This window comes from Cyanistes caeruleus, chromosome 5, assembly GCF_971803275.1.
Source record: "Cyanistes caeruleus chromosome 5, bCyaCae1.hap1.1, whole genome shotgun sequence".
In the NCBI taxonomy this organism is placed as follows: domain Eukaryota; kingdom Metazoa; phylum Chordata; class Aves; order Passeriformes; family Paridae; genus Cyanistes; species Cyanistes caeruleus.
The window spans coordinates 40,336,159-40,458,054 of NC_141705.1; the positions used below are offsets into that span (position 1 = coordinate 40,336,159).

At 36.2% G+C, this 121,896-nt stretch overlaps 1 protein-coding gene and 1 long non-coding RNA gene across 2 annotated transcripts in view; both read right to left on the reverse strand.

Moving 5' to 3' along the window:
* Positions 1-1,027, reverse strand: part of LOC147653060 (uncharacterized) — a 2,860-nt gene extending 1,833 nt beyond the window's left edge. Inside the window, exons 1-2 of the long non-coding RNA XR_015286842.1 lie at positions 973-1,027; positions 329-541 (exon numbers count right to left, since the gene is read on the reverse strand). This is a non-coding gene — a long non-coding RNA (uncharacterized LOC147653060). The remainder of the gene's footprint in view (positions 1-328; positions 542-972) is intronic.
* A 24,731-nt stretch (positions 1,028-25,758) lies between these two features.
* LOC111928358 (uncharacterized) lies at positions 25,759-119,035 on the reverse strand. The gene is made up of 17 exons (XM_086890437.1): positions 118,991-119,035; positions 114,760-115,165; positions 98,067-98,154; positions 97,067-97,141; positions 96,163-96,336; positions 74,586-74,713; positions 73,873-73,956; positions 65,379-65,470; positions 63,764-63,851; positions 56,217-56,619; positions 53,058-53,157; positions 51,715-51,834; positions 50,251-50,527; positions 49,280-50,064; positions 45,845-45,916; positions 30,372-30,489; positions 25,759-27,035 (listed from the first exon to the last, which is right to left on the reverse strand). The coding sequence occupies exons 1-4, from the start codon at positions 119,033-119,035 to the stop codon at positions 97,135-97,137; spliced, it is 546 nt and encodes a 181-aa protein (XP_086746563.1). The 3' UTR covers positions 25,759-27,035; positions 30,372-30,489; positions 45,845-45,916; positions 49,280-50,064; positions 50,251-50,527; positions 51,715-51,834; positions 53,058-53,157; positions 56,217-56,619; positions 63,764-63,851; positions 65,379-65,470; positions 73,873-73,956; positions 74,586-74,713; positions 96,163-96,336; positions 97,067-97,134.
* Positions 119,036-121,896: the final 2,861 nt, after the last annotated feature.

Here is a 121,896-nt window from a genome sequence, read left to right on the forward strand (position 1 = left end):
TTATTTAAGGTTCAAAAATTTCTCTGCAGTCATGTATATGCAAATGTCTATCCAACTTGGGTAAAAACTGAGTGCAAAACTCCAGGAAAATGTTTTTTCAAGACCAAAATGTTGTAAATACGTGAACTCCCTTTTTTCCTAAAAATTCATTTAATTGCTCTGAATATGTTCCTTCATGCCAATTTCTGTTGCTTTCATTGTATATGGATTTCAATAAATACAAGGAGAAAACTAAAATTCATTTTTGATGATCCAACATTGTAACAGCATCTGGACCCTATTTCACGTACATTTTCTGTCAGTGGAAGTATATTATTGAACCACTTACCGGTTTAAAATAGCTGCCTTTTCTCAGTCCACTTGAAATCAAGAATTCTAGGTTGGCAAATTCAGATTTTATGGGGACTTTTCTTCACCATAGTTTAAAAAATGGATCTTAGGAGCTCATGTGAGCCTTTTCTATTCAGGACAGCTCTGATGTTGGAGAGAAAAATTTACACAAAGGTAGAAAAGCATATTGCACTGTGTCCTCTGAGGTGGTCTGTAACTGAAGAATATGTTACTTGAGTTTTGTGAACCACTGAAAAAAAAATTCTACACTTTCCTACATGTCCAAGAAATTAAAGTCTCATGTAGGACTCCTATGTTAAAGATGTCTTTCATAACACAAAATAAAAATACCACAAACAAACAAAGAAATAAAGTTCTGGTCCTGATCAGTTGTTCAAAATGCAACACTGCCACATGAGAATTTTAAAGAAACACAGCAATCCAGCTGGACTACAGCTGTTTTTAAACAAAATTTGATTCTGACAAGAGATAAATTTTCTAAGCCAGTTTTTAAATTTTACATAGCTATTCTTACCATGTCAAACTTTTCCACATCTAAAGACAATGAATAATAATAGTGCATCATAGCATTTTCTATTTGAAGAAAATATTTCAAATTAAATCCTGTTATAAAGAGCTTACCATGACAGGCTCCTTCCCACTAATCCATAAGACCAGTTGTGTGATGATTACATATGGTAGTATGTAGGTGAAGGTGCTCCCTTAGGCAGGAAATCTGAAAATATTTCAGTGGAGGGTATAGGTCTCTAAAAAAACATATTTTAAATGCTCTCTTGCCAGAAAGATTCAAAATACATTCATTTATACAAGCAGCTCACAGATTTCTAGCAGCTCACAGTCACACAGCTTAAGGGTGTATATTGTGATTACTGCAGCTTAGGTACACCTACCAAAATTTGTTCTTGGCAGATAACCAAGTACAGCCCGCAGTACAACATGCCTGTCTGAGTATGTTCAGACTTCACTGTGGATGGAGTCACAGACTATGGATGCTGAATGCGAGAAAGCAGGCAGGGAGCAGTGTCTGTGTGAAACCAAGTCACATAGCTTTCTCAGGCTGGCCTGAGAAGTGTGGCTTGGGAAATCATAAAGAGGAAACCAAACAGTCCTTAGAGAAGGAAAACAATCTTTGCAGGTGTTGTTTGCAGCCTTGTTGTTTTCTTGCAAGAAAAGGTCAAGGGGTGGTGTCCAACGATGGTGATGTGTTGGTTTAATGACTGATGAGAGATTTACCTCTTGGACCTTGTCAGAACTGCCTATAAAAGAAGGTCTGGAAGAATAAAACTTGCTTTCTTTTGCAACCAGGCTAAGGGAGTCTGTGTCATACTTCCACTGTTCCTAATATAGTGCAACAACAGACTTGGGTACATCCTCCTGAGATATGCTACTTTGAACACTTTAACAGAAAGTGATTGAGCTGTATGCACTTTAACGAGATGAGTGATACTGACTGCTGGTTGTGTTCCTCCCCTTCCACCTGGAAAGCACTGGTTACCCAGTTAGGGCTGACTATATCATTGAAAATGAAAGATTCATTTGAGAATGAATGGAGAAAATGTGGTGGTGTGGAGAGGGTATAAAAATCCAACTTGGCATGTTTGAAACAGCAGGGAATTCCTTAAAACAAAACCCTGTGAATGTAGGATTCTCCTTTGAGAGATGGTAAAAGTTCAAAAGCAAAGGACTGTTACACATGTAGAAGGAGTACCAAAGAAACAAGCACATGGTGTTCAGTCCCAGATTCCTACACAAATCTAAACATAAAATAAGTGGACTACAATAATTTAAAAACTTCTTGGATCTTCAGACTTGCAAAGAAATAAATGTGACATTTTTTATTCTTTTCTTTTTCAACCACAAAACATTTGGGAAAAAAAAATTGTGCTATTCAGGTGGTCAAACTTCAAACTACAGTCCAAATTCATTCAGCATAAAACTACGTTTTCCTGCCTTCTCTGCATCCTCTTCTGCATCTTAACAAACCAAGACTGAAAAACAATGCAACCTTGCTCCTCAGCCTTTCACTGTCTAACCCCAAAGCCTCTTGTGTTTTCTCTAATTCCTGGATACAGAGCACAGCTCTCTCCAGGACTGTATTTTCACAGATGTTCTGTATATTTTAGAGAAACTTACATGTGCCTAAATCCCACTGTCCATATCAGGAGCCTCCTCTAACAGCCAGAACTCTTCCTCACATCCCTGCAGCACCAGAGTCTCCCTCTAGCTTTGGAATCTCTTACACTACACGCTGTTTCTCCACATAGTATATCCACAGCTTTCCCCAAGTCAAAACCTTGGAAGGAAAAAAAATGGGAGAGAAATATTTTTCAGCATGGCTCAGGATAACACTGTCTCCACAAAGGCTTTACCAAAAGTGGTTGTTATGGTTCAAGAGTAGTTGGTAAAAGTAGAATACACTTTTAAAGTGGAACAAAAAATTTACTGTTAGCTTAGATAACATCTAAATTATTCAAAATACAATACTTCTCATTAATTTAGATACAATAAGATCAATATTCTATTAATAATAAAAAAAAAATCTTAAAACTGTAATGAAAGGAAAAATACTATCCACTGAATTTCTTTCATGTTGTAGTCTTCTTCCTAGTGTCCTTCCAAGTCAGAAGATTGGAGATTCCTCGTCTTCATCAGGCAGAGATGTCCTGTGATGTGTCACTGTGAGTTACCAAAACTCATAATTATCTACCAGGACAACACAGGGCTGCTGAAGAGGGTCTTTTCTCCGCACTCTTGGATTCCCTTGAATCTGGTTTTAAATATTTTCTCATCAGAGACTACTTTCTCTCCCTTATACCCCCTGCACTGGTTTTCAGATGAATTTTGAAAGCTGCAGAATAAGCTGCCACTGTCTCAGTCAATACAAAGGGCTGTTGTGTGGACTACCACACTACCTGGTATGCTAGACCTGTTAATCTACTCCTTTAATTGTGTCAGATATCAAGGATGAGGTTAAGTTAAAGCAGATAAGCAAGAGTCAACTCTAAAAATGGTTAAAATAAGCTAAAAGAAGTTAAGACCTAAGTAATGTCAGATCAACACAAAGTCTATCTACTTAAATTAACCATGACAAAATCCATACTTACTAGGCTGTGAAAGATTGTTTGTTGCCTGGATTCTGGTTTCCACCCTCCCTCCATAAGTTCCATTGACCAGAGGACAGGAAAAGATGGGTAGAAAAATAAATGGACATCAACTCCAGCTTCAAAACAGCTCCACTAAAGACGGTGTAGACTGTCACCACAATTATTTATACTAGAATTGTATAGTAATTTCTAAAAGAAAAAAATAATTAAATCTTCTCTTTCAGATCTCGCTCTTACAATATTTCAGACACTTCTACTTATTTTATTTTCCTTCCTCTTGGAATTTCCTAATGAAATGTCTATAGTCTCTTAGTTTTCGTTTTGTACTTCAATGTTATCTACTACAAAGGACTACTTTTCTGATTGCACCTTTCAAATTATGTATAATTACAGTGACTGTTTAGATACCATCGTTATTTTTTTAGCATGACTGTAGAAGCTACTAAGTAAATGAAGTGAAATTCAGAAAATTAACAGATAAGATAATTACTGTATTCCACAGTCTCAAAACAAATCTTCATATTTGAATTTAGTTGTGTCTGACTAAAGAATCATACTGAATAATTAGATGTCTTAAGGAATTTGGAGAAGAGTTCTGAGGCATTACAGACTCCTACTTATTAGAAAATTATCATTTCCAAATACAGTGATGGATGAGTGGTTCTCTGCCTCATTATTTATCACTTGTAATATTATTTTTCCAGCTCACTAGCTAGAAACTCCCATGCAGAAAAGTAACTCATAATTGCAGGAATTGTCACCATCCCTTCATTTGAAATCACTGTGGCTTCAGCACTGTTTATGTCTTGGTTAAACTAAAGCATTCTAACAACACACAGATAAGTGAAATGAAAGACACCCTATAATTCAGAGTCATTACAGAAGCACATTAACATTTATGTTTTAAAATGGGGGTTTTTTACTATTATTTAGCACTGTCACTGAAAACAATGACGAGTTTTGCACAACAAAATAGAACAATAAAAATATTTTTGAAGTTCAGGAGGTAGGTAAAAAGTTTTTTGAGAGAAGAGTTTGTTGAAAATCTCACGTTTTCAGGGTTTTTTGAATGTGATTGCAGAAGAGTGTTCCTGAGACACCCCAGAAAACTAACACAATGCAGATCAGTTATGTTTCTTTCTATCTCTGATATTCTTGCTCCTATTATCAAGAAGAAACAAGAAATTAATTTCATCAATTCTGAGTCTGAAATGGATGACCTCTAGATATCAAGTAATGATAGTAACATCAATTCTCATCCTTAGAAAAGCAAGAGCATTAACAAGAATACTAACAGGTCTCACGGAAGGAAATAAAATGGCAGCACTGAAACCTATGGTAAACATTACAGTGCATTCAAAATACAAACAAATGTGACTCCACAAATAAGAACAACATATGCACTAAATTCCACTTGCAGCTATGGGGAGCCTTCTCCTGACTTCTAAACTCAATTGCAGACCTTTTATCATTAATTGTCAATTGGTTTACTTCAGCTTTTTTCCCATGGACTACAAACAGATTTAATAATTTTCTCTGTGCTACTGTTAGTGTCTGAATATATCTTCAATTATTTTCACATGAACTGAATGATTTAAGAATTTGAAAAAGTCAAAACAGTCTCAAAAAATAATTGCACTTCTACAATTTCAATGAAAATGAAGGCAAAAGGTCTTTTGACTATTTGTCCTTGGAGAAGGACTTCAAGGATGACTTTTAACCTTCATACACTCCAAAGTCAAACTGATCTGAGAGAAACCTATAGCAAAACAGACTGGCTTGCATTCTAGATTTTAGAGAAATATTTGTTATGGAGAGAAATATTAAAATAATTCTAAATCTCTGCCACTTGTTATTGTCCTTCCTATTCTATTTCCAGAATAAAAAATATATTAATTGACATATCAATATACCTTCTATAACTATTACTTTAAACCCTGGCACATAAATCACATATTTTTCTATACTATGGAACTAGCAATGAACCTAGGCTTCTTTCCTAGCTTGACTGAAACAACCTTTTTCTCTTTTGATTTACATCCTTCATCTTAAAATTAAATCACAACAGTGAGCCATTCAAGGAAAAACAATGCCATCTATTTCTAATTTTCCTAGTTCTATGAATTTCTCTTAGTTCTATTAGTGTACAATGTAGAGATAAGCCTTACCTTGCTCTACTAGTTTCACAAGGCACCACTTTACTTACTGTTTTACCTTTTCACCTGCAGTATGATGTATTTAACAACAGTTGTTTAGCTATACTTAATGTGGCATGAATCAGAAACATGGTTTAAAATCAAAAAATAAGCCAAAAGTAGTAGAAGATAAAGACTATGACACGATCCTTTGGGTTTTATCATGAAAAAAAACAAAAGCATTTTGTCAACAACTATATCCAAGATAAAAACCCATTTTTTGTACACAACTATTTTACACCCATGGAAATGAACAAAATACTCAATAACAGCTTGCATACAGCACACGGCCCATCTATTGAGTACAACTTAGAAGTTATATTTATTCTGTAGTGTAAGATGCCTTTGGTATTCCACAGATAAATCATGTAGGTGATAGACAAAATGAGGCTTTATTCAATAATGACAAGCTCTAAATCAGGTGTGTCTTCCACAGAAGGATGCAGATTTATGTGGGTTTGGGTTTCAGAGATTTTACTAGAAAAAATAGAAAGCAGAGGTTTATGCACACATACACAGAAGTGATTTATGTTTGTCTCACCACAGTTTATTGTACTAGAACTCTCTATCTTTACATGCGCTGCATCAAATGTATCTGCAGGGGCATATGTTCTGCTGGAGAATTAACCAAAACACATGCTGAGAACAGCATTGGCATTGTATACAAATCTGTGTAGGGATATCTGCAAGAGAAGGGTCAAGATCAATTCCATTAACCAGAAAGCATCACTGAAATAGATTTTAACCCCTTGGATGTAATTACCATAATTGCCATTAACACCACTCCATCCTTTTGATGGATTGAATGACATTAGATACTGAAGTTTTACTAAGACTGTAAAGTTATCCAGCGTACCTAAGGGTGGATAATTCATATCAGATTCAACTGATACTCCACATTCAGCCAAAACCAGTCTTAAATATTAAATTTGCTTTTAAAAACGGCAAGGGGAGACATCTTCTTGCTTTATCATTTAGTATCATTTTTATTTGCTGCTATTCACATAAACTCATAATGAAGACCAAGCCAATTCAATTCCCCTTTCCACCCTTTGCCCAGAATCTTCTGGAGGAAGAAATGAAGGATGTTACAACCACCCTGGATTACGGAACCTCTCTGGGACTTTGTTTATTTATATATGCCCCACCTACTTTGAAAGGATGGGTTGCAGCTTTGTGTACTAACATCTGGACAAGCTACAGCTACCAATTCATCTCCACACAGTGACCTCTGGAAGGCAATTCCAAGACAATGAAACAACATAGATAAAACTACAAAAAGACACTCATACATATAGTTCTGTGTTCTGCTTAGAAAATGCCTAATGAAATCACAACCTTCTAATTACTAAATTCCTCAATGATCTTAGGTTTTTTGGGTCTGATATATCCAGAGAAGTATTTTGAGTAGAAAGATGTACCAAATAAAAATCTGATTAAATTTTCACTGAATTCTGCCAGGATCAAAAAAATATACAGTCAGCTGAGGATGTTGCTTGTAGGGCCCTTTAACCTCCCCTATAGAAATCACACCACTGAACAAAACTCAAAGTTTCTCCCCCATATCCACCTGCCTATATAATACTTGAAGATTCCTAAACTCTTGTCTCTCAGATTTTATATTTAATATCTTCTGAACTGCTAGGCCAGGGCAAATTTTTTTGTGCAAATGAAAAAGTATAGACATTGGCTTTTAGAATATAAAAATGCAGTGTCTAACTGTGTACAAAAGGAGGCATTTACAGATAATAAAAATAAAAATTTATTTAAATATACATGCTTTATTTAAGCATTTCTTAAGGATAGCTGAAGAAGTTGAAATTTTTATGTATACAGACTCCTATAACCCCGCACTAAATAACTTTATATTAACCTGAGAATGTAAAGATTCTGTGACAAAGACAAGATATTAAAAATCAAGTTTTTAAAACTGAAGATTGCTTCAGAGATCTCCCTTCATTTGTCACTTATTCAAGGACGTGGAACACACAGAACCTGTCTCACTGTAGTGTCTGAGGGTACCAATGATGTCAAAAGCTCTAAAATTATTCAGTGAGGGTGTATTGATCTAATTGAGAAGCATAGCTAGATCTGTGCAAATCTGCACCCTTTCTTCTTCAACAATGCTAGTCAGGCTGCTAGTAAAAGAGGGTGGGAGAAGGAATCAGGAGCAACTGTACAGAGGAAAAGTTGATTATGAATGTAAATTATAGTGGAGAATATTTCGGAGCTTCTGGACTGAGACCTTCATTCTCTTTAATACTAAAAATCAAGAGTTATGAATTTTGGGTTAAATGTTGTCTTCTATCCTGCTGTAAGACTTGTATCCTTCTATCCTGTATTGTCTTCAGTGGAATAGTATTATGTTACCAAGATCATTTTTTCTCCTTAAACAATCACAAAGTCATTTTATAAACTAGTATATCAGTGTTTAATTGCACAAGTGGAAGCAGCAAAATTTGCTTGGAAACTGTGGAAAATGTTATTGACCGTCTGTTTTTAATTACTGGAAAAACACCTAAAGCAATTTTGGTGGCCTATCAGTAGAAGCTGCTTTGCACAGCTGTGTAGAGGCTCCATTGAAATTCAGGTTAGCTGTGTATTAGTCTTCATAAAATTATAACACATTAAGGGAATCTGTGCCACTTTTTCCAAGAGGTCCAGAACAGAATTCTGCTCTGGAAATTCTGAAGTGGCTTTCAAACAGCCTTCAGTAAAATCATAGAATGACTGAAATTAACAGCATTACAGTTATTCCATTTTCAAGAATGAATCCATAAAGGAATCAGTCACAAACTTGCTTTCTCTAAGATGCAAGGAAGCAAAATACATCAAATTTTCCACTTACAATACTATAAGATAAATTTCATATTTAGTCCTCATTAATTTACTAGACTTTTTGAAGTATGCACTTAATATTTCATATAATGCTGTGAATAAGAGAAGAACTCTCTAAATAGGATGTCAGCTATTTGAAGAAAGGTTGTCTCCTTTGAATTTGGCAATAAGGAATTGTTTGGCATTTCTGAGGAACACAAGTAAAACTACCTAATGCAACTTAAATGTCAAAACCAGATATAACTTAAATATTTTGGTGCTGGATGTGTGTTAACCTAAGAAAGAGCCATCATTTTGTCAGTATGATTAACACTAATTCAATACATTTGAAAAGCAATTTAAATGTGATTGCACTCATAACACAGTTTTTAATGGGAGGGAGCACCTTTAGTGGTCCAAATTTGAACTCCTCATAGTTCTCTACCTTTACTAGACTCTACTGGCAGTAGAGAATACCCAATGCATCCAGAATGATGATATGTTATTGTTTGTACTCTGATACAAGTCTTGCCTAGTGTTTTACTGCTATTTGCTGCATTTCTCCAGTGGTCATAATTTTTATCCATTTTCATGTGACTGCTCTGAAAGACAGGAGAGAGTTCAAGACTTGTCAAGGAAATTTCACAGCTAAGTAAAGCTGAAAAGAAATTTGCATCTCAAAACAAGAGCTTTGACTATATGGGAAAATCAGCAATCCAAAGCTAATGTCAGCCCTTATTCAAATAAAGGGTGAAATGCCAAATGTGTTTAAATTTTAAAAGTTTGTGACAGTTGCTTTATAAAGTATATGAAATCTGAATCCATTCCTGAATTTATTTCTCAAATAGTAAAATGATAAAAATACAATATGTAATGTGTGCTGGGCTTCAGTTTTATTTTTTGTTCTTATTAATTTTTAATAAAATTCAGATGAAGTCCTGAAGTATGGGGATTTTTGTCTTAAAATTAAGTTTGTAAAAAGTAATCCTGGATACATTGCTGCACGAAACAAGCTCTTTCCAGTATTTTGGTAAATAAAAAAAAAATTAAAAAAACCCCCAAAAAACTTCTGACACTGTTTGCCTTGCAATATCACATTCATAGCAATTAATTCTGACATTATGAGCAGTGAGTTTATCAAGAACAGTTTTCACACCCTATTTTATATGTGCTTCTCTTTTCTGGCATAGTTAAACCTAATATTTAGTAAGTTTTTCCCCTATGAGAAAGAACCTCTAGCAAATTTGAAGAAAAACATGGTAAACAACAACAATTCTTCAAATGACATCTCTAACAGCATTTGGTTATGACATAAATATACAATAAAAAGTTTATTAATGACTAAGCATTTTGTTAGCTGTGTTGACTTTAAAATAACATTGGAAGAAAAGTACCAATAAAAAATTAAAGGAGAGGCACATATATAATGTAATACTTCTGAATTCCTCAATTTCAAAGACTGAATAATGCAGGAAGGTCAAAGATTTGTGTTTTATCAAAATAGAATTCTATTGTCAGGCACATTTTCTTCCTCATTTAATGACTATCAGAACAGAATTCATAGATCCTCTTTGATAATAAAAAACAAGAGTTTAGGATTTCACTTTCAGTGCTTACCTGTACTCTGAACCTTCAGTTGTTTAATTTCATTTTGTAATGTTGATAACAAACCAGAATTTTTTTCCTCTGATTATTAACCACTGTAATTTGTTTGAATTCTAATGCTTTAGCTAGATGTACACAAACATAATAGACTACAATTTAGCCCATGGCATTTTAAGATTAAGAAGCTTGAAGTTATACCCAAGACACAGTGGTAGAGCGTTATTTCAGCTGTGCATCTACATTAGTCTCACTATCACTGATTTCAAATTGTCACACATCTGAGATAACAACCTGCAGCCCAACAAGTGGCATATGACAGTCTTCTGATATCCTGCTCTTTTTCCACATAGGTCTCCTTCCTTCTTTATGTATTGAGACCTGAATTTTCCTTCACTATCTCTTCAATCTTTTCTCACAGAATTCTCTTTATATATTTTGGGTTGAGTTTTTTTTTGGGGGGGTTCTCAATTTTTAATTTAATATTTTCCATATAATTTTATTTCCATTCTGTCATCAATAACACATAATGCAAGAAAAAAAAAAAAAAAGATACTATGTCATATCCTGTAGGTTTTTTTCCTGAATTTTTTCTAGTCAGAAATCATGACTCAAATTGTTCTGCCTAATTATATCAGCCAAGTTAGGAAATTATTTATCTTATATAGGTTATGGTACAAGAGAAAAAGGCCTTTATTTCATGGTATCAACACAATCAGTGCATTGGTTTCCAGACATTAACTAATAGTGAATAAAGATTTAGATGGAGATGCTAAACCGTTGCAGGGAAAGCAAGTTTCCTGTATCTTAACCAATCTTAGACGGTATAATTTAAACTCAAATCTAAGTAGCTCAGAAATCATCCTTTTTGGTCAACCATAGTTCTTTTCCTGGGAACAAGCAATTGGCTTGAAGCACCTCAGATCTGGCACCCTCCACAGCACACCACAAAGGGAAGTGAAACTGCAGGCTGACTTACACACTAAAAGATGTGCCTCAGGAGAGCAGCAGGGATGCAGAGAAACACTCTTTGAACTCAGCTGTTATAAAAGTGTCAAGAACTCAAAACTATATAAGGTGAAGCTATTGAAAAAGAAGGGGGTAAGTCTAATAAAAAGACTGACATCTTATGAACAGATTATCAACTATGAAAAATGAAAGTTCCACCAAATATGCAACAATCCATGTGAATATACAAATATACACCAGAACAGAAGCCCATGCACTCCCATGTGGAGAACAGCCCCATGCACTGGCTGGCTCAGTTCTCTGGGCTGATCTTGAGACAGTTCCTTCTTTGATGATAAAAAGCATAATGCTATGCTAATTGCCATCAATATTGCCTTTCTGTTTCTTCATCAGATTCTGTGCAATTTTGTGTAAGAAACAGGGAGGAGACAACATTGCTAATGAAAAATCAGTATCAGAGCAAGTAAGCTACCCTCCTTCAAATTATATGCTGAAAAGGTTCATTGGGAGACTTTTTCTCTTGTTTTTACTTAGTTTAGAATCAGACTCTATTAATCAAGTGATTTGCACAATGTCCCTGAACAGTGCAGTCAGAACCATAAAAGGATCTCATCTTACTTATTCCATCATGAGTCCACAGCAACTACAACAATCCAAAGACTACAGTTCTACCAGGTAACATTCATGCTTGAATATCATTTAAGCAAAATTGATGAGGTCTGAATGTATTAAGAACAAACCTACTTATGTTAAAAGCCTATTCCAGAGGTCATCATAGGTTATTATCTAGTCATTAAAGAAAAATTCTTGATTTCAGAAATGAAGTATTCTATTCTATTTGGAATCCCCCCCAAAAACCTACCTTGTGCAAACTCAAAAAAGCAGGTTTTATATGTCATTTCACCTTCATTACAAAGCATGGGGCTAAGTATTAGGTTTTCATCAAGTGTAAGAGCTGAACGTTGATTAAATACACATATAAAACACTAAAAAATAAGATTATAATATTTCTCTGTGATAAATTGCTTCTTTAAAAGCAGTTATTACGGTTTCAGTATTGAACAGGCAATGCATAAGCTCCTTTGAAAAGAATAAAATTTGCTGATGCAGAGAATTTTTGATTACAATTTTGATTTGATTTTTCTTAACTATCATAGTCATTATTTTGCTATGTAAGACATTGTGACAGCAAATATCTGAGTGGCAAAGCTAGAGAAGGTTGCTCTTGGATATAAAAGATGAGTAGAATTTTCACTCACTGAAAACCTGCTGGGAATGGCATCTGTGCTACTGCAGGAATCCTGTGCTCATGGTTGCCTTACATTCTTTTCTCAGTGTTGATTACCAAAGAAATTGCTTTAGGTCAGAGCAAAATAAATATAACTTGTCTACAGCAAGCAAGATGAGCAAAGTATGAAAAATAAATAATCCTTTTTCATTTCATCATCATTTCTTTTTTCACATATACCCTTGGAGCACATCCAATGTGCTGGGCCTATTAGAAGACTGCCTCAGTCTCCTGTTAAGTCTTGGCTGCACAGGCAAAATTTTCATAGATGAGGCAAGTTATTAGACAATGTAAATTCAAATTTTAAATTGATCCTAGGATCAAATGATGATGTGGAGAATAGAGTTTAATTCAGATGGTGGCCAGTCACGAATGTTGTTCCCCAGGGCTCAGTACTGGAGACAGTCCTGTTTAATAACTCTGTCAATGATGGGGTTGAGGGGATTGAATGCACTCTCAGTCAGTTTGTAGGCGACATCAAGTTGGAAGCGTTGATCTCCTGGAGGGTAGGAAGGCTTTACAGAGGCATCTGTACAGGCTGGATTTATGAACTGAGGCCAATTGCAAGAGGTTTGAAAGGTGAAATGGCAGGTTCTGTGCTTGGGTCACAACAACCCCATGCAGTGCAACAGGCTGGGGGAAGAGTGGAAAGCTTCTAAACGGAAAAGGACCTGGGGTGCTGGTTAACAGCAGGTGAACATGAGCCAGCATGTGCCCAAGTGGCCAAGAGGGCCAGAGACATCCTGGTATCAGCAAAAGTGTGGCCAGTAGGACCAGGGCAATGATTGTCCCCATTTGCTTGACACTAATGAGGTCACACCTCAAAATCAGTGCTTAGTTCTGGGCCTCTCACTACAAGAAAGACAGTGAGGGGTTCATGTGTGTCCAGAGAAAGGGAACAGAGCTGACAAAGGGTCTGGAGCACAAGTCCTATGAGGAGCAGCTGAGAGAGCTGGGGTTACTTAGCCTGGAGAAAAGGAGGCTTGTGGAAGACTTTATCAGTCTCTCCAGCTACCTAAAAGGAGGTTAGGGTGAGGTGAGTGTTGGTCACTTCTCCAAGTAACGAGCGATAAGACAAGAGCAAATGGACTCAAGTTACACCAGGGAGGTTTAGGTTAGATATTAAGAAAAAAATCTTCACTGAAAGTGTTAACCAAATATTGAAACAGGCTGCCCAGGGAAGCGGTTGAGTCAGCATTCCTGAATGTGGAGATGTAGCACTTGGAGACATGGCTTAATAGTGGGTTTAACAATTTGAGGACTGTGGTTGGACTCAATGATCCTAGAGGTTTTTTCCAACACAAATTGTTCTGTGCTTCTATAAATGTACAGGCAAGTTTCAATATTTGGTTCATTTTTTTCATCAAAATATGCAGAACTGAACAAGAGGAAAGACTACCCACAATATTATCCAAATGAAAAATATTTTCTAAAAATTTAAGAAAATAATCAAGAAGTTGGACACTATTATGTTAGCATTTTTCAAATTAATCATTTCAACTTTGCATGGCTTTTCATAACATAAATGTGCTCCACTTTTGCTTTGTTGAAAACATTATGTTCACAGTTGAAGTGAAATACTGCGCTTTGGGCTGCACTAAGGATAAATCAAGTCAACATAAACTTCACCTATTTTCTTAGAAAAAAGCCAAAACTGAGTGATTCTAGGCAGTATGTATAATTTTTTGTTTAATATCTTGGAACTGCAGCCACTCACTTCAGACATTCATGTTTTTAGGCAAATATGGTGGTTTTTTTTATCTTTAATATTCAGGGTTCTGGCATATTTTAGCTCACCAGTCCTCTTTTAACATTGTAGCTCTACAACAGCTTGCATAAATACTGCTTTGTTAGTCTAACCCTGGCTGTGTCTGTACTGCAAAATCTCTCATCTCCAGTGGGCTCTTCCAGTGCATCCTGGTATGCCTGAGCATGAAAGTTAATTAGCGTTTAGTCCTTTAAACTATTCTGTGGAGGACTACTCCTGGCCCTTTGGTCACTCTCTGCACTGGGAATAATTTATATCTTTCAAGGTACACTTGACCAGACAGCCCAGTATGGCTACACGCACCAGTACCACTATCCATGCCTACTGCCAGAACAGCACAAAATTAGTGCAGCAACATTTTGCCTCTCACCTAAAAGCAGAAGATGACAGGGGCGGAGCCATACACCTGCACTCACCAAGCTCTTCTAAGTCTGCAGACAACATTCCCCTCTGCTTAGATCCCAAGTCCAGCTTTCTCAGCCACAAAATGAAATGTTCCCCCAGAAAACCTGGCCAGACTTTGGTGTGATGAGGTCCAGCCAACATCACTTGCCAGAGCTATGCTTATGTGCCTCCCCTCTGCAGCCATGTGTCTGTGGCTACTCTTCTCCCTAGCCACATGTTTCTATAACTGAGATATCAGCCAGAAGACTCTGACCACGTTGGTCCCTTTGTGCTCCCACAGGACTGTGTAGCCCCAGCTGTGAGAATGTGGAAAAACACACAGAAAGTCATTTTGGATTGTCCCAGGACACTCTACCTGTGTCTCTGGGATGCATACAGCAGAAGCCTGTAGCCTATGCCCATTACATCCCTTTGTATCATCCTCCACCTTCCAGCTTCACTTCTCAATCTCCCTATGCAAAGCCCCTTGCAGGATGGGCTGGGCATTCAGTGCAAAATTGCCTTGCAGTGAAGGATTCCTTAGAGTGAGAGGTATGAGCTGCAGGTGTTCTGTGCACTCTCTCCCCAGAGGAGAGAACTGCCTTCCCCTGGGAAGCTTGGCTCAGCTATCCAAGCCGTGACTGCCACAGGCAGGCTCACAATACTTGACAGCACACCATTTTTCAAGACTTCCTTAGAGATGCACCCTGCAGCCTGGCAACCCTAAAATAGAGTACCCCCCTGTCTTCCAGCTGTTATCCAGCTCCTCTAGAGAGAGAACTGCAAGAACTCATCTAACAATTTATCAACCTAAGCCTGTCATTTTGGAAAGAGCAGGAAGAAATCCTGAAACTTTATGTTACCAAAGATAAAAGCTTGCATTTGTTATGGAGCCATAGGTAAACAAGATTTTTAGAGAAGATTTGGTGAGCACCTATTTTTGTCTCAAACAATCCACCTTCTTCATACTCTTCTAAGAGGATGGCCAAACCATCTTTCAAGGCCAGTAACCATGAGGGTCATCCCAAAAGGTTTAGGGGATACCAAAAATTCATCAGCAGTCAGGCTCCCATCTTATTTAGGAAAAAGAAAAGGCTCTCTGTTCCTGATTAATCCGGTTCTTCCATAGAAGTTCTGCTAGGAAGCATGGAATTCAGTAGTGTACATGTATTTCTGGATTGATAAGCTTTGTGACCATGAGAGGTTTTTTCAGCAGCTTCCATATCACCATACCTGCTTTATCTGCACCTTTAACTGCAGATCCCTAAGTGCTCTGATATCACTTTTAACAAGAGAAGGTGTTCTACTTTGCAGTTTTATATCGGTAAAATTGCCAAAAGGTAACAACACAGAGCCCTTTTCTGTTGTTCTGTAATTTCACAGTGACAAGAAAAACAAGAGAAGGAGGAATTGAGCACTTTTCTGAATAGGCCAGATAGGAAATGGCTCATCTCATATCTCCTAAATTCCATTATATAATATAGTTAATATCTGATGAAGATGCCTTTGATTTGCACAGCCCAGATTTATATAAGTACATATTTCTATCAGGGAAGAGAGAACAGCAGCCTAAAACAAATGCAAGGTGGAGAGGGATGGTTAATAATTTTTTTCCTAAGTGCAAATGCCTCTGCATGCATTACTTCAGCAGCCACTTTCCTGAAGCTGTTTACAAGAACTGTTATTCTTAAAATACGTTATAAATCCCTTATTCTTGATGCATGAAAAAAACCAAAACAACCTTTATGAATTCTTTCATATCAGTCTTCTTGGTGTATAAAATAAATATTTTAGGATGTTTTTCAACTCTCCATCACCTTGTTTTTTACCTGCTATTATATTCTTCTGCAGCTCTTCAGGTATCTTTCAACAGAATGCTCTTCAGTAAAAAACTTGGTTGCCTCAGGATAAGAGTCCTGTTTCACAAGACTATTATGTCTATAAGACATTGTGGTATTAGAATGACCCCTCATTTTGCCTTCGTAGGGCAGGTCTGTTTGCCTGCTTTGTATGAGATGGGCAGGAACAGAACCTAAATACCTCTGGAGTACTACCCACCTTTGTGGGTAGTACTCCAGAGAATCTGTACCCCAAACTACACAATTTTTTCCTCAAATCCTGTTTTCTGGAAAAGCATGCATTTGCTGCTGAAAATGGTGCTTCTCTTCACTAGATCCTGTTTGCCAGGCACCTTTTGGCAATGCAGTAAGTGGCTTGCTTAGAGTCAGTTTCATTTAACAGTCTTCTGTAAACAAAAGAAATCAAATTATTTTTTGTTCTCAGAGACTTAGGCCAAAGACATTTTTCTGTTTGATTTTCCTTAGTGATGGTGATGCATAGGACACACATCTCCAGGGTTTTCTTATGATAAAAGGACTGTACCAACCAAGTTCCTTACAAACATCTGTAACTACAGAGGTGCTGGTCTGTTAAATATGGCCTGTTTGCTCACTTTTCTCTACAGGATTCTCCAAGTGTGTTATCTTCATTTCAACTTAATATTTTTCTTAGTATGCTTTAATTTATCAGGTCCACCTCTTCTGAAGCTGCACTGAGTCTGGAGTCATGCTTTTCTACCATTCTTTCATCATATTCAGACATCTGCACATTTCAGCATTTTCTTGGCTAAGCCTTAACATGACCAGTGGTAGCCTGAGAGACCAGTATCTCCTAAAATGTACCCTGAATGACTATATGGATGAGACCATGTACAAAATCTTTTATTCCTAAAGCAATCTGCTGCAAACCTGAGGGTATCACAATAATAATAAAACAACCACAACACCACCACTAGGAAAAAAAAAATCAAACCAAACCAATTCCCCCTCCCCAAAAAATACCACCCCACACCAAAGGACACAAACAAAACCCTCCTCATATCAATATCAGTCTTCTCTTGTTGGTACTTACGTAGTTCTTACATATTTTTTTTTTAAAAAAAATCTGTTTTTTCTAGAGCCACAAAGAATGTATTTTGTCTGACAGTTCTGCTATTGATTATTTTAAGAGCTACCCATGTTTTGGGGATAGGTTATTTTAGTTTGCTTGGGTTTTTTTTTCTTGTTGGTTTGTTCAGGGAATTTTTTCTCTGCATAAAGATTCAAAGAACTGTTTTGGGGACATGAGTCACACCTCAACTTTACTTTTTGCAGATTCTGTGCTACACACAATTTAGAAGTTCTTTGTCCACTGGGATATCCTCAAACAATTCCTCAACCATTTTGGTTTTCTTAACCTCCAGTGAGACCACTTATATTGATACATTCTTAAGGGTCTTATATTTTTTGCCCTGCTACTATTACGAAATGTAACACTTGAAAAAAACCTGTAGGACCTGCAAGTCCAAAAGTTGTTCCTGGCTGACACAGGCTATTGGGTATCATTTTTTTGCTTTCACTGCAGACTTCCAAACAGGCTCAGGCAGTTAATGGGAAGATGTAGCCTTTTACCCTTCTGAAGAAACAAGTTAGTGTTTTGAGCTCTCTGTGAGTAGTACCCAATTTATAATGATTACACACCCCAGAGAATACAACCTATTGATGTTTGCTTCACTTAGCCTGTAACTCAAGTCAGATAAGTGTTTCTCTCTAAAATCCACACCAACAGATAGGGTTCATCGAGTTATGGGTTCTGAAACTATAAAAATTAATTAAATCCATGGTTAATCCACTTACAATGCAAGCAAATCTCAAAATTCTTCCTGTCTTTCTCCAAATCCACATTCACATCTCTAGACAGTTATTTAAATGTTACGGTTAGGTAAGGTTTGAAAGTGTAAACAACTACACAGCTGAACCAACCTTGTTAAACCAGTTACTGTCATCTAAACTACTGCTATCAACACTTTTCATCAGCTTGTTCTGATAAGATAAAATGAATAATTTATTGCCCTCCCTGAAAGAAACTATTACAACTGTTGTCCCCTCAGACTGTAGTACTGGTGTTTGGAGGCAGCTCTCATTGATAGCCCACATTACTGATGGGCTAAAACACCTGCTCAGCTCCCTCAGTGGAGACAAGCTGCATGCCATGAGCATATTTTCATGTAATGTTACTCAAATGTCCATGCTAGACCTCTAGACACAGCATAAACTCGATGAGTAAGAGTAACAACCAACTTAATTATGTGAAATAATCTCCAAATGAATATCTGGGGGGATTACTCAATATACAGTGTTCATCTTGCTCAAGAATGTCATATAACCTCAAAAAGAAATCCATAGAATCTCACAGAACCACAAGCTTGTATACACAAATGGAAACAGATAATGTTTCAGCTCTACCCATAAAAATATGTGGTTTCTAAGAAGCAGCAGTAATCATGTATTTTCTGAAAATCAATGTTTCTAATGCAAAAGCAGGTCTGTCTAAAGACAGAATTTTCTCTCTAGCAACAAGGCTAAATAAAACAGCCAGGCACCTGCAAACACAAACGATAAGGAGGAATAGGTCTCTCATTTCCAAATCAGCAGCAGTTCTTGCATTCTACTTTAGTTAAACAACAGGACCAGCAGTCATAATCTCTCTCTGTGGAAGAAACTCTAAAACTCTAAGCTATTTTTTGAAAAAAAGAACTGCAAAAATTATCTAAAAAGAGTGTTTTAAGGTGGAGAAAAGGCTTGATTTTTTTTTTTTTTTCGCATACCTGCTTCATGAAGCTCAGGGAAAGACTGAAGAATATACTTGAAACTGGTCTGGCTTCCTGCATCTTAGGAGTTCAGGCAGTCCTGATCCTGTCCACGTTCAGATGTGAAACAATCTCACCCTGCAGTCATCCCTTTGCACACACAAATGATCTTCTTCCTCTCACTGTCAGTCAGTGACAAGAAAATAGGAAACAGGTAAGCACATGTAGCAATTCCAAGCATCTCTGCTTAGGAAATTGCAGCTGTTGTTTATTCTTTCTTCTCTATGGTGCATACTAATCTGTGGGATATGGCTGGAAAGCAAGCCTTCAAAGCCAATTATGAAGCAGGATAAGCAGAGTTGACCAACAAAGGGATGCCACTGCTGGAAGAGCTCTGTCAGTTTTTCAAGGTATCTTTGATACACCAGGAACTATTCTAAATACACTAAATACAAGAGAAATAGCCTTCAATATACACCTATGAAAATGTGCACACAAACACACACATATATATTTATACACACACCTGTGTGAATGTACCATCCATGCTCTTTCTACAATGCACACAGAACAGCCTGTATTTTTTCTCCATACAAACCATTCATGTTCTGCTGAGTCAGACATTTCTGTAGATCTTTGAAAATGCTAAAGAACCCTGCCAGTCAGATTTCCTCACCCACAATGAAACTAGAGAATCAGTCAAGGTTAAAAAAAGTTAATTTCAAATATAAATGCAAGCACACTAAATTTGTCATTAAATAAACAGAATGCATGTTTTTATCTAGCTATCTATGGCATACCAGCATGCACACACCATTTACACAGCAGTAAGAAATAGAAACCATATCAATTATATTGTCTTATTAATTATTATTGTCTTTCTGGAGATGGTAAAAGACAACCTGATCATTTTGCCTCCTCTGTTTCTGGCTCTCTGTGTTAATAACTATATGGAATTTCTGAGACGTGTCTGGACCCTAGAGGGAAAGGACGTTTACTGGAACATGGGAATTCATCTTGTATCTCTGAGATATCTCAGAATCCATGGTGGGTTCATCTACCAAAATGTGATTTTCATGAGGAGCCACTGTTTTACAACGTATGTGTATGTCAGCTGGACGTTATTTCAGTATGTTATTGTCACTAATCTGTGACAATAGGGTATTGTCACTAATCTGTGCTGCCTAAGTAAAATGGAATGATAGTATTTTTATCCTTTGGCTTGTTATTTCAAAGTGCAAATTCTCTGTGGGGAACAATAAACCAAAGATTAGATGGCTTTCAGTGCCTGAGCTTAAATGGTGAAAGACAAGTTAGATATGTATTGTGGATATATGAGTAAATTAGGTAGTATATGCCACAAAAAGGACTGGATGAGTAAAATTGTTAGAGTTAGCCCTAAAACTGTAAGTGTGCTCCAGATGCTCTTATCAAATATTCCAGACACACAAACAAAAAATAAAGTTTTTTCACTTTGTTTCCTTTATTTAGTTTTTTAAAAGACTGTCACAGAGTTTGAAAGTCATATTTCCAACAAGAAACAAGAATATATTCAGCAACAACCCCTATTACATGGTGAAGACCTTTCCTGAACATTTCAGGTTAAAATAGCCTTGGGATTTAAGTGTATTATTATATGCTGATGAAAGTCAACCTCTTTAGACATCAAATGGAAAGAACCATGGGACAATTATATTCTAGGATGGAGAACAAGCTAAACAAGGAGAAAAAAAAAAAAAAAAAGAAAAAAGCTCAAACTAACAAAAATATTTTGAAAGGAAAAAGAAGCATTACAATCACAACAGACAACCAAGATCAGTTTTCCATCTGCCATACATTGTTTCAAAATGAAATAAAACCTGCTGAGTTCATCAAAGTAGTAAGTGCTTTACAGCCTCCAGATCACTGTGAATTTAATCACTGGGAAACAAAAGACAGATGCAATGAATTAGCTGGGAAAGGGATAACTAATTTTCATTTCTTTTACTCCTTACAGCACCCTAATCTGAATAAAGTACCATAGAACACTGGCTGAGCCTAAGATCAGAAAGAAATGTAAGACATAGTTTAGAGAGTGAGGCTCAGCTGTTAATAGCCAAGATAATTGCATACCAAGGAGAAAGAGGATGAAGATTAAAAATGTAATAGTGCAAAGTCAAGATGATAAGATGGTTTGTTGCAACTTTAAAACTAGTTTTTATGCACACTGGATTTTTCTAGATCTTTGGATGGACTATAATGTTTGTTAATTTTTTGTTCTCACTAGAATTACAGAGATCCTTGTTTACAAGGGGTTTTGCTGGTTTCATCCTTTTCAAAGGTTGGGCACATAGCCCTCTTTCAGGAGGGGAAAAAAAGTATTAATAGCAAGCAAAAACCCTCTCAAATATTGTTGTTAATACAATTGCATGAGGTTGCACAGTCCCATCTAGTGGTCAAAAATTACTGCATAGAAGAAACAAACACAGCACCTAAACCATAGTCCCAACAGATCTGCAAATGTTATTATCTGTTTAAGCATTGTACCAATATTCTCATGCATTCCAGCCCAACTATATTTTATTGTATGATATCCTAAGGCAGAGCCATATACAGTGAATGCTCCCTGTCCGCAGCTAATTCCAGTGAAAACAGATGCAATTGCATCTCAAAACTGGACTCATCTAAAGAAATTGAGCTATCATTGATTTTATTTTGCAGCTTACTCTGCTTCCTGAGAATATTTTCTTATAGTAAATATCACTCTCCAATGGTATTCTGCAAAGTGGCAGCTGATGGTAGCATAATAAGCAGCACTTTACAGACATTGTAGATTATATTACTATTGACAGAGTCTTAAACTGAAGCAGAATTCAATTTTTACTGCAATCACAACATCTCTCTCACTGTCTCCAAATCAGTATTTCAAGGAAGGCTGAGTCCTGCTGCTAGAGATGTGAAAGTTTTCATGACCACCATATGCCATAATTATGACTATTTAAAAATCTCTGGCATTTGTTGAAAATTGACTGAAAATTATTTCAATGAAGTTAAAGAACACCCTTCTTATTAAGCTAGTAAGTAAAATAATCCCTAAAAACATTCACATTTACAGTGTTAACAGGCTGCTGATTTGGAGACAAAATCCCTGATACAGGTGGATTTCAATCAAGGGTTAATGCATAAGTTCTACAGTTCAATAGAGAATGTGAGCAGACAAAAAAATTATGAGGCACTGTTATTTCTGTCTTTAGGAAAAGTAGAGGAAAAAGCTTAGTAATTGTATAAGTGGTGAAACCCACAACATGGGTGGGATGAGATCAATGTCCTTTTCTTTGAGAGGTGACACTGCAATTGATGTCATCACTTCTGTTAAGGACCACATGTCAATCACAGAGGCAACAGTGCCCAAGGAGGCAAGAAGGCCAAAGAACTAGAAGGTGCTCTTACACGTGGAAGTGGACTACACACCAAAGCATCCTGCTATAAATTTGCAAAACAAAGGTTACATTTACTTACCACTTGAGTGACCCAGCCCACTGCACAGGCAGCAGACCCTGCACATTTTCTCAGTCTAAATCCCATTCATCCACTCTGGAAAATGACATCATGTTTTGTTTTGTAGTTCTGAAAATCCATGTATTACCTGAAAAATATTCTTGTTATCCATTCTGTGTTGTCTGCACACATTGTCCAAGTAAAAAATACTGCATTTTTTTAAAAGCTTATAAGAAATTTCACTGCAAGTACACCTGATTGCTTTACAATATTCCACACCTCTTCAACCCTAAATCACCATATTATTACATTGCCAGATGAGCCAATGAGCATGAGGTCAGTTCCCACACCTGAGCTGGGAAGCTACAATATATGGGAAGCACAAATGTCTTTCCAAGTTCCCCAATTTATCTAACTTTTCTCTGACATTTCAGGGCAAGCTTGACTGAAATTTTACTGTTTTATTCAAAATAAAAATATAGGCAACCTACCTGGGGAAAAAAAAATATATTCTGGTGCACCAAGAAATCCAGATATGTGTGAAAACTTACATGTCAGTTGCAGACAAACGATAGGAGAAATGCATATTGCAGGATGATAAAACTGCCACATGTGATAAAAAAAAGTCCTGACCTCCTCCTGTATAGTTGTGTACTGCATTAAGGTATTCTCCCTATGTTTATGAGAACAAGGTTGATTGCAAGTAGGCCTTAAAGGTACAATTACATTCAGGTGCCAAGGAGGTCTCAAGATTAGAAAAGAACTTGCTTCAATGCAAGTTGAAGGTAGTAGGCAATAGCTCATGATGGGACATCTATCAGGCTTAGAATATAGTCTGTCTTGTTCACTTTCACTGCTTGCATAGTTAAACCTTTTCTGGCAAATCTGCCTCACCCAAATCACTCACCCAGAGTGAAACCCAAAGCTGTATAAAATGTGTGGTAAAACAAAAAACTCTACAAGGCTTAGATCATACTTACATCTATTATAATTGAAACTTAATATAACTAAACAAGCATTACAATTAAAGGAATAAAATGCTACCTGCTTGTTGAAGTTGTTTGAAATTTTTCACAAATAAAGAAAATGGCAAATTCTCCCAGCTGTCATATAATCAGCAGAAAATGTCTGCTCAAGCCATTAGAGTGAAAAATACAAAATTTTTAAATTGGCACAAAACCCCCCATATAATACACATTTCAATGCTATTTCTAAGGGTAAGGATAAGTAAAAAATTGAATAAGGATCAGTTTACAAGCAAGTCCTTCATATATCACAAACTACAAGACCTTACCAGACAGTTTGCAGTCCTGATCTTGCCACAGGAAAAAAATAGAATGGCAAAGATAATTGGAAGTATCTCTGATTATGAAATACTGGATAAAGTGTTGAGAGGGAAGGATGCAGAGTGACTTAATATTTTAACATTTTCTTCGCTCTTCCTCCTGAGTATTTCCTGTGATAGCTATTTATACCTTGAATGGGGTTTTGAGAATAAAGGAAGGACTTTTTTGAGGAGCCAGGGGACGGGCAGTGCTGCATAAAGTGGACAGAAGGCAAAATAGCAGTTACTCTTCTTAGGTCACTAGCTTGGAGGCCACACAGGCTATTGAAGAGACTGACATCAGCAGCAGAGTTCTTTGGCATCAGGAACTCAAGAAGGTTATCTTCATCTAATTGCTCCCTAAGCATCACCAGAAGCAAGACAGCTTTTCTTTACATCCACTGTAGTTCTATGATAAAATTTGTGATTTTATTATTGCTTCCTCCAATCTGTCTTTAATATCCATCTTCTTCTTACCTGTTCTTTCTCTCACTTTGTTTTATATAACTACAAAAGATTTGGGCTAGGAGGGATTTCTGCAATCAATATGTATTTCAGAATATATTAAATGGGTGTGGGTCACCACAGAATTATTTGATCTTACATTATTTTGGTTTTCTTTTCTCCAGAACTCCTGTGAGACTTACCTGAAGGTTTCTGCTCTTTACACAGATATTTTATGTTATCCATTAATCATTTTGTTCATTTTACAAATAGAAAATAAGAGCATTTCCTGACTACTACAAATACTCAAGTACCTCCAAAGAGCTCAGGTATTGAAAGGGAAACACAAATACTTGCATATTGTATTTTTATTTTTTTTTTTTAAATGAGAATTTGTGAGGCTTTATGTAATCTTTAGTGTCTCATTGGCACTGTAGTGTCTATTTTGAATTGTCTTTCATATAGTTTCCCAAAGCAGTAAAAAAAGAAATCTTAATAAATGTCTCTTTATGGGGTTATTTTCATTGTAGATAGTACTGTAGTTTACAAAGACTCGGATGTATAAATGAACTTAGGTGAATAGGTAGTCTTGCTGATCCTTAGAAAGTTTGGGTAAATGCAATCTAAACAATTTTAAGTAACAACTGGTTATAGTTAATTTCTATCACATTTACTTTTGACAGTCACAAGGACTATATGAATGATAACTCTCTGCTGAAGCTGCTGTTGCTTTATCCATTTTCATTCCATCTCATTTCTTTCCTTAAATACCATTTGCCTTTTTAATTCTTCCCACCTTTCTGTTTTTCAGTGATGACCTCAGTAAGTCTTTTGAAGCACAAACTTATTCCAGCTGCCCTTTAAAATCAGAAAGTATATCTCTATCACACAAATAACATAATATGGTGGAATTTATTGTTGCAGATATCCTTGGCTTACAGAGGGTCAGTAGCAATATTAATATTAATAATGAACCTTTTAGGAAAAAAATTATAAACCTTATTAAACAATAACATTTGGAAGGAATATTAAAACTCATGCCTAAAGGCATAAACAAACCTCCAGCTGATGGGTTAAAGAAAGAAACTTTTTCCTCAGGGCAGGTTTTATAATTGCTTAGCATATGTCTTCTTCCAGCTTTCTTTAAAACACATGCCACCGAGAGTCACTGCTTAAAACAGAATAGTAAAGTAGATGGAGGGCTGGATTGTTTTTGCAATGACATTTCTTGTAGCCCACATCACTTTAATGCTGTTTTCATTTACTTATTCGGTCCCAGAATTTGCTCAACAGATTCTAAAATGACCCTTTCTTCAGCTATATTTTTTTCCATTTTATATTTGCTGTATAGTTTATGCAAAGCTAACTTCAGCAGACCCTCTGCAGCACTTACAGCCTCAGCTACATCTTTCACCTCATAGCCTCATTCACACATTCTGTTCTCAGGCTACTAGAGTTCTGTTTTGTTTTTTCTGTCAGTATTCTGTCCTTTCTGGCTTGGTTTCTGTATTTCTTGTGGCTTTTCAAGTCTTACTGAAGGCTTTTTTGCTTTCTGAACAAGAATAGTTGCCATACTATTCTGCTTTACTAAGAAAAAACAAAACACAAACAGAATAGAAACTACTAAAATTGGTACACAATCCTGGTTTTCCTTCTAGGATTTGATTTTCTTCGTAGCACTTTTTTTACAATAAGAGACTCTTTTAATCCATACCAAATTGGTAAAAAATTAATTTTTAGCTGATACAGATTAAGTCCATTAACACTGTAGTCACCAGTTAAACTATAAGGAAACAACTTCTGAAGAGTTCTATCCTAAGATCCATAGGGTGAAAAAATAAGGCAGTGTAGCTGAAATAAATTAAATATACTTACAGGCTGTACTCAATGGTCTGGTTCTGGTAAAAGAAGTCTTTTATTCTTACAAATTTATGTTTTAGTATATAAAATTGAATTTATCTCTAGAAAATACAGCAATGACCAATGTAAATTGACTCACATAAGTAAATTATTTTTTTTTCTTTGTGGATATCAATTTTACATGCATTTTTTCATCCAGGTGTGAATCAACTATTTACTTTTTGTATCATAAATTATGCAGCTTAAATAAGTATGACTTATATAATACTGTTGCAAATAAACTGAAAGACTCTAAACCTTGTATGAATTCTAAAAGTATGATGTACTGTACTTGATAATCAGTTACAGATTTTAGCTTTCATAAGTAAAAATTTGTTCCAGCATTTTCTGTAAGTTACCATTTATGAGTAAGACTTTCAGTACTCGTGTGATGATTCAGTTAGTGGGTGCCAAAACACAATGTGTTGTGATAAATATACTCCTTTTGTTTCCACTTCTGTTTAATCTGCCAGTGATTCTGCATATCAGCCAGATCTTCACAGGCCTCTTAGTGTTTTATTTGATATTATAAACTGGACATTGTTCTGCAAGTAATCTTGCTTACAAGGTCTCCTTTAAATATTACACAGAGTTTAGTACTGAAGTGTCCCCCCATATATTACTCTGTCTATGATTTGGGCCAACTAAGCGTGCACAGAACTGAACAATAGTGGTGATGTTTGCAGTCTTTCTGTGATTATACTTAGTTGAATGGATGCTGTGAATATTAAACCCCACCCCATACCTGCAAGAACAAGTAGTGTGAAGGAGCCAGCATGAGGATACCTGTAAGAAAGTAGTTTACAGATAAATTGAGGATGTGGGACTTGCATTTTGAAATGAATTCGCTATTCATGTCTATCATTCACTGGTGTACTCCTTTTATTCAAAATAATAGGCAATTATTATTAAATCTTAAAGTACTCAGATCAAAGAGAAAAAGTGTTCCTCTAGTTCAGAAACCTAGCCAGATGTTCTTTGCATTAGCTAAAATATGGTTGTATGAAAAATTGCTTTTTGGTGCAGTAGTTTAAAAAAAATCACCTCAAATCATATCAGGATTAATAATTTCTGAATCTTTCCCTGATTATTTTAGTTTCTAACTCACTTGTAGGCAAATCAATGGAATAGAGGGCCTAGATTCACATTACTGAAGGAGAGCAAGTGTCACAGGACCTCAAGAGTTAGTCCTTGCAGAGGGGAAGTATTTGAGTTCAGGCTTTCACAAATGCAGGGTATCAGAGGAAAGTGTTCTCAGTCTATTTTTATGACATTATATCAATAATTAAAATGGCCTAGAATCCTCATCTCTTAATGAATGTCTCAATCACGAAATCAGACACGAGCCTCTCTCATGTTTCTGTCCTGTGCATTCTTTCACCTTTATCAAGCTCACTCAGTTTCTCCAGACAGAAACTCCACTGAATATTGTCAGCATGGAGCTGAGACCCACCTGCCCAGCAGCACTGAGCTCGTGTCCCCTGGAAGCAACTGCAGGGCAAGCCCAGCTCTGCACTGGGCTTGTTCATGGGCTGTTCATTGGCTCAGAGCAGAACTCGAGCAAGAGACTGTGGATGTGACTTGTCTTGTGCTTGTTCTAGATGCAAGCCTTTATTGAAAATGGAACTGGATTGTGCTCAAAATCTGTTCCAAATACTGTTATTTGTTCTTCTCTATTCACAAACCCTTTATGAGTCAAGGCCTTTGAATATTCATATGACAACTATTTGAAACCCTTCTCCTGTGTAGGCAATAGTGTTTGTCTCAGTCCTCTCAGATGCCTTCCATTTAAATTTTTCCACTCATACAGTGGCAAAAAGTGATGCCTTTGTTCTGTCAAATTCTGATTCATCTTAGTCTCACCCCATCAACTGTACTGTGGAATATGAGGATAAAATTCAAGTTTTTATGATAAAACCCCAAGAAGCTGAAGGAACTAAACATTCCTTAAAAATTTTTATTGTTTTCCTTTGTTATTTAAAATTTAATTGCTCCTCAAATTAAATGTATTTCTTCTAATGACTCCTTTTACTGAATACATCAGCTTATCTGCTGCAACTCTGCTTTTTAAGTCAATAATCTCTATGCTTGAACAATTTACTATATGTTGCTTTCCTATAGCTCACAGCTAGGGAAATTAATTCTGTTCAGACTCAAAGTAAATGTTTGAGTAAATGGAATTAGTTTACTGATACATGAACAAATCTAGGATAGGATTTAATTACATTTACAGAAATTTAATCTAATGAATCAGGTTGATTTTTTTTCTAGTATTTAATGGACCTTGCCAGGATCAGTAAGTCACCTAAAATAATAAAGCAATTTCTTCTGTACTCCTCTTTGAACACGCAACCTGTAAAACTAATAAATAGCTATATACAGTTTGTACAATCATATGAAAGAAATATTGTTGCTTTTTTCCCCCCCTTCTTCTGTGTCCAAAATTATAATCAAGACTGCCTTCCTTCTGTGTAACAACATTAATGTGTTTGCAGAAAATAGCTGCATAATGGGTACATTAAGGGTAGATTAGCCACATTGACTTTCTAATTTGGTGTTCTGTCTTCAACAGTGGTCAGTACTGAGTGCAGCAAAGGAGGCACAAGATTTATTAATACTGGATAAGCACATGATAACTTCCTAAGAGAATATTTCTATAAAAATATTTGCCTTACTGTCTTGAACCAGAAGGAATTATTCCTAGTCTACCCAGAAAGTATAACTGTGCTCCACTTTCCCACGCAAATATGTTTACCTCTTCTGCCACAGCAAGATTGTAGTTTTATTAATATCTCATGGCAATGAATGCATTTTTCAAATATTTTGGTGAGAAATCAGATTCTTTCTGGAGCTACACAAATATGGAAGGCTTCTTTTGTTCCTGTGCAACTGGAACTGGAACAATATGTTGCCAAATTTGTATTGCCCACAGCATTCATTAATAATAAACCACGGCTATCCTATGCTCTTTCACTGGTCCCATGTCAATGTTGGGGTTTTTTTGAGCCCTTTTGATGTTTCTAGTTCTTTTCCTTCTGCCTTGGATGTGTGATTCTTTGTATTAGTTTCTCAGACTATAGTCTTTCAACTATAGTCTTTTTACTCAAGCAACTTTATGAACTCTAATATTAAGCAGTTTATAATATTAAAAATTATTTCTACTCTGAATTTGTAACCTCATTTAAATGGGAAAAAACCTTAGTCCTGTACAAATCCTCTCCAGACTTTTCCAAGTTTACATACAATATTTTCATAATAAACTTTCATTATGATAAATGAAAACTCAAGATTCACTTTTTGTTTCTTTAAGGAATTGCTATAAAAGTTACAAGCACAAATATAATATTTTGAGAATTTAGAAAAAAATTTTGTTTTTTAAAGGTTTTTTAAATGCAAATGCATTACAAAAATATTCCTAACAGAGAGGTTTTGGGGTTTTTTTAAATCAGGTTGTAAATTATAGCCAGGAGGCAATGATATCTAGAAGGTAATTTCTTCAATTAGGATATACTACAAGTCATTAATTTTTATAATACTAATTGCAAAAATCATACATTGATAAAGCAAACAAGCATTTCTAGACTTAAATCTTATTTACACAACATTAATGGAAAAATTACCAAGGCCGTATAAAACTTCTATTCAATTCTTCACTTTGAGGAGTAAGGTGAATGTTATATTTCCAGTACCCAGCAATTTGGCTTTCACTCAAATGCACATTGCCTATGATGTCCCATGAATAACATAATCTGCTTACCAAACTTGATCTTGTTAGTAATTTATTGTATTTTTAGAAGTTAAATAAATTCTAATGCCATTTCTGTTTCCTATATTAATTCATCTAGTAAAAAATGGTTGACTATAAGAAGAAATTATTCCCAGTGTAGTAAGCTAGTGCAAACTATTTATAATCAAATAATTGCTCAGAAGTTTTTACATTTTGTAGCTTTTTTTCCTCCTGGATTGTCATCTGGATTAGGTGTCATTTGTTCTCTCTGAGGCAATTTAAACTCAGAGTTCTGACTAAAGTAAACAGGATGTGAATGTAAGTTTAGTTGATGTAGCTCAAATTTATGCACAGAGACTACTAGAATTAACAACAGCAAAAAAATTGTTGCTTACCTGAGAAACATTTAGCAACCACTTCTACACATATGTAGAGCTATTCTAAAGTTATTCTGATTTCTTCTTCCTTTTGGATTATTTGAAGGCACTTTTACATTCTCAATGAAGCTTTGTTCTGCAAGCAGTTATTAAAAGAGCAAGAAGCAGATCTTTTGAAAGATTTGATAATCAAACAGGAAACGAGAGAAAATGGATAAAATAATCTGAAAGTGTCCTGGGTGAGTAAAGGGAAAAAAAGAAACCCAAATTGTAGGATATTTAGTATACTTGCACACATACAAATACCCATACAATTATCTATGTAAATACACAGTCACATGTAAAGTAATATTGTCCCACTTGTTTCAAGAGAATGACAGAAAAGTTATGCAGCTTGATTGGCTTTTCATCTTTCCTACTTTCTGATTTTTTATCACTGCCTCAATTGCAATAATTTTACTATATTTTGGCTTATACCACATAGGCATAACATGATGCTTAGTGCTTTAAAAAAAAATGTTCATCCAGAATTATATTGTATTTACACTGGTAAAAATAATGGAGATGAAGTTTTATAGACCTTTACTTTCAGTGCTGTTTCCTGAGAAAAAAGCTTCTTGGTTCAAAACTGTGATTGGTTTTACTTATAAGTAAAATCACAAAGATGATCACTGTAATAGTAACAACACATTCTTTACTGGTTGTTTTAGAGTACAAAAATCTAAGGAATATTGGCACAAGAGTAGTAAAGTCACTGAAGATCTGAGTATCTGCAAAAGACTACAAGAAAAGAAAGGTCTATATAACAAACACCCTATTATGATTAATGTAAATTCTGATACCTGTCTGGCTAATAATTATCATACACCAATGAAGCAGCTTTGTAGAATACATTGAAAGCACATGTTAATTGATTAAAAATAGCCTTAATCAGAAATATTCATCAATTGTGTCTATATGTGCAATTCTACACTGCTAACCACTAAGAATAGATTAACACCAATTCCAAAATTATGTGATATCCATGAAGCAGAACTAAATATGAAAAACTGTGCTGATTAAATGGTGGGAGACACAAAGGTTTGCAGAGAAGAGACAGGACTTGCCAAGGAGTCCACACTGGTCTGGCTAAGAAGCACAGAGGAAAGGGCAGCTGGAGCTGCCCTCTGTGAAACCAGCATGATCCATCCTACCACTGAGCATGGGTGGAGGAGGTAGAACATTCACCAAGTGAAAAAGCTGTAAAAAAAATCCTACATGCGGGCACAGAAAATGCTAAGTGGGAAAAAACATTTTCTTTAGGAAGCAGAGAGAGAAAAGTCATTCTTAGTCTTCACAGAAAGATCAGTTAGAATCTCCTACAACTAGTTTCAGCCTAAATGCTGCACAGACAGAAATTCTTCAAGACAAATTAATTTACAAGAATAATAATTATGATGACCAGGATCTCTGCCCTTTTACTTTCTAAGTTCAGGGACTCATCCTGAATTATTCTGTAAAAAAGTGTTCAAAAAACTGTACAAAAGAGCAATTAACTTTAGTGAAATTACTGTTCATTAACCCCTTTTGACATTAGAAAATAAAGCACTTTAGAGAACTGATACTGAAATTAAAGTTAATTGAAACTAGAAGACATGCCTCCTTGAAAAAAAATTTCCCTCTTATGTGAGCAGACATCTCTTATTCTAGTTGTCAGATTCTTCTTTATCTTGCTTTTTCTCTGCATAAATATGAAAAGCAGTAAATATAAAAACCAAGGAGTTGTTCAACATTTTCTTTATATGACCACAGCAACCTTAAATGATGACAGTATATTTCCCCAGAAAATAGAATTAAAGTGGTCCATGATACTGATTATAATAAGTAGCAGTCATTCAATTAAATAGTTTTATTCAAGGCAAAGAGATTACTTTTTTAAGAACCTAATTCTGGTAAATATACATCTTTATGTTTTATATGCTTAATACCAGAAACACCATGTTAAATTCAGACCCTCTTAAATGAGACAAGATTTTTTGGTCATGAAACAAAAAAAAGCAGCATGAAAGGTGATGAAAATTAAAAAAGAGCTAATGCATTGAATCTTAACCATTTCCTGCTAATTAGCTGGAATAAATTTGAGGGGAAACTGGTTCACTCTTGCTGAAATGTGAAATTGATGAACGAACTCCTTAGTTTACAGGAAAAGCAGTAAGATCAGTGCGATCATACATAAATTAATTAATTAATAGGCAATTTAATAAATATATAGAAATAAAACTGAAATACAGAACTAAGATTGGAAAGACATTTTTCAAAATCCCAAACTGCACTGTTAAGTCACAAATCTATTCACAGCTAAGGAGTGCAGACTTCAGACCAATATATTTAACTCCTGATGATTATTTATGTCTGACATCACTGTGATTTAAACACCCAAATCTGACAACCATTCTGAACATACCAGCCTGAATTACAAGCTTTTTGAGCAAGATAAGCCCCAAAGCAATATAATGAAACCACATTGACAACATCTAGAATTTTTCTGTATATAAGGCATGCTATATATTTGGGCTGAAAGAGAATCAGAGCAGCCACCTGTAAATAATACCCAGGCATGGGACAAGGTGCTTAAGATACTATTTTACAAATAAACCAATGAAAGCAACTTTCATTGTCATCATGTCTAACTCCTTGTTTTCTGAGGCAGTTTGTATCATACAGACCCTTTCAGTGCTCTCTTACCAAGTGGGTTAGAGGACATAGCCGTAACAGACTTAAAAGAAAGCTTGCTACAAAAATCTAATTCTTCTTATGGCTACCAGATCCCTACTCTTCTAATGTTTGCTGTATTTGTTTCCATTATCCTTGATCTTTTGATTTGTGTGCATTTGCTCTTTGACTGGAATAATTTCTCTGTGGCAGTTGGCTAGCATTGTTTTTTCTTTTCTAAAGATAATTTTCTAGCAAGCAATTATATGATCTACCATCTAGATGGGAAAAGACAGTTTTTCAGCACTCTGGTAAAATGAACTCCCTACTTTTCTGATTACTCCAGCAGCCACTGTCTGGGCTTCATCTAGATAACTAGAATTGAGCAAAGAATTCAGATCAAGGGTATAACAGGGACATTTTTTATATTTCAGTACTTGAGTGAAAACTTTCTACTTGCACAAATTCTTGAAATTTATTGGATTAAAAAACACAAAACTAAGAGTGGCAGCAGTATTTGTGATAGAAACATGGTCACAAAGCAGAAAAGAATTAAGATATGCGATTGGTAGTACACCTTTATCAAGATGACGTTAATTTTTATTGGAGTCTCACAGATGAACAGTAACTCACAAATCCCTGCAGTTCAGCCAGTGGTCTGGCAACCTGCCCAAAGAGTTTTCCACCACCTTGTCTGCCAAGTTCTGCTGCTTGTGTAAATGTTCAGTGGTAACAGCCATAGAGCTGCTTTGGTGTCTCAAGTTTTCACTAAAACAAAAAAAATAAACCAGATTTGAATCTCACCAGTCCAAAAGACTAGAATTCCAAAGTGGATCAAAGTTCAGAATATTTTATGTTTAGACACTGCAACACTTGTATGATGTCCAAACCTTACCTCTCCCATAGCCATAAAAAACACCAGAATCTTTGCACATGATAGAGCCACAGACTTTAAACCTCCAGGCTGAAGCAAAGTTTATTACTATACTGTCTGACATTATAAATTAGAGTCAGAAAATAATTGTGCCATAATTTTTGCCAAAGTTCATGGCTCACAGGCACGTATGGAGTTTTACTATTTTCGGAGTAGAGTAGACTCCTGATACCATGGAAAAAGGAGAAATATTGAGATGCCAATTTTTTTTCCTATATCTACTGCATCCTTCATGATTGCGTTAATTAGTTCTCAATACTGAACTGGACAATTTCTACCTATGCAGTTAATCAAATCAATATTGACTATTTGGAGCTGATAATCTCAGGTAGTTAAAAGTGACTTTATGCAACTAAATGCTCCAAGTAGCTATGGAGAAAAATTGTCATTCCCACTTTTTTTTTTTTTGATGCACGAATTTTTGGTGTATCAAAATTATGAGAATGATTGATGTCTTATTGAAGGACTTTCAAACCATTAAAAAAAAAAAATAAAAGAAAGAAGAAACTGAAATAAGCTTTCAGTTCCTCTTCACATCCAGGACATATAACACAATAAGCAAATTGCTGCCTGACTCAGTCTCTATTACTTATTGAATCGTACTCTCTTTCAAAATTAAATTGTTTTCTTCTTGGATGCTTTTTAACATAACCTGAAGGATTGTTTTTACTATTCTCAACTTGAACATAAGATTTTTCCTTTAGCTGTATTCTCAAGTGCTCATACATGTGCCCCTCTGTAAAACTCAAACACAGAATGGAAATGGATTTCTTCAGTACCATACAAAGCCCACCTAAGTACAGTAGGTTTGAAATGTTTGCCTCTCAGGTTTGTCTCCAATAAACCAATGAAAAGAAAAAGAATCATTCTTTCTTTGTGAGATATCTTCACGTATTAAAGGCAGAATAGTAATTTTATATATATATATATACACTCCCAAAATTTGGAGTTCTGTCTCATTCAGAGATCTTATTTAAGGTAAAATAGGCATCTTTAACACTGTGGAATAACATAAGAAAAGTTTGATGCATAAAATAATAAAAATGCCTTATTTTTTCACTATTCAAGTATGTATTACCACTAGTTTCTTTAATATTATCATTCCTCAAATAAGACTTTCAGTACATTGAGATATCTGAAAAGGAAAGAACCTACTCTGGATCAAAATTCTTCTTACTAAAAACATTCTTATTGCTATTTAACATGGCAGAAAAACACATAAAAATACAGCTCAGAAAAAGTATAAAGCATCATTGAAGAAGTTACCAAGCAACCACACTTTAAAGCTAAGTAAAAATAATATTTTCTCTCCATTTGGCAATCCTATATCAGAAAAAATATCTATGTTAAATTGTAATATACTGAAAAAATATGCCAATATGAAATGCAATTTTAATTGTAATGGTCAGCAGATGAAGATACAGAAATAACACCAAATGCGTAGCATAATTACTGGAGTCATTGAAAACAGAGACAACTTTATTGCACCATACTTTCCAGACATGAGCCACAGCAATCAATAAGAGATATTGCTGACCTTGCAGTGGGTATAACATTCAATAAATATAATGAGCAATCTAATAGCGTTTTATTAAAATTAATCTATAACAACACTGTCTAGTAAAGTGACCACATCTGATGTGGCCATCAATACTACTGTCCCCAAAGTTACAGAAAAAATCCTAAAAAAACTAGTAGAACAATTCCATGCCTGTAGCAGCAGTAAATTAACATAGAAATTGTGCCAGTGTAATTAGATTGTTTAAGGCCCTTAAAAAAGTAATAGCATTATCAGTATACTCATGTTGCTACTGTAAAACCAATGTAAAAATAGTTTACTGTTAAACGCTTCTGTAAACATATCAGGATGGAATACACACACACAGAGATGCAGGGGTTTTATATCTTTAACCACAGCAGATTTAAGCTAGTAGAATCAGTCAGCTTATAAACTATTTTTAGCACCCCTTTTTTTCTTTTCTTAAGTTAATACTTGTTTTTTCAGAACATCCATTGAAATAAAATCTCACAGGGAAAAAAAAAAAGAGGAAAAAAAAAGGAAAAGGAAGAAAAAGGAAAAAAAAAACAGACCAAAACACTGTCACACAAACCAACATACAAATGTGAGAGAGGGTTCTTCAACTATTATATTCAACTATTCAAAAAGAAATATATATCCTGGCACTTGTGTGGTTAAATACGAATGTCTGAAACATGACGAGCAATATTTATGCTGTTATTTGCAGGATTCTGCATTCTAGCTTTATAAAAACACATTCTGATAGGTTTATATAATGTACCTGACTTCAGATGAAAATTTTACAGTATTTCTTACAGTAGCAAGGAAATGTCTTAATGAGAAGGAAAAGGTTGTTTATAGGCTGCAGAAACATTCTGACTGCAAAGCATATATTAGTAATAATCATAATAATAATAACAATAATAGGCAATAGATCTGCATTCAGTGTAGTGAAAGGGAGATTTTTTTGTGGTTTACTGCCGTGCTTAAGATCAACTTTGACCTTTTTTCCTTTATGTTGCTACTTTTTAGTAATCCATAATTCTGAGAGCATTCCTTGCAAAGACAATAAGGACATAACTTAGCCATAACTCGACTAATTTTTGATCCTTCTACAGAGGTGATTTAATTCAATGTACAATTATTAACATTATATTACTAACAATAATATAATGTGTTTATTATCAAAATGTGATAATTTAAGTAAAATGCTAATGTCTGCAAATCTCTGAGAAGAAATACATCAGTTGTCTTATTACCAAAACTATTCACTACAACAACATAAATCTCAATGTAAGTTGAATTTCAGAAAAGGATTACAGAAGAATAGCTAACTGGATTCTCACTTCCATTTTCATAACTTGGATTTAAAGATCAACAAATACACTACATGTTCTATCATAGAACTGATAAAGCCCAAAATTTTTGGCAAAGCAGGGTCTATTTTCTTGAGCTACAAACACGTTTATGTTCTTTCAACCTAATATTATTTCTTGCTTGTACTTGCCTCACCTGCTTCGTTATATATTATTCCTTTAATCTGTTACAAATATCACACACAGAGAAACACACAGAGAAAACCAGAATAAACAAATTGAACATATTGAACAAATATGCTCTTAAAAACACCAATAATACTAACCTGTGTTCTGTTTATTCTTTACAGATTGTCACTAAAATTTAGCTTTTAAAATGTCACTATTCCCTTCCTCATTCTCTTAAAATCCATATTACATTTCCAGTCTATTGGTATATCTCCATCACCCTTACCTTTCTCTCTGCCTTTTTGTGATATGTCATGAAAAACTCTTAAAATATATGCTTCTGTAATTATATTGTTCTGCCACTTTTTTTGTTTAGGTTTTTTTGTTGTTCTTGTTTTGTTAGTTTGGTTTGGGGTTTTTGTTTGGTGTGGAGACACCTAGGTTTTAGGAAGAGGAGTTGTTTCAGTTAGTTGTGAGCAGATTTTTACTTGGAGTTAGCACCATTACTTAGTCAAGCAATATTTTTTTTAATTATTGAATTAAAGAGGATTGAATTATCCTTGCTTCTATAGCTGTGTGTGGAAGTGTCATCCTTCTAACATAAATTTAAGAATTCTTCATTGCAATTTCACTGCCTTCAGTAAGCTATTCCCATTCACAAAATCAAGATGGATGCTTTTCTAGTCACTAGATTTTTTAATTATATAGTTGGGCTGAGATCCATGACTTGGCATTGTTCACTGCTTCTATAGGGTCTGGCTCACTGAATAAAATATAAAGCAGATAACAACAATCTAGATTACTTACTATCATCATGTTAAATAAGCCTTTCAGAAATTTCTCTGTGGTGAATACAATGTTCAAGTGATGCCAGAAAGCCTTTTATACTTTGAGTACTTTTTACTTTTATTGGCCTTTTCTTTATGAGTGAAACAAAACATTAATAATGATTTCTCAGAACAAGATTTCCCATCAGTGGCATAAAAATTTACACCTCAAGGGCTTAGGTATAATTGTTCATGATTGCCCAAGGTAACTGGATGTACTGTGTTTGACAGCAATATGCTTAAAAAAGTAGTTTATTTAGTAATAAAAATGCAATAGAATGGTTGAAGTGGCTCAGAAGCCTGAGATTAATCAACTGCCTTTCCAGACCTGCACTTTCTCTTCTAGAGACTGCTAGACTTCTCTGCTATTTGCCCCCAAATGGTAAATTGCACTGTTTCCAGAAAGGCAATATTTTCTAACTTTTTGTTTTTATAAAATAATTATTTTCTGAAGTCCAAAAACCTAATTTAATCTCCTTACCTTCCACAGTTCATAATATTTCTTCACTCAAAAATTTCAGACTTCTCATTCAATTAGGGGAAAAAAAAGCAAAATGTCAAACCTTCTTGGGAGGAGGGCAACATTTTACAGGTAACTGAATAACCTTTTTATTTGCTCTCCCATTAGAAAAATCAATCCACATATGCATTTATTTGTCTGTTGCTCTGACATATTGTTTTGGTTGCAAAAGAACCTAATTGGAACAGAAGTCTTGCTCTAAAGACCAGCAAAGGATTTAGAGACACACCTTCAGCTTAACATTCAGACCTGGATATCACCTGCAAACATTAGAAAAGAAGGGGAAAAAAGGGTCTCCAGATTGATATCTAAGTGTGGGAAATTGCCCTCATCAAACACCATACTCAAAATTGCTGCTCACACACTCTGAGTAAAATACTGGAGTGTATGGAGGTGATTAACTTGAATGCCACCAGTTCTCCTTGGTTTAAGCAGAAGAATTTTAGCAGAAACCCTTTTTGTTTAGTCAGCTTTAGTTGATGTGCAAGGCTGACTCCACTCAGCAACAATCTCAGCAGCTGAGATTGTTCAAGTTGCCCTTTCTCCAGGAGCTGGGATGGCAATGGGCAATGAGGAAGGACAGGCCTTTTGGCATCCCAGATCCTGAGTAACAGGTAACAAGGCCACCTCTTTCTGCTGCCAGCTCACCACATTTACAGGAGACAACATCTACCTCTGCTGCAGAGTTTGGTAACAGCCAGAGGCCCAAATTTGCACAACATATAGAAATAAAGCAGCTGCTGCTTTAACTACCAAAACTGACCGGGTCCATTGGGATCATCAGGTTATATTCACAGTGAAAAGGGGTTTTTTGTCACAGTAAAAATACTGGAATGAGTAACAAGAAGAAAAAAAAAAATGAAGGGAAGTTCCATCAATCCTCTCATCAATCTTAATTTAAAGTCATATCCTATGTGTGATGTTGGCAGGACAACTGCACAGCACTTGCTCATTTGCCAGACCAGGAAAAAAGGTGAGTGTGAGCAATGAAACCAACACATCAGCTGAGCTTAGGTTGCTTCTGAACACTGCAGCAGGGCCATGGTGCACCACACAGCACAGCAACTGCCCAGCCAGAGGACTAGTGGGTACAAAGAGGCTGACACAGATACAAGAGACTGCAAACAGATTACTTGTCCCAGCATGCAGGGTCACCTGCACATGATTCTTTTTTTTCCTGCAACAGTGGGATCTCTTTCTCAGAGAAAAGTAAGTGTAAAAGTATGCTTTTGCTGATACACTGGACATCCAAATTCAGTCTTTTTTTTGATGGAGCATTTTTTTTAAAACCACTTTAGTACCTGAGTTGCTATTGTTCCTCATGGAATAATATACTGCTGTTTGTTGAGAGCTGAACGACAGTCATTCACAGTATTTCTATAAATGTAATTCATTTCTCCCATGATAGCCTGTGGAAGAAAGGCTTGTAGAGCCCACAGACTCCACAGGCACATCCTTCTCTTACCCCTGCTTGAATGTCTGTCACTCAGCTCACCTCAGAACAGTGATTTAATCTATTGACTCATTTCATTGTTCCCAGATTCAGCATCCAAATATATTCTTTATCAGCTTCATTTGCACTGAAAGGATGTTGTGATCTGTCACATATAATTAGAAATAGCAGGAGATGACAACATGTACTCACATTAATGAGGCACAAAATACACCTGCTAAGGAAACAATAAGAGTGTACTGCACGACCTACTTTCTTCTTCACTGTTATTCAGGTTACAGATTTTGGGGTAAATAAAAGCACTGGTTGAGTTTCAAAGGTACTTAATATGAGAAAGCATTTTTATTAACAATATTTTTTCTTGCACTTTAATACAAAGACTTTTAAAACCTCTAACTAGAAAAAGAAACCCTGGTGACAAAAGAAAAATGTCTAACCTTAGTGACATTAAAACAAAATGAAATACTAAGGCTAGTTAGTGCTTTAGGATAGGCTAAAGGATACATAAGGCTTTAGGATACACAACTGCTGCTCATACCACCATCACCAAAATTTCACTATGTATTTTTACTACGTAGAAGGACAAAACCACTGTTTTGACAAAACATATAAGTTCATATGACCTAGCAAAATTCTCTCTTCTCATCTACACTGAGGTATAAAGTATGGTCAAAAATTTAAGCAAGAAACATTGCCATCCAGTGATGAAGGAAGAAGAGAGAAACTGAGATAAAAATGGTGGTGGTGCTGTCACTGATATATCCATAATCTTTGATATCCATACTCTCAGCTGGGAGAATGTTATTCAGAGGTAGTCAGAGTAACATGCATTTAAGAGATTGTAAAAATCAGTGGGGTAAATAAAGAACAGGTGTGATTCTACAAGCTTTAAATGTTCTTACTAATGGATCATATGTTACTTACTTTCCTTCATCAATGATGAGCCAATTTAACTCACAAAGATTAACAACAAAAATATTGATTTCCCTGAATATCTTCATATATCTTTTTGGAAATCTTTCTTTCCAGGTGAATTTTTATTTTTTTTTAAAAAAAAAAACCTTCCAGGATGTTGCGTTCCTAAAACAAAATATGTAAATTCGATGTAGAAACAAGTCATGAGTTTTTGTACATCCCAGAACACAGACCCAATACTAGTGTGGGTAGAGCAGGAAAATACAAAGCAGACATTCCATGAAGCTCTGGAGCTTAGAAATTCTGCATCTTCCATATAATTCAAGTGCTGCCCCAGGGAAGATGCAATTAAGAAAGAGATGTGTACTTACTGTAGAGCCTGAAAGAAGGAAGGAGTAAACTCACAGCTGCCCACAGGCTGAACAAAAAGCTAACTATGTACCACCTATCAGTGTCCTTTTGACAAAATCAAAAACAAAAACTCAAAAGAAATACATTGATTTTGAGCCAGAAAGACTGTGATCCTTCAGTCTTTATCTTTTTGCCACAACTTTTAAACTTGGTATCAATTATTTTGAGGCAAATTTCTACATATAATACCTCAAAATAATTTCATTTTCTCTTCTTTTTACTTCTTTTTTTGTATGAAATCAGTCTTTCAGCCCTCAGGTTATGAACTAAAAAAATCATAAATTGTGTTGATCCTTCTTTTATCAGCTTTTACAGCAAATAGCCTCAATTCAATTTTATTGAAACCTGTCCCAAAAGGTACCGTCACGTATGCTTCATTCTCCTCTTATTTCTAATCTAAGATCACAGCAGGAGGCAGAGGTAAAAGTCTTCATGTATCACTGTACCAGGAATTATAAAGCCAATATATTGTCACATAAATAATCATGTAACAACAATAAACTAATACATACGTTTTTTATAGGAACTTATTAAGCAAATTCCATTGTCTTCTAAATAATTCAGGTAAATAAAATAACATTTGTCCTTTGAATATTATACATACATATCTCTGATAGTTTTATGCAAAGAAATATTTGAATCAAGAGCTATTTGGATTTATATTTTAATTGATATTTATTAAATATATATTCTTAACTATATCTATGTTGGGTATTGACATCTGCTAGGAGGCTAGATTTTCAGGAGAAGGAAAATAACAAATCTTGTACAAGCAAGTGATAGAAGAACACAGACATCCCTATTTCAGGCTGACCTTTAGATCAATTACCCCCTTCTTCTACCCTAAAGCATCTGTCAACAGACAGTGCCACAAAACACCATTGCTAACCTTCAGTTTCAATTCTCCTCTCTTACAATGCCCTACATTCAGGTTACACCTACTATCCCCTGGGCCATTAAAAAACTCCTGGATTTTGCTTGTAGCTCTTACTTTCCAGGATTTAAAAAGTCAGATGGCAAGGACAACACTCACTTTCTCTGATGCAGTTTTCTTGGATAAAAATAACTGTCAGTCTACATGGTTTTTAACAGTAAATAATGAATTTACTCAGTGCTACAAACAAACCAGACTGAGTTTTAGACAGAATCAACATTATCAAAACATGCCTATTTTTAAAACACTAGCAAATCTTCATATCAGCAATGAACTACAGACTGCCAACCTGCCATTTCAAATTAAAGCACCTCTTGAATAGTGTTAATGAAAGTTGGGGGTTTGCCTTCTCCACTTTGTTGTCCTTCCTCACTTATTTTTGGCTACTACTTTATTAGAACTTGAATTTAAAGTTCATTGTGGTATTCATAAAGGATAAGTAGATATACACAGTGACAACCTCAAGTACGTTGTCATAACTCAGTATGATAGGACCTTTGCCCAGCAATTTTATCTTGTTCTGACTAGCCACAAGGCAGCTACATGTAATTAGTGAATAGAAAAAATTTAGTTTACTTTTATATTAAATTGCTTTATAAGCTAAGGCATCATTTCCTGAGGAGTCTGCTTTGAGTTTTGCTCACAGAGGAACATCAAAGCCCAAATAATGAAATAAAGATGTAGAGTCAGAGAAAGACTCATCATAAAAAATATACATTTTTTTTTATCATGCATAGAATGAGACTGCAGACAGATATGATACAGGATTTCATATGAAAAAAATTAAAGCAGCTTGGACTTAGAGAGGACAAGGGATGTTTTAACAGCCCTATTCCATAAGCAGAGCAGGATTCTGAGATTTCAGGACAATAATTATGTTTAACAACTGAATGCTTTAACTTTGTTGTTTTGCTTTTATCCAGTGGTTTATGTTCTCCTTACCATTAGGCAACTTTCTGTCAAATCACTTACCCACTATATAAATTAATTGCTCTGCCATTCTGAGGTATATTTATATACATAAAGAAAACTGTTCTCCTCACCATTAGGCAACTTTCTGTCAAATCACTTACCCACCATATAAATTAATTGCTCTGCCATTCTGAGATATATTTATATACATTAAAAAAACTGTTGAATTTATTGGAAGTCTGAAAGCACAGGCACTTAAAGTGAAATAGATGTGCAGCTGGGAAACAAAAATATTTTAAAAAAACCAAAAAAACATAAATTAATCACATAAATTTTTCACAGTTGTCTGCACATTCCCCTGTATATCTCCCTAATATTACTTAACTAATAAAAAAAATAATAATATATAAAAAAAAAAAAAAGAACCCAGAAAGATAAGGAACTAGAAGGTTATTTGTCCTTATTTTGTTCTAATTTCAACAAACTAGACAGTTGGGATGCAGAGAAATGAAGAAAACTTGCAAAACTGTACAATCTATGGTAAGATTTGCAGGCTGGTCAACTAGGTAGTCATTACCTTTTCATTGTGGCAACCTGAACTTCATACTAAGACAAAAATGCAGCCAGATTTTGTGGTGGTGGTATAGGCTATGTGTGACAAGCTCGTTTACTTCTGCTAGTGTGTTATGGCGTGCTAACACCCTACCAGGGCTGTACTGTCATGTACTAAATCTAAGTGCTTAGAAAAGGCAATTTTAAGATGTGATTAGGAGCCAGCAACTCAAACTGGAGCCTGCTAACCCTCCATCTGAGCTGATGCAGCTGTTGAAAGCCCTGGGTATACATCTTCCCTTTGCAACCCTCATTACACATGCCTTTGCTGGATATCTCTGGCTGCTGAAGGGGATGGTTAACCCACGGTCTTTAGGACCAAAAGTTAATCACAGTAGTTCCTAGGGTCTACAGGTTCAGTTATAGTAGATAAAGACTGCAGGGCAACCACTGACAAAAGGGGCAATGATGACTAAGCTTATCCTCTTGTACTCTGGTTGCTTCTCGCTATCTGCTTAGAGCCCAAAGGTGAATTTTTAGCAGAGCTGTTTCTGCCTACACTATTTATTAGGAGAGATACTCTGAATGTTGTTATTGAAATAGTTCACTGATAAGGCTAATACAGACATAAGACTTCAGGGCTTTCAAAAAAGATTTTTAAGGTCTAGCCCACAGGAGCATAAAAGCACAGCTTCAGTACAGAGAACATCAGAATAACAGGTTGGGAGAGAATTTTTCAGCCAGTGCATGAGGACTGTTTCCCTCTTGACCTCTGAAATTAACTTGATTTCAAATATGAAATAGTTATTACAAATTCTTCCTAAATGAAGGTTTAAGGCAAAAAATAAGTGACCTTAGAGAGGAGGGACTCCACCCCTGCTTTCAGGGAAATTGAAAGCAAATATATTTAACAATGTCCTGGATTTGGCTTGGCTTCCATCTTGGTGTTTGTCTTGTTTTTAATGTAGAAAAGAGCTGAGGAAACATAACCTTGTGGAAAACAACTAAAGATATAAATAATAATACTAGGGTTAGTTTTAAGTATAGTTCATTCTCCTGTTATCATTTGTTCTAAACCTTTCAAGGTAGTTCATTCTGCACATGTCACTTTCAGATGGTGTTGTGGCTTAACCCCAGCTGGCAACCAGTCACTGCTCTCTCTCCACTGGTGGGATAGGGGACAAAACTGGAAGAGTCAAAGTGAGAAATCTCATGGGTTGAGATAAAGACAATTTAATAGGTAAATCAGTAGCCATGCATGGAAGCCAATCAAAACAAGGATTTCTTTCACCATTTCCCATCTGCAGTTAAATTGTTATTTAGAACAAATAAATTGTTATCTATTAAACAACCTAGATCTAAATCTTAAGAAATCTAGACTGACATTAAAAAATACATTTATAGCTGTGTTTGTCCTCTGTGTTGTGAATATGGTTTTGTAGGCACAGCTACGCTTTAAACAAAATTATAAGAAAGTTCAGAAAAATCTTACTCTGCTTTCTTTTAGACAGAGGTTAGAACTCCTATCCCAGCCATTTGCAGAATTTCCATTTTAGAGAAAGACAAATGACTTCCTGTTTTGATGATTTTTTTAATATTATAAACAGTCTTAGTCACAACACTTAAAATTACTTCTGAAATATCTTATAGAATCTCAATTATGAAGTTTTACATTCAGGCAGAATTTTTCATTTCATAGAATCTATATAGAAAAGCAAATGCTTCAATGGAGCATCCCTGTACCTTGCCATACAACAGTGAAATCGATAGTTTTGGTCTTGCATCACACTCCAAAAAAGAGAAAAATATCAATAATGATTACAGCCACATAAGCAGATTGATATCTTTTTAAACAAGTTAGTATAATTCATAAATTTGCATCATTACACAAAGACAATAGCTTCAAAAAATGCCTACACAGAAAAATAACAGGTTTTTTTCAAGCAGCAGTATGTTTTATAGTTTTAGAGCACAGTTTATAGGAATGAAAAATGCAACTAAGCCTCACACATAAAATACGTTTTAAAACAAACCATGTGGAACACCGTCTTAAACTTCACCTAGAGAAAAACAAACCAGGACAGCATTTAAATACTACTAGTGTCAAAATGTTAGGCCTTTGATAATGGGTATATGTGGGAAGGTTAGCCACATCTATTTTAATCTCTTTGAAAAACATTTCTAGCCTGCTGAATGAGCATCTTTCTCTCTTTCTCATTGTCAGGAGAGAGAGAGAGAGAGGTTATGAGCTGTTCAAGAGTCCCTTCAGAGGTTGCCCTTTCTATAATTGGTGCAAAAATCTATTTTAAAAAATGATGTATCTTAGCTGATTATCTTACCTCAGCGGATGTAGCTTTTTCTTTAGATAGCTTCATGCTGCTGGTAGCCAATTTCCTCTGGAATATCAATTTCTGCAAGCAGGAATGAAACACGCATCGAAATAAATAAAAAGGATGAAACTTAGAAACAATTAACCATTACATACCAATAACATGTTTAAATCTTTAGTCCCAATATTACTGCCAAGTTCATTTTTTTTACAATTACAACAGTATGTAACAAACTTTTTTTGGGTTTCAGTCAAAGAATTTTTAATAATTTCTAAATGATACAAGATTAGCCCTGATCAGGAAATTTTCAAAGCAAATGACAATTTTAAAAATAGTTCTTCAGAAGAAAAGACTGCAAAATCTTGTGCCAGAAATAAACACCCCATGACTCCAAGATATTCTTGACCACACCATAATGAGACACTCTAATATGCTACTGATGCTCAGTGTACTTTCAGACCATGAAACTCAAACTCTTGGTCTAAATGAGAGACAAGAACTATAGACTCCTATGAAACATGTCTGGATCAATAATCCCTGTCAAAGGGTTTACTTTTTGCATAGAAAAATGACAGGCTAATTCAGCCAGACAGGGGAATTAGACTAGTCTTCTCTTTCGTGCACACAGACTGAGAGAAACTGGGGCTTCTCCAAGAAATTCCTATGTAGTGTGCACTAGAAGAAAATCTAAATTACATAAATCTTGCTATGACCTACAGAAAACCAGATCTTTCACCATTTCTGCATAAGGGCTGTAACTAGACAGCATTAACATCAGGTTCCTTCACTTTTACTGGAGATAACTGTTAAATGTTATAAACACTTCACCAAATTGCTTGTAAGCTAGAACACTGTTTTGGTAAATGTATTCAAAAGAGTATTTGAAAAATTTGTAAACATAAAGCCTTCAAAATAAAAGTGGCTGTAAAAGATAACTAACAAAAAATAAAACAAAAGACTATATTTCTACTCAAGTCCTCAGGTAAACAGAGCATAAAATTTTAAAAACATGGCAACAAAAACATGCACATTTAGATGACGTATGTGCAATTCATGCATGTGAATTGTCTGATAAGCTCAAATATACTACTAAAAAGTCTGTTTTATGTAAAATGGAAAATTTTGAAATATTTTACTGAAATATTTCCCAGTTCCAGATACCAAACAGAAAAAAGGAGAAAGTAGCACCAGAAAATTAGCTGTCAATTGCAATAATGGAATTAATATTGCAACCAATTTAACAGGACCATTCCCATTATCTCATGTTTTCTGTCTCTGTTTTCTTCAACAGCAGAAAAGTTCAGCATTTCTGCTTCTCTCTTCATTTTATACTAGGCAAATATAATACAGCCTGATTGTTTTCTAACTTCACTAGTTCATATTTCAAATAAGGTTTACCCTGTAGGTAGACAAAGAAAGGGAGTAGCAGAAACAGAAACCTCACTGACCAGTAAAGAGTGGTTTGAATTAGTTTTGTAGATGAACTTCACAGAGAATTAAAAACCTCTCTGGAATGATAATACTGGGGATAGGTGGACAAAAGACTGTAGGAAGAGACCAGATTCAAGAGTTCTAGGCTAAGAATCAGAGGTGTTTATTGAAATCTTTGACTAGAATGGAGCAATGGTCAGAGATGCTAAATTATTTTCCCCCTAGAAGGATGAAAATTTTTCATGACACTAAGAGTAAAGAACCATAAAGCATTCAGAGAGAGACATAAAGCAGCCAGAAGTCTTAAGTGGATAACTTCCAAAAGTAGGATACACAACACTGCCTCCCTACAAACATGTAGGTGCAAAATGTACTTGGACAGCTCAGCTATCAATATGAGCATGTTTTTTCCCCAAACTCCAGCTATAGTAACTGATTACCACACAAGGTGATAGTTATATTAATCCAGACCTCATTATTTGTGTATAAACATGAATTTCACAATCCGTGTACCTGCCCAGAGTTCAAAGAAATGCTCAGACACACACAGGAAGTGGATATAACTTCCAAGAACGGCTCCTGGCTTTTCTTACAAATCATTCTTCTCTCATCATTTTAAGTTTTGAACAAATTAGTAATGGGGGGAGGGGAAAAAAAAGGGAGGGGAGGGAAAAAAAATGGGGAAAAACTACCCAAACAGTACCATTAACTAAAAAAATCATAAAAGGAAACAAAAATTTGACTTTATATCTTTAAATTCAACCAAGGCTGAGAAAAATCATTACTTCAAGTATACCTTAAGTATATTTATGCATGCATTTTTCTTTTTTGAAAGGTCAGTTAAATGCCAAAAGTATAACTAAAAATGAGAAATTATTTACCATTCAGCAGTTATAGCTTGCCTGTTGGTATACATTACACCTAATTAAGTACTTCACAATCATTTCAGAAAAAAAAAACCATAAAACATTTGTAAAATATGTTCAGCCTGTTAGTCATAACTAGATTTTTTAAAATACTTTCAGAAATATAATTAAGTGGGAATTTGCTCTACTTATTTAAATTGTTCTGATTGCATAAAGAGTCAGCAGACAAAATATCTCCAAAGACCCTGGAATACACATTGTATCTTGTAAGATGCAATTGTGAATGAATAAAACAAACTATCACATATTTATAAGATTCTTTTATCCTTGACTAGCTATATCTGCTATTAAAGGATTTTAAAAATTGTAAATGCATTCCCATGAAGTCTGCTTTATAACAAGAAAAATGCATATTTTGTAAAGTGTGATGCAACTTCTGGCAAGCTGGCAGGAAATGCCACAGTGGGAATCACAGACCACCAGGTGGTTTTTTTGCACAGTAGTCAATAATACTATTTGTATTCAAAAAAATTGTAACTAGTGTGTTTTTCTACTTGGAAATACCCCACAAATCATAGACCAAAAGATAATCTGTTATTTTATAAATTGTCATTTTCAAAGTTACACTGTGTACAAAACACATTACTAAAGCCCAAGTTCTCATATCCTCAGTCTCACCAGATATCTTCTTTTTGGTCAGCCATACAGCAAGTCATGCATGACATTAAAACAAAAGAAAGAACACTCAAAGCTCTCCATAAAAGAATTAAATCATCACAGCAGCAAGACAGCCCTCAAACAGGCCAGCAGGAACCAAATAAGAAAGTAGATACTTATCAGCCAACAAGATGAGTCACACCTGTATTTATTTACTAATTGTAATTTGATGTTCCTGGGTTTTTCAGAAGACTGTCATTTCTTTTCTAGCCCTTGTGAAAATAACTGTTCACCTTTTTAGTTTTGTGCTTCTGTAATTAATCTGGCATAACCCTAGAGAAAAACCTCTTATTTTATAGAAATCTACAGGCAGCAAAATACCTTTAGGTTCTCAAGAGGTGGACTCTTAGAACTTGAAAGGCACAGTGGCCCTCCACCAATCCCCCAATTCCGCAGAAGTGCAATTAGTAGTTATGTGAGTTCAGCTCACCTTTGCAGAAGGGTCATCCACAGGCCCCCTGGTCTTACTGCAGAAATTATTCCTAATTCACTGGAGCACAATATTAATTACAACAGAGTATTTGTGACTTCAGCCTTCACAAAAATATATGCATCAATGCGCAAAAAGACAAAGTTTGATTTATGCTTGTGTTTGTGTATGCTTTCACTCTTCTTCCTCATTTGTTTTCATCTTTGCAGGATAATTAATTGGTTTTATATCACCACTATGTGTAGGCTGACCTACTGCAGACCCAGGCTTTTTCCATAGAGTTATTAGAGACAGTAAAATTGTCTGTGGGCACTGCAATAGCAACAAAGGTTTTCCTGTTGATGTGACATCCTTTGACCCGATGCAAAATGTTTTGTCTTGGTATGGCAGCACTTGCCTTTCTAGACATTAGAGGAACAGAGCTGTACAAAGAAATCAAAGCCTGAGCCAAGAATCAATAATACCTGGGGAAGGATTCCTCAGTGCAGGAAGTGAAAATAGTGCCTTGATCATGAATCAGTCATTTTAATTATGCATTACTTGACATCTTCACTCTTCTGTATCTTCATTCTTCCATATCTTCACTCATGATCATCAGTAATCTAGTGACTTATTTTATTAGCTTGCACACCAATCAAATCCATTTCCATAAGTCACACACAGAGGTTTGGTAATACAGGGTGCCTGTGACTTTGAGTTTCCAAAATGTCATTGACATTTGAGTGAGTTGTCCCTGGCTGGACTCCAGACACTCACCAAAGCTGCTTTATTACTCCACTTCTCAGCTGGGCAGGGGAGAGAAAATATAACAAAGATTCAGCAGCTGAGATAAGGTCCGGGAGATATCACTCAGCAAATACTGTCACAGGCAAAACAGATTCAAATTGGAGATATTAACTGGATTTATTACTAACTAAATCAGAGCAGCATAATGAGAAGTAAAATAAATCTTAAAAACACTCTCCTCTTACCTCTTTCTCCTTCCCTCCTCTACCTCTTTCCCCCCAGATATTGCAGGGAAGCAGGGTATGGGGGGTTGCAGTCAGTTCATCACGCATTGTTTCTGCCGCTGCTCAGGAAAAGGAATCCTTCCCCTGCTGCACTGTGGGGTTCCTCCCAAAGTAGTCAGTTCTCCATGAACTTCTCCAGTGTCACTCCACCCTACAGGCAGCAGGTCTCTGCAAACTGCTGGAATGTGAATGGAATTCACTCTGCCACAGGATGAAGTCCTTTAGGTACATATTTTACCTGTATGAATAAGAAAAACAGCATGCCAAGAAAAAGTCATTAACAACGCAGATTGTTCAATATTTTGCTCTCATTTTTTACTAGTGTCTTAGAAATATATTAACTATGTGCCATTTATATGACATTCAAAAATTTTCACATACTTCAAGAGAATGTCAGTTAGCAAAATCCCCACTGTCTGCTATTTTCTACTACAGGTTTCATTAAACAGATTGATACGTATTAATACTGATTATTCCTGAGGAGTGGGCTTTACATGGTGACCACTTGCATGGGAAATGTTCACCTCCCTCGTACAATCTATTACTAATGTTCTTGCTGTTAATGTTTATTTCTTATTTCATTGCTGTTTCAAATAAATTGTTCTTATCTCAAACCCTCAATCTTAAACTTTTGTGCTTCATTCTCCTCTCCAGCCTGCCACAGGGGGAAGGGAAGGGGGAGGTGAAAGAGCGACGCATAGCTTGGAGTGTTTCAGAGGGAACGCTAGATTGGGGAGTACCATCTCTAAATAAAAACAAAAGTTATTTGTATGGCCCTAGTTTAGACTTCTCTTTGGACAAGATAGGAAACATCTGATGACTCTTAAAAAGCAGAACATTTCAACAAACTAAACAGTCAAAAATTAAGATGCTGACAAAGAGAGAAAATATCATTGGATATTTCATACCATTCATCAAGCAGTTTCTTTAGCATTATACAACATAAAAGATCTAGGTATAAATTAACTCTACAACCAGATAAAGAACACTTCTTTAACAGTTTGCATGCATAGATGAATAGACACTATAATTCCATGAAATTTACTGAAATAATAGTTCTTATTTTAGCATGAAGATATTTTTAAAAATTAATGTAATAAAATTTACTTTGTAAGTGCATTTGTTCTACAGTTCACCTCAGTATATCAATACACATTCATCAGTCAGCAAGTGCAAGCTCTGAAAGTCAGTATGGCTTTTAATTTTCTTCTGATACAAAACCACATTTTTATGTGTTCAAAAATGTGCACCAAGTCTATTTGTCCTTCCTCCTAAGACAATTTCAACATCCAAAGAGTCTGAGGTTCTTTCTTTTCCATATACTGATAAAATATAGAGTTTCTACAGATAAATTTAGAGTATTTTTTTGCCTTTAGGAAATTCACTGTTATCCTTTGAGATGGAAACAGTCAAAAGAAAGAATACCTTATTAAGGAAAAGTAATGAATTTCAGGTGATAGCAGTGAGTTTACTAGTTTATTTTTTCAGTTGTTGACCCCAAGATGCTCTGTGCTGGAAAGAGCTGGGAGCTTTTCTTTCCAAGATCTGTAAATAGTGTAAGATGGCAATAATTAGTTGCAGTAGCTTGGTATCTATAGTTAGTCCTCATAATCAAAGATAATCTTATCTAGTCACTATTTTTGGACAATCATAATTGAAAACACTATATGCAGAAGTTTACTTTTGCACAGTTTGGGTACACAATGCACTTTATCTAAGAGACTTCACAGTTAGGTGGCTTTAGTGGCTTGCAGAAAATAATCATAATACTATCCCACCACTTTGCAACAATGTTACACACTTTGTAAAGAGCTAGGTGTAAAATGTCTTCCAATAATGCATGACTAAACAAATTTGTCTTATGTATTTTTAAAGTATTGTTAAAAAATTCACACCATCACATGTATTTTTTATTTTTTAAAAAAAATGTTTCCAGTATGGCTTGAACTTATGCAGTTAGTCATTCTAAGCATTCACCCGACCCTACCTCAGGCTCCTGGCTAGCTGAGCAATTACACTGCATTGTCTCTGATCCCTGACCAAATGAACATCTTTATATTTGTAAGCTTAGAGCAACATCTGTCTAGTATGGCAATATTATTTACAGCCTTCTGTTAAAGATTTTAACTTTTCCAATCAAACCTTAGGTGACATGAAATTACAGTTATGTTTCCAGTCAAATAATTCAGAATAAGAAGAATATCTCATTTCTGTGACTATCTGACATTTACTATCATTATATCCATCTTCCTATTGCCACATTTTCTGATATTAAATTACTATTCCCATTACAAATTTGCTACTATTTTTTAGGTAGTGCTCTAATGTACCACAGGCATATAGATAGTTAACATGCTGGAAATGTGAGGGATAATGACCATCCATGCAAGCTTCTAAGCCACACAAAAGGCATAAGCTGTTTACAAGGAGCTAAGGGCGAGAGAGAAGATTATACCCCAACAAATTAAGCAAGCAATTTCTATTCTAGCCTTGATTCTCCTACGTGAGCACAGATAATCACAGCCTCTACGTATATTGGTTTTCTTGCTGTGTCATGTTCTTTTTCTATAGAAGACAGACAGGATTTCTTAATTATTTACAGGATAAGCAACAAAATTCATTCAGATAGAACGGCAGTGCCAAGCAAGAAATTAATGTGTGGCGTTTAAATGCTGGATTATGACTCCAAATGAGTCACGTATTTCCCCAGCCCCTGATCAGCCATGAACAGGACTATTTTGTGCTATAATAATCAGTGATACAGTTACCTGCCAACATCATCAACTCCCAGGGGCATCAGAAATTTGGATTCCAGAGTAAGATCCTGTATTTATTAAACAAGGCTCTGTTGTAGGTAGTATTCTAGCCCTGTGATATAAAGCAGCACAGACAATTTCAGGAAACAAAAGTACTGTTAAATGCTGGGGTTTTTTTCACTGCTGTTAGTCTGTTATTTGACTGGCTCTTGCTTCATTGTTTACAATTTCCAGTTGCTTATCAAATATATATGGCATGCAATTTTCAACCTGTGGATTGCTTATAGAGGATTGACTGCAACAACTTTGGTTTAAATAGGTTTTATTCTTATGAATATTCAATCATTTGTTTTTTTCTACATTATGTTGTTTTCTTTCCTGTCTGGGTGACATAATAATTTGAAGTGGTTCTGCTTTATTTCACGTCTAATGTTATTTTACACACAAAACTTGGATATGTACCCAAAAGTGAGTTTTCTCGAATAAATTTCCCTGCATAAATATGTATGTGGGGAGGAGGGGGTCTAATTAAAAAGCCCATATACACAGTCAAGCCTAGATTGTATTGGGAAGGCAATGAAATTGCTCCCTTGCTGCACAGGATGAAGTGATCTAAAAATAGACTGCTGTGCTATTCTGTTAATGGAACAGGTTACAGTATCATTCAAGACCTTCCTCTCTCATTCAGAAATTATCAGGCTTGAATGAGAAAATTATCTCTTTCTCCTAAAATTCACATATAGAAACTGGTTTTCTTCCCGTCCTTCATTACAAACAGGTATGGATCCTATTTAAATCTGCCAAAACCTAAAATCGGAAGATGCTGGGAGATGGCAGGTTCACAACCTACCATGTTAATGCAAAGGTTAGGCTGTTTTTCCCAGTGGATCAATTTGCATTTATCTGTATTAGATTTGGCCTAACATTTCATTCATACCTGGATCTTGTAAAGCCCTTTTATGTGCTGCTTGCCACTGACCCCCTCTGTACCTTGAATAACACAGTATCATCTGCACACTTTCTCATGGTCCCTGACCAAATCATTCCTCTGTTTATCTTTCCGCCAATAACTTATCCATGTTACAACCTTTCCTCTTGCCCCACCACATGGCTAAAAAGCTCTAGGAGAATGCTTGCCTTTTGGAAACTTCGGTACATTGTTTTAGCATAGCAAATCATCTCATTGATATACTTGGTGCTGCTCTGAAAGCACTTCAAGAAGCCATAAAAAGGCACAACGTCAACCAACAGAGGTGTGCTGAAGTCTGTCCTCCATCAAAGCTTCTGCTGATGTGCCCAGTACAGGATTCAGAATGGCCAGCCTGTGCTTCCCCGCTTTGCTCCCACCAACTATTTTTTATTTAGGATGTAAGAGTTGTCATTCTCCTGTCTCTGGATACCAGGCTTGCTCCAAAGGGAGCCTGAAAGTGCAAGGTGCTTCATACTTAAGCTGTGTTTGAACTAGTATGTGGATGTTAACCAAATTGATGATTCTGGGGGGTTTCTTCCATCAAATTTTACCACATATTCCTCTGCAGTCTGTGTGTTTTAAACATATTCTATGCTGACTCCTTTTTTTTCCTGTGTTAGGGCCTTAGAGGGTGCAAATATTTTTGTTTCTTCCACAATGCACATCAATGCATGAAACTCATGGAGCTTCCCTGAAATGGCCTCATCCTCCTTGAGTGCTCCTTCTATAATCTGGCTGTCCCAATACAGGCTGTCTGGTAGGCTTCTTTTCCAAATACAGTGGAAAAATTATTTTGGTCTAGTTTTGTTCCTTTAGCCAGCTTTTTCTCACTTCTCCTTGACTTGCAGAATATTTTAGATTTAAGCTACCAGTGTTTATGATATTGACTTTTTTCTATTTATTTATACTTGCATTTATTTTATTCTTATGATGGTTGTCAGGTACAACCATTTACAAAGTCTTTGCCAATGATTACAATGATAGCAAATGTACAAGTCTGTGATAAACCATGCTGTACGAAATCATCCTCCTGACCAGTTCTGTACAATGAGAATTGCATCTTTTTTGTAGTTATTTTCCTCTCAGATGATCACCAAAAGGCACATACCTAAGGTTTTTCTTTCCTTCTGCCTGCAGAAATATTTTTGTAACTCTGGCAGTAGACTCTCCAATTCCATTAAGCCTTGACCACTCAAATCCAGGTCAATTATGGACTGTGGAAGTCATACAAGCATTGATGGCTATATATAGATACCCAGTTCCCATCAACACAAGCGAACAGAAGCATGCCAATTGCTTTAACTAGATAGCCAAAGTTTAGCGAAATTCAGGATTCACCAGTTTTGGCAGTAGTGCAATTCTCAGCTAAGTCAAGCCATTTATACAGTGTATCAAGAGAGGTTACAAAGTCAAAATGTGTCTACTGAAATCATGAAAATTTTTCTTTTCATGCTTTAAAAATAAGTAATGAAAATCAGATATAGTTTCCCCAGCAGAAAGAAAATATTCTCTTGTAAGAGAAAGAGTAAAGGCACCAGTTTTATTCCAAATTACTGTATCTACAAAGATTCCAACAACATGTGTATCTGAGGCATATCTAGAAATGCACTAGCTATATATTTATGTATTCACTCCATAAAGGGTTCAGTATTCTGTCAGATTTTGCACTGCACAAAATAGCAACTGGCATGATGTTACCACCCAGTTGGTTAAAACAAAAGGAAAGGGCTGTTCTTATTCATTGGCAATTGTGTCCTTTAAAGATAATACATTCATTTCCCAGTTTTATATGGCATCTTATGATTTTTTGGTAACTATGGCAACTATTCATTTTTGTTTGAATAAAAATGTGTTGTATTGCCATGTGACTTGCTGGCATATAAACTGAGGCTGACTTCTGGAACTAAATGCTAGAATTCAGTTTTCCCACTTAGCTTTAAATTGACATGTTCACTATTGCTGAAGAAAGTGTCTATCTTTGCTAAGGAAAAAAAGTATTTGTCCTGAGTAGGTGGAAAAGGTCATTCAGTTCAGTGCACAAAGCACAGGGTCTGATGACTGCTGACCAAGGAGTAAGTCAGTCAGGCTGAGCAAAGAAAATACTGGAATTATCTTTTACTAAGCCATGACATAAATACCAGTCAAGAGGAAAGAAAGAGTAAAAAAAGAGGATGAAACATGAAAGCACAGCTGAGTCTTACCTGCGTCCTAGAGAAAGCAGCTGGACTCCCAGTCATGAGAACACATTTCAGCAGCTCTGGTTAGGCTGTGGTGTGCAGAATCACTGATGCGACACTCCAGAGCTGGCTTCCCTGCTGTCATTCTTCAGGACAGTGTAACCTTGACCCTTAGAAAACACCTGCTAGCACCTAATTCCTCCTAAAATGAAGTCCTTGAATTTTTATTACTACATTTCCAGGCTCACGTATTTCAATGGATTAAAGCATCACAACAATAGATTTTTCTCTTCCCAATTCACTCCCATCTGTTTCTCCTCTTTTGTTTTCTTAGAAAAGCAGGAGATTTTATTCAAGTCAGTTAATGCTAGAAGGTACAATTTTACTTCTTCTTGTATTGTGGCAGCTGTTTGCATTTCCAGTATGCCTGAAATTTCAAATACATCCTTGGTTACTTGGGCCCTGTTCTGGTCTCTCATCAGTACAACACAGAATGGTAGAATAATTCCAACCAATAAATGGTTGGAAGGGATTTCAGGATATCCTCAAGTGTAACCTGTTATTCAGAGTGGAGAGTCAAATTTACTTAAGACCAGGTTCCTCAAGCAAATTTCAGGAGCATTCCTCCTGAGCTATCTGGGTATAGATGAAAGAAGAAACTGCCTGCAGCAAAAGTAATAAATTGATAATTTGATGAAGGACATTGAAAACCAAGGTTAAAATAATACTCATATTTCTTTCTAATCCAAACAGTAGTTTATCTTGAAATATTATCTCCGGAATTACTTTCAGAATTCCCTCTCCAATATCAGTACTAAGTTTCATGGCATTACTTCTCCAGATAAAGTTCAGTATGTGTATAAATTTCATGTGAATTGAAACTTGAAAGATTCATGCCCTTTGATCTTTGCAAGACATCATTACAGCATTATCTTCCCAAGCATAATTAATAATAAATGCTTTATTCATCAAGAAGTTAAAGTAAGAACATTTTTTCACATCCTCCCAGTTCCAGGATCCAAATTCTATTAAAAAAGCTTAGCACTAGTGCATCTTCATTTCCAGATGCTTAAGTCTCTTAAGAGCAGAATTGAGGCAGCAGGATGTTTCAGTATTATTATTTTTCAGGTTAAGGTAAAACAAGTATCTCTGTTTGGTTTCCTTTTCCATGATACTTCTTTACATTAGTTTTGGATTTTGGAGGAAAAATCCCAGCATCAATGTTTCAGTAAATTATTTCAACACAGCTAGACAAAACATTAGATCTCACAAAAACGAGCAGTAGTTTCCAAGCTACATTCTCATGATGTTAGGCTGAGGCTCAAGACAACCAAAATCATTATTTCCTGAATTTTAGATTCTGGTATAATTGTTCAGTGGAGATGTACTTATAATAGGTCAAAGAAAGGCAAATCACACAAGTAAATTGTAGGAAAGCCAATGACGGTTTAAAACCAGTTTTGACAGATCTGCTAATCTATGTATCACGCTCTTGGGAAGAGCTTTGACTTTAACAAATTTCTGTCAGAGTCAGAGGTCACTGCTTCAGTGGCTCTACCTTAAATCTTACAAAGCTTAATGGAAATAATATCAAGTGCAGCATCTCCTGCTCCAATTCACAGGAAAATGCCAAAGCAAGGAGAATTTTGCCCACCAAGCATCTGAGTGAAATATGAGCTAAAAACTTTCCTGTACTTTCCTTCAGTGGGGCATGACAGCAGATAAAATGCAGTTTCCAGTCATAGGAATTCATCACAAAAGGAAAAGTAAAGGCAGGAGAAAGATCATGGAGAAATGTTGACAAAGCATAGGGATCCTATGAACAGGGAGGAATCTTGTCTCCTGTTCCCAAAGGTCAAAATGCCTGACCTTGATACCACTCCCAAAAAAACTTTCTCCCCATGAGAAAAGCTTCTCCATGCAATCCGTATATATATGTCTACAAATATAACTTTCATTCCTTATCATTTTGTTTCTGATAAGGGGCTAGTCAGTGAAAATCTCCAGTGGCAGATGGAGACTGGGATTAATAGTTAAATCATGTATTTCTGTCTTTTGCAGCAGACTGAGGAGAGTGCTCCAATCTATCAGATTCTTCTGTGGAGTGAAAGAAGCAAAATTTCACATCAACTGTATGAGCATCATACTGGAAATGGCAAATGTTACTCTTCATCACCTTTTTTTTTCAAATTCAAATTGTCTGGTGGAATTTGTGCAGATGCATAGTTCATGCACACTGAGATTGGGGATAGTTTGGGATGATATGTTAATGCTCAAAATAAATTTCCTACCACCTCACCATACCCTACAGACTGTGTTAAGTCATAGTATCAGTCATTTCTTTAGACAACAAAGTATGTAAAGATAATATAAGAGCTAAACATGATTAAGTTATGTATACCATTAATCAAGATTCAACATTACCAGTAGACGGGCTTTGAAATTTGGAAAAGATCTATAAGTCATTTTGGCTATGGTAGGGAAACCCATAATCTAAACCTCAAAACCAAGTAATGAGTGACAAGAGAAGACAATGAAGGAAAAGTCTGGTTAATTGTTGGTGCAGGATTAGAAGACAGGATTAGGTAGACTTTGAAAATCTTTCTAGGATTCAAAGCTGAAAACTGCAAGTACACATTGAATTGAATCAATTAGAAACACCATTAATTTAGTTTTCTAATTATATCCATTTAGGACGTAGGATTTACATACTTTACTCAACCCATTTCCTTCTGAATCTCACTTTTTTCACTGAACATGAGTCTAAAAGACAAAAAATAAAGCGAGCACCTTCAGGACCACAACCTCAGTTTACACAAGATTCCCATTGATGTAAGCAAAGATAAGGTGAAATACAACCTTCAGCATATTTCAGCATCTACCAGTAGGACGTACAATACACGGAAAGAGGAGCTGACACTAAAACATGATCTAACCAGGAAAGAAAAGCCAAAACCACAAAATCTATTATTGACTCATGTCTCAGTAAAAATGCTCCAAGATCTTCTGCATCAATATGTGATTGGATCAGTCATTTTATTATTCTGAACACAGCAAAGATCTATAGGTCAGGAATAAGAATGTTTGCTTTATATTTTCTTGAGAGGTAAAACTTCTTAACTGAATGCTACACTTAATCATTTCCAAATCCCAGGCTATATCTGCTGATCCCTATTTCGATTTAAAATAAAATTCATTTTCCGGTTTGCTGCATGACTTTTATTTTAGATTTGACTTAGAGATTTATGAACGTGATATAGCTTTTCTTGCTGAACACTTGAACAATCTTGGTCCCTGTGGTGACTTCCACATAGCTGCAAGTGGAAAGAAACACTCACTATTGTAAAATGATATGACATCCCTACTTCAAAAGCCAAAACAAATTTTTGAAGGCTGAAGTGTTCAGTTGCAGAAAGGATGAAAACCCAAGGGGCTCTAGACCTTGTGAAAAGTCGATGGTAGATTTCAATTCATAGCTTCTTAATTGAGAAACAGACAATCTGGGCACACAATGAATCATTCCCTGTATGGAAAGGGGGAGACAAGGAGGTTATTGATTAAGCCCACTATTTCTCCTGTCACCACTCACTTAAATTTGACTTTGACTCAGAGTAAAATAATTTCTCCTGAAGATAACTGCTCCACTCTGCACTGCACAATTTACCACAGAGGGTAAACATATTGCAATTGGACTGCAGGATTTGAAGACAGACCTGAGCACAGCACACACACAGCATGACCCCAAGCAGCGCAGCATCTCTACTGCCACACATCCTCAAGGGGTAATGGCTTAGGCAATGCTGACTATTTGCACACCCGAAATGTTTGGTACCTCAGCCTAGAATACCCTTCAATATGCAAGTGACAAATGCAGCAGAGATGATCTTCTCTATTCACTTTAGTACCTGAGTACAAGAGGCACAAAATGGTCTGGAGCAAAGGCAAAATGCAAACCATGATGCTGAGATCCCATGCTCTGGCTGCTTGAATAACCCTAGGGTTTTGGGTTCTTTAATGCCTAGAAACACACTGGTTTTTAGAGAGACAAACTTATTTAGTGTACAGCTGACATTGACTATGACTTTTAATAATGTGGGATAAATACACTCAGTGCACCCCATGGGCCTGTTTATCATGCCATACCAAGACTCCCACGGGAGCACCCCACAATTCCAACCCTGCTAGCCTTCCAGAGCAAAGCCTCCACAAAAATATGTTTGTACTATATATAGCATATATCTGTTTAATACACATCGAATTGTAGAAATTATGGAGGCGTTTGGAACACAACAAATGCAAATGACTTTAAGGACTAATTATGTTTTTAAAATGGCATTTTCTGCCTAATATCATGAGGACAGCATAGTAAGCAGCAGGTTCTTTGTTTGTTTTGTGTGTTCTGATATTCAGTGTCTGAAATCGTTAATGGAGTTGGTTAATTCAGGTCTCTCTAAAGCACACAAGTAGCATGTTCAAACATTAAGGTACTTCAATGCTATCAAAGATCATATCTCCGTGTGCTTCTACTTTTAGCTTGGACTTGGATGTCTTAAAAAGGGACAGAAGGTACAAATTAAATGAGAAATGAGAACTCTTTTAAAAAAAAAAAATTAAGGCAAATTGACAAATATAGAAGACACATAATATGAGATTCAGATCTAAGTTTAGCTGGAAAATACACAACTTTGAGAATATCAGGCAGCTCAAAACAGTAAAATCAATGTTTAAAGTTAAAAAATAGATTAAATCCCTAATGAATAAACAAACTACATCTTCACAGACAAAGCACTTGAAGGCTATGCATATTGGAGATAGGTGTTCTTTAGTTTTCAGATCCTGTACTTTACAAGAAAATAAAATGGGATATTAATCACTAATGCAGTGATTAATATAATCAGCTCACATATGAATAAGCCAGTTGAAAATGTTACCTCCTTTACAGTTCTGCTTTGCAAAGCGCTTCCCAAATAATTAATTTTAAACAACTTATTTCATTCTACCAGTATCTTCTTGACTATCTAGCATTGCTCATATACTCAATTTCCAGAGCATTTCACTTCAAAATGAGATGAACAGAAGTGTGACTCATGTACACCTAGGAGCACTGAACCATTTGGCACTTCCTTTATCACAAAGCAAAATCAATGTACTGAAAACCACTCCTGTATTACTTCACCTTATTCACAGTATTGCAAATTCCTCTTTTTTTTCAGGAAAAAAGAAAAAATACGTAAGAGAAAGAATCATTTATTCAGTTTTGCATCTTCAAAAACTCTACAACCATTAATATTCAGAAAATCTTTTAGTTAGAAAGTACTTCCAGCACTTGATGTAAAATTGAAGGAAATAGCCCCATCAATCCTAGATATCTGGATGTCTCCACAATTTTAAAAGTATTTGCTTCATTTTGTATGTGACAAAGGAATATCATATTAGCCTCTTTTTACTGCAAAGCACTGAGACTTGAGTTTTAGAATTCAAGATATTTCAGGTTAGAAACCAAGTCAGTCTGGGCTCCTGGTTTAAAACAAAGATAAACAGGCCAGTCCAGAAGACAGTTCGCATCTTCAGTTAACTGAGTTGTCATCTGAAAATGTTAAAATCCTCCACTAATTTTACCAATAACTTTTCATTAGGTTAAGTGTTTTAAGATCACAGTGGATGAATAAAAGCCATTATCACATTTGACAGAAGAGGAAAAGATGGTTCAGCATCTTTTAGACCTTGCCTAGCTCATCCCTACTGCCAAGATGGACCTTACAAAAGCATCATGGAAAGTGATCGTTTATACCTGATTTAGAAACACCTCTCAGCATGATTGAATTATTCAACTAAAGCACAGAGCAAAAGGCTGTGGCAACAAGGACTGGAGAGCTGAGCAGTCTTCCCCTCACAGCTTACCTAGGTCTCAGACACTAAAGAAATGTTGATCCAGGACTCTCAACATTAAGGACATCAACATCTCTTTCACATACCACCTTATTTTGGAAAGTCTGCTGACTCCTATTCACTATGTTTTTGAACACAGTAACAACAATAACAATTCAACCCATACATTTTTTTAGCAGTGATGAATATAGGTACTCAAATCTGAATGGGTCAGACGAAAATATCCTGATATTTTTCTCATTTCCTTTGACTGCCATTCGAAAATTTTAAGATAAACTAGAGCAATGAGCAGGGTTGGACTAGTAAAGATTGATACAAATATGTCAAACATAACTTGGATCAAAGAGAGACATGTATCTAAGAGAGACAGTTTATATATGAGACAACGGGGGCAAACTTTGTGATGCATGAGACAAGTAAAGGAAATCTTGGGGGACAGACTAGCCACAGAGAATCAGATGACCTTCTCAATTACATGGATATAAATCTGAGATAAGTGCCACTGACACTAGTTTCAAACACATGTGTTTTAACCCAGATCAAAATCTGTCAGTGTCTAAACTAGATCTGAGCTGATATGCTCTTTGCACTATATTCCCAAGCAATTTGAATGAATAAGTGTTTCAGGCAGGCATTTGTATCATCTGTCCATATGTGAAAAATCTTGACCTTTCTTTACTTGACAAGGATGTGTTACATGCAAGCTGCATTGAGTCCTATTAAAAAAGCTGTGTTAAGTCCTATTAAAATCTGAGGTGAAGTAAAAAAAAAAAAAAATTATATCAGGAAAATAAAGGGAATAAAAGTGCTTTAATAACACCAAGCAAAAACTGTAGCAACCCCAAAACTTTGTCTCACTGTATTTAAAAGCTCTCTTACATTAAGGGGCTGATAGCAGTAATTATCCCACACCTTAGGCTTTTGTCCCCAGCAATGTATGGATGAAGAAAATGGAACTAAAAACGATTTTTTAAAGATTACTACCAGAGGCACCTCATAAATACAAAGTGCAAACTCTGTAGAAGCTGTACTTCTGATACTAATGCTGTGGTTCCTGAGGTGGCCTCATTATTTTTCTCTTATTCCATTAAGCATCATTATCAAAGGTATTTCCACCAAAATTGTTTTTTAAGCTTTGCAGTTTTTTTAAATGAAGGGAACCAAAAGTTTGTCTGAAAGATTATGAGCAGCTCGCTCAAAAGATAATGAACAGCGACTCCTCAGACTATCATCAGATAACACAGGTAAATAAACACAAAGTTTAAAGGATTTTTAGGTCGCAAGAGCACAAATGCAAAGCTGAGCACACCTGAATCCTTCATCAAGGGACTGTTCCATTCTTACAAGTTTGTACTATGCCTAGCCCAAAGAGGACCCATGGTTGCTTTTGGATCATAACATAACACAACTATTCTGTAAAAACAAGGACCAGGAAACACACCAGCACCACACCAAGACAGGGCACTTGTTTAACAGAGATGAGTTTTGTGCTTAAAATACAAATTCCAGATTTTTGTAATGCATCAAGGCATTTTTTTTCTAGTTTTAAAGCATTTATGCTGAGTATCCCTGAATATAAATTAATCCTCTGAGAATAACAAAGTGACTTATTAAAATATAAAATTAGTTTGAAAATAGTTCCTTTGAAACTTAAAAAAGCCTCTTACAGAATTTGTACTTACCTCAAATGTTCCAAGGATTTCACCTCCCTGGCATGTATGAAAACCAGGTGGATTAGACTGGCATTTAAACAGGCAGGTTTCTAACAACCTAAGAAAAGAAAATTAGTTCAAAAACCAGCAAATAATTTAATAATTTAACTCATATGGTCATCCCAACAATCATAGTGCTTTACAAACCTCTTGTACTTTATATTAGTGTGCAAAAGGTAACTGCATGCTAAAATTTCAGAAAATTCTGGGCTTTTTAAAAAGTCCAACTTTGGGCAGCTCTCCAGTAAAGGAATATAGATAAAACTGTTGGAATTGGAACATATGGAAAATTTGTTTCTAATACTAATTAATACTCCTTCAATACAATAAAATTTGTTTCCCAGTTAAGACCCTTCTCATTAATACTCATTGAAGTAACTTGAAGAACTTACATTTTTAGTTTAGTATGGTTTTGGACGAGTGGGATTTTACCCCATCGGTCTCAGAGACTTTTAACCAAAGGTCCTTTACTGTTTCTATTTCCTCCTTAGTTTGGGGTGGGATGAGTACTGTCCCATTTCTTCCCACTGAGACTAAAATGAAGTAACCTCCATGCTGAAAAATGTCCACTTTGCAAGTCTCTTCCAAGGAGATAATTGTATTTTTATTTCTTTCTACTGAGACCAAATCTTTCAATTTTGAAGAAGTGCGAAAAATCTATTGCCAGTCATAAATATTTCTTTGCTTAAGAAATTTTTTTCAGCAGATCTAGTCCATAGGGATGGTAGGAAGCAAAAGGTAACAGGAGGTGCACAAGTCTACTGGGAAATGTATGAGAGAGCAGGTGAAGCAATGGAAATCCTTTATATATTCCAGCACCCTCACCTGTCTCTCATGAGGAACACAGTTTAACTGCATGGTTATTATGTTTGTTATGTACAGCTCTTGAGCAGCAGAAAACAGACAACAGAGTAAATTTCAGGCACATCTGTTCCACCTGCAGATTATTAGATACATCACATGTTAACATTTTCCTTATTTTGCACTGATTAGTGCAATAACCTTCACTTCAAAATCAAAATCAAGCAAAAACAAGGTAATTCCCAATAGGGATTTTTTTTTTCTTTTTTTTTTTTTAATTGAACTTCCTATAAGAGGTCCGTAGGAGACAGACGTAATTCAGGAAATTACTGGACAATATATAAAGCACTTTTTTTTTTTTTTGGTCTGGTGGATAAAACAAGAGAAAGACAAAAATGGATGTATTCACTATAATCATGCAAGAGAGATTAGAACAGTCCCTATGGCCTCCTTTCCCACTTTCTCTGTCACTGAAAATAAACCACTTTTATTTCTGTAACAATCTCTCACTTTCTACTTAGCCATTCAGTGGCAAAAATAATCACACAAGAATTTCAGTTGAAATACTTGTCTGAGATTTGTGGGCATTGGAACAGCAGAGTTTGCACATATTTCTGAGTCTCTGAGGTACTGATTCTCATACTGATTAATCCACAAAGCTTGCGCGAATCAACATTTCTCCAGTTGTGTGCTAGCATCAGCTAACACTGTAAAAGTGACACTAGAAACCAGAAAACCTCTAATAAGCAACAGTTCACATGGAATTCCCATGTGAAGTCCTTACCCCAGATGGCCATCTGATTTAAAAATTCATCTTGCAGATATGTAGACCAAATTCTATATTATGAGTGCTTTTCAATTATGTCAGAAAAAAATCTGCAAAAGAGGAGGGAATAAAATATTTCTATTTCTAACATTTTCATTGCAACTTGTTTCTAATTAGAGCATACATTCTGTTATGGAAAATGTACTAAGATAGTAAGTCATGATCAGAAAATAACATTAGGGAGACAGTCATCAGCTCTTCTTTAGCTATTAAGCCTTCCCATCTGTGCTCATTGTAGGGAAGGCAAGGACCCTGTTTGGAGAGAGCTGTTCATTACCATATAAAACACAGAACCTTCCACTGCACCAGCTAATGTTTGAATTTCCTTTAGTAACTTTCTCCCGCAGTAAATCAAACTTTTGCTCCTGATCAGTGCTTCTACCTTGTGCTTCTGAGCAGTCAGTCATTACTACATCCAACAGCTGCCTCATAAATGTTGTCTGTTTAACCTATTACATTGAAAACACACATCACAGGATACTCTCCTCTTTTACAATTATGGACAGCATTCATTTTCAAGGAATAAATAAAGCAACAAGACTACCTTCCAGAATCTAGGAAACATTTAAAAATGTGAAATACAGGAAAAGAAATATTTTAGACTGAATCTAATATGTATATTTATGATGCCAAGGCAAAACGCCACATCCAAATTAAAAAAAAAAACAAAACCTTTGTCTTGGTTTGAAAAGACAGGTGTCTGCTAAGGAAGGCAGGAACATCCCTTGAAATGGAAAAAATATAAAACTTCCCCCCCAAATTATTATAATCTTGAAATCAAGGGGCTCTCAGGTAAAGATATGGGAATAGGAATAACAGTTCTTTACTAGGAAAATTACAATAAAAATGGAGCAGTACAAAAAAAAAAAATAAAAAATACTGACAGAGTCAGAATACAACCTGACACCCTGTTGGTCAGGGCATTGGTAGAAATCTGATTAAATGGTGGCTGCAGTCCTCCTGGAGTGACAGATGTGGTTCTCTTGAAGCAATGATCCTGTAGACGGGTGTAGTTTTCCCCTGAAGGTCCAGTGGTGGTGTAGATGGGTCCGGTCTTCCTCTGGGAATCCAGTGGCGAAAGGCTGCCTCTGGTGCTCCAAGCCTCAAATTATATCCAGGTAGGAATGCTTGGCTCCTCCCCCTAGGTGGAGCATCTCACAATGGAATGATGTAATTTCATCAGCCATGCAGTGAGAGTCAATGTTCATTTACAGAAGATATCTCCCTGGAGTTATGAGGAATGGGTCATGGAAGGGATAAAGAACACTGCCCCACATGGTTTTAACAGATGGTAATAGAATACCATAGAATAGAATAGATGCTTTTGGTTACATCTTGCATTGCAACCCAGGACAACCCTAAAATCCCCAAAACTGAAAAAAAAGATCAATAATGAGAAGAAAGCTTGGAAAGCATAGGCAAGGAGGAAGTGTGAAAACAAAATTTTCAAAAGGCACTAACACTATCTATCCACTTAGGGCTCCAATAAGGAGAGAGCTGTCCATTCTTAAACCCTCTGGAGGGGTTGGTATGCTTGCCCATACAGAGGCATCTAGTAGCCTTTCAGATGCTTTAGGGCTTTGGGCTTGGCCTTCAAGTGACATGCTAGAAGAGTAAGGCACTCCATACTTTTTTTCATATTTCCTACATTTCATACATATTTCCTAGTTCTTCACAGAGGTCTTGGATACCCTGAGTGCGTCTCACATGGTGCTAGACATTTCCATGCAGTCAAGGAATTGCAGTCAGTGTCTGGCCTTGCAGTGCCATGAGACAGTCTGACTGCACGTAGTCTATGGTTAAATGCCCAAAACTGGTCTAAATAATCTGCCTTTAGGAACCAAGAACAGTGAGCTGAGCTGCTCAAAGACTTAATTGTTCTCTTAGTGATTGGAATAATCAAAATGTTCTTACTCCTCATGCTAAATTCTTTGACCAAAAACCATAAAAATTGTTACTCATTGCTTTAGGCAGGCCTGAGTTTGTTTAAGTCTTCATTGGAGTCCTCAAAATCTCAAATTACAGCAGCAAGACTCAAACAGTTTCTTGCTCAATAGAAACATAAATATTTTTTCTATGATCAGATTGTTTATTTTAATGTCTAATGGGATGCCAATTCAGAAAATAAATACTGATTCATGCTATAGAAGTTCACAGTAGTCATAAATTAACAATTTTATTAGAGAAGTAGAGTTGGATTTTAATTCATGAGGGTGATGAGAAGGTCATCAAACGGAAATGATAAAATTTTAATATCTCATTAGTGGTAAAACAGTGTACTGTAAACTTACAAAACCCCAAGTGTTTCTCTAATTAGTTAATTTTTTTGTATGGAAGCTTTTCTTCCTAATACTATAAAAGAATAAAGAAAACAGAACAGTGACCCAGCCTCCTGCTGGCATTTTCCTATTATCACTATTCCAGGATAGCATTACACGTCTACCTCAAAAGCAGCAGAGGAAAGCACATCACTGTGTCTGCACCTCTGCACAGTGTTCCTCTTTGCATGGACTCTGGGTTTCTCTTTAATGAAATTACCCTTTTCAGTGGGCTTTTGCAAAGGGGTAATTTAAAAGCAAAAAATTTGTCTGACTATGAATGATCTTGATGTCGATCAAGAATAAGACCATTTCTCCCTTTTTCAAAATGTTTTCAAATTTACCAGTCATAAGATAAGCTCTTTGAAGAGCTTTCCCTTCTCAAGTATGATGAAGGTGGTCAGAAATGACACAGAAAGGTCATTTGCAGAAATGGCACAACAGCTTGGAACATGCTCATCCTTGTGTACTTCCTATTAATTTCCAAATTTACTTCATAATCACAAAATTACCAAGCAACTGTCAACACACTATTGTTTATATTGGACGCCTTAAAAAGATTACCTTGATTTTAACCAGTCTCTCACCTCCATCTATTGACTCTGCAGATTTCAAAAATAATGATCACAGAATCACAGAGCTATCATCAAGGTACAGGTTCTACTCATTTTAGTTATAGGATTCTAAGCATAAAGAGGAATGCTGAAAGATTGCAGAGTTTTTTCCTCTTAATTACTGTGTACCAGAAAAACAAGACCATTTTAATGTTTAAAAGACAGTTTGACATATTAGATGAAATGACAATGGCTCTGCTATCCACTATTTTCTTACTTCTGACACAAGTAAACAAAAGGCATCAAATCAGTGGTAAGGAGTGAATAAAAGGACGGAACAAAATAAATTCTGAAAGAATAACTTTTCTTAAGTTAGGGTCCCTGTGTTTCTGTAAGTACCACTTTTGCATTTAAAAAATAATAAAACTGGATACTGAAAAGAAATTACATGGATTTTGTTCCTTTAAAGGGAACAACTAAACAACACACACTAATTCAGTCCACCTTATAACTGAAAATAATGGTTAGAAAAATTGTATGCATACAAATAAGGAAATAACAACTGTTTCACATGAGATATTAGACAGATAAAGCAGAGGGTCTATGACAGCCTAAGCTTCACAGATAAATGTTATTGTAGAATACACTTTGTGTGCAACATAACACATAATGAGAGTATACAAAAGTTCCAACTAACAAGACAAGTGACAGGTGTGCACTACTATGGAGGTATTTAGGTTTAAATTATATGAAAGAGAGAGAAGACATTGCAAAGGTAGAGTTTACTCGGTTGGTCATAGCTGTCACTTATGAGACTGCAGAGAAATGTAGAGTTGTCTGATGGAGACTGCAGAGAATAGTTTATTTTGCTCAATAAACCATTTTATATGCATGGTATCACACAGTACAGAGTATGCATTCATCAGCCAGCAAGGTCCCGGCTCTCATAAAACAATTTAACAGGACACTGCCGACTTGAAATATTGATAATCTGAAATCTTACCCCTCTGCAACCACCCCAAACAAAAATAAAGACAAAGAAAAAAAAAAAACAAACAACCTCCCACGATTTAGTTCTGCCATTTTTTTGCAATTTTTTTCATCAGATTTTCCAACCAAGTAAAAATTTTCACTTTTCTATGGCTCTGTGAAAGTTCCACCTACTGGAAATTGGCTGCATTAATAAAGGGGAAACTAGAAACAATTAGTCTCTTTTATTTTATCCTTGTTACTTGTAATAAAAATCTTGCTATTCATAGAAAATACAACTAGATGCTTAGAAAGAAGAGTGACTTTTTCCTGTGTGTAAGTGTTCTTTAAACAGCCTGGTCTAAAGGCCCAGCTGGCAGAAGTATTCATAGGCTTGCCAAACTCTAAACCACAATAAAATTGCCACTAATGCTACCAATTTAGGCACCACAACTTCTGTTAAATGCACCAAACAAAATTACTCTAAAAGCATGTAATTTTTTAAAATAGTATTTGTTATTTAAACTTCACAATTTCATTGATGCAAGCAATGGTTGAAGCACCTAGAACAGGCTGTCTGGGTGCTTAGCTTGAGCAAAAGAAAAAAAAACAAAACATACTCACAGTGTGAAATTCAAACGTCCCACAGGAACTAAAGGCGGGCAAGAAGTGACATTTCAGGGTATTGCACTTTGTATATCAGGGACATTTAAAATTTACCAAACAAATATCCATGACCAGAATCTAGAGTTTTATATGAATATTTTGTTTATCTATTTTTCCTAGATCTGCAGGGCTAGAAATTAAGGAATGAAGAACCTTGGCATGCCATTTTCTCACTATACAACAAAGTGTAGTACTTATAAATAACATAGATATAAACCAAGTATTTCACATAAAAATTTACAGAATTGGAGACATACGTGCCTGGTTCAATACACAGATAAATCCAGGTAGCTATCAAGCCCCATTTTGATTTCTTTTAAGCTCTTTTTAGTAATGGTAAGAAATTAAATCAGAACAATGTGTAGTACCACAGGTTATAATGAAATAATTTATTTCTTTCAGTATATTAAAAATAGTCTGAGTTAGTTATTCTGAGAAAATACAGTGAAAAACCATGTAGAAGACAATTGTGAATTTGTAAGAACCATTTTTGGGTTGACTTATGCTTTTAACAAGCATTTTGTAACTTTCTTTCTTATTATTATTGCCATTTTATTGGCCAATTTTGCTGTGGTTCACAAAATTTGAATCACCTCAGAATCATATTTCACACTCAGCTAACTTTGAATATATCTTAAAAATTTCACAGATGTAAGCAGCATTCAGGAGCATACATTTTAATAGGTGTTCTCAAGCTTTTCACCAGCCACCCATCAGGGCAGCCACTCTATCACCACCCACCCACCCTCCAATATTTCCTTCCTTGTGAGAATCAAATGGCATGTCTATGAAAACATGACACGTGTGAACTTGGACAAACCTAGCATTAGAATATTTTTGTTGGGTTTTGCGTTTTTTTTGGGGTGGGAGGGTGTTGTCTATTAGTGACTGTGAAAGAATTACAAATGCTGTGCAGAGTCATCAGGGCAGGGCAGAGGCTGCAGCTCACAAAGCTACTCTCAGGACCCTAGTGTTCAATTGCCAAAAACAGTGATTTGAACAAAATTGACTGCACCCATGATGTGGACCTTTGTCCCAGCTTCTCCCTCCCTTCTAGGACATATTTTCCCTCCTGCTCCCAAGATGAAGCCTGCAGAAGATATAAACACTACAATTTTTACTAACAGTTTTGACCGCGGACATAAGAGGATGTATTCTGTAAATATAAAATAATCAGAGTTCAGCTTTCTCAATCACAAAAGCAGACATCCCTCACAAAGCCACATTTCCATATGTTAATTTACTATTGGATAGAGAAATAAGCATCACTATAGGATTGTCTATAAAATTTCCTAAAAATACAGATTAAATTGCAGGATAAAATACATGTATTTCACAGACATCTTTAAGACACAGTAAAATTAAAATATTGATTTTAATATTGGTTTACTGTAATTTAAAAGTATAATTTATTCTTTCCTTAATATTATATCTTTAACCAGAATATATATATATTTTGAGTCCAGCTAAGCAATAATTCAAAGAGAAAATTGGAACTACAGTTAAGAAGTACCTTCACAGTTCATGAGATAATAAAAAATAATATAATACTTTTCTATTTACCAGACTTGTCAAAACTGTCACCTGCACACTTATTAGCATAATTCAATCAGAAAATCACAGTGTACCAGCTTCTCACGTTTAATGGCTAAATGAGTTCTTTATGGTTTCACACCTCATACTCACCTCAAGAATGTCACCACAATGAAGCTCTTAAGATGAAGGAGAAAGGGACAATGAATATGTAAGCAATCTGTCTACTTTGTATCAAGTAACAGCAACCTCTAACTTCTAATAATAAAATTGGAACTTTTATTTAAACAGAAAATCTTCCATTTCTGAATCTGGTAGTCAGGGCACCATCTGGTCTTCATTTTTCTCTGTTTCTTTATTGAGCTTTCCCCAGGATCCTTAGAAACTTCCCAGATGTATGTTTTCTCCAGTTCCCAGCCCTCTCTCTCCAGGGGGCCTAAGATGTCCATCATTGCAATCAATCTCATCTGCACTAAGCTGGTGCAAGAAGATGAGGGAAGATTACTCAAGAGAGATCTGTGTCAAATGTATATGATTTCCTATAACCTGCTTCCTGATAAGCTTCTTGTTTGCCAGGCATTTGTCAGATGTCAGATGTTGTCACAAGGGACATCCATCCTAACTCAGTATTTAAGAAAAAATTAGAAGGAAACTGATGCCTGACATTTATTTATACATAATGCTAACATTTATGCCCTATCATTATTGTATTCTTTTTGGACTGCTTTCTATTAAATCAACATTACAAAATGCAGAGGTTTTTTTTAACCTAATTTACTTTATGTGCTTTTCTCCTAAATTAAATATATGTGACTGCAGACAATTTTCAGAATGGAAGTAAAGATTATAGAACATAATTCAAACTGCAGTAGCAAGTGCTAAAATCTGAAGATAAGCTATCCCTTCACCTTGTGATTTGTGAAAATACTATATCATTTCAGACATATATTATGTCATCACCACAATGTTTCTTGCATAGAGCCTGTGTTACCATAATTCTAACCAGATTTAGAAAACAGAAATCTTTAGGTAATCTGATTTCATTCCCAACGCTTCAACTGCATTAATATAAACATCTGTCAGGTCAGAATCCTGTGGCATAATTAAAATGTCTTCAGGTTTCTCTTGATATATTATCTTCACATATTGGGGTAAGGAAAGAATTTAACCTATACCTAGCACTTTTCTAAACAGCAACCACAGGCAGTCATTTTTTATGCTGAGAAACTTCCTAGGATATTGTCCTACATTGTAGTTTCTCCAGCACCAAAGGGATTTTAAGAATGCACCTGCCATTATGCAGTAAGACAACTCAGCAGTGGGGTTTATTTGTTCATGTTGAAATCAGATTGCTCTGGAGCATGACTCCACAGAGAATCAGAGCAGCACAATTAAGAGACCATCGAACTGAGGCAAGGAGGAAGGTGTTTGAATGGGAACACCTTTACCCCCAGAGAAGTCTGACCAGGGATTGCACAATTTGTCAGTGAGCAACAGTTCCTGACTTGCTGACTACAGAATACTAGGTGAGCATATAAATTCCAGGTGGTCTTTGCAAAAGAGGCTCTATGCATGGGAGTCTGGAGGCCAGTGAAAGCTGGACATGCAGTTCTAAGCTACTCTGGAAATCCCAGCACCAGGCTGAAACATGTCCTATGCGTATTCAGGTAACTTGAGATTGCATTTATCTCACTTACTAAGCAAGATATAAAAAAAAAAAGAAAAACAAAACAAAACAAAAACAAAACCGAAAAGAAACCACATACAGTACAAACTGAGAATAAAGGACTAAGACAGCCTGAAACAGATGTAGGGAGAGGGGAGGCAGGAGAGGAACTACACAGTAAGACTGTCAGAGCTACTGAAGCAATGAAGAAGAAGAGGAGGAGGAAGGGGGAGAGAGAGGCTTAAATTCCGTCTCAGCAAGCTTTGGCAATCTTCCTGCAATACAGAAATGCCCAAACTAATTTCCAAATGATCAGTCTAGCTTGTCAGTACTATGTAAGGACAAGATGATTAGTGAGGACTAATTTATCTTGCTTTTCAGCCTCTATGAGAGTAGACATACCTGAAAGGCATGAATACACACAGTTTTAAATATATTTCATTAAAGTACGAAATAAGGCATGGCTTAAATAAAGCTTGACAAATTTATAAACCACATCACCATGAGCTTATAGGCCAACAACCTACATGTCAAGTTATTGCAGAACATCTAATGAAAAAAAAAAATATCACTGGCATAAAACATTTAATTTTAGAATAGAAATTTAAAATGGATGGATTCCAGAGCTTTTTCCATGGTCTTTTGGTTTTGGGCTTTTGTTTGGGATTTTTAACATGTTCATCTTGTCAGCTGGATTATATACCACTACAGAAGGAAAAAACCTGACCCTCGCTCCAGACTCTTACCTGGACTCTCATCCTGATTTTAGAACGACAGTTTCAAGACTCAGAACAGAATATCCAAGTTGAAGAATGTAAGGGTTTTCCTTTCTATGAAAAGAATGGTTTTGGTAATTTATTCATTGGAGAATTTCCTTACAAATAACCAGCTGTAGCACAGCCAGCTGCTCAGGGTGATACCAAGGAAATTAACAGATACTTTTAAGAAACATTACTAAGCAATTCAAATAGTGGAATCAAAATGCAACTTTCACTAGATACCATCTCTGCAGACCTACTTCTTTGTTAGCTACTAGTGGTTTATGTTGTAAAGCTGTTCTCTTTCACAAACCCAGAAGGGACACATTTGTGTGTCTGCTGTAACAAAAAGCAGGACACGTACAGCAAGGCAATAATCAGCAACAGCGAATTTGTTGGTTTTCTTGGTATACTGTAGGGACCAGCCACCAGTAAGCTCACATAACACAGACACAATACAGCTGAACCAACTTGGGAATGCTACCATTATTTGCTTATAACACACTATGGAATACCTTTTTTCTTCTCATCCAATGGTGATAGGCTATAAAGTGGAGCATTATGTATATAATTATGCTATTTCACCAGTAGTGTGTTCAGTATATAACAAGCATGAGGAAGAAAAAAAAAAAAAAAAGATGGAAAGGCTGTTCTTATAAAAGCATTTATTTTAGACTACACACTGGGACTTGAGACCATACCTTGAGATCCTGATTTAGATTAAATAGGTGTCAAGATCTTCCAGCTTCATCTGATCTCGTAAGACCTGCTCCACTTGGATTAACTTGGAAGAATGTACACTCCTTCAAGGAAAGTTGAATATTTTTTTCTAGCAAGATAAGAAAGAAAATCGAAATATGTTTTTGTCTGTAAAAATACAAAGATAACACCACATTGCTCGTGCTCGGAATCCCAGAGAGTGTAAAATTTATCTAATTCGGAACTAACTCCTTTATTTTATATAAAAACATGTTAAATAATAAAATAAAAAAATAAATAAAACAAAACCCAAAACATTTGTCAGTCTGAGAAGTATCCAAAGAAGAAAGATAACACAAAGCCATTGATAATGCTCATGCACCTACACCTTGATAAGAGTAATGAAGGGAGGAATGGCGAGGAACACATCTCCAGTGAAAGAATTTGAGTGGTTCATCTTTGAAAGTTTATCAAAGCAGCAAGCTACTGACCATGCAGCTGAATTTTCAGAGAAAAAGAGAAAAAATACCTATTGAAATAAGTATTAAGGATCTAGTTACTGACATTGAAGGGAATAACATCCATATGCAGACTCAAATTTATGTAAAAAAAAATCTTAACCTAGTTTTATGTAGACAGCAGCATTAAATGTCAGCTTAAGTTTAGAAATATGGATTTTGTCCTTCACTGGAACAAAAGCAAAGCATTTCAGATTTTAATGCAATATGTCCCAGAGTCTGTATTCCAAATATAAGAATTCAAATTTGGAGCTGTTTTGGTTTTATGTAGTATTTCTCTTTCCTCCCTTTTGCTTTCTTTTTTCTAGTAAAAAGTAAAAAAAGAACTTTGAAACCCCAAAACTATGCAAATTTTATCAGAATTAACCCATATCCTTGAAGCAGCATATTTTGAAGACAATAAATATAATTAGAATCTTTTTTAACTGGTATCCTAATATCTTAACTTTTTACTAGCATATCTTTTACTTTGAATTTAAGTGTGTACAAGGAAAGGTCAAAAAAAGCTAAGTGCAATCTTTAATAAAAACAGCACTAAAAAACATTCCATCAATTTGGTTGACAACCCAACTGAGTGGGAAGGGATTTCTGAGAGAGTTCTCATTTAAATCCTTCTCACAAGACAATGTAAATGTACAGGAAATTTTTTTTTTTTTTTCTTTCAGGTCAGTTCACCAACCCTTAAAGAAGCCTATAATAAACCAGTAAACATTTGCTAGAGTAATTTTTTACCACTTACTAAGATGACAGCATGGACAAGTTTTAAACTCATGAGCAAATATGATATTGGACAGGTTGAGCACAGATACATTTGGAAAACACCCATGAGTGTGAGCTAATGTGCAGTCTTAGGTGACATTAGATTCTTTTTAGATGTATTTCCATAAGGAAAGTTTGGTTTCAGCCTGCAGCTGGGCCCTGTGTAGGGAGACTTGCAGGACTGTCTCTCCTATGATCACCAGAGATAACAGTGCAAACAGAGCTTCCCTAGGAAGTTCACAAAGCCACTGCTATCTTAACACTGAAAATCTTCTACACAACAAATATGCAGTATACTTCACACCTTGAGACAGAAATGTAACTCATTGAGAACAATGCAAAATAATCCAATTTTAATCAAAACAAGGTTTTACAACAATTTCTTTAATAACTTAGGAATTTGATCATAAAATCATACCATCTCAGTGTGATGCCCTTCCAAGCAAAATGTGGCACATCTTCAAAACACAGTACATTTATAATGGAACCCAGCTTACAACCTGAACTTTTCTGAAACTAGTATTATTTTCTACATCATCTTTGGTATGAAAATTCTGTGCAAAATCCTATTTTTTGACATTAGTATCAGAAGCAATAATCATTGCAATTATGAAACCATTTAATAAACCTGCCTCTGAAAACTCCTCCTGGTGTGAGACTGTCAAAGTCTACCAATGTTCATATTTGTGATGTAGTATGACAGTGCTGGCCTGAGAGCAGAAGACAAAGACATATTGCATAATAAGCATTTATTCCCAGTACATATTTTTAAATGTATAGCTGGATGATTTAACACTATGATAATCTCATTCTTATTAATGCAGCAATCACAGTTGCAGTCTCAATTTATGAGACTCATTCATTCACATCCATCAAGCTGCTAAGTCTTTGATCGTCACAGTGTTTTCTAAAGGAAATGTATTCAGAGTAATTTTAAATTTTAATACCAAAGTATATTGCATTAGAAATCTCTCCCAAATACATCATTTTCTTCTCAGTTTAAAATTGCTTACTCATTCTGCATTTTCCTTTGGTTGGCACAATCCACAAAACATTTCTACTGACACATTCAGCTCTCAAGCAACTGAGACCCACCATGTTTCTAATTCCATGCTTTTCCTGATGAAATATTAGATGTTAGTCCTACCCATGCAAAACACATTTAAAAAGTGGTGCTTGTTAAAACAAACATCTAATTTGTATTTTTATCCAGAACAGGATACTAATGATATTTGAAAGGACATGTGTTTTGATCACAATCAAAACAGGGTTTTTTTTAATTTTTCTGTTGATCACTGTGGAATGTATCCAGCTCAAAATTGTGCTTCTTTCTCTTAACCCACAGTCGCTGGCAATGTATATCCCAGTTTGTAAAGCATTCAAGCACATGCTTTTCTTTGTGTATGCACAAAAAGCTCTTTCCTAGGTTTAAAATAAGGACATTCATATAAGTGAAAGCATTCCCCAGATGAAATGTGAGAAAGTTAGTGGCTACAATGCTAAAATGAAGTCAACACAAGCACATGCTAAAAGTAATTGATTTAAACACATTGTTAAATCAGAGCCTAAATTACAATTGCAGAGCCAATTTCCATCTCCTCAGCATTACAATTAATACTGTCAGGCAGCAAGGACTTACTAAAGGGTCTCTGATCCCTTGATTAGCAGCATTTAGTGTGGTCCATTGCTCACGCTTAAGTGATAAAAGCAGTCATTTATCTGAACAGAATATCATATGTACCATCACTGCACTGAGACCAAATGCAAAATTATAAAATCATAGCATGTTTTTTGCTGGAAAGGGCCTAAAAGATCATCTAGTTTCAAACCTCCTACCATGGGCAGGGACGTCTCTCACTAGACTAGGTTCAGTACAAATGCCTGGAAAGTAATTTGTGCTAGAAGGCAGCCACATCAGCAGGCAAAAGATGCAAAAATGCAAAGAAGCCATTTGAAGCCATCAGTTTCTGAAAAAAGGAAGATCTGCTGGGAATCCCCAGTGTTGCCACTGATCAGTCACATGAAAACATGGATCAGAGACTTGCTGATTCATAGCACATATCACATAGTACTTTTGTCTGCCTTTCCAGGACTGATTTGCAACCGTGTATATTTATTGCAATACAGACTTTAGGATTTTAAGGTCTATCCAAAATGGTCAGAAAACCGGACAGAGCTAGCTGTATCTAAGCAAATGTTTCTTTGCAAAGACAGTGGAACAGGCAGCTCAGTGAATGTTAAGAAATAATGCCTCGCTGCCACCTAGAGGCAATCCAGACATTCCCTTTCTTAACCGTCAGATAAAACCTTTCCTGGTTCTCCTGCTCAAAATGCAGATATTCTCTATTGAGTTACAAGGATAAAGTAGATTAATCTCGAGTTTGTTAAGCAGGCAATGAAGTAAATCGATGCTCTATGGAAAATGGGTATTAGCTAACACTCAGTCAGATATCCAGGTCTTTCTATTACCAACAATGTTGTAACTAAGCCCAAAGACTGTGACATCCTGCACTACACGGATCTCCTTCAGAGGCAAAAATCTGAAGTAAATGTAAGCATGTGTATTTTATAACATACAGGTAAAACTTTGATGAAAGAGTATCAAAGATGCAAAATCACATCTATGGGGTATAGTTGGACAGTCTGAAATGAGTAATGCAAATCCCATCTTTTAGTCTTTGATAAAAGGACAAGAAATATTTCAAAGAAGTCTCCAGAATTCTATTTTCACTATTGCTACTTTAAAATTCTTGCTGACTTCTTGAGTGTTGAAATGTTGCTTGAGAAAATAATTTAAACACACAGCTATGAAGAAACTCTAGACATGTTTAAGTAAAAGCCTCTGTCTTCATTTATCTCTATAACTTTTATTAACCCTATAACTTTGGATGAATTTTTCCATGCTGGGTATCTGCACAGACTAATGGATTTGGGGAAGTTTTGTTTTTAATATTCAGACTTCCTCTTTTGATGTAGTTAAGTAAACAATTTGCAAAGAAACTTGAGAGAGTTTGGAGGAGATGGTGGCAGAAAGGTCTTAAAAAGCTATTAGTTTAGTTGTTGCACTAATAAATTCTAGTACTTCTTAAACTTCAAAGAGGAGTTTTCAATTTTCTAGGGAGTCATCACACACCCTGTCTACCTTTTGAAAGACTTGAGTTCACATACATCTACCCAGGTTCTACAGCCATCAAAAAAACTGTCACTTGCACATGTCCAGCAGAAATTTTCAAAGAGCTTAGCAGCTCAGTTCTCCAAAGAGTCTGCCTAGAATGAGTGTCAAAGCTCCTAGAAACCAAAAAGAAAGGATTGTATTCATAGACCGTTGTCATTATGGATTTTGCAGCCAGTTCATGCAAGATTTTCCCTAAAACTATCAGAGAGGTTATTCAGAAGATACTGGAAATCAAGAGTAGAATTACTTAGGAAGCATATTCTTAAGTATCTCAAGTACTCCATTTTTTTTCTCCTATTTTTTTGTAATCCCTTTTTTTTCTTTAACTCCCAGGGGTTACTATTTTTTTTTTCTTGCTTAAAAAAAAAAAAAAAATTGACAGAAGTTCTCTGCAAGAGTTTAATCCCTGTTTGAAACAGACAAGAACCTGCAGCAAATTTCAGAGACCAAGTTGATTTATCCAGGATACAATGATTATAACTGGGACAAGTACAAGGATGCTCAATGCAGTCATTATACAGGACCTGTATCCATTCTGCATGTGACATTAAGCTTATTTATTAGCTACTCAGCTTTTTAGTGACCATGTGAAACGGAAGATATGAATGTATCTCAGTTCAAATTCTGTCCTAGAGAGAAGAGGAAATACAAATCAGACAAAATGGGGAGGAAAACATCTTCCATGAGAAGGGGCCTAAGTGCAAGACAGGAATGGTTGTGACTGATCTGCAGCCTCTTCATAACAGTATGCTTTGAATACTATTTAACTTTATTACTGGAATTATTGGAACTTTATTATTGGAATATCCAATCTGCATGACAGTCTCATAAAAAATATCCTTCTCATGAAATCTATGTTTTTCACAGCACTGAAAATGCACAAGAAACTATCCTTTTTGCACAGGGAGCTTGAAATGACAGCCACCTCACTGCTGTCAGAACTGTAGTTGCATGTACTCTCTATCTTCACACAGGCTGCAGAGGACTTTAGGTCTCTGCTTCCCTTACCAGGTATTTTTTAATCATAAGTGCCTAAGCAACCAGCAAGACTGAGACCAGCACTTTGTTTACTTCCTTAGCCTCCTGAAAAGGGAACTGTGACTGCATTTACTGCCTGGTTATAAAGCTACTGATGTGATAGGCTTTTGACTTTCTATCTGCAGCAGATGATTCAGCTGACCATAACGTTCTGGATGAACAGTCTAGAAAACAGAAGTGTGCTCTCTGGCACCTCTTAAAACATGAGACATAGAATAGAGACCAGGTAGCTACAAAAAGGAAAATAAAATAAAATAAAAACAACAAAAAAGCACCATTGCATTCTAATACCAAACAGCCAGAAAAAGACTGGATAGAGTACCAGCCAGAAAGATGCTCTGAACTGTGCAAAAGGAAATTATTTTTCATTGTTTGTTTCACACTGTGTTCAGGACAACAGAATATTCCTTCTTTGAACAGCATTACGTGAAAGAAATATGATTCCATTATCAGTTTATTCCCCTCTTGGGAAGAACCCATAAGGCTCTCTAAAACTTAATGTTTGGGTCAGAAGTATGAGGTCATTCTGTGCTCTGACATAGAGAGTATTGGTTCATAAAGAGGAATTTCAATGGCAGGATTATCTCTTTATCAATATATCTTAATACTTGGCATTATCATTGACTTTTCCTCCTGGGGCTTACCTTCTACAACAGGTTTAAAAGAGTTAATAATTCACACCCATATTATACATTATTTTAAGGACCCAACTCAACTGAAAGTGCCTCAGCTATATTTTCAGATATTTAAGACAATCACTGGAAAAGTTATTCTATTTTGTCAGAGCTTTTCTCAAATTCCTTGAGTGGCACCCTGAGATAGCAGTAGTTCAGCAACTCTAGTGCTGAGAAGTGAGAGGGAGAAAAAAATCCACTCAAAGTATTTATACTTATTCCCTGACTTTGGAGGAACGGAGCTGCTGCCAGCTATTAGAAGTGTTTAGCTTGTCCTGGATTACAGGAAGCACTTAAGAAAACTGTTTCTCACTTTTCATTCTAAAAAAAAGCCCATAGAGTTGGATGACACTAATATCCAGAAGCTCACAATCTCTAGCTGGCAGTGATACCACTGCTTCCTCCCTCTGTACCACCCCAGATGCTGTGGACTTGTATCAGTTGAACCAGTCACAGCACTGGTAAGAGAAGCTGAAGCATTAATCTAGCAGAATATTAGCTAAAAAAATAAAAATTAAAAGAAAAAAAAAAAAAACCAACCACAAAAAGGGGGGTAGGGAGTGTTGCGTCTTGGCTTATAAAACTCACTTGGCTCCCATAAATGTCTGACAGGCACCAAAGGTGGCATGAGGGAAGAACTGTGGAGCAAAGGAGTGGTGAAAAGGCAGAAGCAAAGAAATAGAGTGAAAACCATGTTTTAAATACAACAAAGGTTAAGCTTTCATAAATCTAGACCCTAAATCTATAGGGCTCAAATGACCCTTTTTCAACAACAGGTTTTGCTAACCCAGCAGGCATGTCAGAACTGTGTCCACTTACCTCATCTTTGCATATCTGACAACCAAATAAAGTTACTTGGCATGAAAATTCTTGGTTATATTTCTGGCATTCTCTCCAAAGACATGCCAGTATTTCAGAATAACACTTTCTCTGCAATTCAGTGCTCTTCAGAGAAGCAGGAAGATGATATAATGCAGTTTATTATCAAAATGGATCATTAAATTGGTTCCATTTTCATAGCCGCAGAAAAATCAGTCAAGCTAACCTACATGCCATGAAGCTATCAAATCAAAAGAAAATTTCCCAATAAGCCTGCATAGAAAAGAATACTATTTAGTAATGGCAATTGCAAATGTTAATGAAATTATTTTCTCTCAGACACCATAAGAATGTGTGAAAGTTAATAGTGACATTGAGATACAACTGCTAATCATTGCAAGGTCCTTTCCATCGCAGTCAATCAACCAATTGCTATCAAACATTTCCCTAGTTATTTCAGGTCGACTATTATTTTCAAAATAACTCTCATAATGTTTTTCTTATTCAAACAAATTCCCCTTAGATTACTGTTACATTGAATGGTAATTTCGGACTAAAAGTAAAAGACAAGATATGAAGCTTCAAGAATGATTTGCAAAGAGAAATGAAGCCCTGGTAATTGTTCAGGGTAGCTGTGACAGCAATATGTAGGTGATTAAAACTGATTTATAAAATATAACTGATCATTAGACACTAATGTGCTATCAAGTTTAATGGTCATTTGTTTTTTCTTTGGAGTATTTTCTTTGTGACAAGGTACAGCTGTCAGACCTTCAACAGATCTTGATTCTTTTTGGCAGAAAAAAACCAACAATCTGCAGTTCACTGAATATTTTCCAAGCATATTCCCAGTTGCCATAGAGGTAGCAGACATTCTGGAGAAACTCCAGGTGAAGCTAAAACCAAGCAGTTCTTGGCATTGCAAAAATTATTTTGATACTGTCAAATACTCCAATAAGATCCAATAGTGAATTACAAAAGTTCTGCTTCAAAGGTTTCACAAATCCTTCTTTGGAATTGATCAGAAGCCTCCAAAATACACAAGTGTTTCAATATGGGCACACAATAACTTCAGAGCTATGAATATCTGTGATATGCCACCATCTGCATCATACTACCTATGGAGCAATATCATATTAGGACAGAAAGTTGGGCTACCTTCTAGCAGGCAAGTACAAGAAAATTTTGGTTATTTCTGTACTTTGCAAAATTTTTGCTGAGTAATTCAGCAAGAGCTGAACAGTCTGTTCAGTGATCCTAGCAGAGCGGGTGCTCTGGACAAGTTGAGGCTGCCATTTGTGTGAATTTAATGCTCAGATTTGATTTATTTATTGATCTTGTTTTACAACTGAAATAGTCAAGTTCCAAGCAGTGTTTAGCTGCAGTTGGTCAGCTATGTTGCAGGGCATTTTCATACACTCCCCAACTGGATACACTTACAAGCATATCCAACAAGTGTTATCCAACTCAAAGGAAAATGCAGCTGTTTCCCACAGTGCATGAAACCTTGGGGTTTGCATTCTGTGAACACTTAGGTTGACAGACTATCTGGACAGCAAGGAGAGGTGAAAAGAAGGAGAAAGCTTGTCTGAAAAAATTCATTTAACAGTTCAAAACACTTCACACTATTTACCCCGGCTTTAATTATAATTGACTCTGAAGGACACATTTTGCACATAAGTGTACTGAAGAGATTTAATCTCTTTTGACACACATGGCCATAAAGATTTTATCATGGGATATCTAGGGAGAGATAACAGTCCCTAAAAGAAAAACCAGAATACATGCCAATTCTATAAAAGCCTTATTCTCTCCTCCCAAAAATAAATTGAAAAGAGCTTAAAGGTCTTTTTTGATCTAAATGATTCTATGATGCTAAGATACACAAGCCCTCATTAACATATTTCAAACTCATATAAGGGCCTATAAAATCCCACATATTATATGCAGTACTCCTTCTGACACTATACAAAGAGAGTTAATAGCATTTAGAGAGATGAGTCTATTCCTGACTACTTCTGACACTTGAACTGAATCTTATCTGAATCCTGGTCCTTAAAAATATTTTCTTTAGATGATGTGCCTTTACAAGGATATTGCTCTCATCCAGATGCAGTTGTTCCAACCATGCACATGCACATCAGAACATAATCTTGGATATAAAAAATTAAACAAAACTAAAAAGCAAACTTTATTAGCATGAGGTCTTGCCATGGTTTAACACAGCAGGCAGTGAAATACCACACAGCTGCTCACTATTCAATTCCTCTGCACCATCACAGAGGGATGGGAGACAGAAGTGGGGGAGAAAATGTCAAATCTGTGAGTCGAGATAAAGAAACAGTTTAATAGAACAGAAAAGGAAGAGGAAATAATAATAGCAATACCAATGCTACTTATAATAGGATTAGAATATACAAAGCAAGTGATTCACCACCTGCTGAATGATGCCCAGCCATACCCAAAGAGTGGCCCCAGACCAGCTTTTGCCCTAGTTTATATACTGAGAGTGCCATTATATGGTATGGAATACCCCTTTGGCCAGTGTGCATCAGCAGTCTCAGCTGCATAGTCTCCTCCTGGTGGGGTTGGTTGAGAAGCTTTAAAGTTCTTTACTCTGTGTAAACATGGCTTAGCAACACCTAAAACATCAGTGTGTTATCAACATCACTCTCATCTTAATTCCAAAACATAGCACTATACTGCTACTGGGAAAAAAATTAACTCTAATCCTGGCCAACACTGGGACAGGTCTCTAGCTCCTCTTAATTCAACCAGTGGGTATCAATGAACTCCAAGTTTTCTGCAAGTCAGACAGACTTGTCAAATTATTTCATCTGTCATAATGTCAAGATGTGATACTTTCACCTCAAGATCCAGAAGTATTTTCTTAACAATTATTTCTGTACTGAACCCCCTCAGCCTTCAGCTTTTTTTTTTTTAATTGCAGAGCAATTCAAATTACAAGAGATGAGATCCCCTAGAAAAGGTAAGCAATTCCAGTCTAAATCTCTCACATTGATTAACACCCTGTACCTAGTAGCTGTCATTAGTAACTAATACAGTGGTAGTCAATAGTTAGCATTATCTTCAAAGGGAAAAATCATATTGCACTTCTAAAAATTTCATCCAGCTATTACAAATTTTGCTTTGCAGTCAGCTATTCACTTCAGTTTTCAAAAAGAACATTTTTGAAGCTGGTCCTGTTACCAGACATTCACATTCAGATAAAAAGTCATAAAATTATTTTACATTAAAAACATATTTTTTACAGGTGTTATACTAGATCTTATAGAAATGGCACCCCAAGACTTTTAGTCAGGACAAATACAGAGATACCATTTCATTCATAAAAGAAGAATGGAGCATTGTATTTTTAAGTAGGATTCAAATATATTGTTTTCCAATTCATAAATTTTTACACATCATTTTCCCACCTGTAAATGAGAAATACAATTCTCATTTTTGCAAACAACTAATAAAACAACTCTCTTTCAACCTTTGTCTCTTTAGACTAGAAAGAACTCATCAAGCCAAAGTAATAGCCCTGTGCATGAATACTTCTGCTGATCTGGCACCTAAGGCTAATGTTCAAGTTATTCATAAAATCAAGATTAAAATCTGTAAGGAAAAGAGATAGAATAAGTCACTTGAGCTCATGGCTATTAATCTTTCATTTCTTGAACAAATCTTTTGCAAAGCACTCTTAAGTTACTTATTATTTCAGATAGAAAAAGGTCAAATATAGAAAGCTATAATCAGTTAAGAAGTGAATATGAATCACCTAGATCCTACAAGAGAAAGCAAGCACTGATCATAAGTAGTTAATTCAAGGTTTTAAAATAGTAGTGAATTTCATATTAGAATTAAAATAATACTAGTGTAGTAAGTTGCCCAATAGGAGTAGTCATAAATACTGACAATAATTTTAATATTTTGATGAATATTAACATTTAGAAATTTTTTCTTTTCTGAGAATCCTGTTGACTATTTTATATCTAGGAATCTACTTACATCAGACAGTAGAAAAGTTTCTTTTCCACCCATTTCCATTTATTGGTTTATTTGTGGGTGAAATTATTTCTTTGTCCTTGTCAAAATCACAAGGTGCCTTGGGAACACCATGGGAAATTCTGAGAACAAGGTACACATAGGGTAAAAAATCATGTGGAAGAAAACATCCAGTGAAAAAGGCAGTTCTCTCTACTCAGCTTTTCATACTTGGATGCTGGCAGTAATTGCTGACCAGTGTAGTGTGGGTTATTGCACTCCTGCCTGATGGCTTTGCAGTAACATACTCCTGATAATCCTAATAAGGTACAACAGGTAAAAATTTCTGTCTTCTTGCGGGGAAAGGAAGTGATATTTATGCTAACAATCTCTTTAATAGCAGGATTTTAATAAACTTCACTAATTGGTTCTATCTGCTTGAAGGATTGTTTGGGGCTTTTTTTCTATTATGACAATTTTCTAACCTCATCTAGCTCCGTTACTGTTTGCTAAAATTTAAAGCACAGCTGTCACAGAGAAAATTTTGATGCTTTGCAGCCTTTTCTATTTTTGTTTAGTTTCTTTCCTCAAAAAGGACTTGCATTAATGTCTGAAGCATTTAATGTCAGTTTACTAGTTAGTGTTCAGGTAATGAAGCGAAGCACAAAATTCTGATGGAGGGCTTGGTCAGGAACTATTTCAGAAATGAATTGCCAAGCACAAAAATATTTCAGTTAGAACCACTTGCATTTTAAATAGAATATTTTATGCTTCTGAGGAAAAAAAATTGAAAACACTAAAGTTTTCAATACTAGTAGTAGTAGTACTAGTACTACTACTAATAATAATAACAGAAATAATAATATATTATTATGTTAGTTCTAATCTGTATTTTGGAAGATTGGAAAAACTACTGAAAACTTATAAAAAAACCAAATATTTCCTGATTTTGTTTCAAAATAAAAAAGTGTTCATTCTCTGTTGAATTACTTTATTAGTAAAACATGTTAATTTAAAATACGTTTCAGTAAAACACCTTCTACATGCTCTTGGCAAGCCTAACATCAAACATAAAATGTAACTGGATATTGAAGAATGGAAACAGGCAGAAAAATTACTTGTGATTTGGGTAAAAGAGCTAAACCTTTCAATTATCCAAGGACAGAAATAAGACTGGAGTTGATTTGGGCAGCTCTGCATTGTTATAGAAATGTATGAGAGCAGCATGAAGCTGTAGAGAGAGAATTTACGTATTTAAGCCTATTGATGCTAAACTTGCCTTTCTAATACCCTCTACTTATCCTAAAGAAATAGATTTTGGAATTGGCTGGGCCTGTGGACCAGGGGTTGAAAGCTAATCCTGCAGTGAAAAAAATCCTCTTTGGGATAAAATTTTAAAAGCACCAGAAGAGAAAGCTTTGGAGTACTGTCACAGAAATAGTAAGTTTGGGATGGAATATGAAGAGAAATCTCTATAAGATTAAGAAATAAAGAATAGTGATTGTGAGAGCTTGGGAAACTAATCACCCAGACTTGGATGCAATATAAATGCCATCATTAGGAACTGAAGGCTTAGGTAGTCTTCAACCTGCTGTAAGACAGATTTCTTTAATAAATACCCAGTGAACCAAGGAAAATTAATGCTGCTTTGGACATGGGTTTAGCAAGAATCAAGGTCTTACAGAACAGCTTTTCATAGAAAATAATCTTGGCTATAGTGATCATAAACTGAATCAGTCTCTATCAAACTGCAAGACAGACAACAGGCCTGCCTATGACTAATGTTTGGGATTTTAGAAAGGAACTAATGAAAGCATACACAGTGAATTAAGAATAAAAAGCTTCTAACACATAGAAAGTAAGGAATTACTTTAAATCAAAGAGCATGCACTATTTCTGGTTTAAACTGTAAGGAAAAAAACCCAAAAGAAGCTAACAAAAAAAGCTTATGAGGCTTACTTCAGTGAATTAGCTGCTTTTGTAGACATGCAAATCTACCAAGAACAAAGAGAGAGCACTGTTTCTCAGAAGTTACAGGATATAGAAAAGAGGAAAATAGCTAATTTTTTGTGTGTGAGACTTCATTTACCATTAAAATAATCAGCACAAATTCTTTAAAACCAATAAAGGAGCATGGGAAATAAAAATGTTACAGTGTACAAATACATAATGTATTAGAGATTAACATTACTCTGATCTGATTACAGTTCTGATCCACATATTAAATGCATATTTTGTCTCCATTTTCTATAAAGTTAACGATGAGGACATTAGTGGAAAAAGGAGCAAAAATGAAAGTAGTGCATAAGAAATTATGACACCTGAGGGAGAAATAAATGTTAACATCCTTAATACCTCATAAAGCAAAAATAAGGCAGGCTGGATAGTTCATGGTGGAATATAGAAATATGAAACTGTCACATGAAATTGACACTCTGATTGCTAGAATTTTTGGGGGTAGTATCATGACTGGAGAACTGTAAAGGTAGAACTAAATTCAAAAGAACATGAACAAAGACAACTTCTGGAACCACTAGACTTAATAAACTGATTTATAAAAAAAAAAAAAACAGAATACCATTTGAAGGAAGAGTTAAAGGCAGAGAGAAATTTTAAAAAAGTATAAATTATAATGTGACTTTATCAAGGGTATATCATCTCAAACCAATCCAATATCTCTTTTCAAAAGTTATCTGCTTTGTTTGACAGGAGAATATTATTTATCAGATATTTAAATAAGGCATTTGATTCATTTTCCCTGCAGAGAAAGTTAGCTAAAGGTGGAGAAGGCAGATGCTAATACTGAATTTCTAAAGCAGCTAAGGATGAGTGTTTCTAAAGCAGCTAGAGGGATCAACAACAACTTATACTGACTACGTAGACAAGGAATGAGGATAGTTTACTAGGTGTCTTATCAGTCCTTTGTAATAAGTTACTACAAGATCTTCAGGAGAAGAACAGATGAAAATAGCAGACAATATAAAGTTGTACCGGATTATCATTATTACAAAGATCAGAACATCTTATAAAAGCATTAAATTACTTATGATTTAACTGATAGTATGAAATATAAATTAATAGTAGGAAAAGCAAGTTCATGCCACCGGAAGATGACTATGAATAGTGATTACTGTAGTTACAAATAAACTAATGAGCTCACAAATGCATGGGGAAAGACATTTGTTGTGAAAGGAAGCAAAAGGCCTAATCAGAAATATTGTGTATAGTTCTGGACAACTAGTTTCAGAGAAGTTTAAATGGAATAGCTGCTAAAATGACTACAATTACTGGAGAGCTAAATGGGGCAATGTCAGCACAAGATTAAATGATAGTAAGTTAGCTATAAATGCATCTTTACAACAAATTCAGGAAAAGGCTTCCAAATAGAGAAATGACAACAAGAAAATTCTATTATTTCAAGACAAAGATTTATGAGTTTATATAGAGTATTGCATGAGTAGATAGAAGAGTTCTTTGTAATAAGTACTCTTGCTCCTCTTACAAGCTTTCCTAGACAGCTACATATGTCTAAGTTACATACACACATGGGATTTATCCAAATCAAGTATCCAGGAGGGCTGGTAATCATCACCAGAGTATATAGAAGGGAACTCTCTCCTCATGATGGGTCTGCAGCATTCAGTGTTTGGCTTTTGGTTTGTTTTTTCATGCTTGCCACCACTGCATCCAGCATAGACTAAACTCAGATGGGGAGTTCATTTCTCTAGTAGAATATTAGTGCAGTGGACAGGACATAAATGAGCATTCACACTGAGACTTGTTACATTTGTGCCTTTGCCCTTGTACTACAAACCTTAATTTTATATGTCAGTGGGAAACATTTCAATACAAGTGGAACACAGTAGCATATTAGCAGACATTTTCATATCTCACTGAACTGGCTGTCTGCATGGCTGCACACAGCTGTTGCAGATTGGACAAATCACTAAATGTGGCCTTCCTGTGTAATGGTGGAGTGTGCACCATTCCCATTACTGCCTTTGTGAATGACAACTGAGAAAAAAATACTGAACTATACAAAATTTTTTAAAAAAATTTTAAGTTGCCATTTACTGTTATTTCTGATGCCCTTCCCATACATTTCTCACTGTATTTAAAAAAAAATATAGTGCATGAAGAAACAGTCCTTATTTCATTTGTTTGTCTGACATGTAAACAGACACAGGCTCCACTGTGACTGACAAATTTTCAAGGGAGATAGAGCAGAATACTTGGTGAAAGAAACTGAATACTTGCAGCAAGTATGTCTAAGTGATGGTGGCAGAATCATGTTGAGAGTAAATGGCTCCTGGGACCCAGGAGTTTTCTTAAATTTAGGACCCAAGGCAATAAACTCTCCCATTCTATCACCAGACAAGTAGCTTATTGGGCTGGAGGGTTGGATGGAGCAAGGTGAAGCCTCCATAATCCCCATTGTCCCTAAGTGAACTCTCTAGAGCTGTCACAAAAGCTGTGTGCACATGATCATGCACAAATGAGGACCCCATTATGTCCTACTACCTGCTACAGTAGATTTCACAATGTTAAAACCACTGATTAGAGGATCCATGACAATGTTTAAACCTTAGCTAGCTGCAAAATGGGATGAGATAGAAAGAGATAGTGAACATAATAAAAACAACTCCCTAAATGTGTGGAATTAATGTGAGACATTGTTAAATTCAGCTATGAAATGGGCTGGGACAATGCACCAGCTAAATAACAAAGCCCCAAAGGGAAGAGATTACACAGAGACCAGCGAAAAAGGGAAGAAATACTAGACCAAAGAAAAAAAGGTAAGAACCCTTGAACAGAATCTCAAGAACTGAGAAATTAATTATGGTTGGATTACCAGAGCATTCCTGAGCATTCCTATAGCCTCAACTCAAGGTCAGCCTACTGTCATTACATTGAGTCTAAATGAAGCATTCCAGAAAAAACATAACAGTGAAAGGAAGATGCATATTTCAACTTCCCAAAAAAGGAGGCAACCCCTTCCTCCCACTTAGGGAGAAACCACAGGCCATTAAGTGAGAAAATGAGTAATTGGGCCTGATTGTCCAGGATGCGGAGGCTGATCAGTGGATAGGCAATGATGGCCCATGCATTTTAACTCCAGTTAGTTAGGGGACAATTGGTGATATTTTTAATAAATACAGGAGCATAAATTTTAATGGTAACACAAGATGCCAAGAAGCAGAGCATGAGATCCATATGGCAAACAGCTGAGGCAAGAAGTGTGAACTGTACAAATTGTTGTGTGTTAAATTACCAAGGGCAGTTTATGGCTCCCTAATGAAAGGCACAGGGCAATTGCTCACTTCACAATTACAGGCCATTGTGAAAATATTTTAGGTTTTTGATGTTTTTAAATGGACACACCTGGCACATAGTGACAGGCAGTGCGTGTTCCTTCGGCTCAGACAGAAAGAAGGAATCTGCTCTATGTCTACTGTGTACAGCCCTTGCACCACCTGACACAAAAATTACTGAGATATTGCAGTATCCAATCTCTGTTGTGGCATGAAATAGAATTTCTGAAATCACAGCTGGTGTGGAGAAAAGACAATCATCTTCAGAACCACTTCCAATTATCTCACCTGTCTGGTCATTTTGGCCATCAAGGTGACTGAGCAATTGACAATGTAGCCCCACTAACAGCTGCTGTACCAAACATTGCAAACCTAACATCTATCTTGCAAGCAGCTGCACATCCCCAGCTAGGAAGGGCTCACTACAAAAATTATATTCTTTATGGATCCATTGCATGGGCAGGATAAAGAAAAGTTTGCTTGGGAAGGAATACAATGCCTTAACAGATTCTCACAAGGGTATAAATATTTACCCACTACCACTCACACTGCACTTGCTGAATTTCTACAGACAGCCTCATTCCCCCAAGACAGGAAACTGTACCAATTATCAGGGATAGCTGGATTAGTGCAACTTCCCTGGAGAAGGTGGGGAAAGCAGAAGGAGTAGCATGGCAAGTACTCAATACAGCAGAAATTGATATTCCACCCAGAAAATGTCACAGATCAAATAAAGTAATATTTTTAGATACCTGGTGGATAGCAGGCAGTGCAGTGACTCCTTCAGATACCTTATGAAAAATCAGAGATATAAGTTCCCCAATCAAGAAAGGAGTTACAATAATTAATGAGAATTTTAGAATATTGGAGGGTGTTTTATTATTTCCCATCCATTATACTCATTCTTTGGTTCCTCCGACATGTTCACTTTTTGTCTGTAATAGTTTATGTGATCTTGAAAGATTTTCAGTTTCAAACGTAAGTGGGAGCAGTAGAGCCCCTTTTAATATGACATGAAGGTTACTTGGTAATCGCATACCAGTCTTCCAAAGCTCTAATCAGAAAGTGATGCACAAAAGGCCAACATTTGATGTTTTTTATTGACCTGATGAAACATTTTTAAAAAGGGTGTACTCCTTGTGATGTTAAGAGGGCATCAGCTCAAAATAACTCAGTGCTTAAGGACTCTGATTCATCAGACCTTCCAGTATTTCATTTGCAAACCAAATTGCAGAGTGTACCTCTGCTCTACTGTTAGTCTACTTGCATTAGAAAAATTGCTGTGGAAATCTTGAAGTGATTAAATGTCAGTGTAATGAATTTCATATACTGAAAGGTAAAAACGCCGAAGTGTCTAAGTTTTAATAAGTGCTCCATAACAGAAGTGGAGAAATCTGAAAACAAAATTTATGCTGCAACCAATTAATTAAAAAGAAAATTCTACTAGAACAGCTTGGATAGGCAAACACTTTTGATTCTATGATAATAGGAAACATAAAGCAAACCAAGATTGACATATTTCTTGTGGTAATGGGCATTTGAATCCCATGGGCAGCTGGAAGGGAAAAGGGTACAAAGTCTCTGCATGTGTCTTGCTCAAGTATTTTCCCTATCTACAGCATGAATTGCTTCATCCAGACTTTGAGTTGACTTACTGTTCTATAGGAATGAACAGTGACTTGCAGGGCTATATTGAATGCCTAGAATAAACACAAATTTTTGCTGCTTGTTCACTTCATTATGAGACAGGGTTTTAGCTACAGTCAATGACATAAAAAAAACATGAGTCACCAGCACTTTTCAACAGTGTCTGCTGTCTGAGCCATTACCCAAATATAGTTACTACCTCCGTAGTTTTGCTATTCTAGGTGATGGAGAGCTAACAACAAAAGAACAAATGTGTCTTAATAGAAGCTTTACTTTCCTTTGCTGTCATAGACAAGTCATGATCAGAAAAACTATAGAATGCTGTTCTTGATTGTCTATATTATTTTTCTATTTTATACTTTTTCAATTATAAAAGCATTGTATATATATATGAGAATTTCACAGCTCATTCAAAATCAGGGATAAATTTTACCACCAACTTTATCAGTGTGAGATCATCCCAACCACAAATGAATCATTTAACAGAAGTTTTACATGAATATTATTTAACTGAGCACATACTGCAGTTACTCCTCCTTATATTTTGAGAGAATTAAACAGAGAATCAGCCTTTGCTCATAACCAAATATGAATAAATCCAAACTAGAACAAAACCCAGCACGTCAGTAAATAAAATCACTATGGCCCATGACTGCTTAAAGATAAATGTAGAACCTCTCAAATAACTCGCCTCTTTCTTTCTTTGTTTTTTTTTTTCTTTTAATCTCTGTTATATTTAAGTTCTTTTACAAAGTCACTAGAAGGGTTGTCTTTACAAGTCTTCTTCTCTGTTTTTACTGACAAAGCTGTAGAGATAACAGAATAGACAGGGTGCAATCAAAGTCCCAAGTTCTCTAAGTGTTTATTTGCTGTATGACTGAATCTGCTCAATATTTCATTAAACTAAAAAAAGGGAATGACTAATAACACTATCAGCTTTTCAATGCATTAAGGATATAACACAATAACAGCTGCTTTTAACTATTCTGTTTTCCTCTTCTTTATTCAGTCAGGGCTATGATTATCTGACAGTTGGTTAATACCTTCCACAAAATAGGCACCTCTGTGACTGAAGGCAGGCAAAGGAACAAGGCACTGAGCAATGTGCAGAAATACTAGAGTGCAAGCTCTATACTCCTGCTATCTGTTTGCATGCCTTAAGCAGAGTTTCTCATGATTACAGGAGAGTTTGAAATTGTTATATTGCAAAGCATGCCTAACATCACATCCATTTTTATTGCTGTAAATTCTCTGTTGATCTCTATGTAGCTGCATTTTTTTTTTTTTTTAATGCAGGCCTTTTTGGAGAAATTTGGACATTCAGCAATAAAAGGCATGCATAGTGACCATGCCCATGATGGCAGAAAACACATATATCTGAATCTGATCTTCAGAGTATCACTGTCAACATTCCAACAAATTAAGTCTTCCCAAAGACATCTTTGGTCTGTTTTTTCACAAAATCCATCTGGTAAATATCCTGTAACCTGGTTGAGATTTTCAACTATTGTAAATTTGCTGTAGTAATATGTATTACAAATTATTAGCATCATAATGATAGTTATAGCATTTAAGAATAGAGAACCTAATTTTTCATTTTGAAAAATAAGCAATATTCAACCTTAAAGCACCTGAAATACAGCAGTTACATCCAAAATAAGCAGACTGAAATCAAAGCTCCTATCAGCCTCTTCATGCATTTGGATTTTCCATATTTCATTTGTGAGTATACAGCCACATTAGCATCCTCTTCTACAGGTCTTATATTAAGAAAATATCTCAATAATTGAGATTGCAAATGCCTTTCCTTACATTTCCATCCCTATTTTTTTTAATCAAACAAACAAACAAGAAAGTAAAAGACCCATTACAATTCACTGGATTGACTTAATCTGTGTTGAAAGACTAGGAGGAACAGGACTGGAAAACCACTAATAACTGAGATGCATGCTTTTTACTTTAAGGATTTCAGTACTTGGCTCAAACTTAATATTTTCTGCGAGCATTCTGGAAAAAGATCTAAAAAAAGCAAAAATGAGAGTCACACCATGAACCTGAGAGTGTTGTCCAAATGCTTCTTGAACTCAGGCTTGGTGCTGTGACCAATTCCCTGTAGAAGTTTAATATTAGTTTATTATCAATTCTAAGATTAAATAATTTATTTATAATAAATACAACCCACAATTTGTAAAGAGTTCTTGAAACAGAAACATAGTGTTCTTTTTTTGGTTCTGTTTCTTGATTTTTGTTAACTCCTGTGTTAGGGCACTGCCAAGTAGAAAAAGTCAATAACTTTGTAGTCAGTGACCAAAGTAAAAAGCTGAAGTGAGGAAGTTTTTCAGACAGCCTTTGTTAATCATCATTTGGTACCAAAAAGAGAGTAACTCTTTTTCTAAGCCAGACTGACATATTTAAGAGAAAAAGGACAGTTTTCACACACACAGTCATTAGACAGGGAGATTATTAAGGAGTTTTAATGTCTGAGAGCGCTTTGCTATGTAGGAAAGTGTAAAATGGCAGAGATCTCATTCAGAAATAGGTACTGTGCAAGAGTAAAACACTGCAGCATGGAAAAATAAATCATGGAAAAAACAACCTGATGCAACCCATTATCGTACAGGAGATAAACTTGAATAAACTGATGTTTAAATACACTGCCAAAAGCATCTGTTTTAATATCAGTGTGTCCTTGATCTGGAGTGTGAGCATGCTCAGTATGACCCCAGATTTAAGATTTTAACAGTTTAAATACTATCTGAATATGAATTTAATGTGACATAGATATAACATATATTACAAACAGAAAGTTGGGTCTCAAAACTCCATCTACCAAAATTTGTCTTACCAGCTTCAACATTCCTGTCTCTTGTTATAACAATCACCCTCCATTCAACTCCAAAGGTACCCTAGAGATTTATCTTTCCTAAGAGCTAGGATGAGTAATCTTTGTTGACCATGGAGCACACTCTTGAACTAAAAGAGCAAAGGATGTTGCACTGTTGATGTGCCCTCATAAACATACCCACCTCTCTAGCCCAAAGTATGAAGCACTTCTCTTTTATTTTGTCTAGGGGAGTGTGGTTTTCCCCACATTATGGTTTTCTTTGCACCAAGTTATCTCTGTGCCTTTTTTACTATTTGTTCGCCTTCCTTCTGCATCAAACTTTAGCTGCCAATGTTAAAAGTTATGACCTGCTGTTGTACTTCTCATATAACTTCCATCAGATGATACTGACAGCTTTCAGAATTTTTAAGTAAATTTTCCTTCTTGCCATCCTTGCCTCTAAGGCCACAGCCACAACCTGAGACAAGTTATCAAACATCAACTGTTTAAAAGATGTATACAAGCACAGCTCATTTTAGTTGAAACAAGTACCATACTAACCATTCAACCAGAAGCACAGAAAAATCTCTGAAAGACCATCCCATTCATCAAAGTATTGCCTATAACCAAAAGCAGAAAAAAACCTCTTGCAGCACTGTTAGAATAGTAAAGTTAAAAAGCAGACCTTTATTTGGAAGCTTCCAGGTGTCCTGGTAGTGATGGGGAGCACCCAACAGCTAATTTCCACAATTTTGTACGATTAACTAATTAGGGTATCTAACAGGTGCATCCAATAGGAGACTCAGTTGCCCCAGTAACTCACCCCTGGGTCATCCCCCTCGAAGTTAGTCCTAGGGCTGCTTTGCCCCACTTTTTGTTATGACTTCTCAGATTCCAGCTGGGAAATAAAATGTTGTTCTTGTAGGTCCTCTTCCTGACAATAAGACTTTCCAATACTTCAGGAATATGGTTAGAAAGTCAGTTATTGTTCTGAAATCTAAGAGAAAAGGTAGGAAAAGTACTAGAGTTAATTAAGAAGATATGTAACTACATAACAGCAGCTAGGAGTATAAGAAAAATCTATAAAATCAGAAGTCTTTTGGGCCTCAAAAGTAATTCCTTTTCTTAGCACAACTGACTAGTTACTCATTTGTCCCAGAAAACAAGGTAATTCCTCTAGTAGATCACATTACAAAACAGCAGATAACAAGAGATACACACATTTCTAATAAACATGTAATCATTATTTATTTCTTCTGAAGTAATATGATTTTCTGCATTCTGACCAGCCACATCCCAAGGTCAACAATTCAGGGCAGCAGCCCTGAGAAAGGAATCCAGCTACTTAATCTCTGTTCCACAATTCTTACCCACTGTTAACATTTTTTCATTTTTGCAAGGTCTGTTTACAGAGAGAAAGGTTATAAATGCTCAGTGAAAGGTAGAAACTAGCCTTCCTGTTAGTTTTACAGAATAATGTATTCAATATTGTCAGATCAGCTGGAAAACCAAACAAATACAAGACATTACTGAATAAATTATCTGTATTTATATACGATCAAGACAGACATGATTGCTTACATATGAAAAGAGAGGAGGGAGAAGACCAGGGTCTTTGAAATAGTCAAATCTTGGACCTGCTCATTTCAAGTTTGCCAGTATTTATTGAAAAATGCCCTGGGACTTTCAGCAGAACAAAAAGGAGGTTCTTTGCAACAGCTACCTACCAGCAATGTTTGGTTTCACACAAGGAAGTAAATGTTAAATTCCTAAAGGCACCTTGAGACTCCAGTCATCATTTCCTGCACAGAAGGGGAAGAGGAAAGGTGTAAGGATTGTGTGGCTAAGGCAAAATCTTTCAGCTGGCTGAGAGGGGATGGACCACACAGCAATAAAGCCCAGGCGAGTTGCCCTTCTGATGTCAGTTGTGTATGATACAACCACAGCCTGACATGATCATCAGTCTCCTAGAGGCATTGGCATGGGTTATCAGAGACCAACCATATAGGAATCTGTTAAGGGCTGTGGAGTGCTGTCTACTGCTGTTGCAGTTTCAGGCAAATGGATTTGGTGCTTCCACACATAACTGTGCTGATCAAAGGGTTTAAACATTCATGTGTTGAACTTAACTGGTCTTACCTGCTCCTGTATTTTCACTAACTGTACATTCCATGATGGATCAGTAGAAGTTCCCTGACCACTGTTTTTTCCAGAAAGCATATTTTCAGTGTCTGAAATTCCAAGCAAGACCCCTTCCCGCTGAAGAAATCAAGTGCTTGAACACCAATAAAACTGCCTTTTCCTACCCTGTCACATCTAAGCCAGTTAGAAGGTGTTGTCACCAGCACAGTTAAATGTTAAAGCAGCTTGGTGACACTTGCATACTTTTTGACATGCTTCTCCATCCCACGTGGTTCTTGAAGACTGCATTCTTTAGGATGTTAACATAGCAAAAGATGTTTCATGTCAAAGAATTTCCCTCAGGACAAGTTATAGCTTGTTAACTCCTCCAACTTGTTCCTACTCTATTGACATTGACAAATATAAATCCCTAGTAGACTATCAGATTAATTAATTTTCTTCCTGAATGTCTTTTATAATTACAGACAAATAATTTTCAGGGCTAAATCAATGCCTAAACTAGATACATTTTCCTCCAGAGAACTGGAATAAATAGTTATTTACACTTCAGCTCTCAAATGGTCTTTTTAAAGAATGAGTACTTACTTTAATGTTGAGTTGAAAAAAAGAATAAAACAGCTTTGTGGTTTAGACAGCAGGTTTTTTCCAAGCCAACTTGGATCACTAATTTCTTCTGGAATTGGAAAAAATCAACATACCGTACAAAATTCAGCTGGAGTATCACTTATTTCAATTCAGTTTTATTAAGCAAAACCAAATTATCAGTTTATTCTAAGACTGTATATCATACTTCAGTTTTAAGGAAGCAAATAAGTGAACATGAATTGATTTAACTACCTTTTTTGTTAATATATAATCTGCTAGCTTACCTCACTCTAATAGTGCACTCATACACATCAATAACAAATTCATTCATCCCAGATGTTGAGTATTTTTATCACTAATATTTAATCTTATCCCTTTCCTCACCAAAATAAAAAAAAAAAAAAAGATTATTAAAAGAATAAAAAGGAAATTTTAAGGCTGCAAGTAAGAACAATTCCAAGACATTTGAATTGCCTGAAAATTGAGGTTTCTTGTAGTGCTTGGAGGGTTAATTCACTTGCTCACCCCTCTCCTATGGCTAAATTAAAAACTATAATCATTCTTGTTCTAAATTTGTGTTTTATGCCATCACCTCTGCTTTAACCGGTATGCTGCAAATAAGCATTGACCAATCTGGCTCCACTTAACTTCACTCTTTTCATCACTGCCAAACATCCATGCATACAATCATCTGCCTTCTGGATTGGGTATATAACCAAACATGCAAGGAGTTACTATGTTTGGAAAGGTAATGTTGGATAACACTTGTATTTCCTTAGTTCTTGCTTGTTGCTCATATAAAAAATAATGCAAAATTCTCAAATACCTCTGTAAAATATAATCTGACAGTTACCTGAAGGAAATTTGCTGAACACTCAGGAAAAAAAAAATAAAGCTTGCTGTAAAATTTTAGCTATATGAAACTCCATCAGAGAGCCATAACATTAAGTGAGATGAAAAGGGACATGAAAGGGACAGATAATTCCCATTTCCAGTGAAAGCTATAGCTGCTGCAACCAAAAGAAGGTATCACAATTCCACAATAAGAGCCGAAATTCATATCTGGCTGATAGAAAAATCCTGATGGAGCGTGGGTAAGGAAGTTTTCTGTGGTCGAAAGGAGGAAACAGTATGAGAGAAAGATGTATAGTTCACAGAAATATATTGCTATTCCTCTGTATTGTAATAGATACCATGCAATCATTTAAAGAATCCTTTAAATCCCCTACAGATTCCATTGACCTAGCAAAGCTATATCCTTACTCTAAGCTCCAAGAACAAACAAAGATTTTTATGGAGTTTTCAGACCCACTTTTAGATCCAAGATTTTTCTTATTGTATGGATCATCCACAGTGGAGGTAACAGGTGTTTGTAAAATTGGATTGCTTACCAAAAGAGCATTCAAACAGACTTCACATAATTTTGGAATGAATTTATTCACTTGCAGTCCTGGTAAGTATGTATCAGCTTGAAAATGCTACTTTTGTTTGGCCAAGCTGACTCAGGTTGCATGCACACGGTTACATAGAAATGATGCTTTATACTACTCTCCCCATTTCCAGAGACAGATTTCACTTATTTTGCTCCCACTGGAAAGATTCCAAAGTAAATACCCATTCTTTCTGCAATTCTTATTGAAAATGTGATGACTGTTGCCTTGCAAACTATCCCACTGGAACCCTGTAGGACATCTGGCATTCAGGTGATTTTGTGTGGATACTCATTATTGCAATCTAAATTTAAAATCATCTGGCATTACCACTTTGCTACAAATTTCCCACTTCAGCTGTATCATATAGTTATGGAATAATTTAATCTGTTAGGGATCTTTGGAGGTCACGTAATCCAACCCACAAATATATACACACACAATCAAGAAGAGAGACATTGTCTCAGGACAACCTGTTTCACAGCTTTACAAAAGGGTTGAGCTTCACAAAAAGCTAAGTTGTGGGTGTTACACCAACCAGTATTATGCATTTGGAGATAGGTAATACATAAGAAGTCTGATAATAAAAAGTCATACTACTTAAACTTAGCTTCTTTTTTTTTTTTAATAACCTATTGGATTTCTTCATGTCTGAACCAGTCTGTTATTCACCACGAAAGGAAATAATGTACAGTATTGGTAAATAGTGATACCCCTCAAAAAGGACACAGTGAATTTTCACCTGTGTACATATATACAGAATCATGAAATACGTTGAATTGAAAAAAATCCATCAAGATCATAAAGTTCAGCTCCTGGTCCTGCACAGGATACCCCAAGATTTAGTCCATGTGTCTGAGAGCATAATCCAAACACTTCTTGAACTCAGAAAGGCTTGGTGTTATGACCACTTCCCTGGAGAGCCTGTTTCAGTGCCCAACACCCTCTGTGTGAAAAACTTTTTCCTGGTATCCAACTTAAATGTCCCCCAACTCAGCTTCATGCCATTTCCTGGAGACCTGTCTCTGGTCACAAGAGTGACAAGATTGGTGCTTGCCACTCTGTATGCCCTCATGAGAATGTTGACAAAAATGAGGTGTCTCCTGTTCTCCAGATTGAACAGAGTGACCTCAGCCACTCCTATGGCGTCTCCTCCAGACCCTTCACTGTCTGTCGCCCTCCTTTGAACACCTCCTAATAATTTAATATTTTTCTTATATTGTGTCACCCAAAACTGCTCCCAGCACTCAAGATGAGGCTGCCTCAGTGCAGAGCAGAGTGGGACAATCCCCTCCCTTGCCCAGCTGGCCATGCTGTGCCTGATGCCCCCAGGACACGCTTTGCCCTCCTGGCTGCCAGGGCACAATGACTCATGTTCAACTTGCCATTGACCAGGACGCCAGGGTCCCTTTCCAGAGCACGGCTCCCCAGCCTCTCATTCCTCAGTCTATACTCACAGCCAGAGCTACTCTGACTTTAATTGTCAAGCATATGAGTTTGAAACTCACTTTTTGCAAACTATCATGCCAATAAATCTGAATTACATTAATGTAGATTGAAAGTGAACAAAAAGGAAAAACACAAAAAATTTCTGTAATTTAAAAATATGAATGACCATTCAAGTCTATTGCTATGAGAAAAAATTCAGCCATCTGTATCCTCTTCAAAGTCATGACCTTAAGGGGAAACAGAAATTTCCAGTCAGCTATTCATTGCTCCCAAAAATGGTGCTGTATCATATGCATTTTAAAATATATACATTAATGCATTATAACTCCATCAGGTGCAAGGCTCTTAACATCATTCTTCTAATGCATAAGGCACAATTCCTTACAATTTTCATTGGTAGTTTATATTCCTCAAGCACTTTTTAAACTTGATATCACACTACACCTCTGAAAATCCGTAATAAACTTTACTGTGTCATTGAAATTGATATGCAGGCATACTGCATATAGCCAGCAGTAAATTTTTGCATCTAAGAATTTTCTCAGGCAATCTGTATATTTGTCAACAGACATATTTAGAACCCAATTTTTTCATATTCAAGGGTATAGGCTCTAGAGTATAGTATACACAATTTTATACCTATTTGGTAGTAGAAACATGAAATGCAGATTTATGGATATAGACAGAGTGTTTCACTCTAGCTATTCATGAATGTAATGCACACACATCCAGAAATTAATATGCAAATCCTGGCTCCCCTAATGCTGTTGGCAGAATTCTTACTGATGCCCACAAGGCCTAGTTTTCACCTGTGATTACTGACCAGTAGACAATGTTTCTGTTAGTTCAAATTACAAAAAGACTGAGGAGAAACCTAATTCTTTAATAGCTTAGTATTTTGAGGAGTCTGTGTTTTCTTCCTGACTGCAAATTTGAAAAGTTCCCTTTTTACAGCTCAGTTGAAAGTCTCTGGAGCCTAGGTGTATTTGCAACTCAGCATTCCTTTGGTTCCCAGTAAATAAAAATGTACCCATTTAGATGCTCATCAATATTCAGAATAACTCAAAAAGTAGCCAACTTCTAATATGGCCCAAAGAGCAAGTAGTTCCCCAGACAGTCATTTCTGAGTCCTAATGTTACACATGTGTTATTCCACTGGTAGTAGAGTACGTAATGTATGCATAAACCATATCACATTTGCACCAGATTATTCCTGTAGAGATGTTCTCTGCTTCTTTGATCACTAAGCATGCAGCCACACACATACAAAAAAACATCCTCAGAAAACTTTAAAGCCTGGGTTGAATACATATTATAGTCCTGACTTTTTGTTCTTTAATTTCCATAGAATAACGTGAGTTTAAACCAGTGATATCAGTTCCACGTTACAAACTTCTTACACTTCAGGGATAGTCAAGGGATATGGACTTCTTTCTAACACTGAATAATATTGCTCTTGGAGCACTATATGTTTTCCTGTCCCTGAAATACTAGTTCTTGTGTCCTACATTACTTCCAGCTCTGATGCCCCTGGTTTTGTACTCTTTATAGCGCCAATCTTGATATAAAATTGATAGCTGACTGAAGTCAAATTTAAATTACAACATACCTTGTTCACATTCAGAGATAATTTTTTTGCTGGATGTTCCACTTGTATTAGAGTATTACTTCAGTTCTTCATTTTCTATAACTCTTCACTGATCCTTGACCCAAAGAACTCTTACAGAGATGATAATTTTCACTTCCAACTTTTGCAAATACTCCTGAGACTGTGCAAACATTTAAACATTTTAACTGTATCTTTATCTAATCCAATTACATTTTCAGACAGGTGGGGGTTAAGCTGATTCTGTGCTGGATTTTCTGTTTGGTTGGTTTTGCTTTTGAAAGAATGTGCAACTCATTCCTCCACAAATGCTGTACTAAAACTATAAGCTACAAATAAGCCAAGAGACCATGTAACAGACAGAATTTTATCTCCACTTAGTACTATAGACATCTGCAAATAACATCATGGAGCCTGCAAACATCCAGGTAAATGTTAGGCCTCACTTTCTGACTCTCTATTATTTAACACCAAACATAAAGATGATATTATCTATGTTAATATGAAGAAGGAGCTGCATAAACACAAAACAAACAACAAACACCCCAAACATGGAAACAAACAAACAAACCCTGACTTAGCAGTCATATTTTCAATTCTCATGTCATTGAATATGACAATCAAATAGCAACACTATTCAGTCATCAAGTAAAACTTGCCTTCCTTACTTTCATTCCTCTGCATATCAGTGTGATAATGCAAAACCCAATGTTGAATCAAATTAGACCCTGCCTTTAATGGTCCACTGATCCTAAAAATATTTGTTGCATTTTGCACAGATGAAGAGATTACTTTAGCTTCAGGTGAAGTGACATTCCACAGAGTTTGGTCAATATCATCTTTCCTTTACTGTTCCAGTTCTCCTTCCTTTTTCATTACCAGACTTCATCAAGATGTAAGCCTGTGCCTCAAAATCCCTTAGGAATTATGCACATTTATGTTAGAAAATGTTAGCAAAACCAGCAGATTTAGCAATTCCCCTGTGCCAGTAAATCCAGCAGATTCCCAAAGACCCAGGATCCACTGTTTCATTCTAGTCCTGTACACATTAAAGAATTGCTTTGTTACTTTTTCTCCCTCTTTGTGAAGAGCCTGCAAGTTGCATACAACATTTAATCAGAAGGAAATATTTCTGAGAATTGTTTTTTATAGTGAATCTTTTACTTTGTTGGGGTTTTTTTTATCTTCATGCAGTTCTTGTAAATAGTCAGTAAATCCTCTTCTAGAGCATTTCTCTGGGAGAGATACCACTACTCCACCTTGCTTTCACTTCCATCTATTTCTGCTAAATGAATTTTCCACTTTGAGATATTTCCATGTTCCTTGTGTCATTACAAGACAATTGTATATATGATGACAGATGCAATTTCTCTAATTTAGACAAAGGAGCTTTGATCAGAATTCCAAATACATGTAGCTGTTGGATATACAGAATTCCAAATTTTATTTAACAGCATAAAACAATAATCTCACACAGGGCCAATCTATTAAAAATCTGCTTTCCTTGAACCTACATTGGCATTTCATTAAGCACTGGAAAAGAGCCTTTTCTGCTATTTCCTTTGTGCATTTAATATTAACATAAAAGAAACTGCTGAGCAGATAGGTGTACTTACGGAGTATTCGACATTTATTTTTATTCTTTTGGGGGTTTTAATTCTGTCTCTGTCATGGATTTTTACCAAGGGATCATAAAAGATGACTTAACCAGGAAAGAATCCAGTTGAAAAGATTTCTTATCATCATGTCTAAATTTAAGAGGCTAAACATAAATTCTAATTAACATATCTAAAGTGATTGTGGCCATTTTCAAACGTTCAGATTAATTTCCCAGGTATTGGGGTAAATGTCCAGTACTATAGACATTCAAGAAAGTTTTCCAAGCTCAGGGAGACATTCTGGCCACTTCAGTGAAGATGTACTGTCTTAAAAGAACAGAAACAAATGAATTAAATTTTCAATTTCAGAGCTATATCCAGTTATAAATCTAAAAAAATTTGAGATCTTGAACAAAGCAGCTACATCCTGGGCCTTAATGACCTTCAAATGACTTTGGCAACACTCAAACTCTTGAATTAGGCCAGGCTGCAAAGAGGAGTACTTGCCCCTGAGAAACACAAAAGAAGAAGTACTTCAGCCTGTACACGTGCTAAATAACTTCCCCATTCCCATATCCACCTTAGCAAAGTACAAAGAATGGGACCCTTTTTTGCTAGCTGTTTAAATTTAGGTTTTTATTATTTAGTCATCTAATTCCACCCCCTTTTTCAGCCTTGTCTGTGAACTTCCAATCTTTCTCCATTTCTCTGTCCACATATGGTGCATTTTCCCCTGCCTTACTGTACTGGGGTTCCCTTGAGAGCAAGGCCTCCAGGCATTGGTACAATGCCAAAAACCCAGCAGAATACTGGTAGGCTGTCTTCATTAACCTTTGCTGATCAAACTGTGCTCTTGTATTTGCTATATTTTACTCTAAATATTTGTAATGTCTCATAAAGATTCTCATAAAGAATCTTAACAGCAAAAGAGCCTGTATACTAAATTGCTTATGCACCAAAAAAGTAGAGTGGCTGCAAGATTTTTTTATTTTTCTCTCATCAAAGCAGTGGCAGCACTTGAAAGAGCACACTGCATATAGGAAGGGATCAATAGAGGAATGGCACAGATGATAATTAATGCTGGGAAATGGCTATTTAGGCACAATAACAAAAGCTGCATTCACCAGGTATCCAAAATAAAAGGCAACTTGTTCAAAGAGATAGCCATCAGACGGCCTCAGGATTAGCTCGTGAGGTACAGAGTCCAGCATGATATATGCCTTTCTCAAAACATTGCTGTCATCCCTCATAATACACCATGCAAGCAAGTGAGAAAATTGAGTTGCTACCAACAAAGGTAACTTTTGAGGTTAAATACCTTGTCTTTATGATACTTGTGTAATTTAAACTCCATATCAGATTTTTTAACTTACAAAACTTATGCACTCATAAAAGTTGACTTGATGAAATTCAAAGTAATTTTTAAGCCATAAAGAAGGATGATCAAGGCAACTTAGAATTTTATATATTTTATGTATAAAAACAATAAAATCTCCTGACTTTCTTAAGCAAATATCCCATACAAATTAGTCTCTTAGTTTCTCACCTTCTCAGTGTGATAATGAAAAGCCTGTAGGTTACAATGTAAATTAATTAATAGCATTTGATGAATGTGATACAAAGGGAAGAAAAACAAAAGCTTTAATACAGTTCAAAGATGTGGTAAGACAGAGTTACAGCTGAATGAACATAAAAGCAAATTTAAAATATGTCAATAAAAACAAGACATTTTCAGAGCCATCTAAGATATGTTCTGTAGGTCAAACCTGATGAGTTATTAGCATTAGCTTATATTAAAAAAAAAAAAAGAACAAATTTTGATATTTTAATTGACATTGGGTAACTTTCTAGCTCACATTTCAAGAAATTCAACAGCTACTCTTAGCTGGAAGCAGCACTCTTGCCTTAGACCATGAGGAAAATTAAACCACAGCTCTCTTTTAGTTTAATCAAGGTCTGCAGAAGCCTAATTGCAATGTGCACCTCGGAGAGAAAATGTATAAGCACATAAAGTCTGCAAAACCTAGGAGATGGTGACAGAATTCAAGCTTCAATAAGTATTTACTACTTCTGCTTTGTTGAAACAAAGCAATCCAAAACATTAGCAATTCACACCATGTTCCTGCACTGATTGCCACACCTTCTGAAAGGTACTTAATATAATACTACTTTTAAGTACTCTTCTAAGCAAGGGAAAAGATTCATACCTCATCAATGAACATGAAAGAGTAGCTTTACAGAAATTTAGCCACAGCATGTTCAATAATTACATTGAGATCAAGCAAATCTTCACATCACCCTTTAAGAATTAACTGAAATAAGAGAAAAACCTCTCAAAGGGTCAAATGTTTTAAAGGCTTTTCTTTACACCATGGTGTGGAACACAAAAATATTTTAAAATAGTAGTCTTTTTGTGGCTGTTTCTATAATTTTTGTACATTATACGAATAGTTAGTAGATATTATTTTCATTAAAACTGTACTATTGAGGAGGAAAGACCATACTTACTGCTAATCACAGTTCTTCATAGATGAAAAAGATTACAATAATTTGTAACCAGTGATCTGGAATGTTGTTTCTCTTTCATTTCAGAACTCAGACAGGAATATTTAAGATCTAAATTACCTCTTGGATGATACTTTGGGCTTATTAACACCACCTCACACCCTCCCATACCTCCCTCAATGCTGTTAAAATTGATTCATTAATTTTTAATCTAAAAACAATTAATGTAGGATGTGAAAGGTTAAGCTTGAGATAAGGTGTGATACAAAGGGGATGGCAGGCACCCTGATGAGAAGCAGACTGGTTCTGATCTTTTGCAAGCCAAGTGGAGATGCTGTTGTTCTGCTATGGATGAAGGGGCTTATTATCCCAAAGATAATTGCCCAGATGCCACATCAGTGAGGTCACATGAAACATGGCTGTGATTGCTGAACCAGTATTGGAACTAATTAACAGTTAAGGCTGCAGAGACATTTTGTACAGACCTCCACTTAGATGCATAACCTTCCCATCCCAGCAGTGTTAAGCATTAGGTCACATTCTTTTTGCTGCTGAGTGAAAACACCATCCCACCCATCAGAAGAATAAACACTTTGGTATTACTTTTACAGCATTGAAATTCACCCTTTCAGTCATCTTGTATATACTGAAGGACATCGATCATTTCTAGCCCCATTATCAATTAATGAACTGGCATCTCTTTTGTTTAATGCAGAAAAAATCGGTATCACAAATTCAGGATTCATTCAGGCTCTGCTATAGCTTCAGTCTTGAGATCCCCTGTCTCACTAAAATTATTCTGTATGTTTGAGCTTTAGTGGTTCTGGACATTTTAACTTGGAATAGATAAAAGACAGGAGAGCAAACTCAAGGACTGACATAGGGAACACTATACTGACTTCAGATTTTTAAATGCTGATTCAGTGCTTGCCAGTCCAATTTACAAAATAATTTCTTGCAAGAATCTAATCTATTCATATACTGCTCCAGAGTGCACAATGTCTGATTCATAAAGGTGCGAATCTGTTGAAAAGTCTGCTTTTTAAAAAGTTACTTGAATTTTTTTATGGCAAGACCCAAATGTTTTAATTATTGAAGCAGACTTCTGAAAAGAAATCAAGTTTGGGTTTAAAGATACAAGCATATTTGCTATGTAAAGCTCTAGGTTTTACCTGTTTTCATGTTATTATGTATAACATTGTACCACTATAATCTAATATTCTGTTATGGTGTCACAAAACAGCAAAAAAGAGCAAACTGATTACAGATCAGCAGGAACACAGAAGCTGAAAACACTTTACAGCATATATGCATACATAATGTATCTTGAAAAACTGAAAATACTGGAGTCCTGGATTTGCTTGAAAATGAGAGCAAACATTTTATAGATGTATCAGTTCAATGTATAAAGAACTTCCAAAGCAAACGAGAATAGGAAGGAAAAGGAGTGATTTCCAAGTTTTAATGTCAATGCAGCTCTAGTAACAGCTAGTTAAGGTGGACCTCCTGAGCAACAGGATAGAACACAATGTAAATACTTTCAAGGGGAAATTTGGAGTGATTCTTCTTTTTATCAGTAACAGGAATGAAAGCCACAGTGCTGTGATGCTAGGAGATTAAACACTAGCATCTTACTTGATCAAGCATGTGCACACCTTGGTAGAACCACTGGAGAGCAACAAAGATGGGGAACAGAAGCTCTATTAAAAGAAAAAAGACAACATTGCCCTGGAGCAACTGAGCGTGAGCTTGACATTCTCTGCTTCCAGTCACAGTTTAGCCTGCAGTGAAGAGATGCTCATATTGACAATTTGCCTTTTAGCACTGTGATGACAGAGGTTTGCCACTTCTGCAGATGGCGAAGTTGGCATCTTTGAAATCATCTAACTTACAATCATTAATAATTTAATGAATAATAAAAATTAATAAAGATTCATTAAATAAAATAAACTTTAAAATTTAATATTTGTAATAAAAATTAATACCTACTAGGTCTCATAAACCAAGTCCACAAATATAAAACACACAACTGTTATCTGTCCCATCAGAAGGTGAATGAGGCTATATAAACTAAATTACATCTTTCACTCTCCTCACACTGCAAAGAGATGCCTGTTCTGAAGACATATTGTAAAGCTGGCTCAGTAATAAGTAAGTGAAGAAGTGTTCTGTTGCTTCCCAGCATTATGACTATTCATGTGGTGTTTCTGTCCACTATACATATTTTACATTTATTCTCTGTAGGGCCAAAATGTGATCCAATATATGGTTCCCTGGCTGAAGTACCTTAATGATACTTTAAGTGAATGCTAAAGACAATACTGAAACACATGCTCATCTGTCTGCAGCACAAGAGTCTGTCCTGCTACAGTGCTTGGATTACAATTTACATAAGCATTAGTGAAGAGAGTATTACAGTTGGCAGAACATTAGCCGCACAAAAAGAGCACTTTGAATCAGAATATTCAAGAAATTATACTGAATTATACTGAAAACAAACTCCAAGGGACTATCAGTATAGCAGAGCCACGGGAATGAAAGTCCATTTGTATTCCTGCTTGGCTAGATTTGGGCAACCTGAACAACTGTATGTTTATACTTATAGACAAAATATACTGTTCAACAGCAGTGGTTCATGGTAGCACATAGAATCCACTAATGAGGATATACATTACAGCATTCATTTTACTACTTCATTGCATGCTGCTTTAAATTTTGCTTCTGTTTACTAAAGATGTACAAAATCGCAAGATGTTAGGAATCTATTTTGAACCTAGAAAAAGAGGCTGTACAGATGATAAAGCAAATTATCATGGAAATGTTGCAGTTAAATTTTTATTTTTTTAAAAAAAAAGGAAAAAAAAATTAAAGTTCCACAACTTACAGCAGGCATTCTGGGTCCAACTCCTAAGGCAGCAATAAGTGCATACCACAAGCTATCCCTAAATTGTAGAATCGAGTCGTGTGAATGCTCTATGATGGCAAGCAAGCATATCTGGACTATGGCCCTGATTTATTAATTTTTTCCTGTTTTTTTTCTAGGCTGAATATACCATATATTCTCTCTGATGTTCACCATCCCTCTTTGTCCTCTCCAATTCATGCAGCAAGCAACCAACTATCAACCTTCTACCCCAGCTTTGTCGTATGTTGGGGCCTGGCTCTCCCACTCTGCTCACAGAGTGAGCAAGATTTGCTGACTACTTGATAGATTCTATTTACACTATTTATTCTTTTAAAATAGCAATATCTTTGACTCAAGACAGCAGTGTCTCTGAATGTATCATAACATCACGCCTTTGAAGGCTTCTTATGCAGTACAGAGAATAGACCAAACTGTAACTGCTACAGAGGCACGCTTTTTGGCAACATCACTAAACTGAGCCATTTTCTAAGCTTTCTTTGACATTGTTAATGTTGGTGGCATGGAGGGAAAGGGGAAGACAGAAATTGCTCCTCTGTCTCAAATGTAATTCTATGACATCCTGAAATAACTGTGCCTATTTCTTTCCTAGGATATTTGCTTCCCAGTGAAAAACTGATATGTTTCTATCCCAACCTGTTTAACAGATATATGCACTTGAATAGGTTAAAAGTGCTGGAGGGGGAAGGGAAGGGGAAGGGGGAAGGGGGAAGAAAATGGGAAACAGGAAAGGAAAGAAAAAACAAGCCCTCTCAGTTTTCCTGGACAGTGATAAAAGCAATGAGATCAACAATGGGGTTTCTGAGAAACAATCTGGCATTTCAGAGTATTCCGTCCCTTGTTCTCCACAGGACATTGTCTTTCTTGCAACAGCAGAATTAGAAGGATATACCTTTTCTGGGGATGAGAAGCTTCCAGATTTTTCCAGAACCACAGCCTGCTACATTTCTATATAGAAGTCATTGTGGCAACTGAACCCCAACTAGTTTCTTTAACAGTGCCTCAAGGAAAAGAAATGAACATAGCACCAGTCCCTGTATTATCACTGATATAACTCAAATCACATTCCCTTCACTGGTGCTCGGTTCTCCCACTACCCATAACACTCACTATAATCTTTCAACCACACTGTGCAAATCCAGGCTCCATGCTTAGCTCGCCAGTGATAATGCAATCTGCTCCAAAGCAGTGCAGCCTCAGACAGCCCTCCTTTGCTCTTCTCTGAACCCTTTCCTCTTTTCCTCTTCTGCATATGCTCAGTTCAGGAAGCGTGGCACACCTCCAGTCTCACTGGCCACTACAGAAGGAGGTTTGGAACGGCTGTACATGACACAGGGCAAACATTAACTGGTATATGAACAGCCTGGCTGGAAAGAGGAAGAGAAAAGCAGTGCTCAAGAAAATTAACTCAGTCTGCCCAGCTATGCAAGTGCCTGTTGCCCAGGCTATGGTCCTCTACATGAATCACTTACATTCTTTTTTCTGCTAGCACTAATTAAAATTCCTTCCCAACTCTTTTTCACCCTTCTTTTGAATCAAAGTCATCTCATAATAACCCCAGCAAATGCTACCACCACACTGCAGCTATTTTTTCTTCAGACAAAGCTATTTGCCCATTTCATTCCAAGTAGCTTCACAGTAATGGAAACGCCATTCAGAGATGAATAACTTAATCCTTCCTCTTAACAGCCTTCCCTATCTCTTCCATTTGATTTGGTGTCTTTGCCAGCCTCGTATATTTTTAACAGATATTTCTTGGTGTAAAGACCTTATTTTCTAAAATATTTGTATAGTGGTTAGGCAAAATTATGCTTTTTTAACTGCTTTCATTTCAAGGATAGTGCTAGGGACAAGAGGATAATTTAAGTCATTAAAGCCTTTCAACCAAGATCTGTTCACTTTGACTTTTCAGGTAATTACACTTTTCTAATATTTATAATGTAAATTATATAGAGAAACAAATGGGATTAACAGCACAGAGCAATTGCTGATTTTCTAAGCTCTAAAACAATGAGTATAGAGGACAAGAATAAGATCGTTTATTTGAAGAAAGACCATCCAATATAATTGTTTCAAATATAAATATATTGCCATTTACTGGACAGTCTCATCTAATTCACATTAGGCTTTTATACAAAGGCATTACTATTTTGGAATTTAGTCTTCCTGATAAAGGACAGACTGGTATGATACCTCTATCAGTCACACATGTGTCTGTCTTGTGCATGCTGTAGAATTTAGAAATCTAAGTCAAGGAGAGATCTGCTCCATTTGGTGTCAGACTTCTAACACAGCTCTGTTCAGCACAAGTAGGCACACAACAATCAGCAGCTTGTTCCAGAAACTCCTAGGGGGACAGTTGGCTTTGTCTTACCTTCCCATGCAAATGTAAGAAGGAATAACTACCAGAATATGCCAAGTATTTATCTGAATGCCAGAAATACACATATATGTATGTTAGCTTAAAAGGAATGTTAAAGTGTCTTTATGGATAATTTCATTCTTGTGATCTCCCTGTCATAAGGGCATCACAGTTATCAGGGCATGCCAAGGTAACTAATTCCACAAATTAACACTGCTCTGTCTTTTGCCTATTCCTTGGTCAGGCCAGCTAATTCATATCCCCTGTCTTTTTTTCCTTCTGGAACCAGCAGAAACTGTTACTTTTGAACATGGGACTGTCTGGAATGACAACCTCACTCAATCCAATGGTCACATCTTGAGACACTCCTGCTGTTCATAGCCTTTCTATTCATAGCTTTTCTGTTGCAGGTACCTCTAGCCTCATTTTAATAGATCAAGCGTAGTGACCAGGATTCCAAAAAATACCAAGGTTCGGTTTGATTTGCCTTCATTGCCTCAATCTATATCTGCAATTCCATGCTCACTCAGACATTCGGTGTTTGTTTTGCTTTTTTTATTATGGAGCCATTTTTTATTTTCAGTTTCTATTTGAACAAATGTCACAGATGATAAATCACACTTCACTGTCCCCATCCTGTCATTCAGCAGAGTTAAGAAGTGACCACAGGTTGAACCTACATACTCCTTAAGTAGGCAGTCAAGTATTTTTATGTCCCTTTCCACCAAATTATTATGTATAAACTCATAAACTTTACATGCTAGACCACTGCTTCACTGAAACCTCATAGGCTCCTGACTGATGCACTCTCTGGTACTAATACAGTTCTTTCCCATGAGTGGCCCAATTATTTGGAAACAACTTGGCAAATTTTAAAAGCTCCCATAATGTCATTCTTTAGTTGTAGAAAGAACATAGCATCTAAGATAATTTGGTCATATTGTTTTCAGTTTTAGGGGTCCTTCCTGCATTCTTTTTAACCTCAGCATCATCAGATTTAGCAGCCATATATCCATTTTCACATAAACACACTTTTTGCTTTTTTCCTCACTTCTTTTAAATATTTTTGTAATGTGTTTCTTTTTGACACAGAGAAGCAGCTTCCACTAACACACTTGTACAGGTAGCAGTGCCAGAGTACATGAAGTGCTCCAAAACTAGTCACATATAAGACTAATACCAAACAATCTTGTTGTAATACAATGCTTGCAGATATGATAGAAAACAAAACACTACTTAAAATGTGTCCTGACTATTTTCCAGAGAGCTTCAACTCTGAATGCATCTCTTCTTGCTCTCATTCTTCTTCTCAGATTATTTTTTTCCTTTTTTTTTTATCCCTTCATGGTGTACAGGCCAATAACCACTTAGCCACAGATTGGCAGGAGTCCATTACATCCAGTGTCTGTGTTTTAACCTCTCAGCTTTTCACCATCAGAGCCTCTGTGTGTCAAAAGTTTATCCAGGTGGCTTACAGCAGGATGGCTATGAGGTAACTCTGTCAACTTAAGATGCTTCACTAGCACCTGTCCCCTGACATCACAGGTATTAGTGCACTGCTGCACCCAGTAGAAGCAGAGAATTAGCACTACTTCTGGTTACTTTTGGATTAATTTAATCAGACTAAATGTATGGGTCATTTCAGCTCTCTTCTCAAACCTGCAATAATTACTGCTTTTGAATCAGACATTTCCAGCCAGCTGCACTGGAGTTCTCTGACGGACTCCTAATTAATTCTCTTTAAAATAATTGTCATTTCTGAGCAAATAACAATCAGGATCAGATAGATTAAAAGAATTTTCCCTTCCACCCCCAATTACCAGCATAAAAAAAAACATGCTGGATGTATCCTTGGCATGTCTTGCTCAGAACAAAAAGTTGGAACACATGTTACCATCTGTAACAAATGCCACTTGTTTATACAGAGTAAAGCTTTCTCAACCCAGAACTGTCTCTTTCTTGAAGGAAAGCTACCTCCAGCACATCAATTAGTACAGGGTAATTTGAGTTCAGCCAAGTTAACATAAGGTTTTCTTACAAAGAGGAGGAAAGCCAGACTGAAAGGCACTTTGAAGGTAACACGCTTGTTCACATGCAAAGGTTGCATATCTGCAAGCAGATATGGAGACATCTTTGGTTTACATCTTGCAGAATTTTCAATATTAAATGAAATTATTTTATTAAATTAAAAAAAAAAAAATACTCCACACAAAATCCAGGAATACTCACCAGCCTCTAATGTAGTAGGCTCAAGTAGTTGCTTTAAGTTTTATATTAAATAACACATAATACACAATAATACATAATACACAATATTATTTATATTTGTCCACAAGCCTCTACCTGCTGGCTCCCAACACCCTGATGTGTGGCACACAGAGGCTGGGGCTGGGTGGGGTGGCTTGGCAGCACCCTGGCTCCAGAGGCACCCACACCCATAATGTGACCTGTGTGTTAACTTAGGGCAAAGCAGGGATTTGGGTTCTGCTCCACTCACCACATCAGTTAGGTATATAAGAAAACAGGGTTTCACAGAATCATAGGAAGGTTTGGCTTGGAAAGGACCTTAGAGATCATTCACTTCCAATCCCCCTGCAATGGGCAGGGACACCCTTTACTAGAGCAGGCTGTTCAGAGCCCCAGCCTGAACATCTCCAGGGATGGGACATGTACAGCTTCTCTGGGCAACCTCTTCCAGTGCCTCACCAGCCTCACAGCAGAGAACTTCCTCCTAATAATCTGTTCTAAACCTCCTGTCATTTAATGCGAGCACTTTAAAAAATCATATAACAGTATGTGCTTTTCTCTCTCTTTGCGTACGGTTTGAGGCAGAAGCGGCCCAGCAGCACCTCACGACCAGCGGGGCCGTCACGCCGGAGGCCTGGGAGGGCGGCGGGGGAGGCTGTGCTGAGGCGCCGTTCCTGGGCGCACATCGCCACCTGGCAGCGGCCCCGCAGCCTGCAGCGCCCGGCGGAGCCGCCGAGCGGGCTGGAATCAGCGCTCCGAGCTCAGCCCCGCTGCCCTGCTGCGGGCGGCAGGCGGGAGGAAGGGCGGCTGGCAGCGGGCCCTGCCCCGTGCCCGGCCTAGGCCTGCCGGGGTCCCACAGCGGGCGGCTCCTGGCGGTGCCCTTGGCCCGCGGGTGTTTGCGCAGCACTTGGTAGCACACAGCTCCTCGCTGCCCCTCCGCCCTCCTCGGGGACCGATGTGTCCCCGGGTGAATTTGTTCCTACACGTCAGTGCCCTGGACCCATCTCACGTGGGTGAGATGGTGGCATCAGCCTCCCTTTTTCACTACAACCCAGTGAACAGGCCCGGCTGTAAGTCAATTTGTGGGCAGCCACTCTCCTGGAAAAATTCCAGTAATTAAAACTTCCTTGGGTTACTTTCTTGGTTTGTTCATTTTGCAGCTCAGTGTTACACCCTGCATGGGTCTGGTTGTCACCGCCTCTCCCAACACCAGCCAGTCACTCCCTACAGCAAAACCGAGTCAGGATGTGGCTGTGGAGCAACACCCATCCCATTCCCATCTGCAGGGTGGAAGAAGGGTTTTGGTGTTTGCACCCCGAGTGTCTCCAATAGATAGACATAGCTGGGGTGGTGTAAAACCACACACCTGTTGAGAAAGAGGGCTGAAGAAATGAGTAGGAACTCAGCAGGTGGAGAATAATTTAAAATATTATGTCAAGACTAAATAATTATTAAGCTCTTTTAACCATCCTTTGTGATCATCTTTGCATATGAGTGCACAAGCAAGACAGAAACACATTCAAGGGTATTTTTAAAAATACCTTTGAGGTGGGATTAGGAATATTTTCTTCATATATTTCCCAGGCAAAAAGTATGGAGCTTTGCTATTCAAATTACTTATCTTTTCCTTATATCTTGCAAGGTTTAGGGTTTTTCCCCACATTTCACACTACCACTTTTTAAGAAGTGAGGAATTTTGGGGACATCAGTACCGAATTTGGTACTGCCCAAGGTAACCTGAGTTTAACTTTGTACTGTTAAAAAGTGCTACAAGTTTTCAGTACCAAACAATGCTTTTCATCAGTAATAGTGTGATTTTTCCAATAAAATTCCACAAAATATTAGATAAAGGAACAAGATGTACTATGAGAACCAACTGTATTTCCTCATAAACCAGGAATTATTTGAGGGTTTTTGATGAGGACACCAGCTCAGTCATTTATTTACCCCTACAATGCTTGACAGGGAAAAAAAAAAAGCATGCAGCTATTTTAATAACATTCTCTATCAGCAAGTCTCCTACAGGTCCTAGAATAAAGAAATGAGAATGCATTCACCAGGAGGCTAACATGTCTCACAGCTGACTGCTGAGACTGAAGTGAACAAATTCTTTTGTGAACCTGAGCAAACTTGAAGTCAAAGGCACCCCTCATTGATTTAGTGTGCAGTGCTGTACATTGACACTAGCTATTGTTTGCTCTATAAACCACCTTCAATAGCACACAAGCATGTTCTGTTACAGAACCCTTACACAACTGAATATTTTGTCGAGCAGCACAGTGGTGTTTGGAATTACCAAGCTGCATTGCAAATATTTATTTCAGTGTCTTCTCCAAAATGCACTGTAAAAAGAACATCTCTTTGAAATTGCACAGTGGCTCCACTGAACTTTCTCCAATACATTTCTGAAAAGTTTGGCACTCAGCTAAGAATAAAATACCTTCAAATTACACATTACCTATGCCTCTGCCCCAAAACTGTATGTACAGAAAGTCATCTCTTCCAGCTGTAGAGAAGGTTATTTCATATCAGACACAGATCCATTGCAGGCAACATTTGGGGTTTTCTCTTCATGCTCTCACATTTCAGTACCACTACACATTCCTTTAAAAATATGCCCCGGAAAGGTAGAGTCAAATATATGAATAAGTTTGAGATAACTGCATGTCCATATACAGAAGAATATACAAATGGATGGATATATGCAGCTATTCCAAGACAGCATTAGAAGAACAATAAATGATTGTAAGGCTAAATATATCTGGAAATCTACAAGGTAGCAGGGCTGAGAGATGTCACTGGTCCAAAACTATATCATAGCTATATGATATGAAATGATCCTTCATTCCACAATCCTTACACATGAGTTCTAGAATTATCCGAGAGATAATTTAAAAAAACACTTTAAAAAACAAACGTACAGCAGGCTTGGCTGTCACAGCAGGGAGAGTTCCCTGAGACCTTGGCTGCAGCATTCTGTGGTTCAGTAATAGAACTGGCTCTAATCTTTCTCTGTCAATACTGCCCAGAAAAAGGTGGTGCCCTTTTGGGCAAAATGCCCAAGTCTGATCCACTTTGCTCCCTGCTATCTCAAGTTCAATAAGCTTTGCTTATTTCTACAAAACATGTAGCTATTTTGGATGTCAAAGTCATAGGACCTAGAAGGCTATTTCTTGTGGCAGCTCTGGCCTTTCATTCCCAGCAGTTATACATGGGACGTGTCTATGCTGCACAAAAGCTAGCAGTACATGCATCCCTGAACTAGCCTCGGCACCAAAAGCAATGCAGTTACATCCTCACAGCACTCTGCCAGACTAAGTAATGTAGAATAATGCTTCTAGGTAATGTGGGAATAATGCTTCCAGAAATCAAACAAATTTCTTTGTAGTGTCAGGTAGACATCAGTTTACTTAGAGTAGGTATAAGTCGTTCCACATCCAGTCTGGCTGTAGAGAAGGCAGGGTTCAGACAGCCTCTGCAGTAACTGCTCCTTTGTCAGATAAATAGAAGACTCATAACCTTTTATTCTTAATCTCTTTCTGTGAGGGTCAGTAAATGCACTGCATATTTCTAGCGGATGAAAACTTTCATAATTATAGGAAGTTGCTTCTCTACAGCTGTCCTGGTAATTGCACAGTGCTTCATTGCACAGTGTAGATTCATTCCCATCATTATTTTCATGAAATAGGGAGAACTCCCTGCACACTAAATCAAGACAAGCTTTGTTAGGTAGGGGTGTTTGGGGATGATTTCCTTATCTAAGCCTTCATATGCCTCCATGTCCCAACAGACATCTTTCTAAGTAGCAACCAAATTATTAGCACATAATTTATGCTTCATTAACATTACTCTGCAATTTACCAATATTAAATGTGGATCAGAGTGATTTTCTTGTTTTTTCTAGCTAGCATGACCTTAATTATTCTGATATCATTTCCCAATAGCCTGTGTCATGGTTTAAATCCCAGCTGGAGATGAAACACCACACAGCCACTCACTCAACCCCTCCTCCCTTCCCCCCCATCATCCAGTGGAATCAGGAGAATAGAGGTAAAACTCATATGTTGAGATAAGACCAGATTAATAATTGAAACTAAAGAAAAATATAATAATAATGCTAAGAAAAAATAACAATGATAATACAAAGAGGAAAAAAACACCAACTGATGCACAATACAATTGTTCAGCACTTGTTGACCAATGCCAGACCTCCCTTCCTGAACACAAACCCTGGTCACCCCTTTCAGGTAACTCCCTCCTGTTTATAAACCAGGCATGACATTCTGTGATGTGGAATATTCCTTTGGTCAGTTCAAGTTCCAGATATGCTCCGTCCCAGTTTGATTTTTTTTGCATTCAGGGCATGAGACAAGGATAAAAAGTCCTTGACTTACAATAAACTTGACTTAGCCAAAAAACAAAACACCAGTGTGTTATCAACACCATTCTCATTCCAAATCCAAAACACAGCACTGTAACAGCTACCGAGAAGAAATGAGCTCTACCTTAGCTGGAACCAGGACACCCTGTTATACTGGAGATGATTGGCTCCTGCAACTTCATGGCTAAGCTTTCACTTTTCCACCAATTTACTGCATTCATTTTCAGTAAACGCTGTACTGTTGTCAAAGATTGCAGCATCTGAAAAATAGGTAATATATGATATATGGCAAAAAAAATTTACTAAGCATGATCACTTATTTAGTTCTAAGAGTATCTGGTGAGTTTATCACAAGGAAATAAACAGAATGTCACAACAAGTAAGTTATTTTTTCTTCAGTGCCAAAAAAAATTCTCTGTATACCTTATTGATGGTAACATTTTTAGTTTTTCCTTTAACAGCAACCATGAGGTATTTTGTTCCATTTAACCTGCATTTTTGGCTTGAGTGAAAGTCTTTAGAGTTTTTGCAATGTTATAATTATCTAGACTCTAATACAACTCTGTTCTCTCAATTAGATTTTCCACTGCCAAGTTTTCTTGTCAGATTTGTAGGTACCTAATGTAGCTCTGAACTTTCCAGTGGCCTTTTGTTAACTTGCAATCACCTATTTTCTCTAGGGCATATGTTCCCCTTAAAAGTCATGTCCTGTAACAGGAAAAAAACTGCCAGCAACTATTTAGAACTCATCCTTCTAGTCCCCCACCAGATTTTAATGAATTTCAACAGCACAAGTTCTTGTTGCCACATTTTCCCATCGTTAGAGTTTGCTTATTTATTCCCTTCATGTTCCAGTGTCACTTAGTGCTCAGTCAGTGAGATCAGCTTTCTCTGGTGAGGCTAGAGAAACAACCTTTCCATGTAGGGGAGGCAGCTGCTGGAAATAAAGAGCGAAAAGAAAATATCTACATGAAAATACAAAAGTAATTAGTAGGTATCTGAAATAAATAACTTGAATGCAGCATTGTCAGCACAGAAAGTTGTTCATGTTACCTAAATGAAACACTTTATTTAGCTGATCTACAGACTTTCTGGAGTCAAGAGAAAGAAGGTCTTTCCTTGTGCAATTCAGGAGAAAACATAAATCACCCACCAAATCAGCCTTTTTCTGCTCAGTGAAGGCAGAGACCAATGTTGATAGCTGGTGAATTTAGATCTCAACAACTGGTAGTGGGGAGACTCCCTTCACTTCAGCTCTAAGGGTACTGAAGAGGAGGGGAATCGTGGAACTTAATGGTGGAACAAGAATCACAGATAAAGGAGGCTTGAGGTGATGCTAGTGGATACTTAAAATAATTCCTTCTGGACATGCCTGTAAAGTACAGACTGCTCCACACTCCAGCCTTACTGGTGACACACACAGTCCTGTCCCTGTGATTACTGTATTTTCATATGCAGTGGGAGAACCCAAATGTGCATGGCTGCTCTCCCCTGATTTAGCAAGCACTGAAAGTCTGAGAATGACTCTGTGTGTGTTCCAGGTAGGTCCAGAGACCACAGAGTAGCAGCAGCATTTGGGTACAGTGAAGAATCATTCACTTGCCTACCCACATACTAACAAAGTATCACTGCTCCATCATCTCTAAGGTCTGAGAGCTAGATTTCATAGCAAATACAGATATCTAACACCTGATCTCATTTTCACTAATATAACAGAATCCAACAGCAACCACTCTTGTAAATTTTAATTTCTGTTTTTCTAGAATTGCAGAATGTTGATTGTCCATTTTAGGCATCTGTAGAAGTATGATGCACTACACTGAAACAGTGCTGAAAACTTTACCACACTGTAGAGATAAGTGCCTTTAATATTGTTATTTTAAGTCATTAAAGACAATTAACCAAGAAGAAACAAAAAAGGATAGTCATCTTCCTCTCAGGAGTAAAAAATATACAATGCAAGATGACGAAGGCTCCTGTAACATTAGTTATTTTTTATAAAAGATTAAACTTTAATGAGTGTAACATCTCTCAGATGTTCATTTTTCTTGTGATAACTAAACTCATAGTAGATGTATGCCTTCAGTCCTAACTACAATATCCTATTACACTAACAACATCATTGCTATTAACACAGAAGATACTATTAGTACATTGTTATTGTGTCATAGATCATCATCATTCATGTGCAAATCAATTTGCTTGAATCAAGTAAAAAAACATTTAGGACTGAAACATCATTAATTTAATGAGGAACATATACACAAGATCTTTCCCCCAAAAATCAATGTCTAGTTTGTGGAAAGAGCAGAGGGTGATTAACTGCAGACATATTCTTGGAAATAAATTTCTCTAGCTCAGGATAAAGACCTTTTTTTTTTTTTTTTTTTTTCTTGTAGGCTCTATTTTAATTATTTTTAAGTTTCTTTTATCTGACATGAGTTCCCGAGGGAAAAGTTCTGTCCACTTGTATACACTACTTTGAATCCATGCCAGCGCTTTCATTTGGGACAGGGAGGCTTAGGTGAATTAGAAAAGAGTATTTGAAAGGCATCCCCTGCCCCACTCACTAAATATCCCTGTTTCTTCACTCCAAGTTTCAGACTACTTACCCCAAACTAGTTTCAGGTAAGTTCACATGTTGCCAAGCACTGCTATAATTCTCTATCAGCCAGGACAACCTGTTTTGAAGTCACAGCTTACCAATGGAGCATGACAGCATGCAGTACCACGATACCGTAAACTACCAGGAGGCACTGTGGAAAAATAGGAGGAAATTTATAATGGAACCTACTTGATCCTGTGGACCTGACATCCACACCAGACATGGTTAGGGTTTGTCTGTTTATACATTTTGGACTTTTCCTCAAGGACAGAACACCCATCTGTGTCTGGAGAACATGAAATGGTGCCTGGAGCACTTCTGCCGGTGTTTCACCCAAGAGGAATCCATTTCACTCTGAGACTGCTCCAGGGTGCAAAGCAAAGTACAGTAAGTGGGAATAGTCAGAAGATTGATCTAAAAAGAACACACCAATATGCACTGGCACACTGACATCAGCTCAGCCCTTCAACACCAAACTCCCTCCTGCTCAGATGCAATCGTGCTTCTGACCAGTATCTTTTGTTTAAATCCAGACCTTAATATAAGATTCTTTTTCAGCCAGGCATTGTCTGTTTATGTGTATATTTTTATAACCATTTAAGTTAAAAAGTAGTCCATTCTTAGTTGGATCTTCTGAGTTCTGCCACACAACAAATACTAGGTAACAAACATGTAGCTGTTTCCCACCAGAGACCCTTTTTCAATAGGGAAATTTAAGTTAAAC

Coding starts and splice junctions, on each gene's coding strand:
- LOC111928358 (XM_086890437.1), bottom strand. CDS start 119,035: ATGGTTGCTGTTAAAGGAAAAACTAAAAATGTTACCATCAATAAG. Junction 115,166..118,990: donor AAAATGTTACCATCAATAAG/GTATACAGAGAA, acceptor ACTGACGTGTAG/GAACAAATTCACCCGGGGAC. Junction 98,155..114,759: donor GGCCGCTTCTGCCTCAAACC/GTACGCAAAGAG, acceptor TTCCAATTCCAG/AAGAAATTAGTGATCCAAGT.